At 55.7% G+C, this 141,380-nt stretch overlaps 2 protein-coding genes, 1 long non-coding RNA gene and 1 other non-coding gene across 6 annotated transcripts; 1 reads left to right on the forward strand and 3 right to left on the reverse strand.

Annotated features, from left to right (window-relative positions):
- Nucleotides 1-3,651: 3,651 nt before the first annotated feature.
- Nucleotides 3,652-51,731, reverse strand: ATP10A (ATPase phospholipid transporting 10A (putative)). 3 transcript variants are annotated; one of them, XM_070400444.1, is made up of 21 exons: nucleotides 51,220-51,731; nucleotides 40,058-40,262; nucleotides 35,256-35,341; nucleotides 33,672-33,778; nucleotides 32,657-32,788; nucleotides 31,711-31,841; nucleotides 29,544-29,796; nucleotides 27,713-27,930; nucleotides 26,952-27,146; nucleotides 25,315-25,930; nucleotides 24,718-24,821; nucleotides 23,785-23,911; nucleotides 22,696-22,880; nucleotides 21,288-21,621; nucleotides 17,136-17,212; nucleotides 16,056-16,181; nucleotides 13,244-13,330; nucleotides 6,512-6,592; nucleotides 6,295-6,399; nucleotides 5,271-5,387; nucleotides 3,652-4,550 (listed from the first exon to the last, which is right to left on the reverse strand). In XM_070400444.1, exons 1-21 carry the CDS (start codon nucleotides 51,726-51,728, stop codon nucleotides 3,846-3,848), a joined length of 4,500 nt encoding a protein of 1,499 aa, XP_070256545.1. In that variant the 5' UTR covers nucleotides 51,729-51,731; the 3' UTR covers nucleotides 3,652-3,845. The 3 variants fall into 3 exon arrangements, with proteins under 3 accessions (XP_070256545.1, XP_070256543.1, XP_070256544.1); XM_070400442.1 differs by having other exon boundaries at nucleotides 13,244-13,444; XM_070400443.1 differs by having other exon boundaries at nucleotides 3,884-4,550; nucleotides 5,271-5,458; nucleotides 13,244-13,444.
- Nucleotides 51,732-68,976: 17,245 nt separating this feature from the next.
- On the reverse strand, nucleotides 68,977-69,048 carry TRNAE-UUC (transfer RNA glutamic acid (anticodon UUC)). Its single transcript has one exon. It is a non-coding gene; the product is annotated as a tRNA-Glu (tRNA).
- Nucleotides 69,049-70,956: 1,908 nt separating this feature from the next.
- Nucleotides 70,957-73,930, forward strand: LOC138998336 (uncharacterized). The gene is made up of 3 exons (XR_011469138.1): nucleotides 70,957-71,063; nucleotides 71,536-71,621; nucleotides 73,883-73,930. It is a non-coding gene; the product is annotated as an uncharacterized lncRNA (long non-coding RNA).
- A 31,028-nt stretch (nucleotides 73,931-104,958) lies between these two features.
- On the reverse strand, nucleotides 104,959-139,160 carry GABRB3 (gamma-aminobutyric acid type A receptor subunit beta3). The gene is made up of 9 exons (XM_070400474.1): nucleotides 139,048-139,160; nucleotides 138,845-138,936; nucleotides 138,538-138,605; nucleotides 121,384-121,604; nucleotides 117,904-117,986; nucleotides 114,664-114,801; nucleotides 113,946-114,098; nucleotides 112,339-112,583; nucleotides 104,959-110,127 (listed from the first exon to the last, which is right to left on the reverse strand). Exons 1-9 carry the CDS (start codon nucleotides 139,125-139,127, stop codon nucleotides 109,786-109,788), a joined length of 1,422 nt encoding a protein of 473 aa, XP_070256575.1. The 5' UTR covers nucleotides 139,128-139,160; the 3' UTR covers nucleotides 104,959-109,785.
- Between the last annotated feature and the right edge of the window lie 2,220 nt (nucleotides 139,161-141,380).

Here is a 141,380-nt window from a genome sequence, read left to right on the forward strand (position 1 = left end):
GTGTGTCTGTGCGTGTGTGTCTGTGTGTGCATGTGTGTCTGTGCGCGTGTGGGTCTGTGTGTGTCTCTGTGTGTGTCTGTGTGTGTGCGTGTGTGTGTCTGTGCGTGTGTGTGTCTGTGTCTGTGTGTGTGCCTGTGTGTGCGCGTGTGTCTGTGTGTGCGTGTGTGTCTGTGTGTGTCTCTGTGTGTGTGTGTCTCTGTGTGCGCGTGTGTGCACACATGTGCGCGCCAGCGGGCCCTTGAGCCTGGGCTGATGGCAGCGCCCGGCGGCTGTGACCCGGGAGTGGGGTCCACGGTTTCCATTTTTCAGAGCAAACAAGCCGCACATGACACGACTCCAGGGTCGCAGTCTCCAAGCTCCAGGGCCTCCGGGGCTGCCAGACCTCCCCCGGGGTTTCAGGAATAAATACATTCCCTCCCGGGTACAGGACAACAAAACGCATACACACACGCTCACACACGCTCACACACACACGCTCACACGCACACACATGCTCACACACACACACGCTCTCACACACACACGCTCACACACACTCACACACGCTCACACACACGAGCTCACACACGCTCACACACACACACACACGCTCACACACACGCTCACACACACGCTCACACACATGCTCTCACACACACATACAACAACAAACCCGCGGTGTGTTGAGTGCCTCTGGGACAGTGGTCGGCAAACTCATTAGTCAGCAGAGCCAGATATCAACAGGACAACGATTGAAATTTCTTTCGAGAGCCAAATTTTTTAAACTTAAACTATATCGGTAGGTACAGTGTGATTCACTTCATGAGGGTGCTCCTACGGCAGGGATGGCGAACCTTTTGGGCTCGGCGTGCCAGCATTTTGAAAAACCCTAACTTAACTCTGGTGCCGTGTCACATATAGAAATTTTTTGATATTTGCAACCATAGTCAAACCAAGGCTTATATTTTTGATATTTACTTTATATATTTAAATGCCATTTAACAAAGAAAAATCAACCAAAAAAATGAGTGTCATAGGTTCGCCATCACTGTCCTAAGGCTTAGGAAGAGCCACACTCAAGGGGCCAAAGAGCCGCCTGTGGCTCGCGAGCCGCAGTTTGCCGACAGCGGCTCTGGGGGAACAGGGAAGGGCGATCTCTCCGCTGGCCCTGGATTTACAATTGGCTCCCGAACACACAGGACCCGCGGAAGCCCTGACGTGCTCTCCGGGCTGCTATTTTCGGAAGCTATTTGAAATCGGTTCCATCAAAGGCTGACCTCTGGCCTCCCGCCCGCCCCCATGGCGTCCTATCTGTTTCCTTCCTCTGGAAAGAAATAAAGGCGTCGGAGAGAAGTGGTGAGGAGGCGGCCCCGCTCCACCCGCACAAAAGGCCGGGCAGGAGTGGGGGGCCCCTGGGGAGCCCACAGTCCTCCCGTGGAGGGGGCAGGGGGGAGCCCCAGCTGGCGGCAAAGAGACCCGGTGGTTTTGCCCAGCCGGCGTGGCTCAGGGGTTGAGCGTCGACCTGGGAACCTGGAGGTCACGGCTCGATTCCCGGTCAGGGCACAGGCCCGGGTTGTGGGCTCCATCCCCAGTGTGGGGCGTGCGGGAGGCACCCGATCCATGATTCTCTCTCATCATGGATGTTTCTATCTCTCCCTCCCTCTCCCTTCCTCTCTGAAAGCAATAAAAATATATTAAGAGAGAGAGAGAGGACAGTTTTGACGGAGCTCAGCAGGTGCCGGGTGACCAGCCCCGCCATGGAGGCCAGGCCTCGGGGTCACTTGGGGTTTCGCACTGGCCGTCCCCCTGCTCGGGCCGTGGACTCTGTCCTCACAGAAACCCACGCGCCTCCTTCTACGTCACATGTTTTTATTGATTTCAGAGAGGAAGGGAGAGGAATGTCAGTGACGAGAGGGAATCATGTATGTGTCATCTTTCTGTCTATCTATTTACCATCCATCTATCTTGTCTGTCTATATATTTATCTATCAGTCATCTACCTACCTATCATTTGCCTATTTATCACCTATCTGGCTATTTATCTGTCTACCTATATCATGTGTCTACTTATCATCTATCATCTACCTATCATGTATTTATAATTTATCTATCATCTATCTATCTATCTATCTATCTATCTATCTATCTATCTATCTATCATCTATCTATCTATCATCTATCTACCTATCATTTAGCTATTTATCATCTACCTGGCTATCTATCTGCCTATCATCTATCTTCCTATCATGTATCTGTAATCTATAATCAATCTATCTATCTATCTATCTATCTATCTATCTATCTATCTATCTATCATCTCCCTCCCTATCTCCCTGCTGCAGATTCCTGCTTCCTGGGCCGGTGCCCTGGCGTGGAGCCCATGCCCGGCTCTGTGTCTGCCTCACCAGAGGTGGCCTGTCTCCAGGCCCCGGGCCGCGTGCCAGGGCTGGTCCAGTGAAACTCGGAAGGGAGTCTCACTCCGCCTCGAGGCTTCACGGGGTCATCGGGCTGCAAACGGCGCCCGGGGCCAGGACGCGTCCACCCGCTCCCCTGCTCGGCCCTGACACGCAGGTGACGGGGACCCTCGTCCTGTCCCTTCACCCCAATCATCTACCGGCTTGTCCCCGGGTCTTCTCTGCAATATCACAGAGGAGGGGAGAGAGAGAGAGAGAGAGAGAGAGAGAAACATCAACGATGAGGGAATCACTGATTGGCTGCCTCCTGCACGCCCCCCACTGGGGATGGAGCCCGAAACCCGGGCCTGTGCCCTGACGGGGAATCAAAGCGTGACCTCCCGGTTCATAGGTCGACGCTCAGCCACGGAGCCACGCCGGCCGGCCGGCCGGGCTCCCTTCTGTCTGTTTTAAAGCCTTCTCCCTCCCCCACCCTGCCCCCGGCCTGCCTCTGAGCCTCTGCCAAGCTCCGATGACGCGGTGGCTGGCTCCCTGGCTCCATCCAGCCAGCAGCCGGGAGTCAACAGCCTCCGAGTGCCTCATGCACAAAGCCCGCAGCTGGAAGACACGGCTGTCGGCTGGTGCTCTGGCCCCCAGCCCCCGTGACGTCAGTCCTCCTGGGCCTTCACTCTGCCGGTCGGTGGCCCAGGGCTCCCCCAGACGTGCAAGGAGACAGGGTCTCCTCCCAGTGCCTGGCTGCTGAGCGTCGACCCGGGAATGAGGAGGTCCCGGGTTCGATTCCCGGTCCTGGCACAGGCCCGGGTTGTGGGCTCGATTCCCAATAGGGGGCGTGCAGGAGGCAGCCGATCTGTGATTCTCTCTCATCATGGATGTTTCTCTCTCTCCTCCTCTCCCTTCCTCTCTGAAATCAATACAAATATATTTTAAAGAAGAAAACATCTACTGGGCCCGGCCGGCGTGGCTCAGGGGTTGAGCTGTGGGAATCGAAGACAGACCGAGGGTCCCTGGGGGAGCGGGGTTTCCGGGGGGGACCTCTTGGCCAGCTGGCGGGCCCGAGTCCTGGCCCCATCACCTCCCCTCCCTGCCGTCCACACCCGCCCGGGATCACCGCTCTCGCGAACACACACACACACACACACACACACACACGTGCACACACACACAGTCACACCTGGTGGAAGCCGCCAGGGCCACGCCTGCGGAACCCCACCGCTCACGCCGCGCCTTCGCACAAAATGAGACGGACGGACACCGAGGGTCGCTTTTCGTGAAAACGTTTATCTACCTTAACGCTCGGACTTCTCGCTCCCTCCACGGGCTCTTAAAAAATAAACTTTTCCTTGGTTCTCTGGGTACCTCTCGATCCCGGCGCCAGCCTGGGACACATATAAAATACATCTTCCTAGACCTCTTCTGTGCAAATAATAAACATAAATAATATGAACATCTACGTTACATATAAAAAAAGGCCAGGGGGAGGTTCTCGCCGTCCTCTCCCTCCCTCCCTCCCTCCCTCTGGACCCCACGGCCACCGGCAGCCCCGGGCCCTAGAAGTAGTCGGCGGCCCGCTGGCCGAAGCCGACCAGGTCCCCGTCCGGCGGCGGCGGCGGCGGGGGGCCCGGCAGGAACTCGGGCTCCCGCTTGTCCCCGTGAAGACTGTTCCGGGAGAACTGCCACACGCCGCCCAGCCCGCCCACCAGGCCCAGCGACGAGATCCAGCCGAGCGAGCTGAAGTGGGGGAGGCCGAAGACGGACGAGAGCGAGGCTGTCCTGCCGGATCGGGCGGGTTTTGCCTTCGAGTCCCCGGAACGCCTTTCCGGAACCGCGGCCCGGGGCCCGGAGGAGCGGCCCGGGGCCCGGCGGCTGGAGGCCTCCCGCAGCGGCATGTTCACGTCCACGCCCACGTCCACGCTCACGTCCACGCTCACGTCCACGGGGCCGGGCTCCTCGCTGGCCTCCGGGGCGTCGGGCGGCGGAGACCCCGGCGAGGCGTCGTCCTGGGAGGCGGGTGCTGAGGCGTCTGGGCTCGGGGCTCCGGGGAGGGGTCCCCGAGGGTCCCTGGGGGCGCGGGGTTTCCGGGGGGCCCTCTTGGCCAGCTGGCGGGCCCGCTGCAGCCGTGTGGGGAACAGGCTCCCCTGCAGAGCTTTGAAGAACAATCTGCAAGGAGCACAGGGGACACGGTCGGAGGCGCCCGGGGGCTCGCACGGGGCGGGCACGTGGCGAGGACAGCGCTCCCGGGGCCCGGCCGGGGGTGGGGTGGGGGGGGCTTCAGGTGGTTGGAGCACCGTCCGTCCTGGATGCCAAAAGGTGCCCAGTCAGGGCACATACCTAGGTTGCAGGTTCAATCCCCGGTTGGGGCATATGGGAGGCAACCAATGGATCTCTCTCTCTCTCTCTCTCTCTCTCTCTCTCAAAATAAATAAAAAGAAAAAAGAAAATGGTCCCACGCCCGGCCGGTGTGGCTCAGTGGTTGAGCATCGATCTATGAACCAGGAGGTCACGGTTCGATTCCCGGTGAGGGCACACGCCCGGGTTGCGGGCTCGATCCCCAGTGTGGGGTGTGCAGGAGGCAGCCGGTCCACGATTCTCTCTCATCACGGATGTTTCTCTCTCTCTCCCTCCCTCTCCCTCCCTCTCTGACATCAGTAAGACCTTGTGTGCGTATACGCATAAGCCATGGACACAGACAGCCGGGTGCCGAAGGCCTGGGGTGGGGTCGGGGGGCAGGCTGGTGGGGGCTCATGGGGGGCAAAAGGGAACACATGAAATACACCTTCAACAATAAAGAATTTAAAATAATAATAAACAACAAAAATGGCCCCAGAGCTCAGGGAGGACTGGGGAGGGGGGGAGGGGGGCAGCGTCCCGGACACCCACCTGGGCAGCAGGGCGGTGATGGGCGCGATGAGACAGGTCAGGTAGAACAGGGGGTCGCCCGTCAGCGTCTGCATCGTCCAGTAAGGGTTGGACGGAGGGTAACAGGTTGCGCAGGAGCTGTTGTAGGCGAAAGCCACCGTGAAGAACAACAGGGCGCTGAAGCCGCAAGCCGTCCAGTTGAGCCAGGTCTGGGGGGAGGGAGAGAGGCGGGGCCGTGGGCTCAGCAACAGGGCACTGGTCACCCCTGAGCCGTGAGTGGGGAACCTCCAGCCCGAGAAACCACTTGGTCTGGCCTTGCCAAGGCCTTGCGGGCGAGTTCATTCAAGGTGTGACCGGCCCCGCTGCAGGGGCTCCGTGGACGGAGCATCGGCCTGCGGACTGAAGGGTTCAGGGTTCGATCTCCAGTGGGGGGGGGGGGGGGGGGCTGCAGGAGGCAGCCGATCCGTGATTCTCTCTCATCATGGATGTTTCTCTCTCTCTCTCTCTTCCTCTCCCTTCCTCTCTGAAATCAATAAAAATACATTTATAAAAAACCCCCCACAAAAAACACCTTTGAACCAGGAGGTCCCGGTTCGATTCCCGGTCACGGCTCATGCCTGGGGTTGCGGGCTCGATCCCCAGTAGGGGGCGTGCAGGAGGCAGCCGATCCATGGTTCTCTCTCATCATGGATGTTTCTCTCTCCCTCTCCCTCTCCCTAAAACAGTGATGGTGAACCTATGACACGCGTGTCAGAGGTGACACACGAACTCAATTTTTTGGTTGATTTTTCTTTGTTAAGTGGCGTTTAAATATATGAAATAAATATCAAAAATATAAGTCTTTGTTTTACTGTGGTTGCAAAGATCAAAAAATTTCTATATGTGACACGGCACCAGAGTTAAGTTAGGGTTTTTCAAAATGCTGACACGCCGAGCTCAAAAGGTTCGCCATCACTGCCGTAAAAATATATATTATAAAACACACACACACACACACACACACACACACCCTTCTAGATCCCGCGGGCCCGCCCATGACGCTCACCCAGGTCTTGGTTTCGATGCCCAGGTGCAGCAGGAAGGTGAGCAGCGCGATGGCCGTGATGGGGGTGCCCCAGGTGAACACGTCGGCGTCGGAGTCGTAGTAGGCCTGCCAGACAGGGGCGGCGGGCGGCCTGTGTCCGGGGGGTGGGGTAGCGGGTGGGGGTGGGTGGGAACCGCCGGAGGGAGCTGAGGGGAAGCCGGGGCCGGGGCCAGCTTACCAGGTAAGGAATGAAGAAACAGACCAGGCTCTGGAAGGCGGCGTCCGCCATGTTCCACCAGAAGGTGCGGGGCCGGTACTCCTGGGACACAGAGGCAAGGGCGGGGCTGGTTACGGGAAATACGTGCTCAGCTCTTTTTAGTTGTTAATATTTTTAACATTGATTTCAGAGAGGAAGGGAGAGGGAGCGAGCGAAAGAGAGAAACATCACTGATGGAAGAGAATAATGGACCGGCCGCCTCCTGCACGCCACTCACTAGGGCTCGTCCCCATAACCGGGGCATGTGCCGTGACTGGGAATCAACCGTGACCTCTGGTTCGTAGGTCGACAGCCACTGAGAGACACCAGCCAATCTGACTCGGAGACTATTGCACAGAGAGTAACTCTGACACGGAGACTATTGCACACACGGAATAACTCTGACATGGAGACTATTGCACACACAGAGTAACTCTGACACGGAGACCATTGCACACACGGAATAACTCTGACATGGAGACTATGGCACACACGGAATAACTGACATGGAGACTAGTGCACACACAGAGTAACTCTGACATGGAGACTATTACACACAGAGTAACTCTGACACGGAGACCATTGCACACACGGAATAACTCTGACACGGAGACTATTGCACACACGGAATAACTCTGACACGGAGACTATTGCACACACGGAGTAACTCTGACACGGAGACTATGGCACACACGGAATAACTGACATGGAGACTATTGCACACACACGGAATAACTCTGACATGGAGACTATTGCACACGGAATAACTCTGACACGGAGACTATTGCACACACAGAGTAACTCTGACATGGAGACTATTGCACACACGGAATAACTCTGACATGGAGACTATTGCACACACGGAGTAACTCTGACACGGAGACTATTGCACACACAGAGTAACTCTGACACGGAGACTATTGCACACACGGAATAACTCTGACACGGAGACTATTACACACAGAGTAACTCTGACACGGAGACTATTGCACACACGGAATAACTCTGACATGGAGACTATTGCACACACAGAGTAACTCTGACACGGAGACTATTGCACACACGGAGTAACTCTGACACGGAGACTATTGCACACACGGAATAACTCTGACATGGAGACTATTGCACACACAGAATAACTGACACGGAGACTATTGCACACACAGAGTAACTGACACGGAGACTATTGCACACACGGAATAACTCTGACATGGAGACTATTGCACACACGGAATAACTCTGACATGGAGACTATTACACACACGGAATAACTCTGACATGGAGACTATTACACACGGAGTAACTCTGACATGGAGACTATTGCACACACGGAATAACTCTGACATGGAGACTATTGCACACACGGAATAACTCTGACATGGAGACTATTGCACACACGGAATAACTCTGACATGGAGACTATTACACACGGAGTAACTCTGACACGGAGACTATTGCACACAGAATACCTCTGACACGGAGACTATTGCACACACGGAATAACTCTGACATGGAGACTATTGCACACACAGAGTAACTCTGACATGGAGACTATTGCACACACGGAATAACTCTGACATGGAGACTATTGCACACACGGAGTAACTCTGACACGGAGACTATTGCACACACGGAGTAACTCTGACACGGAGACTATTGCACACACAGAGTAACTCTGACACGGAGACTATTGCACACACGGAATAACTCTGACATGGAGACTATTGCACACACGGAATAACTCTGACATGGAGACTATTGCACACACGGAGTAACTCTGACACGGAGACTATTGCACACACGGAATAACTCTGACACGGAGACTATTGCACACACAGAGTAACTCTGACACGGAGACTATTGCACACACGGAATAACTCTGACACGGAGACTATTGCACACACAGAATAACTCTGACACGGAGACTATTGCACACACAGAGTAACTCTGACACGGAGACTATTGCACACACGGAATAACTCTGACACGGAGACTATTACACACGGAATAACTCTGACACGGAGACTATTACACACGGAATAACTCTGACACGGAGACTATTGCACACACGGAGTAACTCTGACACGGAGACTATTGCACACACGGAGTAACTCTGACACGGAGACTATTGCACACACGGAGTAACTCTGACACGGAGACTATTGCACACACAGAATAACTCTGACACGGAGACTATTGCACACGGAATAACTCTGACACGGAGACTATTGCACACACAGAGTAACTCTGACATGGAGACTATTGCACACACGGAATAACTCTGACATGGAGACTATTGCACACACGGAGTAACTCTGACACGGAGACTATTGCACACACAGAGTAACTCTGACACGGAGACTATTGCACACACGGAATAACTCTGACACGGAGACTATTACACACAGAGTAACTCTGACACGGAGACTATTGCACACACGGAATAACTCTGACATGGAGACTATTGCACACACAGAGTAACTCTGACACGGAGACTATTGCACACACGGAGTAACTCTGACACGGAGACTATTGCACACACGGAATAACTCTGACATGGAGACTATTGCACACACAGAATAACTGACACGGAGACTATTGCACACACAGAGTAACTGACACGGAGACTATTGCACACACGGAATAACTCTGACATGGAGACTATTGCACACACGGAATAACTCTGACATGGAGACTATTACACACACGGAATAACTCTGACATGGAGACTATTACACACGGAGTAACTCTGACATGGAGACTATTGCACACACGGAATAACTCTGACATGGAGACTATTGCACACACGGAATAACTCTGACATGGAGACTATTGCACACACGGAATAACTCTGACATGGAGACTATTACACACGGAGTAACTCTGACACGGAGACTATTGCACACAGAATACCTCTGACACGGAGACTATTGCACACACGGAATAACTCTGACATGGAGACTATTGCACACACAGAGTAACTCTGACATGGAGACTATTGCACACACGGAATAACTCTGACATGGAGACTATTGCACACACGGAGTAACTCTGACACGGAGACTATTGCACACACGGAGTAACTCTGACACGGAGACTATTGCACACACAGAGTAACTCTGACACGGAGACTATTGCACACACGGAATAACTCTGACATGGAGACTATTGCACACACGGAATAACTCTGACATGGAGACTATTGCACACACGGAGTAACTCTGACACGGAGACTATTGCACACACGGAATAACTCTGACACGGAGACTATTGCACACACAGAGTAACTCTGACACGGAGACTATTGCACACACGGAATAACTCTGACACGGAGACTATTGCACACACAGAATAACTCTGACACGGAGACTATTGCACACACAGAGTAACTCTGACACGGAGACTATTGCACACACGGAATAACTCTGACACGGAGACTATTACACACGGAATAACTCTGACACGGAGACTATTACACACGGAATAACTCTGACACGGAGACTATTGCACACACGGAGTAACTCTGACACGGAGACTATTGCACACACGGAGTAACTCTGACACGGAGACTATTGCACACACGGAATAACTCTGACACGGAGACTATTGCACACACAGAGTAACTCTGACACGGAGACTATTGCACACACGGAATAACTCTGACATGGAGACTATTGCACACGGAGTAACTCTGACATGGAGACTATTGCACACACAGAATAACTCTGACATGGAGACTATTGCACACACAGAGTAACTCTGACAGGGAGACTATTGCAAACACGGAATAACTCTGACACGGAGACTATTGCACACACGGAATAACTCTGACACGGAGACTATTGCACACACGGAGTAACTCTGACACGGAGACTATTGCACACACAGAGTAACTCTGACACGGAGACTATTGCACACACGGAGTAACTCTGACACGGAGACTATTGCACACACGGAATAACTCTGACATGGAGACTATTGCACACACGGAGTAACTCTGACACGGAGACTATTGCACACACGGAATAACTCTGACACGGAGACTATTGCACACACGGAGTAACTCTGACACGGAGACTATTGCACACACGGAATAACTCTGACACGGAGACTATTGCACACACGGAGTAACTCTGACACGGAGACTATTGCACACACAGAATAACTCTGACACGGAGACTATTGCACACACAGAGTAACTCTGACACGGAGACTATTGCACACACAGAGTAACTCTGACATGGAGACTATTGCACACAGAGTAACTCTGACACGGAGACTATTGCACACAGAGTAACTCTGACACGGAGACTATTGCACACACGGAATAACTCTGACACGGAGACTATTGCACACACGGAGTAACTCTGACACGGAGACTATTGCACACACGGAGTAACTCTGACACGGAGACTATTGCACACACGGAATAACTCTGACACGGAGACTATTGCACACACGGAGTAACTCTGACACGGAGACTATTGCACACACGGAGTAACTCTGACACGGAGACTATTGCACACACGGAGTAACTCTGACACGGAGACTATTGCACACAGAGTAACTCTGACACGGAGACTATTGCACACGGAAGAACTCTGACATGGAGACTATTGCACACACGGAGTAACTCTGACATGGAGACTATTGCACACACGGAGTAACTCTGACATGGAGACTATTACACACAGAGTAACTCTGACACGGAGACTATTGCACACACGGAATAACTCTGACATGGAGACTATTGCACACACGGAGTAACTCTGACACGGAGACTATTGCACACACGGAGTAACACTGACACGGAGACTATTGCACACACAGAGTAACACTGACACGGAGACTATTGCACACACGGAATAACTCTGACACGGAGACTATTGCACACACGGAATAACTCTGACACGGAGACTATTGCACACACGGAGTAACTCTGACATGGAGACTATTGCACACATGGAATAACTCTGACATGGAGACTATTACACACACGGAATAACTCTGACATGGAGACTATTGCACACACGGAGTAACTCTGACATGGAGACTATTACACACACGGAATAACTCTGACATGGAGACTATTACACACAGAGTAACTCTGACACGGAGACTATTGCACACAGAGTAACTCTGACATGGAGACTATTGCACACACGGAGTAACTCTGACATGGAGACTATTACACACAGAGTAACTCTGACACGGAGACTATTGCACACAGAGTAACTCTGACACGGAGACTATTGCACACAGAGTAACTCTGACACGGAGACTATTGCACACAGAGTAACTCTGACATGGAGACTATTGCACACACGGAATAACTCTGACATGGAGACTATTGCACACACGGAATAACTCTGACACGGAGACTATTGCACACACAGAATAACTCTGACACGGAGACTATTGCACACAGAGTAACTCTGACACGGAGACTATTGCACACAGAGTAACTCTGACACGGAGACTATTGCACACACGGAGTAACTCTGACATGGAGACTATTGCACACACGGAATAACTCTGACACGGAGACTATTGCACACACGGAATAACTCTGACACGGAGACTATTGCACACACGGAGTAACTCTGACATGGAGACTATTGCACACACAGAGTAACTCTGACATGGAGACTATTGCACACACAGAGTAACTCTGACACGGAGACTATTGCACACACGGAATAACTGACATGGAGACTATTGCACACACGGAATAACTGACATGGAGACTATTGCACACACGGAATAACTCTGACTCGGAGACGATGGCACACACAGAACCATCCCCGCCAGCTGAGGAGCGAACGTGGAAGGCTTACGCTCATCGCTGGCTGGGAGGAGCTGGTAATTAGCCTGTCAATCCACGCAGTCTATTTACCACTGTTTACATCTGTTTGTGTTCGCGTGTCCTTTCAACATTTTCCCTATGCGTTCATCGTCTCGTTAATTCCCCGTGCAAAATAAGTCACATTTCTGGAGGCTTGTTTCAGAGAAAAAAATAAAAAAGGAAATAAAATCCCTGCTCAGGCGGCAGCTACCACAGAGCCCGCGATTTAGATTCCAGGCCGGCTCCCCTCCGGCTCCTGCTGACTGGGCTAGAGCCGGTTTCCGCCCCATTATCCATTGTGTTAAAATATATGTTTATGGATGTCAGAGAGGAGGGGAGAGGGAGAGCGAGAGATAGGAGCATCCATGATGAGAGGGAATCATGGATCGGCTGCCTCCCGCTCAGCCCTTACTGGGGATCAAGCCCGCAACCCCGGGCAGGCGCCCTTGACCGGAATCGAACCCGGGACCCTTCCGTCCACAGGCTGATGCTCTATCCACTGAGCCAAACTGGCTAGGGCCAGCCTCGAGAATTTTTTAAAAGTTGCTTTTATTTTTATTATCTGAAATATATTTTTATTGACTTCAGAGAGGAAGGGAAAGGGACAGAGAGAGAAACATCCATGATGAGAGGGAATCATGGATCGGCTGCCTCCTGCAGGCCCCACACCGGGGATGGAGCCCACACCCCGGGCACGTGCCCTGACGGGGAATCGAACCCGCGACCTCTGGGCGCACGGGATGCAGCTCAACCACTGAGCCACGCCGGCCGGGGCTGACTCTGCAATTGGTCCCTGGGGACTTGCCCTTTCCAGGCGGGGAGCGGGCAGGGCGGGAGGCAGACAGGAGGTGGGCGGGAGGGCGCCTCACCTCCATGTCCTGGCCGCTGCGGTACAGCTGGGGCTGGGCCAGCAGCGCCTCGGCAGGCACGTCCTTGTCCAGCACCCCCGTCACCAGCTGGGGGAGCGAGGAGAAGAGGAGGTTGAAGAAGATCAGGTACCACTGGTCGATCATGGCCGAGGCCGAGAAGCCGCAGAAGAACTGGAACCAGAACAGGAGGCCCACGAACATCTGGAAGCGAGACGGGGAGAACGGGCACGCCAGTCAGAGACGCCGGGCCCGTGCCCTCTGGGGCCTGAGGGTGTCGCTGAGTGTGACTGAAAAAAAATTATTAAAAAAAAATATATTTTATTGCTTTTTTACAGAGAGGAAGGGAGAGGGATAGAGAGTTAGAAACATCGATGAGAGAGAAACATCGATCAGCTGCCTCCTGCACACCCCCCACTGGGGATGTGCCCGCAACCCAGGTCCATGCCCTTGACCGGAATCGAACCCGGGACCGCTCAGTCTGCAGGCCGACGCTCTATCCACTGAGCCACACCAGTCAGTGCTGATAAATTTTTTAACTTTTTTTATTTTTGAGCCCTGGCGATGGGCCTGGCACAAACTGTCCCCTGGATCTGCTTTGTCCTGTTTTTTTTTTTTTAAATTCTCCCCTGAGGATATTTTCCCATTGATTTTGAGAGTGCGGAAGAGAGAGGGAGAGACAGGGAGAGACGTCGATGTGAGAGAAGCACATCGATGGGCTGCCTCCTGCAGGCGCCTCGACCAGGGAGCCCGGCCGGGGAGGAGCCTGCAACCGGAGTCCGTGTGCCCTCGACCGGAATCGAACCCGGGGCCCTTCGGTCCGCAGGCCGATGCTCTAGCCGTCGAGCCGAACCAGCTAGGGCCTGGGTTTATTATTATTATTATTTTTAAAATGTTTTTATTGCCCTAACTGGCGTGGCTCAGCGGATAGAGCATCGGGCCACGGACTGAAGGGTCACAGGTTCCATTCCGGTCAAGGGCATGGGCCTCGGTTCTAGATCCCGTGTTCCTCCCTCCCTCTTTCTCTCTCTCTCTCTCTCTCTCTCTGTTCCCCTCTTTTCCACTCTCTCTAAAAGTCAAAGGAAAAATATCCTCAGGTGAGAATTAATAAAAAAAAATATATATATTTTTTTATTGATTTCAGAGAGGAAGGGAGAGGGAGAGAGAGGTAGAAACATCCATGAGGGGAGAGAATCGTGGATCGGCCGCCTCCTGCACGCCCCACACTGGGGATGGAGCCCGCAACCCGGGGTACGTGCCCTTGACCGGGAATCGCACCCTGACCTCCTGGCTCCCAGGTCGGTGCTCAACCATCGAGCCACCCCGGCCGGCCAGGCGATCGTCTGGATCAACGTGAGCTCTTAGGATACACAGCCTCCAGGTCCTGTTTCAACCCCATGTTTGACGTGGCTCCCCCCTTCTCCACGGAAAACCTGGTTTCTTTACCTCCCCCTCCCCCCCGCTCCCGTCCTGCCCTCCCTCCCTCCCTCGCCGGCTTCTCTCACCCACGGCCACAGGCTCGGCCTCACGACTCATGTGCGTAAGCGGCCTCCACAGAAAGGGGAGAGAAAAAAAAAAGTATTAAGATAATTGAGTGGGTGTTTTTTTTTCTCTCTCTCTCTCTCTCTTTTTCTTCTCCGTCCCCGTGGTCCCCAACGCCGTCTTTCTCCACCGCTGCTGCCATGGCAACGCCTCCTCTCTTTCTTGGAAAGGAGCGCCAACGTGTTTGTAAAACTAATGAATTTCTCATCCTTGAACTCCTCGAGCGAGCGGATCAAGTGCTTGTTAACAGGGGCCCCGCGCCTCGGGCGGGGCAGGGACCGCGGGCCTGGCCGGGGTCCGTCCGTGCCCGTGCCAGGCGGCCGTGCTGGGCCCGCGGTGGCGACTGGGCCGCCGGGGGCCCGCCCCTCTGCCTGGCACATTTGTTCTGGTCAATCCTCACCTGAGGGTATTTTTCCCCCACATTAAGACAGTGGAAGGGAGAGAGAGGGAAAGAGAGAGAGAGAGAGAGAGAGAGAGAAACATCAATAATGAGAGAGACATACCCCACTGGCTGCCTCCCTCACGCACCCTGACGGGGGCCGGGGATCGAACCTGCCACCCAAGTACGTGCCCTTGACTGGGAATCTCAGGTCCTTTCATGTTTTTAAGCCCAGCCAGTGTGGCTCAGTGGTTTGGCACCAACCTATGAACCCAGGAGGTCATGGTTCGATCCCGGGGCTCGATCCCCAGTAGGGGGCCTGCAGGAGGCAGCCGATCCATGGTTCTCTCTCAACACTGATGTTTCTCTCTCTCTCTCCCTCCCCTTCCTCTCTGAAATCAATAAAAATATATTTTTAAAATATGTATGTTTTTTTAAAAAACCTTTATTTTTGGAAGTGTGACATAGGTTCCCCCTTTCCCCCCCTGCGCTTCCTTCTAGCCCCCCCCCGCCCCCCCCCACCCTGGCCTTCACCCCCCTATTGTCTGTGCCCATGGGTTATGCATAGAGGTATACACGTTCTTTGGTTAATCTCGCCTCACCCACCACGTATTTTAAATATGTTTTTATTGATCTGAGAGACAGAGGCAGGGAGAGGGGGAGAGAGAGAGAAACATCGATGAGGGAGAAACACTGATATCGATCGGCTGCCTCCTGCACGCCCCCTGCAGGGGATGGAGCCCGCCACCGGGGCCTGTGCCCTGACCGGGGATCGCACCCTGACCTCCTGGTGCAGGGGACGACGCTCAGCCACGGAGCCACGGAGCCACGCCGGCCGGGCTCGGGGCGGCCCTTCCACGCCCACACGCGGAGACCAGGGGGCCCCACACCCACCGTGTTCTTGTAGAAGAAGTAGAGCACCATGCTGGCCAGCCGGGAGTAACACCAGTGTCCGTGCACGATCAGCAGCCTCTCCAGGTAGCGGAACCGGGGCACCGCGAAGTCGCTGGCCATCACTGCCTTGGGGGGGAGAGGACGTGCGTGACGGGCGGCACTTCGCCCGCCGACAGCCGCCTCACCCCCCGCAAGTACCAGGCAGCTCCAGGCGGAGGAGCCCGGCGCTGCACGCGACGTGTGTGCGAACGGCCAGGCCTCCTGGACTATCATCTCTCTTGTGATCTCCTTCGATCAAAGAAAAATTCCAGGCCTGACCGGTGTGGCTCAGCAGATAGAGCGTCGGCCTGCGGACTGAAGGGTCCCGGGTTCGATTCCGGTCAAGGGCATGGACCTCGGTTGCGGGCACATCCCCAGTAGGGGGTGTGCAGGAGGCAGCTGATGGATGTTTCTCTCTCATCGATGTTTCTAACTCTCTATCCCTCTCCCTTCCTCTCTGTAAAAAAATCAATAAAATATATTTAAAAAATAATAAAAATAATAAAAAATAAAGAAAAATTCTATCTCAACAAGGACTCTCGTTCAGGGGTATCGCTTTTGTTTTTTAAATAGATTTTTATTGATTTCAGAGAGGAAGGGAGAGGGAGAGAGAGAAACATCAGTGAGGAGAGAGAATCATGGATCGGCCGCCTCCTGCACGCCCCACACTGGGGATCGAGCCTGCAACCCAGGTACATGCCCTTGACCGGAATCGAACCCGGGACCCTTCGGTCTGCGGGCCGACGCTCTATCCACTGAGCCCAACTGGCTAGGGCTATTTCAGGGGTATCTTTTTAAAATTAAAAAAAAAAATTGTTTTCTTGATTTCAGAGAGGAAGGGAGAGGGAGAGATAGAAACATCCGTGTGCGAGCATCAGTAGTTGCCTCTCGTATGGCCCCACCAGCCGGCCATCCATCATGAGTTGTGTGGAAGGCCGCGCCTTCAGCTCTGTCGGCCAGAGCCCCCCCGCCCCGCCCCCGGGAAGGCGTGAGGGGACCGTGAGCCCCCCGGTCGCCCGGGACAGCCCCGCGGGGCCTTACCTGCATGCCCTCCTGGCCGGAGATGCCCACGCCCACGTCGGCCACCTGGATCATGCTGACGTCATTGGCTCCGTCTCCTAGAAGCGGCACAGGCAGGAGGGACCGTCTGAGACGAGAGGCCCGGAAGCAGATCGGCTGCAAGGGGGTCCCCACGGGGCCCGAGGCCCAGGAAAGGTCCCGGGAGGAGCGGGGATCGGCCCTGGGAGGACTGAGTCAGGCCGTCGGAGGTCAGAGCAGCCACCGTGCCAGGTCTGAACCGCCAGCCGCACCCAGGGGTGTGACAGAAAGCAGGCGGGGCCCCGGCTGGTGTGGCTCAGTGGATAGAGCGTCGGCCTGCGGACCGAAGGGTCCCGGGTTCGATTCCCGGTCAAGGGCACCTGCCCGGGTTGTGGGCTCGATCCCCATTAGGGGGCGTGCAGGAGGCAGCCGGTCCATGATTCTCTCTCATCCTTGATGTTTCTCTCTCCCTCTCCCTTCCTCTCTGAAATCAATCAATCAATCAATCAATATATAAATATAAAAGCAAGCAGGCTGGCTATGGCCACCTTTTCATTTAGTGTGCACTCTGCTCAGCTGCCTCCCACACCTACAGTGCCCCCAACACGGCGTCCGGCCCCGTGAAAGATGCTCCCTCTTCATCCCGGTTATTTCCTGAACTGGTCCAATCTGCTATTTATTTCTTTCTAATATGTTTTTATTGATTTGAGAGAGAGAGGAAGGGAGAGGGACAGAGAGAGAGAAACATCCATGATGAGAGAGAATCATGGACTGCCTGCCTCCTACTGGGGATGGAGCCCACAACCCCGGGCACGTGCCCTGACCGGGAATCGAACCCGTGACCTCCTGGTTCACTGGTCGATGCTCAACCCCTGAGCCGCGCTGACCGGGCGCCGGGTCCAGTCATTATCGCACGGACAGGAGACTCCAATTTATACTCACGCGGGCGCTTCCCCGCATGGGGTGCAGGAGGGGTTGGTTCTGCCCAGGAAAAGGTTGAGGTCTGTGTGCGCACGGACTGCCTCCATGCTCACCTCTGCCCCCGCCCCCCGAGCGCCCCCCCCCCCCCGCCTGCCCCCCGACAGTCCCACCAAGGAGCCCTGCTGCGCCTCCGGTCGAGCTGCTGATGGGGAATGTTTAGCCCCCGCCCGCCCGGCCGGCGTGGCTCAGCGGTTGGGCATCGACCCGTGAAACAAGAGGTCACGGGTTCGATTCCCCGTGAGAATCCATCCGCAGCGTGGGGCCCGCAGGGGGCAGCTGCTGGATGGTCCTATCTGTTTATCCCTCTCCTTCTCCCTTCTCCCTCTAAAATCAATTTAAAATTTTATATATATATATATATATAGCCTTAGCTGGTTTGGCTCAGGGGCTAGAGCAGGGGTGGGCAAACTTTCTGACTCGAGGGCCACAATGGGTTCTTACACTGGACCGGAGGGCCGGAACAGAAGCATGGACGGAGTGTTTGTGTGAACTAATATAAATTCCAAGTAAACAGCATTACATAAAAGGGTACGGTCTTTTTTTTTTTTTTAGTTTTATTCATTTCAAACGGGCCGGATCCGGGCGGCGGCCGTAGTTTGCCCACGGCTGGGATAGAGCGTCGGCCTGCGGAGAGAGCGTCGGCCTGCAGCCAGAAGGGTCCCGGGTTCGATTCCAGTCAAGGGCACATGCCAGGGGGGAGCTGCAGCTCGGTCCCCAGTGTGTGTGTGTGTGTGTGTGTGTGTGTGCAGGAGGCGGCCGATCCATGGCCCGATTCCCTATCACGGATGTTTCTGATTCTCTCCCCCTCTCCCTTCCTCTCTGAAATCGATAAAAATACATTAAAAAACCATATACATATAGATAAAAGGAAAAAAAATACATTTTATATGGAAAGAAAAGAAAATGTTTAACCACACCAGGCCTAGATGAGAGCTCTCAGGAGGGGGGGCAGGGAGGCAAGGGGAGCCGCTGCCACTGCCTCTCAGGACAGGACGCCCCCAGGCCCCCATCACGAAGCAGCAACTCGTTTGGAATGCGCCAGGAGTGCAGACACACAACGTCCAGGGGGTGACTCATCCGCATCCACACGAGGACTCTGCCCTGGAATTTTCCCCCTCCCTCCTCCCTCCTCCCTCCTCCCCCCCCCCCCCCCCCCGCCCCCCGATCCTTTATTGCTCTGGGCCCGACGTGGGCGGTGAGTCAGACTGTGCAGAATTGAAATTCTACGAAGCAATAACAGCCCTGGCAGCTTTTCCCAGAACGTCCCCTCCGCAACGAGGGGTGATGGACAACAGTGTTCGCGGTGACTCACTCGGGCGGCCGCAGACACGAGCTAATGTTCTCGGGGGTCGCCGCCTGCCCTTTGGATTCTATATTGTTTTCTTTTTCCCGAATCTTTATTGTTTCAAGTGTGACAGATGTCTCCCTTCTCCCCCCACAACCCTCCGCCCCCGCCCTGGGCCCCTCTGGCCCGCCCCAGCCCCCCGCCGCTGCCCAGGCCGGCACCGTCCTGTGCTGTGTGTCTACGGGTGGTGCCTACACGCACGCGAGGTCTGTGAAGGATCCCTTCCCACCCACCCACCTGCCCCTGTCTTCCCTCTGAGACCCCGCAGCCTGTTCCATGTTTTTCTTTTTCTTTTTTTCTGGTTAATCCTCACTTGAGGGTCTTTTTCCACTGATTTTTAGGGAGAGTGGAAGAGAGAGGGAAAGGCAGAGACATGGAAGTGAGAGAGACACGTCGATTGGTGGCCGCCTGCAGGTGCCGGGACAAGGGCCGGGGCCGGGGAGGAGCCTGCGACCGAGGCACGTGCCCTTGACCGGAATAGAACCCAGGACCCTTTGGTCCATAGGCCGATGCTCTATCCACTGAGCCACATCAGCTAGGGCTTTAAAAAAATATATATATATATTGGTTTCAGAGAGGAAGGAAGGGAGAGGGAGAGAGAGACAGAAACATCCATGAGGAGAGAGAATCATGGATCAGCTGCCTCCCGCACGCCCCACACTGGGGATGGAGCCCCCAATCCGGGCCTGTGGCCTGACCGGGAATCGAACCCTGACCTCCTGGTTCCTAGGTCGATGCTCAACCACGGAGCCACGCCGGCCGGGCCGCACTGGGTGCGATTTTATAAACGGTATAAAGAGCTTGAGCAGGAAGCTCTGTCCATGTTATGGTGCAACCTGAGGGGGTGGGGGGTTCAGGAAGCGACGGGAGGAAGCAGGTGCAAGCGACGGGCCCGCCCTGGCTGGCTCGGCTTCGTGGGTAGAGTGTCAGCCTGCAGACCCAAGGGTCCTGGGTTCGATTCTGGCCGAGGAACTCGTACAACTTAACAAGAGGAAGACAAACAATTCTAGACACTTCTCCAAAGCGGACATACAGACGGCCAAGAGACACACGAAAAAATGCTTCAAGTCCCCGATCCTCAGAGAGACGCAAACTGAAACCACAAGGAGGGATCGCCTCACGCCTGTCAGGGTGGCTGCCGTCAACAAATCAACACACGGCAAGTGCTGGCGAGGACGAGGACGCGGGGGAAAGGGAGCCCTGGCACTGCTGGTGGGAACGCCGCCTGGGGCAGCCGCTGTGGACAACGGTGTGCAGTTTCCTCAAACAATTAACAACGGAACTGCCATTCGACCCAGCGATCCCACCTCTAGGACTATATCCTAAGAAACCCGAAACACCGAACAGGAAGGACATACGCGCCCCTATGCTCATAGCAGCACAATTTCCAATAGCTCAGATCGGGAAACAGCCCGGGTGCCCGTCCGTAGGCGTGTGGGTAAAAAAGCCGTGGTACATGGGCACCGGGGAATACTATGCAGCCGTGAAAAAGGAGGATCTCTTAGTGCTAAGTGACATAAGCCAGTCAGCGAAAGGCAAGCACCCCATGATCTCACTCAGAGGTGGCATCTAAGTAACAAAATAAAGGGATGAAGGGAGTGGATCCGGAGACACGGGAACATGGGACAGAGTGCGGGATCTCGGAGGGAAGGCGGGGGAGGGAGGCGATGAACCAAAGACCTTGCGTGCAGCTCTGCATGACCCATGGACACAGACAATAGGGCGGTGAGGGCCTGGGGCCAGGGGAAAAAAGGGAACAACGGTGATACTTCCGACGACAGGGAATTATTAAAAGGAGAGAGAGCTGGCCGGCCGGCCCGCGCGCTCACCGATGGCCAGGGTCATGGCCTTGAGCTTGCTGCGCACCAGCTTCACCACCATGCTCTTCTGCAGCGGCGTCGAGCGGCAGCACAGGACCGAGCGGCACTGCTTGGCCAGGAAGAGGAACTTGTCCTCCAGGCTCTTCTCCAGGGCGTAGGCCAGGCTCCTCCCGTCGATCACCAGGCTCAGGCAGGGGCCGGGGGCGGCGGCCTCGGGGGGCGGGCGGAGGAGAGGGTAGAACCGCACGCTGGCGCTGCCCGCCGGGGTCTTCTCCGGGACGCCGTGGGGCGCCCGGGCCTGCACGTAGGCGAGGCACTGGTCCAGCAGGGCGGCGCACGCCTCCTGGGGTGGACACGGGAGGGCTGTGTCCGCTGACGGGGCCCCACCACAGACCAGGTGACCCCCCTTGGCCCCCCCAAACACGCCTGGGGGCCATGTCTCCCTCCCGGGCACCAGGCTGGGCCCAGGTTCCCTCGTAAGACCCGGTTAGCTACGGAGGACGGAGGTTCTGCCCTGGCCGGTGCTCCTCAGTGGTTAGAGCACCAGCCCTGACACCGAAGGGTCTCGGGTTCGATCCCCAATCAAGGGCACATGGCTCGGTTGCAGGTCCCACCCCCGGCCCTAGTTAGGGCAGGTGCAGGTGGCAACCAATCGATGTCTCTCTCTCACATCGATGTCTCTCTCTCTCTCTCTCTCTCTCTGTAAAATTAATAAAAACACATCTCGGAGCCTGGCTGGCGTGACTCGGTGATTGAGCATCAACCTATGATCCAGGAGGTCATTCTGGTCAGGGCACAGGCCCGGGTTTCAGGCTCGATCCCCAGTAGGGGGCGTGCAGGAGGCAGCCGATCCATGATTCTCTCTCATCGATGTGAGAGAGACCCGTGGATTGGTTGCCTCCTACACGTACCCCGAGACCAGGGCCGGGGATCCTGCAACCAAGATATGTGCCCTTGACCGGAATCGAACCCAGGACCCTTCAGTCTATGGGCTGACGCTCTATCCACTGAGCCAAACCGGCTAGGGCTCATCATTGATGTTTCTCTCTCTCTCTTTCTCACTTCCTCTCTGAAATCCATACAAACATATTTAAAAAAAAAAACCCACAAACACATTCTCGGGTGAGGATTAAAAAAAAAAAAGAAAGAAATCGCAGATGTGTTCCTTTGAAACTAAGAGACCGTGGCGAGTGCCACCTGTTCCACGGCAGTGACAAGCTCCTACTAAGCGCCAGAAACGGAACCCAGGTGCAGGCAGAGGCCCAGGGCAGCGGCTGGTCTCGTCAGCTGCTGGAAAAAGGAGGCTCCAGGCGGTGGCATGGTGCTGAGCTCCAGGAGGAGGCCCCCCGTGGGAGGCTGCCGCGGGCGGGGAGGGCTGGGGCCGGGTGTCCCTGAGGCCCAGGCACCCGGCACCCACCTGGGAGTCGGCGTTGAGGGTGATGACCCCCTCGTCCTGGTCCAGCAGCTTGCAGGCGTAGGCGATGTTCACGGCCGTCTCCTGCTTGTCGCCGGTGAGGACCCAGATCTGCAGGCCCGCCTGGCGCAGTTTGGCGATGGTTTCGGGAACGCCGTCCTGCAGGCGGTCTTCGACCCCAGTGGCACCTGGTCGGACAGAGACAGGGCTCACAGGTGAGGGAGGCCCTTGTCCCCGTCCGTCCCCAGACCCCGATGGCACGAGAAGCCACGCCGAGTGGCCTGCAGACTGGGAGCTGCCGAGGGTTGGCCTGGAGCGGCCACGCGCGCGCACGCGGAGGAGTGGGCAGGCCGGGACGGCGGTGGGCGCCTTCCCTGGCGCTGACTGCTCCACGCAGCTGAGGGTGAGCAGGGGTAACTGGGAGGCAGTGACAAGCTCCTACGAAGCGCCAGGGGCAGGCAGAGGCCCAGGGCAGCGGCTGGCGGTCTCAGCTGCTGGAAAAAGGAGGCTCCAGGCGGTGGCATCGGGCTGAGCTCCAGGTGGAGGCTTCCCCGGGCGGGGAGGGTCGGGGCCGGGTGTCTCTGAGGCCCAGGCACCTGGGACCTCTGAGCCCACAACCAAGGTCTCCAGCTCTCCCAAACGCGCAGCTGACTTCCTTCCACCTATATTTTTCACTTTTTAAAAAAATATTTTTATTGCTTTCAAAGAGGGAGACCTAGGGACCAGGAGGTCAGGGTTCGATTCCTGGCCAGGGCACATGCCCGGGTTTCGGGCTCCATCCCCAGTGGGGGGCGTGCGGGGGGGCAGCCGAGCCATGATTCTCTCTCATCATGGATGTTCCTCTCCCTCTCCCTCTCCCTCCCTCTCTGAAATCAGTAAAAGTATCTACAAATAAACAAATAAAAATAGAAAAATACTTTAATATGTTTTTTATTGGTTTCCCAGAGAGGAAGGGGGAGAGAGAGAGAGAGACAGACAGACAGACATCGGGCCAGTTCTGTAACCAAGAACGGAGAGCACATCACCTCCCCCACCCAGACCATCTCGGAACCACCCTGGTCCATGCAACGGGCCAGGCGGGAGCCCAATTACCCAAAAGGTGCAGGTTGGTCTCCAGGCGGATGGCCGACCGAGAGAGGAGCTCCTCGCGGTTGTCGACGGCGGATTCCGCCTCGAGGTGGCTCTGCAGCCAGCAGGCGTACTCCTCCTTACTGAGCACCTGAGAGGGAGGGAGGGACGGAGGGAGAGAGAGAGAGAAAGAGAGAGAGGGGACCTGCTGAGTGCATGCCTCATGGAGCCCCTGGGGACACATGGCGGCCCCCACTCGCCCTCTTCTTTTACACTAGAGGCTCGGTGCACAAAATTCATGCAAGGAGCTCAGCCCTTGCAGCCCCGCCCCCTGCCCACTGGTTGTTCGGGAAGGTCGTTCCGGAAGGTCGTTCCGCCATCCAGTCTAATTAGCAGGTTAGCTCTTTATTATATAGACGAGATCGGGCGCGTTCAGGGTGGTATGGCCGTAGACAGCTCTTTATTATATAGGATATATATTTTAGAGATTTCTTTTTTTGTTTCTATTTTATTTTTTGGTTACTTGATATTTTCCCCTTGAGGGTGGAGAGCGTGGAAGGGAGGGGGAGAGACACAGAGAGAGAGAAACATCGATGTGAGAGAGATGCTTCGCTTGGCTGCCTCCTGCATGCCAGCGGACCAGGGCCGGCGAACCTGCAACCGAGGCAGGTGCCCTCGACGGGAATCGAACCCGGGACCCTTCAGTCCCCAGGCCGACACTCTGTCCACTGAGCCACACCGACCAGGGCCTCTGTTTTCTTTTCTAAATATATTTTGTGTTGATTTCAGAAAGGAAGGGAGAGGGAAAGAGAGAGAGAGAAACATCAATGATGAGAGAGAAGCATGGATTGGCCGCCTCCTGCACCCGGAGCCCGCAACCGGGATTCGAACCCTGACCTCCTGGTTCCTGGATGGACGCTCAACCGCTGAGCCACGCCCGCGCGGGCCCCTACTCACCCTCTTGGCGATGCACAGGGTCCGCAGGCCTTCCACCGCGTACAGGTTGAGGTAATTCTGGGTCTTGCTGCGGATTTTTTTTTGATGCCTCCCCCTGGCGTCATCTAGGTCGGAGCGGAAGCAGAAAAGCGGGTGAGCAAGAGGGGGACCTGGGGAGGAGGGGCCGGGGGATCTCAGGACGGGGGCTGGGGATGCACCCTCTCCATCGGAGGGGCCTGGGGTACCTGGGGAGGAGGGGCCGGGGTACCTGGGGAGGAGGGGGGGACCCGGGGAGGAGGGGCCGGGGGACCCGGGGAGAAGAGGCCAGGGTACCTGGGGAGCAGGGGGGGACCTGGGGAGGAGGGGCCGGGGTACCTGGGGAGCAGGGGCCCGGGGACCTGGGGAGGAGGGGAGGACCCGGGGAGGAGGGGGGTGGCAGACCCGGGGAGGCGGGGCCGGGTACCTGGGGAGCAGGGGTTGGGGGACCCGGGGAGGAGGGGGTGGCAGACCTGGGGAGGAGGGGGGGGACCCGGGGAGGAGGGGCCGGGGGACCCGGGGAGGAGGGGGTGGCAGACCCGGGGAGGAGGGGCCCGGGGACCGGGCAGCAGGCCGGGGTACCTGGGGAGCAGGGCAGCAGGAGGTCCATGACCGCCGAGTCGGCGCCCTTGGTGTAGACCTGGATCTCCTGGGTGAGCGGGTGCCGGACGACCACCGACATGCGCTTGCGCGCGGAGTCGAAGCCCAGCGTGTGCAGCAGCGGGAAGGTGAGGCGGCCCAGGTGCGGCAGCTGCACGGCCACGCGGTCCTGCAGGCGCTGCACCAGCGCGCAGTTGTAGGCGCGCGCGGCGTAGACCAGCGCCGCCTCGTCCGGGCTCTCGGCCTCGTAGCGCAGCTCGGGCTCCTCGGGCGGCGACTGCGCGCGCTCCGGGGCGCACGGGTCCGGGGCGCACGGGTCGGGGGCGCACGGCTGCGGCGCCCAGCCGTCCTCCCCGGAGCCCTCGCTGGCCACGGCCTGGGCCGGGGCCGGTTGGCTCAGCTTCTCCTCCAGCCCCAGCAGCGAGCTGTCCGCCGCCGACAGGACCGGCAGGAAGCCGGAGCCCGACTTGGAGCTGGACTTGGCGGGGACCAGGCTCCCCGCGCTGGCGCACCCCGTCAGGCGGCTGGGCGAGAACCGGCGGAGGAGACCTTCTAGGGTCTTCACGGGGGACTTGAGCTGCTCAAACCTCACCCTCACCTGCGAGAGAGAGAGAGAGAGAGAGAGAGAGAGAGAGCAGGAGGCGGTGAGGTGGGGTCCCCACCCAGGCTGCCACCCGCATGCCCGTCCTTCCTGACCGATTCCTGGATTGCGGGGTGCACACTGGAGGAAGTTGCAACCAGAGTCAGCACCCCTTTCTCTTTCTTTCCTTTTTTTTTGTTGTTAATCCTCACCTGAGGTGTTTTTCTATTGCTTTTCAGAGTGGAAGGGAGGAGAGAGAGAGAGAGAGAGAGAAAGAAAAATATCGATGTGCCCGGCCGGTGTGGCTCAGTGGTTGAACATGAATCTATGAACCAGGAGGTCACAGTTCGATTCCCGGTTAGGGCACATGCCCGGGTTGCGGGTTTGATCCCCAGTGGGGGACGTGCAGGAGGCAGCCGATCCGTGATTCTCTCTCATCATGGATGTTTCTCTCTCTCTCCCTCTGCCTTCCTCTCTCTGGAATAAAATGATAATAATAAAAATATCAAGCCGGGCCGTGTGGCTCATGGTTGAGTGTCGACCTCACATCACTATCTCTCTCTCTCCCTCTCTCTCTCGCTCTCTCATTTTCACTCTCTCCCAAATCAATAAACATATCTTCGGGTGAGAATTAAGTTCTCTCTTCTATTGATGTTTCTCTCTCTCCCCCCCTCCTTTCCTCTCTCTGAAATCAATTAAAAATATATTTAAAAAAACCCTCAAATATGCAAATAACATTCCCAAACCCCAAAGAATCTTTTCTGAACCAATGACAACCTGCTCAGCTGGCTGGGGACGCCAGGATCCCAGTCCAGGGGGCCCGTCCCCCTGTCCTGGTCCCCGAGTCCCGGTCCCCAGCCTGTCCAGTACTCTCTCCTGTATGGAGCTGGGAGCCTGAGACGCGGGGGCCGTCGTGTCGGGCCCCTGCCTCTCCTCTCTCCCCCGACTCGGCCCCCGATCCTGGCCCCCGACGGCTGCCGCCTGGGGGTAGAGGGGGTCTCGGGCTCTCGGGGGGCCTCGGGGGGGGGGCGGGACTTGCCTTCTGTCGGGGCTGATCCGGGGCGGTGACCACGACCGTGTTGCAGATGGTGAGGGCGATGAAGAAGTCGAAGACGTCGGACAGCTCGGGCGAGAGGCGGGCCAGCGGGTGCTGCTGGTGCCTCGCGACGGCCAGGCACCGGTCGCACTCGCTCACCTTCTCCAGCAGCTTGGGGTCGGGCGCGATGTCCTTCTCCTGCAGGAGACCGGAGGCCGAGGGACCTACTCAGTGTCTGGGTGGTTGATGAAGGCCTCTTGATTGCTTTAATTTTTTTTAAAAAACCCTCAGCTATTTTTTCCATTGGTTTTTAGAGAGTGGAAGGTAGGAAAGAGACAGAGAGAGAGAGAGGAGGAGAGAGGGAGAGGAGGAGAGAGAGAGAGAGATGTGAGAGAAACACCAGATGGTTGCCTCCCACTCGCACCCCTATGGACAGGGGATCAAACCTGCAACCGAGGTATGTGCCCTTGCCGGGAATCGAACCCGGGACCCTCTGTTCTGCAGGCCAACGCTCTATCCACTGAGCCAAACCAGCCAGGGCAGTATGTTTATTGATTTGAGAGAGAGAGAGAGGGAGAGAGACGGAGACGGGGAGACAGATAGATAGAAACGCTGGTGTGAGAGAATTGACCGGTTGTCTCCTGAACATGCCCCGACTGGGGACTGAACCCGCAACCTAGGTAGGTGCCCTAGAACCACCACCACAAAACACAGAGGCCCCTGATGGCCCGGAGGTGAGGGGCGGGCAGGGGGGCGGGCCTCACCATGGGGCTGCTGAAGGCGGTGTGCCTGGACAGCATGCTGGCCCTCCTGGCCTCGGCCCGGCTGCCCGTGCGCCGGTGCGACCTGGTGCTCTGGGTCCGGTGCAGCAGGCGGACGCTCTGGTGGCTCCCGATGCTGCCGCGCTGGGACAGGGACCCGCCTCTGGGCACGGGCTCCTCCGAGTCCGAGTCGGCCTCCTGGTACCGGGCCAGCCGCTGGGCTGTGGGGAGAGGGCCACGGGGTGACCGGGGGTGGAGGACGCACCGACACGCCAACCTGATGCAGGTGAGAGTCTCAACCCATTTCACAGATGAGAAAACCGATCCCCAGAGCACGCCCAGAGCGCGCTCAGGTCCCAGGAAGCAAGGCTGGGGTCGGGGTGCGGGGGGAGGTGGTATGAGGCCCGTGGGGTTCCAAGTCTTGGGTCCTATCCTTTTTGTTTGTTTGTTTGTTTATTCCTCACCCGAGGATATATTTCCATTGGTTTTATCAGGGAGAGGGGAAGAGAGAGGAAAAGAGAGAGAGAAACATCGCTGTGAGAGAGACGCCTCGATGGGCGGCCTCCCGCTCGAGCCCCGACCAGGGCCCGGCCCGGGGGTGGAGCCTGCCACCGAGGTCCGTGCTCTTGACCGGAATCGAACCCGGGACCCACACCGGCTAGGGCTTGGGCCCCGTCCCTTCCGGCACACACAGGGGCCGAGATGGGTTCCCGGACAGCCCCCCGTCCAGGGGCAGCCTCGTGTGCACGGGGTCTCGGGGGGACAGCAGCTTGGGAAGGCCTGGCCCACTGAGTAGGGGGGCCATCCTGCCGGAGGCTCACACAGGGAGGCCGGCCCTCCAGGCCGTGGGGTGCTCAGGCCCAGGCGGGCTCCGTCCCCATCACCCCATCACCAGGGAGAGCCTTTAAGGATGCCCGCCACCAGGGGGCAGTGTCACCCACGCACAGGTCCCTTGTCCAACCTCCTGGTACGTAGGTTGATGCTCAACCCCGGAGCCTCGCCGACCAGGCAAAAAAAAATATATATATATAAATATAAATATATTTATACACATATGTATATATATATATTTAAAAAATATATATTTTATTGATCTCAGAGAGGAAGGGAGAGGGAGAAAGAGAAACATCAATGAGAGAGAATCATTGGTTGGCTGCCTCCTGCACGCCCCACACCGGGGATCGAGCCCGCAACCCAGGCATGTGCCCTTGACTGGAATCGAACCTGGGACCCTTCAGTCTGCAGGTCGATGCCCTATCCATTGAGCGAAACCAGCCAGGGCAAAAAAAAAAAAAATATATATATATATATATATATATATTTTTTTTTAAATCAATGAAAAGCCCTCGCCGGTCTGGCTCAGTGGCTAGAGCTCGTTGGCCTGCGGACTGAAGGGTCCCGGGTTCGATTCGGGTCAAGGGCACGTACCTCGGCGGCAGGCTCCCGCTCCGGGTCCCGGTCCCGGTCTGGGCGGGTGGGGGGGGCATGCAGGAGGCAGCCCGTCGACGTGTCTCTCTCACATGGGTGTTTCTCTCTGTCTCTCCCTCTCCCTTCCACTCTCTCTCGAAATCAATAGGAAAAATAAATCCTCGACTGAGGTTATAACTAAATAAAAAATAATAAAAGTCAACGGGAAAATGAGAATCCTCAGGTGAGGATTAACCAACAGAAACCAGCAACCCTGGAAGGATGCCTGTGTGTGTGTGTGTGTGTGTGCGTGTGCGTGTGTGTACACAAGTGTGAGCGTGCGTGTGCGGGCGGGCATGCACGGGGCTCAGCAGGGACCAGCTCTCGGGGTCCAGCCGCCCGGGGGGGCCCCCCACCCGGGGCTCACCGTTGGCGTCGTGCGAGTACTCCATCCCCGACACGGTGCAGCGCCGGAACACCATCTTGTTCTCGGTCAGGGTGCCCGTCTTGTCGGAGAAGATGTACCGGATCTGGCCCAGGTCCTCGGTGATGTTCAGCGCCCGGCACTGCAGCTGCGAGTCAGTCTCCTCGTCGTACAGGTCCGCGTCCTGGTTGATGAAGTACACCTGGCACACCTTGACGATCTCGATGGACACGTACAGCGACACCGGGATCAGCACCTGGGAGACGCGGGCGCCCAGAGGTGAGGGGCCCCGAGGACCAGGGCGGCCAGGGTCAGTCTAGCCCGGTGGCTCCCACCTTGTTCTGGCCACGCCCCCTGAGCATCTCTAACATCCTGATCGCCGCCCCTTGGCCCCCCGACATAGAATTCTTCTTATTCACAGAGCGAACTCCCCTTCACGTGGAGGAAGCCGAAAAGGCCATGAACTCGGTCTAGACAAGCTGCCAGAGAACATGGCGTCCGTGAGCGAGGAAAACAACAGGGCGAAAGGACAGCGGATGAACCGAGAAAGAAATCGCTAAGGGATTGTTAAATAATAATAATAACATGAAGGGACATGAAAAAATAGCAAGTGAAGTTTTAAAAGATATAACAGAGAACTGAAATGCAGAGATATGTCACAATATGTATCTGTATACTGTACACGCGGCCCCTAGAACTGTAAGAAATGCAAAACGTTCACTGTGAACAACGCATTCTCAAATTGCCCCCCTCTGGGGCATGTGCCCCCCTCTGGGAACCACTGGTCTAAGCTATTTGTGTGGCTCAGGGATTGAGCATCGACTCACAAACCAGGAGGTCATGGGTTCGATTCCCGGTCGGGGTACAGGCCCGGGTTGCAGGCTGGATCCCAGTGGGGGGGCGTGCAGGAGGCAGCCGATCCGTGATTCTCTCTCATGATTGATGTTACTATCCCTCTCCCTTCCTCTCTCACTCTTAAAAAAAAAAAAGTCAATGAAATGACGACAACACACGCCAGCCGGTTTGGCTCGGTGGATAGAGCGTCGGCCGGCGGACCTAAGGGTCCCGGGTTCGATTCCGATCAAGGGCAGGTACCTCGGTCGGTGGCAAGGTTCCTCCCAGCCCGGGCCCTGGTCGGGGCGTGTGCAGGAGGCAACCCATCCACCTGTTTCTCTCACATCGATGTTTCTCTCTGTCTTTCCCTCGCTCTTCCATTCTCCCTGAAAAAAAATCAATGGAAAAGCAGCCTCGGGTGAGGATGAAAAAAATAAAATAAAATACGATATAATACAACGGCCACACCACAAGGAAGCAGGAGCTGTACCGTACCTTTCGGAGCGTACAGGGGTGGGTTTAGCGTCACTATGGGGAGAGCGTTTTAGGATATTGGCAAAGGGTTTAAAGAGGACGGCCTGTAGGCGCCACGCACGGGAGAGCAGATGTCCTCCGGGTGGTACCCGGGCCTGGGACAGACGCAAGCCCGGAGAGAGGCTAGGAGAGGAGAGAGGAGAAGAGAAAAGACAAAAGACACGGCTCAGTCAGAGTCCCCGCGAGCGAAGATGGCGGCCCTCGGGCCCCCCCCGGGCTGTCCTCCCCCAGGCTCCCGGCGGCCCGACCCTCGGATGCACCCCAGCTAGCGATTTAGTGTCTGCAAAGCACGAAACAGCAGAGACAAGAAGGCTCCCGGGACAATATTCAGGTTCCCTTTGACAACTTAAGAGCAAGCTCCATGACCCCCGGCCGGCGTGGCTCCGTGGCTGAGCCTCGACCTAGGACCCAGGAGGTCAGGGTTCGATTCCTGGTCAGGGCACAGGCCCGGGTTGCGGGCTCGATCCCCAGTGTGGGGCGTGCAGGAGGCAGCTGATCCATGGTTCTCTCTCATCAGTGATGTTTCTCCCTCCCCCTTCCTCTCTGAAACCAACAAAATACATTAGAGAGAGAGAGAGAGAGAGAATGGCAAAGGAGAATTTGAACTTGAAAATCACCCAAGAAGACACCCTCTGGATAAAGTCGGCGTCGACATGAAACGCAACGCATTCGGGAGGTACCCGGGCGGGTGGTCCTCGGCCCCGAGGCGGGATGAACAGGCGAGTCCTGGCGGAGCCCGAGGACTCCCCGCCTTCTGGCCGGGAGAGCAAAGCGAGGGCCGCGGGGCCCTCAGCACCGATACCTGCAGGACGATGACCATCGTCAGGAAGGAGTAGACAGCCGCGGTGACCGGGGACAAGGAGCCGCCGTCCGCCTCGGGCACGTCAAACAGCGCCTTCTTCTCCTGGTACCGCCGCACCCAGACGCCGTGCCCTGCGGCAGCGTTCAGAGAGAAGCGTCACTCGCCGATGGCTCAGGGCAGACGAAAGCCAAACCAGGAGACGGTTACTCAGCCCGGGGACATGTTGGCCAAAGGGGCCCGCTGGTCGCCTAAGAAAGCAGAGCGCAGCCCGGCCGGCGAGGCTCAGGGGCGGAGCGTCCACCTAGGAACCAGGAGGTCGCGGTTCGATTCCCCATCAGGGCACAGGCCCGGGTGGTGGGCTCCATCCCCAGTGGGGGGCGTGCGGGAGGCAGCCGGTCCATGAATCTCTCTCATCGTGGATGCTTCTCTCTCTCTCTCCCTCTCCCTTCCTCTCTGAAATCAATAAATATATATTAGAAAAATAATAATAATACAGCCCTGGCCAGGTTGGCCCTGTGGATGGAGCATCAGCCTGCAGACCAAAGGGTCCCGGGTTCGATTCCGGTCAGGGGCACGGAGCTCGGCTGCAGGCCCCTCCCCAGCCTGGGCCCTGCTGGGGGCCGGTGCAGGAGGCAGCCAACCAACCGTGTTTCTCTCACATCGATGTTTCTCTCTGCCTCTCCCCCCCTCTCTCTAAGAATCAATGGGAAAACATCCCCAGGTGAGGACTAACAACAACAACAGCAAAATAATAATAATAATAAAAATAAAACACCCTTCCCTCCAGGAAACTTCCAATGGGAAATACAACACAGGGCGTGCCACTCCCACGCGTCCGGGCACCTCCCCGTGGCCCCCGGCGGACGCCACTCAGCTTTAGGGCCCAGGGAGGAGTCGCCGGCAGCCCACCCGGCCTGCCCGGAGGCCGTCCCGCCAGGAGACTTACCGACGGCGGAAAACAGACACATACAAACGAGGAGGACGACACACCAGAGCACGTCGCAGTTCATCTGCCTCTCCAGCAGGCTGCGCTTGTAGCGGGGGCCGCTGTTGTTCAGCAGCGCCTTCGTCTCGTGTCCTGTGGGGGGACAGGGGTAGAGGGTAGGGTGGGGGGAGGAGGAGGGGGTACGCGGAAGTCAGTGCCCAGCAGGGAGGGGACCCCTGGCACGGTCTCTGCGGACGGAGGTACAATGCTGCCGCCCGCCACCCAGTAATACACAGGGGACAGGCCCGGCCAAAAGAGCAGGGTATAAAAAAGAAAAAAGAGAGCAGGGTACAGCGATGATCCGAACCAGGCAACAGCCACGGAGCTGCACCGAGGGCCACAGGCTGACGCGCTCAGGAGGAGCACTTACGGGTCAAGATGGGATTAGATATTGTGCTCTTTTCTCATTTCTTTTTTAAAAAAAAATATATTGTATTGATTTTTTACAGAGAGGAAGGGAGAGGGATAGAGAGCTAGAAACGTCGATGAGAGAGAAGCATCGATCAGCTGCCTCCCACACACTCCCTACTGGGGATGTGCCTGCAACCAAGGTACATGCCCTTGACCGGAATCGAACCCGGGACCCTTCAGTCCGCAGGCCGACGCTCTATTCACTGAGCCAAACTGGCTAGAGCTATGCTACTTTTATAATCAGAAAAAACAACAACACACCCCAGCCGGGTGGCTCAATGGTTGAGCATCGACCCATGAACCAGGAGGTCACGGTTCAAGAATCCCGGTCAGGGCACAGGCCCGGGTTGGGGGCTCGATCCCCTGTAGGGGGCGTGCAGGAGGCGGCCGATCCATGATTCTCTCTCATCACGGATGTGTGTCTCTCTCTCCCCCTCTCCCTTCCGACATCCATCAAAATATATTTTAAAAAGAAAAGGGGGGATGCTCCCGAGCTCACAGGACGAGGAGGGCAGCCGGGGCCCCCCCAGCGTCCCCCCCCCCCACGTGCGACCCGCGTGCCCACCTGCGTAGATGACGATGCCGACCACGGCCTCCGTGTTCCTGACGGTGCAGCCTCGCAGCAGCAGATTCTCCTTGTGCAGCCCGGCCTTCTTCCCGTTGTCGTGCGTGCTGCGGGGGGACGTGTGTCATGCATCATGGGGGACCCCGACCCACCCAGGCCCCCCGTTTCCGGGAGCACTGCCTTGGGGAGGGAGGCCTGGGCGCAGGGTGCAGGGCGGGGAGGCGAACAGGGACCCCGGAGGGTGGGCACCCTGCCTCCGTGGATTCTACAAGACCCGGCGTGGGTTCTAGTCGGCGTTCGCTGGGAACCGGGCTGCTAGGGGCATCGCCAGAGCCAGAGGTTTGGGGAAGGAGCTTTAGGGAACCTTTTTTAAAGATATATTTTTAGGGGGAAAGATCAACCCAAGGACTTGTATGCATGCATATAAGCATCAGTGATGGATGTGGACAACGGGGGGTGAGGGTGAGGGCAGGATTGGGGGGGATAAGGACACATTTGTAATATCTTATTCAATAAAGGGAAAAAAAAGAAAAAAAAAGAGAGATATTTTTATTGATTCCAGAGAGGAAGGGAGAGGGAGAGAGAGAGAAACATCGATGATGAGAGAGAATCACGGATCGGCTGCCTCCTGCACGCCCCCCACAGGGGATGGAGCCCACCATCTGGGCCTGTGCCCTTGGCCGGGAATCGAACCGTGACCTCCCGGTTCCTAGGTCCAACGCTAAACCACTGAGCCACGCCGGCCGGGCAGCTTTGGGGGAACCTGAAGAACTATGCGTCCAGCGGATCCTCCTCGGTTCTCGGACTTTAATTCGTTCCCGAAGCACCGCGTCCGCAAGCGGGATCCTTTGTCTCCCTCAGGAAGGACCTCGATGGAATTCATCGGGGCCGGACCCCCATGTGGTTCCCCCTTCCCCCCGTTCTTGCAGGCAGTGCATGCCTAATGGGCCGTTTCGTCTATAAACGGGCGCCTCTTCAATTGATCCCGCCACCCCCGACCGGCCTGCAAGGGGTTTTTCACACATCACTGCCCCCGAGATGCTCTCGCCAGCTAACGGCTTTTCCTCTCTCCAAATCAACTCCAGTCTTTCTACCGACTCAAGCGCCCGTGACTGCGGTTTTGTGTTTTAAATATCTTTTTATTGCCCGGCCGGCGTGGCTCCGTGGCTCAGCGTCGGACCTAGGAACCAGGAGGTCACGGTTCCATTCCCAGTCCAGGGCACACGCCTGGGGTACAGGCTCGAGCCCCAGTGTGGGGCGTGCAGGAGGCGGCCGATCCCTGATTCTCTCTCATCATCGATGTTTCTCTCTCTCTCTTCTCTTCCTCTCTGAAATCAATAAAATATATATATATATTTTTTTTTAAAAATAAGTAAATCAACTGTTTTGGTTATGGGTAAGGTTCTGGTCCACAGTTGGCTGTTAGTGGTGAAGTGTTTGGCCGAGTCCAAAGTTACATGAGGATTTTGGACGGCGTGGCGGTCGGCACCCCAAGTCCGTGCTGCTCCAGGGCCCGCCGTGCGCACATACGAAGCCCGTCAGACAGAAGGACGGGGCGGGGGCAGAGGGACGGACGGCACTCACATGCAGCCTCGGAACCGGCTCAGGTCGTTGTTGGGCCTCTCGCACTCGATGACGCTGGTGAAGGTCAAAGGGTCGAATTCGGAGACCTGCAAGGGCACGGAGGGGGGTGGGGGGGCGGCGTCAGGGCGCCGGGCTCCACGGCTCCGTCCTCAGAGGCCCTCACCTTTCTGCCTTTTTATTTATTTATCATCATCATTATTTAAAAAAATATATTTGTATTGATTTCAGAGAGGAAGAGGGAGAGAGAGAAAGAAAGAGAAAGAAAGAGAGAGACATCCCAGTGATGAGAGAGAATCGTGGATCGGCTGCCTCCTGCACACCCCACAGTGGGGACAGAGCCCGTAACCCAACCTGGAATCGGACCGTGACCTGGTTCATAGGTCGATGCTCAGCCATTGAGCCACGCCGGCCGGGCCAGCTTTCTGTCTTTTAAAAAAAAAAAAAAAATATATATATATATATATATATATATATATGTATATATATATATATGTGTTTTATTGATTTCAGAGAGAGGAAGGGAGAGAGAGAGAGAAACATCAGTGATGAGGCCTAGCTGGTTTGGCTCAGTGGATAGCGCACCGGCCCGCGGACTGAAGGATCCTGGGTGGATTTCTGGCCAGGGGCACGGACCCCGGTTGCAGGCTCAATCCCCCGGGCCCGGGTTGGGGCACGTGCGGGAGGCAACCCATCGATGTGTCTCTCTGACATCGATCTTTCTCTTTTCTCTGCCTCTTCCCTCCCTTCCACTCTCTCTAAAAAAAATCAATGGAAAAATATCCTCCGGTGAGGATTAACAAAGAAAAAAAAATAAAGAAACATTGATGAGGAGAGACAATCAGGGATCGGCTGCCTCCTGCCCGCCCCCCACTGGGGATGGAGCCTGCAACCCGGGCACGTGCCCTGACCGGGAATCGAACCCGGGACCCTTCAGTCCGCAGGCCGACGCTCTAACCACTGAGCAACACCAGCGAGGTCAAGGGGTGTTTTATAGAAAACCACCGTCAAAACCTACATGAGAGCCCTGGCCAGTGTGGCCAAGTAGTTAGGGTGTCGGCCGGCGTGCATGGAAGGGTCTCGGGTTCGATTCCGGGTCCAGGGCACGTAGCTGGGTTGCGGGGCTGCTCCCTGCCTCTAGTCGGCGCGTGTGTGGGAGGCAACCAGTTCACGTGTCTCTCACATCGACGTTTTTCTCTCTCTCTCTCTCTTTCCCCCTTCCGCCCTCCCTCCCTTCCTCCCCTCCACTCACTCTGAAGAAGCAATTGAAATAGCCTCTGGTAAGGATGAACAAAAATTTAAAAAATAGCCCAGCTGGCGTGGCTCAGGGGTTGAGCGTGGACCTACGAACCAGGAGGTCACGGTTCGATTCCCCGTCAGGGCACATGTCCGGGTTTCGGGCTCGATCCCCAGTGAGGGGCGTGCAGGAGGCAGCCGATCCATGATTCTCACCATTGCTGTTTCTCTCTCCCTTCCTCTCTGTGAAATCAATAAAAACATAGTTTAAAAAAATAGCCCTAACCAGTTTGGCTCAGTGGATAGAGCAACGGCCGGCGGACTGACGGGTCCCGGGTTCGATTCCCGGCCAGGACACACACCTTGGTTGCGGGCTCCATCCCCAGTCGGGGGGCGTGCAGGAGGCAGCTGATGGATGTTTCTCTCTCATCGATGTTTCTCCCTCCCTCTCCCTCTCCCTTCCTCTCTGTAAAAATCAATAAAATATATTTTTTAAAAAAAAAGGGCAGGGAAAGTTGGCAACTGGTAACGAGCTAGCAAACTTCTCCCTCCACCCCCACCCCCACCCCGTGGCGCCTCATTTCCCCCAAACTCTTTTATTTTTTTGCACGACTCCTGCAGAGCCGCTGAGAACAGCGGCGGGAGGCACGGCCTGTCCCGTAGGACGTAGGACGCAGGACGTACGCCCTCCTCTGATTCTCCGAGCCTCCTTCCACCTTAGGAAGAGGGAGACGCCTTTCTGCGGGAAGGTCTTCGCTCCTCCGCCCGCCCCAGCTCCTTCCCCGGCAGGAATTCATCTGCCCGTGGAGCCAGGGCTCTGCTGTCTGCGGCTCCAGGCCGCCGAGAGTTGCTTGCGCATGGAATTCTCGAAATAAATCACTTTCCTGGGGACGCGGCGTCCTTTTAATTCTAGGTCATTAATTTCGCGGCGGCTTGTTTGTCTCCGGAATGCTAGCGGCCGGTGCGTCCGGCTCATCCCCGATGACGGGCAGAGGGCCAGGCTCCTGCTGCCGGCAGCTCGGTCCCCTGTCTCAGGATCCCCCCCCCCCCACCCCCGCACATCCTCCCCGGGAGTGGGGGGCGCCCCAACATCCCTCAAGCTCTGGGTTCTCTATGCCACCATCACCAGCTTTTAAAATATATATATCTGTATTGCTTTCAGAGAAGAAGGGAGAGGGAGAGAGAGAGAAACATCGATGACGAGAGAGAATCCTGGATCGGCCGCCTCCTGCACGCCCCACACTGGGGATCGAGCCCACAACCCGGGCCTGTGCCCTGACCGGGAATCGAACCCTGACCTCCTGGTTCGTAGGTCGACGCTCAGCCCCTGAGCCACGCCGGCCGGGCCCGAGTGTCCCTCCGGTCTTGATGCCGGAGACGGACAGTCCGAGCTCAGCTGCAGAACTCCACCCGCATCCTACCGGTCCCAGCCACCGTCCACCAAGGCCGGCACAGCAGCCGGGAGAAGGTCCCCCAGGCAACGCCGGTCTCCCTGGACCGAGGTCGGGACGTGCGCCTCCCAAGGTCGGCCCTCACGGGCGTTCTGGTGGTGGGTCAAGGCCACAACGCGCTTTGTAAAGGCCACATGGGGGCCCGCTGTTCGAAGTTCCGTCCAACACAAACCCGACACCGTCACCCTTTGAAGTCGCCTGCCTTAGTCACCCATAGAAAAGGGCTTTATTTTAAACTTATTATGTTTAAGCCACTGTTGAAAAGTCCATCATCGAAGCCCTAGCTGGTTCGGCTCAGTGGATAGAGCGTCGGCCTGCGGACTGAAGGGTCCCGGGTTCGAATCCCGGTCAGGGCACGTGCCCGGGTTGCGGGCTCCGTCCCCAGGGTGGGGTGTGCAGGAGGCAGCCAGTCCACGATTCTCTCTCATCATGGATGTTGCTCTCTCTCTCCCCCTCTCCCTTCCTCTCTGAAGTCAATAAAAATATATATATTTTTTAAAAAGTCAGTCATTGAAGGCGAGGGAGAACGATTTTGTTGTTGTTGCTGTTAATCCTCACCGGAGATATTTTTTTTTTCAGAGAGAGGGGAAGGGAGAGGGAGAGAGAGAGCAACATTGATGTGAGAGACATATGGCTCGGTTGCCTCCCACACGCGTCCCGACTGGGGGCGGGGAGCGAACCCCGCCAGCCGGACACGGCCCCGGATCGGGAATCGAATCCGTGACCCTCCTGTCGACGGGTTGACACGCTAACCCAGAGGTTCTCAACCTGTGGGTCTCGACCCCTTTGGTCGCCTACGACCGTCGGAAAACACATCTATAATTACACATTGCTTTTGTGATTGATCGCTACGCTGTCCTTATGTTCCATGTGTAACCATGAAAATCCATCCTGCCTATCAGATATCTGCGTGACGATTCATCACAGTGATGACGTAGCCACGAAAATATCTTTATGGTTGGGGGTCCCCACCACATGAGGAACTGTATGAAAGGGTCGCGGCGTCAGGAAGGTTGAGAACCGCTGCTCTAACCACTGAGTAAGAAAAACCCGGGCGTGGCTTTTAAAAAAAAAAATTAAAAAATATATATTTTTCAACAGGATGGGGCTGAGGAGCCCCACCTGCTAGAATGAATTTTTTGGTCTCAAATCGGCGACGGTGTTCTCAAAGCCCTCTCCTTCCTCAATGGTGCCCGTGACAGAGTTAACATCCTCCAGCCACAAAAACAACACAAAACCCCAAACACCGCCGCCGCACGGATGCGACTGCTCAGCCTGACAGCGAAGAGGCCCACGGTATAAACGACGGGCTCAGCGACTAACCTTCAGGACGTCAGAGAAAAGCCCTGACATTTCTGCGAAGGCTCCGTATCGACCGGCCCAATTAACGCAGCGCGCCAGCTGTCCGCGCCTCCCGGGGCGGTGATAAATCGCTTCCTCCCCCGATTCCTCGGCGGAGGACGCGGATAATTTAATTACAGGCTAGCTGCCCGCAAAGCTGGAGGAAGGAGGAAACGGCCGCCACCCTTTACCTCGCAGACCGTCTCCTTTCACCTCTCGTTTTCTCTCTCTCTCTCTCTCTCTTTTTTTAAAAAAAATATATCTTTATTGATTTCGGAGAGGAAGGGAGATGGAGAGACAGAAACATCCATGATGAGAGAGAATCATGGACCGGCTGCCTCCTGCACGCCCCACGCTGGGGATGGAGCCTGCAACCCGGGCACGTGCCCCGACCGGGAATCGAACAGGGACCTCCTGGTTCCTAGGTTGATGCTCAACCACTGAGCCATGCCAGCCGGGCGGCCGGGCGAGGACATTTTTCCCATTTCTTTCAAGAGAGAGGGGAAGGGAGGAGGGAGGGAGGGAGAGAAAGAGAGAGAGAGAGAGAGAGAGAGAGAGACCTGCTCTCCACAGCTGTAGGCCGGGCCTGGGCTCAGGCAGGTCAGGGGTCCACTCAGACCCTCAGTCTCCTCTCTGTCTCCTAGGAAACGCACCTTGGCGTCACAGACAGGGGATGCAGTACTCTCACGCCCCGAGGGCCAGCATGTGGACGCGGTGGGCGAGGTGGGCGCCCTACCCGCGAGGCCCTGGGGTCCCCGCCGCCCGCCGGCCACTTACGAGCTCGGAGAAGCCGCGGACCACCTGCCTCCGCTTCAGGTTGGTCTCCCCGTCCAGGTTGGCCGTCTCGATGTGGCACAGGCCGTCGGGGTCGCTGGAGGAGAGCAGCAGGATGTCGGCGGGGATGATCTCGTTGCAGCGGAGCCGCACGAAGTCTCCCACGCGGATCTCCCTCCAGAAGCGGTTCACGTACTGCTTCTCCTCCCTGAGAGAGAGAGAGAGAGAGAGAGAGAGAGAGGGAGGGAGAGAGAGAGAGAGAGAGAGAGGGACCGTCGTCAGCAGGACGGGTCCGGGCTCCATCACCGCCCCGTCCGGGCGCTGGGCACAGGGAGCTCACGGGACAATTCTGCCTGCTTTCGCTTTTTCTTAAATATACGAGGTGCACCGGCTAGTAATGCGGGTTTTTTCCCGTCGATGGAGTTACACACGTGCTGATCTACATGCGATTTGGTACGTGTGCTGTTTGCTGTATAGTTTCTTCAGACGGCCACTCGTTCCGATCGATGGCGCACGCACGTTCTGAGCGGCACGTCAACACGCACGAGGACGTGGACAACGGGGTCTCTGAATGGTCTGCCTCAAAACGAGGAAAGTTCTATTGGGACGGTCTCGACCAATCACCTGGAAGATGGGGGGATGTGTGGCTAGGGATGGACGTGACTTGGAATAAAGCACTTCTGATGTTTCCCTGGAAACTATCCTGTTTTCTTGGATTACAAAATCCAGATTAATTATTAACCGGTTAATAATGCGGATTAACTATTAACCCGTTAAAAATTCAGACTGAGCCCTGACCGGTGTGGCTCAGTGGATAGAGCGTCGGCCTGCGGACTGAAGGGTCCCGGGTTCGATTCCGGTCAAGGGCACAGGCCTGGGTTGTGGGCTCGATCCCCAGTGTGGGGCGTGCAGGAGGCAGCCGATCCACGATTCTCTCTCATCATTGATGTTTCTCTCTCTCTCTCCCTTCCTCTCTGAAATAAAAAATTCTTAAAAACCTCGTTATTAAAATAAAAAAGTGAATAAAGTAGAGAGACCCACAGAGCGCCGTGGAGGGGAAGGGAAGACGCGAAGTGGCTGACGCGTGGACCAAAGTGGACGGAGACTCCCCGCCAGCCTCAGGCCCAGGAAAGGGAGCCCCCCTCGCCCCCCGCCCCCCGCCCCCCAGCCCAGCAGACAGAACGGACAGGATCCAGGACGCAGGAGGCAACCCGAATGGGAGGCTCCCCGCACGAGAGCCAGGAATCTCGGGGAATCAGCACTTCGTGCCAAGGCCTGATGCCTGGGCGGTGAGAGCAGCCGGCACGGAATTTATTTCTCAGACCTTCAGACCCAGCACAGATGTGGGGCTGTGGGGGCGGGGGAGGGGGGAGAGGAGAGGGAGGGGGAGAGAGAGAGAGAGAGGGAGAGAGAGAGAGAGAGAGAGAGGCGGCGAAGTACGATTCCTCGCCCCGGCTGGTGTGGCTCAGCGGATAGAGCGTCGGCCTGCGGACCGAAGGGTCCCGGGTCCGATTCCCGGTCGGGGCCCAGGCCCGGGTGCGGGCTCCATCCCCGGTGGGGGGTGTGCAGGAGGCAGCCGGTCCATGAGTCCCTCTCGTCATGGATGTTTCTCTCTCTCCCTCTCTGAAATCAATAAAAAATATATATATACTTAAACAATAAATAATACAGAGGAGCTGAGCGCCAGCCTGCCCGGGCTCTGCCAGGACTGGCCCCGGGCGCCCACAGCCGTGCCCGACGCCTCTCTGCTCCTGGCACACGCTGTCCTGGCAGCGGACACGGAGTGGTGACCCCTCCCTCTGCCCCAGAGGCATGGGTCGGCCCACAGCCGGGCATTGTGGGCGCGGCCGGAGCCGGGTGTGGCCGGGACAGGTGTCCGCCGCCTGGATCCTGCCCGGGGTCCCCTGGGATGGGCCATCGGGGCCGCGGGACACGGTGTCCCCGGGGCAGGAGGAGGCGGCGGCGGCGGCGGCGGCCGTAACCCGAACGGCCTTGGGGAGAGGCCTCCGGCTCGGTCGGCGGATGTGGAACGGGGGCGAGTGGGGAGTGTGACGTTTCCGGGTCAGAATCCACAAAGCACAGCCGTGGGCCGTAGGGCTCGGGCCGCAGGGACCAGGGCCGGCACTGCCATGGCTGCCAGCGCTCCCCCTGCCCCAGCCCAGGCCTTTTGTGCTGGGATTTGTCATTTTTTTATAGAGAGAGTTTTACTGATTTCAGAAGGGAATGGGGGGAGAGAGAGAGAGAGAGAGAAACATTGACGTGAGAGAGACACATCGACCGGCTGCCTCCTGCACGTGCCCCCACCAGGGGCCGGGGACGGAACCTGCCCTTGACCGAGAACGGGACCCCCGGCCGCTGGTTGCTTGGGCCGGCGCTCTAACCACTGAGCCACCGCCCGGGGCTCCAATACCTTGGCTGTAGCCCCGTGAGACCTGTGCTGGGTTCTGACCTCCAGAACGAGAGCACGAGCACGTGTGGTGGGGAACCTGTGGATCAGGGTCCCCTCTTGCAGCACCCACAGAAAAGGGTTCAAGACTCTCACCATCTGGCCCGGCCGGCGTGGCTCCGTGGCTGAGCGCTGACTTAGGAACCAGGAGGTCACGGTTCGATTCCCGGTCGGGGCACAGGCCCGGGTTGCGGGCTCGATCCCCAGTGTGGGGCGTGCAGGAGGCAGCCGATCCATGATTCTCTGTCATCAGGGATCTCTCTCTCCCTTCCCCTCCCCCTTCTTCTCTAAAATCAATTTAAAAAATATATATATATATATATATATATATATATAAAGATTCTCAGGACCTGGCTCTATCCCAGCGGTGGCGAACCTTCTGAGCTCGGCGTGTCAGCATTTTGAAAAACCCTAACTTAACTCTGGTGCCGTGTCACATATAGAAATTTTTTGATATTTGCAACCATGGTAAAACAAAGACTTATATTTTTGATATTTATTTTATAGATTGAAATGCCATTGAACCAAGAAAAATCAACCAAAGAGATGAGTCCGCGTGTCGCCTCCGACACGCGTGTCATAGGTTCGCCATCCCTGCTCTAGACACTGTCCACACAGCTCACGGGCCTGAGAGAGAATCCGCTGGACGCTTGTCAGCGTGGCCAGAGAGGAAAGCCCAGCCCGGCGCCCGCGACGTTCAGGCCGCACAGTCCGCGGTGGGGGGTGTGGGGGGGCCGGGCACACGCCAGTCTTTCCGCGGCGCCCTTGGCCCGGCCCCGGCTCTGCTCTCGGATGAACGCCCTCCAGACCGGAGAGCGCCCCAAGGAGGTCGGGTCCAAAAGCAACATCTCCCTCCTCCCCACGGGCCGGGCCCTGAGCGCTCCCCGGAGAACAAGGGCGGCTTTGTCCGGCCGCCCGGCAGCAGGCCACGTGCCCTCTTCGCGGCGCGTCACGGGGACCGCGTGTTCCCCGGGCGGGCGGGCATCGCAGACGCAGGCCCTGCCCTCTGGACCCCGGGAGCGTGCCCGTCGGCCCTCGGCCCAGGGCACGCGGCCAGCTGCCCCCCAACCCGGTCAGGTGGTCATCACAGTGACCAGTTAATGACGGGGTTGAGCCCGGCCGGCGTGGCTCAGGGGCTGAGCATCAACCTACGAACCAGGAGGTCCCGGGTTCGATTCCCGGTCAGGGGCACAGGCCCGGGTGGCGGGCTCGATCCCCAGTGGGGGGCGTGCAGGAGGCAGCCGATCCATGATTCTCTCTCATCAATGCTGTTTCTCCCTCTTTCCCCCTTCCTCTCTCCTAATAAAAAAAAAAAAATCGATAAAAACATTTTAAAAATTAAAAAAAAAAATTCTTGTAGGGCACCGGTTGAAAAATCTCTGCATTATATGAAGGGCACAGGCTGCTAAAAAAAAAAAAAAGCCCTAGCCAGTGTGGCTCAGTGGATAGAGTGTCGGCCTGCGAACTAAAGGGTCCCGGGTTCGATTCCGATCAAGGACACACGCCCGGGCTGCAGGCTCGATCCCCAGTGGGAGGCCTGCAGGAGGCAGCCGATCCATGATTCTCTCTCTGAAATCAATAAAAATGGATTAAAAAAACAAACGAACAGGTCAGGTAACTGAACCTCCCTCGGATGCCCCCCCACCCCCCTCCCCGGTCCCAGGCACAACCAGGAGGTGCCTCCCAGCCCCCTCCCTCCGCCCGCCCCCCCCAACCCCGGGCCGGAGTACAAAGCTGGCCCTCTCTCTGCTTTGTAACTCGGCCCGTTCTGTCCTGAAGCGGCTACACAATCGCCCGGAGGAAACCTTACTACACAAATAAATAAGGTCCTTTTTTCCCCGCTCCCAGGCAGGGACGGAACAAGGGCAGCCGGGGCCCGGCCAGCAGACCTGTTCCAGGGGCACGCCCGCGGCCCTGGTCCGGCAGGATGCGGTGCCCGGCGTTTCAAAGCCCGGCCCCTTATCTGCCGTCCACCTGCCTCGGACACGGAGGAAAAAACACTCATGTGGTTCCCCTTTCAACTCGGACAGACGGCGTTTCTTTTCAGCGCCCGGCCGGGCTCGTCTTGATTTTCCTTCTGGGCCACTGGGGAGGGCACGATTCTAAGGGCGGGGACGTGCTGGGAACCCCAGCGTTGGATTTTTTATTTTTAATTTTTTTAGGAACGACAAGGTGGCATTCTATTTTCAAAAAGGCTTCTTCGCCAACCGAAATGGAATACAGGAACCGGACGTATACCCTCTCGGACGAAGTAAGAGATGGAACAAGATACATTTTTAAAATTTCCTGATTGAGAGAGAGAGAGAGAGAGAGAGAGAAACATCGATTTGTTGTCCCACTTATTATTTTTTTTTAATGTATTTTTATTGGGCCCTGGCCGGTTTGGCTCAGGGGATAGAGCATCGGCCTGTGGACTGAAGGGTCCCGGGTTCGATTCCCTGTCCAGCCAGGCCAGGCCCAGGCCGTCCCCCCTCCGCCTCGCACTCCCTCCCTCTGCACATCTGGAATCCTGGCCGCCGTGGGCGCCACACCCGGCCCTTCTCCTCTAAGGAGCCCAGTCATCCCAGAGGCGGGTGGGGCTGGGGCCTCGGCCAGGCCAGGCCGAGGGGGGGTTCCTGTCTGTAACGAACGCTGCCCGTTGGTGCTGCCTCAGAGCGAGGGACTGGGTGTATGCTCCTTGAGAGCATCTTTCAGGGAATCGGGGGGCAGGGGGGACCGGGCCCACACCTGGGGGTTCGAGAACAGTCCACGCTCCCGCAGCGGCCGGTGGGCCAGCTGTCCTGAGTTTATTATTATCTTGTTGGTGGTGTGCATCCTCAACCAAGGATATTTTCCCATTGACTTTTAGGGAGAGGGGGAGGGAGGGGGAGAGACAGAGAGAGAGAGAGGGAGAGAGAGAGAGAGACAGAGAGAGAGAGGGAGAGAAACATCCACGATGAGAGAGAATCACGGATCGGCTGCCTCCTGCACGCCCCACACTGGGGATCGAGCCCACAACCCGGGCATGTGCCCTGACCAGGAATCGAACCCTGACCTCCTGGTTCCTAGGTGGACGCTCAACCACGGAGCCACGCCGGCCGGGCTGAAATATTCTTTACAACCAGAGACCCAAGTCTCCTTGGACCAGGCCCTGCAAGATCATCTCCTTTGTCTTCAACGGCAGCGATCCGCAAATTTCACACCCAGAATCACAGTTGCCCAAGTTAAGAGCATAAGAGGAAGACACCGACCGACCGAGAGATCTGACCACGCGGACCGTTTCCCACTTTTGTGTGTCAACAAAACTCCCCCAAGCAAAACGGAAAATGAGGGTTCGGTGGGAAAAAGAACCGGAGGGCGCGCCAAGGGCAACACAGACACACTGCAACCTGGGAAAGGGCGAGGCGGGCGGGGTGGGCGGAGGGCCGCCAGGAGGGCATTCTAAAAATGCAGAAATCAAAATAGCCTCTCCCTCTTCCCTGCGAGTTCTCCCAGCGCGCTATAAATAGCAAGGCGAGCCTCCTGCGAACCAGTACGCCGGGCGGGCGCCCTGGTACGGGAATGCCACCAGAAGCCGCCGCCCCCCGGGGAAGGGCAGGGCCCTGATGCTCACAGAGCCCCCTCCTCCCCAAAACTCCCAGGTCAAGAGGGTCGATCCATGAACCAGGGGGTCAGGGTTCGAATCCTGGTCCGGGCACGTGCCTGGGTTGTGGGCTCGATCCTCAGTAGGGGGCGTGCAGGAGGCAGCCGATCCATGATTCTCTCTCCTCATGGACGCTTCTCTCTCCCTCTCTCTCTCTCCCCTCCTCCCTCCCTCTCTTCCACCCTCTCTCTGAAAAGCAATGGAAAAGATACCCTTGGGTGAGGATTAACAAGAAAGAAGAAAGAAAAAGAGAGAGAGAAAGAGAGAGAGAGAGAGAGAGAAAGGAAGGGGAAAATGAAATGAAAAAAAGAAAGGAAAAATCCTGCCACTGGTGACAAAAGGCGTGGGTGGACCTGGCAGGCAGAATGCGAAGGGAAGTAAGTCCATGGCCCTGGCCAGCATGCCCAGTGGTTAGAGCGCCGGCCTTCAGACCCAGGGGTCGAGCGAGGGTTCGATTCTGGCCAAGGTCACATACCTGGGCTGTGGGTTCGTCCCCAGTCCCGGTCGGGATGCGTGTGGGAGGCAGCCAATCGGTGTGTCTCCCTCGCCAACCAAGGGTTCTCTCTCCTCCCTCCCGCCCTCCCTCCCTTCCACTCTCTCTCTAAAGATCAGGGGTCCGCAAACTTTTTAAACGGGGGGGGCCAGTTCACTGTCCCTCAGGCCGGTGGAGGGCCGGACTATAGTTTAAAAAAAAAAAAAACTATGAACAAATTCCTACGCACACTGCACATAATCTTATTTTGAACTAAAAAAACAAAACGGGAACAAACACAATATTTGTATTTGCATGTGGCCCGCGGGCCGTAGTGTGAGGACCCCCTGCTCTAAAAAATAAAATAAAATCGATGGGAACCGTATCCTCGGATGGGAATTAACCAGAAAATAACACGAAGAAGCCTCTGATCTCGGCGCCCCTGGCCCGTCCCTGCCCCCGGGGTCCCGTCCCGGCACCGAGGTCGGTCGGACCCAGACGCGTGCCTCCCGGGCAGGTGCTCTGCGGCCCCCGCTGGCCAGGAAGTGGGGGGGCCTCCAGGAAACGGAGGGCAGGAGAGAGGCGGCCAGGGCGAGAGGAACAGAAATCAAAAGGAGAACTCGGTGGCTCTCGTTTCAGCTCTTCTCTGAGAAAAGGTCGGAAAGCGAAAACCCAAACCCACCGCAGCATCGGGCTGGAGCCTTCGCCCCCGTGAACCTGGGGACGGAGTCAGAATGACGGGAAGGGCAGGGTCGAAGGTGACAGCCACTGGCTCAGAGACGGACGCGGGAGAGGAGGGGGGCCGAGAGGGTACCCCCTGGGGCCCGTCTTCCCCAAGACGACCGGGGGCGGCGACGGGAGAGGCCGCCCTCTCTCCGGGGACGGAGCCCGAGCCCGGGTGACGCCGAGAGTCCACGAGTGAGAGCTCCTGCGCCCGCCACTCGAGCGACACTGCCAGGTGCCACCACAGAGCTTATGGAAACCCAAGGGGAAGTATCACACGGAAACCCGGGCAGCCCTGCCGGGAGCCAGGAGGTCGGGGTTCGATTCCCCATCGGGGCACAGGCCCGGGGTGCGGGCTCCATCCCCAGTGGGGGGCGTGCGGGAGGCAGCTGGTCCGTGGTTCTCTCTCCTCATTGACATTTCTCTCTCTCTCTCTCTCCCTCTCCCTTCCTGTGAGTGTGTGAGTGTGTGTGTGTATTTTTTTTTCGTTGTTGCTGTTAGTATTACAGACGTCTCCCATTCCCCCTCTTTTTCCTCCCTCCCCCTTCTTCTCTGAAATGAATACGAAATATTGTGAGACTGGAGGGCAGCTCATGGGTGGGGCTCTGAGCTGATGCACCTCGTGACTCTAGCCCACGTCCCCTTGGGAAGGTCTGAGATTAGGACCAAGATATATATATTTATTTAAAAAAAGCAAAACACCAAAAAAAAAAACAAACCCCTTAAGTCGCCTGGCCCCATCCCCGTTGTTCCTGACCAAGCTCACCCAGGACGGGGCCCAGGAATCTGAGTGTCCGACTCGCACACACGGGGATGTTCATGGGACGGCTCCCACTCCGGGCCCCGCGGGCCGGCTTGCTCTCAGGGGTGCCCGCAGGCCGGCCGGTTGGCACACACGACGGGGGTGGCGAGGGCTGTGGGGTTTCCTGGCTCCTGGTCACGGGGAGCCCCAGACTGAGCCGGGGAGGGAGGGGCCCCCGGGGTCCCCGGGGCCAGGACTCCAGGCCACCCCGCGTCTCCCTCCCTCCGTGCCGTGGGCCGCAGTCTTACACCTGCACCACTTCCTCTGATCACCCGGCCCCTGGCTCCTGTGGCCTCCTTTCTAGAAATACCGAGGCCTCAGGAAATACACTTTTTTTATTTCAGGTGACAACATGCTTTCCAACCAGTATCTCTTCTCTCTCTCTTTTTTTTTTTTTTTTTTTTGGTTAAGCCTCACCCAAGGATACTTCTTCCACTGATACTTTATTTTTATTTTTTTAAATATATTTGATTGGTTTTTTACAGAGAGGAAGGGAGAGGGATAGAGAGTTAGAAACATCGACGAGAGAGAAACATTGATCAGCTGCCTCCTGCACATCTCCCACTGGGGATGTGCCCGCAACCAAGGTACATGCCCTTGACCGGAATCGAACCCGGGACCCCTCGGTCCACAGGCTGACGCTCTATCCACTGAGCCAAACCGGTGAGGGCTCCGTTGATATTTTAAAGAGAGTGGAAGGGAGAGAGAGAATCGGCTGCCTCCTGCACGCCCCCCGCCCCCCCACTGGGGATCGATCCCACCACCAGGGCCTGTGCCCTGACCGGGAATCAAACCGTGACCCCCTGGTTCGTAGGGTGACGCTCAACCACTGAGCCACACCGGCCGGGCAGACACTGTAAGTTTTAACAAACTTCACAAGTGATTCCTTATAGGACAGTGCTGACACGCAAACTCATTTTTTGGTTGATTTTTCTTTGTTAAATGGCATTTAAATATATAAAATAAATATCAAAAATATAAGTCTTTGTGTTACTCTGGTTGCAAAGATCAAAACATTTCTCTATGTGACACGGCACCAGCGTTAAGTTAGGGTTTTTCAAAACGCTGACACGCCGAGCTCCAAAGGTTCGCCGTCGTCGTTATGGGTATTTGAGAAGTGCCAGCCCAGGACCATTGGAAAAGCTGTGGGATTTGGAAAGACCCGGGTCGCATTCCGGGGCACGACCTGCAGCAGCTGTGTGGCTTTTGGCAAGTTACCGAACCTCTCTGAACCTCCGGTGACTCACTTGTAAACTAAGTCGGAAGCCTGGCCAGTGTGGCCAGGAGGGTCAGAGGTACTCAAAGGCCGGGATAGGTCTTCATCGAAGCTATCCTCAGAGGCATGAGCAACCTGGGCCCCCATCTTTTTTTTTTTTGGAGGGGGGCGATCTGACCCTGAGAACTGAGGAGACTCGCTAGCGGCCCTTCCCACGCGACGGAGGCTGGACGAAGCTCACGGCCTCCCACTCGGAGGCCTGTAGGAGCCCCTACGCCAGGACGCAGGGAAGGGAACAGGAAGGACACATGGGCTGAGGTCTCAACTGAGGTCAAGACCATTTGCTGTCCCGCACGGGGTGTGACCTGGAGGTGGGCTGGGCATACGGGACAGCTCCCAGATGGACCTGCAGCTGGTGGCTCTCTCTGGGTGGGAGAGTAAAGGAAGAAGGGACAGAGGCGTCCTAGATGGGCTCAGCCTGAGTGTCCCCAGCTCTGGGGGGGGTGCAGGGGGAGAGAGACCAACCAGGTGGAGACAAGTGGAATGATGCTCCCCAAGCCGCTCTCTCCCCGCCCAGCCTTAGTCTTTCCATCTGGAAACTGGGTGCACGTGAAGAAAATTGAACAGTCAGCGCCGTAGCCGGTCTGGCTCAGTGGATAGAGCGTCAGCCTGCGGACTGAAGGGTCCCGGGTTCGATTCTGGCCAAGGACGCGTGCCCAGGTTGCGGGCTCGATCCCCAGTGGGGCATGTGCAGCAAGCAACCAAACAACGATTCTCATCATTAATGTTTCTCTCTCTCTCTCTCTCTCTCTCTCATTAATAAAAACTTAAAAAACAACAGAAAAAAAACCAGCCACTGTGATGACCCCTGTCCTTCCTCGGGTGCCCACCCTGTCGTCCCAAGATGAGACGCTACCGAGGAAGGAGATTTACATTCCTGCGTCGGTTGTTAACGTTATTAAACCTCCTGGCACACGGAAGTCTCGCCAAAGCCAGCGGCGGGAGGAACGTTCGGGCCTGGGAATCGGGCTCCCTCCTTTTTAACTTATAAGGTGGGGGGGAGCGGCCGGGAATGAGGGCGCCCAGGGGCCGCTGGACTCCAGCCGGGGATCATTCTAGTTCAGGGGCCAGGTCTGAGGGACCATGTGGGACAGGGGACCCCCCCCCCCCCCCCCCTCGCACTCCCCGCCCTGCAGCCCAGCATCTAAAAGTTTCCTACTGCCCTGCCCCGGTTTCGCTCAGCGGATAGAACATCGGCCTGTGGACTGAAGGGTCCCGGGTTCAATTCCGATCAAGGGCAAGTACCTGGGTTGCAGGGTCTCTGGCCCAGAGGGCGCCTGCAGGAGGCAACCCGTTGCTGTGTCTCTCTCACATCCATGTTTCTCTCAGTCTCTCCCTCTCTCCCTTCCACTCTCTCTGAAAATTGGTGAGGATTAACCAAAAAAAAAACAAAAAAAACAAAATTAAAAGTTTCCTATTCTCCATCCCACCTGCCACCGCCACTGCCCGAGGCCAGAAACCTCCATCCTGAGTCCAGCCAGCTTCCCCGGCCCCCCAAGAAGGGCCAGCAAGCATGGGGGGGGGGGGACAAGCCCAGCCCGAGTGTCCCCAACTCTGGGGAGGTGCCGTGGTGGGGGAGAAAGCAGGACCAGGAGGGAGAAGCCCAATGGAATGACGCTCCCCAAACACCCCCCTCCCCCCCCCCCGCCCCCCGCCCAGAGCCTCAGTCTTTCCATCTGGAAACTGGGCGCACTTTTACGAATACCCACACGGTCCCGATACGGTGCCACTCCCACCGCGCGCCACCCCGAGTTCCAGGAGCGCGCCCCTGGCCCGGCCCGGAGCCCACGCGCGCCCCTCCCCGCCCCTCCCCGCCCCGCTCACCTGCTGAAGACCAAGCAGCCTAGGTGGTTGATCTCCTGGTCGGAGCGGTGGCGGCTGTAGTCCTCCCACAGGTCCTTGAAGGCCGTGACCGCCAGGATGAACAGCACGGGCGCCAGCGCCAGGCCCGGCTGGAAGGCGTTGACGGCGGGCGCGAAGTTGAGCAGCGCGATGAGGACGAAGTAGACGTTGGCCAGGCGGTGGAACTGCTCGAACAGGTTCTTGGGCACGAAGGACAGCAGCGTGTACTTGGTGGTCTTGAGCCGGTTGTCCGCCAGGTGCTGCGCGCCCCCGCGCCCGGGCCACCACCACCACCGCCGCCGCCGCCGCCGTGCGCCCTGCGCCGCGCCCTCCGCGGGGTCCTCGTGGGCGCTGGCGGGCGGCGGCGGCTGCAGGTTGGAGCGCACCGTGCGCGTCCGGCTCTCCCGGCGCCTCCGCCGGCGCCCTCGCCGTCCCTGCGGCCGCCGGTCCGGGGGCGCGGGGTCCTCGCCCGCCGCCGGGTCCCGCTCCATGGCCGCGTGTCGCCGCGCCCCGCTCCTGCGCGCGCGCCGGGCGCTCCTAGGTGATCATCGCCGGCGGCCCGGACGCGGCGGCGCGGGCTCCCCGCCTGCGGGACGCGCCACCGGGACGGAGACAGACGGCGGTCAGCGCCGCCCCGCCCGGCCAGCAGGCCCCTCGCTCGCGCCACCCGGGCCGTTTCCGCAGCCGCGCCCCTCCGGCCCCGCCCCGCCCCGGCCCGGCCCGCGCCGCGCCCTGGCTCCGTGGAGAGCGGGAAACCCAAACTTTCCAGCGCTTAGTTTCGGTTCCGTTCGCGCCAACGAGGAGAGGGAGACCCGGAGAGAGGGTGCGGCAAAGGGTCCCGCACTAAGGCGCCTTCTTCCCGGGGCAGCCTGGCTTCCTGATGGGCACCCATTGGCGACCCCGGACGGGAGAGACCCTCCCTCCCGGCAGCCTGGCTTCCTGATGGGCCCCGATTGGCGACCCCGGACGGGAGAGACCCTCCCTCCCGGCAGCCTGGCTTCCTGATGGGCCCCGATTGGCGACCCCGGACGGGGAGACCCTCCCTCCGCTCCTGGAATCAATCAGAATCGGGATCCAAAGGAGCCACGCCTCCCAGGGCTCAGATTTCTCCATCTTCCCCCACCCAGGACATCCATCTGCTCTGGGGACCCCACCCACCACACACACCCCTGCAGAAGGCGCGATGCCCCTCCGGCCTCTCCCTCCCCTCCCCCTTGCCCAGCCTACACCTGCTTGGAGATTCACTTCTTGGGTAAATTAGACTTTTCCTTCCCCAAACCACACTGCCTTCCTGACTTCTCTAAATAGTATTGATTGATTGATTGATTGATACAGGCCCTGGCTGGGTAGCTCAGTGGGTTAGAGCATCGTCCCCATACACCAAGGTTGTGGGTTCAATCCCAGGTCAGGGCGCCACCAGGAATCAACCAATGAATGCATCAGTGAGTGGATCGAGACATCGACGCTTCTCTCTCTCTCTCTCTCTCTCTCTCTCCCTCTCTCTCGCTCTTGCTCTCGCTCTTGTCAATAAGTTAAACAATTTTACAAATAAAAAGTAGCCCGGCTGGCGTGGCTCAGTGGTTGGAGTCGACCCATGAACCAGGAGGTCATGGTTGGATTCCTGGTCAGGGCACATGCCCGGGTTGCGGACTCCATCCCCAATAGGGGGGCGTGCAGGAGGCAGCCGATCGGTGATTCTCTCTCATCATGGATGTTTCTCTCTCCCTTCCTCTCTGAAATCAAAAAAAGAAAAAGAAAACACCCCATGCCCCATGTTACAGATCAAGCCCCGCCCCCCACCCCCTTCCCTGCCATTTCCAGGGTGCGACAGTGCTGTGTGGAGGCCCAGACCAGACGAAGGTTCGGCCCAAGTCCCTGCCTTTCCCGGGAGAGACAGTTCTCAGAGGTGACCCTGGGCATCCCCGGCCGAGGGCTAACCGCACAGACAGGACCTCAGCTCCCCGGGTTTCCGTGACAAAGGCGTCCTGGGCCCGCGTTTTCCTCCCTCACCCAGCCCAGGGGGGCCTGGGGCCTTCTGGCTCCATTGCGGCGATGCCTGTGCCCCTGCGGGTGCCCCCCGGGGTGCGCCAGCCAGCCTGCCTGCTGCCCAAACGCTCACTGGAGCCTTTGGTTGTCTTACCCTGGAGCTCCCGGGGCTCCGTACACAGTCACGGGCTGACTCCTCAGGCAGAGGCCCCCTGAGCCTTTTCGGGGATCGGGACCGGGCGCCAACTTGCTGTTTTTTTTACTCCACCCCCTGCCCCTCCACTCCGGGCCTGGCCCCAGGGCGGGAGGTCTCCTTACCCTTCTCGGAACAGGCCTGTTCGTTGCCCACCCACATTCCACGCTCAGGTTCTAAGGTTCCGTGAGTCACATTGCTCCGTAGCCTGGAATCCTGCTCTCCACCCATCCCGTTCCCCCTCTCCCACCTCCAGGGTCTGGCTCAGCTGGCCTCCCAGAGGGGACCCATGCTGAGATCCACGGAACCTCCTGGAATTATTTTTTTTAAATATATTTTTATTGATTTCAGAGAGGAAGGGAGAGGGAAAGAGAGAGAAACATCAACGATGAGAGAGAATTGTGGATCAGCTGCCTCTTGCACACTCCCTGACTGGGGAATCGAATCATGACCTCTTGGTTCATAGGTCAACGCTTAACCACTGAGCCACGCCGGCCGGCCGGGCGGGCTGGCCTTCTTGAAGCCAGTGGAATCTGTGGTGGGAAAGGGTATGGGGTGTGACAGAAGAGACAGAGTCAAGAACAGCCCGGGTGGGTGGCTGAATATGTGAGCTGCTGTAGCAGACGGTAGAGCGAGGGAGGAACACGCCTGGAGGTCGCCATGGGAGCCAGGGGTGCCCTCGTCTGAGCTCAGAAGGGGAGACCCAGCGGATGGCGGTCTTGGGGTGGGGAAGAGCGTGACCACAGAGGGGAGGCGGGTGGGCAAGGGGCCAGCGGACGGACGCGCTGGCCTTCGGAAGGGACAGGCCTCTGGACTTGCTCCGAACGCAACAGGAAGCCGTGGGCAGTCATTGCCCCAGGCAGAGGCACAGGACGCGGATCTGATTTTGAGAGCGCAGAAGGTGGCTTTCTTCTAGGATTTTTATTTTTAACTTTATTTTTGGTTCCACAATTTACATTTCAGTCTCAAGTCCGCTTCGAGTTTGTGCTTGTGTGTGGTGGGAGTTGGTGGTCTAGTTGCATTTTTTTTTCCCCAATGTGCCTGCCTGTCCAATTTTCCCAACACTGTTTTGTTTGGTTTTATTTTATTTTATCTTATTTTATTTTTTTATTCCTGGTCAGGGCACATGCCCGGGTTGTGGGCTCAATTCCCAGTGGGGGGCGTGCAGGAGGCAGCTGATCCATGATTCTCTCTCATCATGGATGTTTCTCTCTCTCTCTCTCCCTCTCCCTTCCTCTCTGAGATCAATAAAAATATATTTTAAAAAAATAAATAAATGCAGCAGCAGATAGAGCAGGAGGTAAGTGTGTCCGGGGAGGCTCTGAGCAGACATATCTCATCAAACTTGGCCCAAGCTTCTGGATTCGTGCTAACGGGAGGCGGCAGGAGTCCCATCTCCCCAAGCGGCTCCCTCTGCCCCCCGGGGTCTCCCCGGCTGCACCCCGTGTCTCCCAGAGTCCCAGGCCTGCCCGTCCTCTGCCCTCGTTGTGGGAGGCTGGCGAGGGGGTTGGGATGTGTCCAGTCCTCCTCGCTGCGGTGGGAGAAGCGGTCATGTGACAGGCCTGGTGACAAGGTTGAGCAAGGACATCTGTCTGGCCCGACTCTGAGTGGGGCAGAGGGCAGGCTGCCGGCCGACTCGGCCCCCCGTCGGCCCTGATGCAACAGCGGCGGGCCGACAGGGCGGGGCGTCCGTCCTCCGGGGTCCCAGGCCAGTGTGACCCTTTGACCTTCAGACTGGCTCCTTCCACTGAGCTCCCGGGACACCAAACACCTGCTTGCTTACTCTTGTCTCCAAGTGTGTATGTGGGGGGAATTCACTGCTCTCTCTCTCTCTCTCCCTCTCTCTCTCTCTCTCTATATATCTAATGTTTTTATTGATTTCAGAGAGGAAGGGAGAGGGCGAGAGAGAGAAACATCAATGATGAGAGAGAATCCTTGACTGACTGCCTCTTGCACGCCCCCCACTGGGGATGGAGCCCGCAACCCGGGGGGGGGGGGGTCTCGTCTCCACCCAGCTGCCCAGGCCCTGGGGAGGGGCGGCACAGGGCCCCAAGTGACAGGCGGGGCAGGGCTCCTCCCGATGTCTTCAATGGGGAGCAGGGGACGCGGTGTGGGGGGCCAGGGGGGTTTCAGAAAGGCAGGCCCAGCAGAGGTGGGGGGAGCCCGTGGGCAACACTGCCACCTGGTGGTGGGTAAACCTCCTGCAGGACACACAGATTTGTTTGTTTTTAAATATGTTTATTGATCTCAGAGAGGAAGGGAGAGGGAGAGAAACATCCATGATGAGAGAGAGTCATGGATCGGCTGCCTCCTGCACGCCCCCTACTGGGGATCGAGCCCGCAACCCAGGCAGGTGCCCTGGTTGGGAATCGAACTGTGACCTCCTGGTTCCCAGGTTGATGCTCAAACACCGAGCCACACAGGCTGGGCTAGAGCCCAGGCTTTAAAAAACACACACACACACACACACACACACACACACACAAAAAACATGGGCCCGCTTCTTCGAATTTCATTCCGGAGGGAAACTGTGCCTCCCACCCAGGGCGAGTTCATCCTCAAACCCCTACATTTTTCAGCCGACTGATGCGTGAACAACCGCTCTGAAGCCGGTGCGGGAAAACAAATTAAATCCCGTGTCGTGCACTGGGTTTGGGTTAGACACCGCGACGTTCTAATGACATTTCCTTCTAGGGGCCTTGCGCCGTCAGCCAGGGGGTTGGCAGGTGGGCGGGAGGCGGGGGGGGGAGGGGGGCGAGATGCATATGCTGCTCCGGGCAAGCAGTTGGCGGGGTCGCCCCCCGCCCCCTCCGATGATGACACGGCCATTCGTCAAAGACCCCGGAGGAACGCTCCCCGGCCGCCTGAACGCATCGCCCGTGTGCGTCATGATCCCGTCTCCCCGAAAATCCCAGGAATGATTTCTCCCCCTAAAAATAGGTCAAACCGGACACCCTCCTGGGAAGAACACCTCGCCCAGGGGCTGGGGTCCGGGGGTAGCTGTGGACAGTGACAAGCTCGCCAGTTACAACAGGACACCTCGTTGAACTGCAAATACTGGGGACATACCCAGCCTAGAGCATTGCCTGTCATTCATCTGAAGTTCAAGTGTAATGGACACCCTATACTTTTTAAACTATGTTTTTATGGATTTCAGAGAGGAAGGGAGAGGGAGAGAGAGAGATGGAAGCATCCGTGATGAGAGAGAATCACGGATCGGCTGCCTCCTGCACGCCCCACACTGGGGATGGAACCGCCACCCGGGCCTGTGCCCTGACGGGGAATCGAACCGTGGCCTCCTGGTTCATAGGTCGGCGCTTGACCCCAGAGCCACACCAGCCGGGCCCTTGTGGCATTTTAATCTGTGTGTGCGATTGTGAGTGAATGTGTGTGTGCATGTGTGTGTGTGTGTGTGCATTTGGGCACGTGTCCACGCTTTTGCAGGTATGCGTGTGCACGCGGCCCCCCGGTTGGCAGACAGACGGGGGGGGTCTGAGGCCCACCCCCCTGCAGAAGAAAGGAGCGGGTGCTGGCCGGCCTGGCTGGGCCGCGTGGCGCAGGTATCTGTTCTCCGCGAGCCCTGGGATTACTGATGAGTCATGGGCCCTGGCAGAGCGGGAACGCTTTGTAACAGGCTCAGAGAATAGATGATCTTAACAAAGACCTATTTATTCCCAACTCTCTCAAGCAAGGTCTCTTCAAAAAAAGAAAGAAAGAAAGAGAAAAGAAAGGAAGAAAAAGGTCAGATGATAAAAATATGCCCCGTGATACTCTTACCGACCGGAGTGTGGTGCTTCGAGCACCTCGGCCTGTCGCTCGCCGACTCGGTCCCTGCAGTGTGTGGTGTCCTTTCAGTTTGCAACGCGAACATTTATGTTCATCTCTTTATCGTCACGTACATTGTTGTGGATCCCGGAGAGGAAGGGAGAGAGAGAGAGAGAGAAAGAGAAACATCCATGATGAGAAAGGATCACTGACCGGATGCCTCCTGCACGCCCCGCACTGGGGATCGGGCCTGCAACCCGGGCCTGTGCCCTTGACCGGAACCGAACCCGGGACCCCTCAGTCTGCAGGCCGACGCTCTATCCACTGAGACAAACCAGGCAGGGCTATTTTACTTTTTATTATTTATTTTTTTGTCCATCCTCACCCAAGGATATTTTTCCATGGATTTTTTATTTTATTTTAGAGAGAGAGTGGAAGGGAGGGAAAGAGACACAGAGAGAGAAATGTTGATGTGAGAGAGACACATCGATTGGTTGCCTCCTGCACACGTGCCCAGACCAGGGCCGGGGATTGAGCCTGCAACGGAGGTACATGCCCTTGACAAGAATCGAACTCGGGACCCGTCAGTCTGAAGGCCGACGCTCTCACCACTGGGCCGGACCGGCCAGGGCTACATCTGTCTATTTTAGATTTCACTGAACTAACTCAGGAGCTGGAGTCCAGAGGACCATGTTCAGCTAAGCCAACTGTGATCTGTCTGTCATGGGATTAAGAGCTTCTTCCACGGGGAGGGGCAGGTAGAAGGTAGGGGGGGGGGGGCAATGGTGATGGAAGGAGACTGGACCGTGGGTGGTGAACACACGATACGATAGACGGATCATATGTGGTAGAACCGCACACTGCAGACCTGTAGAATTCCAGCAACAATCCGGGGACAGCCGGGCTCTGACCTGGCGAGGGTGGCCTGGGACGGGCGTCAGACCATGTCAGGTGGCCGACGAGAACCTCAGGACGCCGAGTGACCCCCCACCAAGAGGCTCCGCTATTTCCCATCGCCAACCCCACACAATGGACTGGAGCCCATTAACACTGTGCCCGGCCAGTGTGGCTCAGTGGTGGAGCTCCCACCGAGGAACCAGGAGGTCCGGTCCGGGCACATGCCCGGGTTGCGGGCTCGATCCCCAGCAGGGGGGGACGTGCAGGAGGCAGCCGATCCCCGTGTCTCTCCCCGTCACTGATGTCTCGCTCGCTCTCTCCCTCTCCCTTCCTCCCTGAAACAAAAAAACACATATATATTAAAAAAAAAAAAAGTACAACCCTGGCTCGCTGTGGTCTCCGTTCCCCTTTCCAGGAAAGAGACGTTCGGTTGCTATGGAGACGAGGGGTCTCGGGTTGAAAAACACACCTGAAACGCTTGCCGTTTTCTCTCTTCCTCTCTCTTTTTTCGGGGACCCGTAAATGGTGTATTACATCGATAGCACCGGGGAGTTAGGAAATGCTCTAAGTGAGGTCGGAGCAAATAGCCGGCGCCGTGCGGCGGGGCCGGGGCCGCGGCCGCGGGAGATAAAGCAGAAATGCTCTCTTTGTAGCTCGATGTCTCACTTAGGAGCCGTTTCCCCGAGCGCTCGCGGGGCCGCCCGTGAGCCTGCCTTCCTCGATGGACCGGCACGGATTTATTGATCTGATAGCAATACGTCTTCCTTTCCTCGGTGAATTATCGAAACTCTCCAACCAATTTAAATGTAATAATAAAAAAAGGGGGAGGGTTGGGGAGGGGCTTGGCACCTTGCTGTTGTCCATCAGCTTAAACACAACACACACACACACACACACACACATACACACACACACTGTCGTCTTCGGGATCCGTGCAAAAGTGGCCGTGGCTGTTCCCGGATTTAATTAAAAACAACAAATCACTGGGTCGGCGGGAAGGGAGGCCCCTGGCTGGCCCATGGGATCGGGGGCTGTTTAAGGAGCCAATATTTTCATCTTCAAACGTCGGGTTCGACAAGATCATGGCTACCTGATGGAGCAGGGGCCTTCCGCGCTGGGGGGACCAGCAGGGCGGCCTGGCCGGGAAAGTGGCTGTGGCCCGTGCCTGCCTTCGATTTTCAGTGTCAGACACACACACACACACACACACACACACACACACACACACACCCCGGGAGGCGGGTTATGGATGACCATCACACAGAGGGGATTTTTCTGGGAGAGCCATTTAGGCGAATGATCACACGGGCACAGAACCGGCCGTCTGTGGCGCCGTGAGCTGTGTCCCCGGCGCCCACGCAGGGCACGGCGTGGCCTTAAAAGGCCTTGAGATGGATGTGCGTCGGTTCGTAGCGCGGCCGGCATTCATCATCTCAGAGGTGTCAGAAGACACGGGCTCTCTCCGGCATTCTTCTCTCCCTGTTCTTGTTTTAAATTTTTTTATTTGTTGATTTGAGAGAGAGAGGGAGAGAGAGAGAGAGAGGGAGAGAGGAAGAAAGATATCAGTTGGCTGCCCCCTGCCTGGCCCCTACCAGGAATGGAGCCCTGGTCAGGAATCAAACCAGCAACCTTGGGTGCACAGGACGATTCACCAACTGAGCCACCCCGGCCAGGATGGATGCATTTTTCTGTTTTATATACTGACTTCAGAGAGGAAGAGAGAAACAGCAATGATGAGAGAGAATCATGGACCAGCTACCTCCTGCACGCCTCCTACTGGGGATCGAGCCTGCCACCAGGGCGTGTGTCCTGACCGGGAATCAAACCGTGACCTCCTGGTTCATAGGTCGGCGCTCAACCCCTGAGCCACGCCGGCAGGGCATCCTCGTAATGATTTTATTTTATTTTTTTTTTAAATATGTTTTATTGATTTTTTTACAGAGAGGAAGGGAGAGAGATAGAGAGTTAGAAACATCGATGAGAGAGAAACATCGACCAGCTGCCTCCTGCACATCTCCTACTGGGGATGTGCCCACAACCCAGGTACATGCCCTTGACCGGAATCGAACCTGGGACCTTTCAGTCCGCAGGCCGACGCTCTATCCACTGAGCCAAACCGGTTTCGGCCCTCGTAATGATTTTAAACGGAACGCTAGCCCCTCCCATAAATAAGGGTTCCAGAGACCCCAGACACGACATTAAATACAGAACACGTCCCCGGACGACGCGCGGCCACTTGCCGTGGAGGAGGCACCGCTGTTCAGCCGCGCCCGGCGCCCCGTGTCCCGGTTCCTTTCTGTCGTCGGCTGTCCACTGACTTCCCCTCCCACACGTGGCCGCTGCCCAACGACATCTTCGATGCTGTTAGGACCGGGCAGGGTCGCCGCTTTCGTGGTTCCTACGTCAATAATCATCTTTCAATTACTTACATCCTCTCCCCGGAGGGAAAAAACAGATTGTTCTCAGATAATAAATGTCTACAGTCGTTTATGTACCACCACCGCCACCACCACGCACAAGTCAGTTCAGGGAAACATTTGCCACCAAACTCTCCAATGCAGCGTTGTCCCACGGGCGACGGTGCTGAGAGCCCGAGGGTGCCGAGATCGGGGGCTCGGGGGCTGAGCAAGACGGGCCGGGTTTCTGTTGGTGACATTTGGGGGCACGACAATGGGGTAGGATCCTCCGAGGGGCTCACATCGGCTGCCTCCTGCATGCCCCCCCACTGGCGAGCATCAACCGTGACCTCCTGGCTCCGTGGTGGGGCGTCCACCACTGAGCCGCACCAGCTGGGCCCTGCCATGATTCTCTAAAGGCTGCCCGTGGGTGTTCCTGTGGCGGGAGCACGTACAGAACCTCACCCTGGGAGCTGGTCTGGGAGAACAGATAAAGTATCCCGGGAGGGCCTGAGGTCTGGGCTCGGGGAGAGCCGAGAACTAGTTTCTCCCCCCGAGAACGGAACTGTGCTCTTTCCTTCCCGGTGCCGACTTAAGCCTCGCTCTGTGCGTCCGTTCGCTCATTCACTCATTCGAAAGAGGCCCGCGGTCGGCGGGGATGATGAAGCCCACGACTGGGTGAAATGCAGCTCCCGGGGAGACAGGACCTTCTAGAATATCCTGAAATAAATAACTGAAGGACTTAATGGCGCCAGCCACCGCCAGCAAATCATGGGAAGCACGTAGCCGGGAGGAAATCGTGCCCGGTGCAATGGCCAGGGAAACACATTTGCTTAAATGGCGATGCAATTTGGAGCCGTGTCTTAAGTATTGTACTGTGAAATTTCAATTAGCGGCTAAGTGCTGTGCAATGGGCTGTGAGTGAGGGCTCTGGTCAGCCACGTGCGCCGCCGCCCCCCAGGGGCGATCTGCAGGCAGAGCGGGGGATCTCAGGGTGCAGGCTGGTCTTTTGTTGGGGTCTCAATGTTTGTGAAGCCTCTCAGAGGTGGGTTTTAAAAATATACGTATGTTTTTATTAATTTGAGGGGGAGAGAGAGAGAGAGAAACATCAAGGATGAGAGTCAGCCAGGCCGGCGTGGCTCCGTGGTTGAACATCTACCCGTGAGCCAGGAGGTCACGGTTTGATTCCCGATCATGGCACGTGCCTGGGTTACAGGCTCGGTCCCCGGTCGGGGGTGGGGGGTGTGTGTGCAGGAGGCAGCCGGTCTGTGATTCTCTCTCATCATGGATGTTTCTCTCTCCCTTTCCCTCTCTGAAATCAACAAAAATATATTTAAAAAAAAACGATGAGAATCATGGATCGGCTGCCTCCTGCACTCCCCAAACTGGGGGATCAGGCCCGCAACCCGGCCCCGGGCCCTGACCGGGAATCGAACCGTGACCTCCAGGGTCATGGGTGGATGCTCCAACCACTGAGCCACACAGGCCGGGCGGGGGTCCCTCTTGGTAAACACCATGCGCCCATGCACGAGGGTCACATTGGGGGGGGGGAAGTGAGAGTCCACAGAGCACCCAGCGCCTGGCGCACTTGAGCTCCCTTAATGGGCGGGAAAGAGAAAGGCTTCATTACGCTCCCCTCCGGGCGGGCTCGTCCTTTGAAACACAGTCTCGAGTGCGAGGCCCAGGCGCGTTCTGGGGTAGACGGCGGGTGCTAAAAGCAGCCACTCCAGAGCTGATGGAGATGAGATGAAGCACCGGGCGCCTCTCAGGGGGGCGGGCAGTGGTTTTGTTTCAAGAGCGCGAGAGAGAGCGGGTGAATGCAGTCAAGATGACGGCTCCGTCTCTGCTTCGGGGCCCGGGAGGAGGTGGCCAGAGGGGAGCTGGCATGGTCTGCTCGTGGGGAGATGTCTTCCTCACCTCGGGGAGGCTGTCAGATCCCTCGGGGTGCACGCAGACCCCCAGAGCAGCCAGCGTCTTCTTTTTTCTTCTCCTTCTTCCCTTTTCTCATCTGAGTATATTTTTTCCATTGCTTTTGAGAGAGAGTGGAAAGGAAGGGGATGGAGAGAAGTGAGAGAGAGAGAGAGAGAGATCCATTGCACGCACCTTTCACAGGGGTCACCCAAGACCATCGGAAAACACATACATAATTACATATTGTTTTTGTGATGAATCACTGCTTTCATTATGTTCAATGTGTAACAATGAAAATACATCCTGCCTATCAGATATTTACATGACGATTCATAACAGTAGCAAAATTAGTTATGAAGTAGCAACGAAAATAATTTTATGGTTGGGGGTCACCACGACAGGAGGAACTGTATTAAAGGGTCTCGGCGTTAGGAAGGTTGAGAACCACTGCTCTTATGTAAGTTTGTAAATCCTCCCTCCCTCCCTCCCCCAGCCCTGGATTGCACTGTAATTTGTCTTGATGGTGTTTTCTGGGTTATGCGAACCATTTTGTTCTTAAAAATGCTGTTTGTTTGACACCCCAACCTAGATTTGAATACCTGATTACATGTGGCTTTTGACATCTGAGTTCTTGCAGCATCTACTTCTACGTCCATTAGTTGTTTTTTTTTTTATGTTTTTATTGATTTATTTTTTTTGTGGGAATATGCATATATTTTTTAATCCTCGCCCAAGTTTATTTTTCCGTTGATTGTTTTAGAGAGAGTGGAAGAGAGCGAGGGAGAGTCGGGGAGAAACGTGGACGTAAGAGAAACACGTGCCCTCGATTGGAAGCCAGCCACCGACGCTCTGCCCACTGAGCCACACCGTCCAGGGCGGCTCATTCGTGTGTGTGTGTGTGTGTGTGTGTGTGTGTGTGTTTTAAATGTTTTTGCTGATTTTATTTTTTTCGTGGGGGCATATTTTTATCTTAATAGAATAAAGACCCTTCTAATCACAGGGCTGCCTCTCCCGGGACTGTGCTGGGCGCATGACGGAGGGGGGGTGGGGCCCGGCGGGTAGTGGTGCCCATCCCTGCCATCCAGGCCCCGCGCCCATCTACCGGGGAGGGCTGGGCAGGCGTCTCCTTGGCGACGACTAGCGACATTAGATGCCTCTGCCTCCAAGTCCTGCAGGTTTTAGGGAGACCCATGTTGGGGTCCTACCTGCTGAGACCCTCCCTGTCTCTCGCCACGGTGCCTGCCTCTCGCGATACTGACAGTGTCTCGCGATACTGCTGCTTCTCGCGACAGTGGCCGTGCCTCGCGATACTGGGAGCGTCCGCGTGGCTGCTGCGTCTCGGCGGTGATGGCGGCCTTTCTCTAGCGATACCGACCTTCTCTTCCGATGGTGCCTGCCTCTCGGTCGTTATTGGTTTGAGAGAGGAAGAGAGAGAGAGAGAAAAACATGGATTTGTCGTTCCTACTGCGCTACCCGGCCAGGGCCCAGGCAGGTCCCTCAGTTCCTCTTGGGTGAGTCCGAGGCCTGTGCATCCGGGCCTCTGAAGCGCGTGACCCTTGACCCGGGCGGGCTGCGGCCGCGTGGGCTTCTGGGAGAGCCTGTGTCGCGGTCACTAGCGTGGCCTCCGTGCCGGGCAGACTCCCGGCCACACGCAGGGGATGCACGTGTTTCGAGTCCCGCGCTTTAGGAGGAGCCGGTGGCCGCGTCTCCGTCCCCCTGATTTTGGGGGTCACCCAGCGGGCAAGCAGGTTCGCGAGCGTGACTCTGATTGGGTGGCGGCTGCACATGGAAGACTTACCGCCAAGAGGAGGCGGCCGTGTCCTCCTCAGCCCGGTGGTTCCGGGTGGGCACCCCGCCCTCCCAGAAGGTGGTAGTGCTACCGAGATCGAAGGTTTGGGGATCCATCTTTGCAAAACATACGTTTGTGACTTATTTATTTATTTATCTTATTGATTTTAGAGCGAGGAAGGGAGAGAGGACCATGGGTGGGCTGCCTCCCGCGCGCCCCCTACTGGGGATCGGACCCACAACCCGGCCCTGTGCCGTGATGGGGATGGAGCCGTGACCTCCTGGTTCATCATAGAGGTCCGTGCTCAACCCGCTGAGCCACACCGGCCGGGTGGTAGGTAACACTATTTTACTCTTCCACCGTTTGGTTTTGTGAAACAGATAACGTCCCTGATGGAAGACGGTGTGAAGACGGGTTGAACATGATACAAATGATCCGGGCGATTAATTTGTTCGGACAGAAGAGACCATGTAGCCAAAGGCAAATGCTAAAGAAGATCGCGCAGGACACGCTCCAGTGTGTGACACACACAAGGAGTCAACAGAGCCCCCGCCTTCAAACGCCACGAGGGCAACGTCGCCCCTGGCAACCAGGAGACCCCCGGGCGCTTCCTAAGTGGACCTTGGGTGACGCGTTTCCATGGCGACGGAAGCCCTACCGTCTGTACACACCGTGGTTCCCAGGAGAAGCGGATGGACAGAACCTGCGGGTGGGATCATTGGGAGAAAAAAAAGTTTGTTTCTCTTCCCTCTTTTTTTTTTTTTTTAAATATATTTTATAGATTTTTTACAGAGAGGAAGGGAGAGTGAGAGGGATAGAGAGCTAGACACATCGATGAGAGAGAAACATCGATCAGCCGCCTCCTGCACACCCCCTGCTGGGGATGTGCCCGCAACCAAGGTGCATGCCCTTGACCGGAATCGAACCTGGGACCCTTCAGTCCGCAAACTGGGACCTTCCAGGCCGACGCTCTATCCACTGAGCCACACCGGCCAGGGCTCTCTTCCCTCCTTTTCTCCGAGGATGGGAGTGGGTCTAAGCTGATGAGGAAGCGGCCCTTGAACTTCAAAGCACACCCCGCTGAGGTTTTCCCGTATTCGTTTTGAATTGGAGGCCTCTCTCTAAAGGAAAAGAGAATCCCCGTCATTCCCGTTCCGTGACAGGTTCCCGGGAGATACCATGGCTGCTCGGCCAGAGGAGCTCGGGTCTTGCTGGCAGACTACAATCTGCTGCCGTGTCCTGGCGGAAATCGTCACTCGAGGATTCTTCTGTCCATGATTTTTTTAGAGAGAGAGAGGGAAGAAGGGAGGGAGAGAGAGAGAGAAATAGTGACGTGAGAGCGTGGAGACAGGCTGATTGGGAGTACCAGGAAGATATTATGTACAAGGAAGACCCTGTTATTTATGATGTACTCTCGTGATTAGACACCCATGAATCTCATCGTCTTTTTAATTGTTATAATTTACCTTCTCAAGAGCTCTACCAACTTTCCCATTTATTAGAAAAAATTCTTTTTTTCATTACATTAAAAGCTCTCCCATATACATCATTTAAAAAATAAGAGCCAAAGTAAATTAAAATAGAAAAATAAAAAAAGGAACATAGGGTTTGATTTGCTCCGATTTGCAGGGCAGGTTAGGGGAGTGATGGACACACAAACCGTGGTCTCCACCGGACACACGAGAGCAGCGGTCGCCAGCTGGTGGTCCGTGAGGTCCGAAAGGTTGGCGACCGCTGCTCTAGAGTATCGGCATCGTTTCCAACAGGCTGTACCAATCTGAGAGTGGATGACTTATACACATTTACTTTTTAAATATATATATATTTTATTGATTTCAGAGAGGAAGGGAGAGAGAGAAATAGAAACATCAATGATGAGAGAGAATCATTAATCAGCTGCCTCCTGCACGTGCCACACTGGGGATCGAGCCCGCAACCTGGGCAGGTGCCCTTGACCGGGAATCGAACCTGCAACCTTTGGGTGTACCAGGCGACACCCAACCCACTGAGCCACAGTGGCCGGGGCCCCAGGCTCTCTTTCTATTTTCCAGCAATATCTGTTGTGTCGGCCTGTTGTTGCGTGCCTCTCCCTGTCCACACCATCTCTCTGCTTGGTTTCATATTTTCATCTTTAAAGATGCATTTCAGGCATTATTTTCTCCAGGAGCGACCAGATAATCTTAGGTACAGTTTCTGCTTATGCCTGAGCTGTGAAATCTCCTTTTGACTGAACTATACTGAAACCATCGGTTTCTGCATGGGGTTTCCCTCACCTAGACTTAAAAGCTCTTAAGTCTGACACCTTAATTTGCTCGTCTCTCTCTCTCCGCAGAGCCTCGCCAGAGACTGGGCACACAGCAGGGCCCGAGAAGCGTGTGTTGGTCTGAAATGGAAGGAGGCCCTAGGCCTGTTGGCTGAGCAGCGTGGAGGCCCTCAGAGTTCCGGAGATTTCAAACGAAGCCAAGAGGCGGCGGGGCGCGAGCGTCAGGAGGCGTCAGGAGGAAACGGCTTGGCCTGCTTTACACAGGAGCACGTGGACGGGGCAGAGGAGAACAGGTTGGTTCAGGCCAGGGGCTTGCAATTAGAAGGTGAAGCAAAATGAGAAGATGCTGGAATCTCCTAGAAAAAAATGGGCCAGGATGGACGAGGAGGTAAAGGGCTTTGGGGAGACGTGAGAACTGCCGGTGGGTGCAGGGTGGGCTGGTGTAAAGGCTCGCTGGCTCTCAGAGCTCGTGTGGACAGACGCAGCCCCTGCCTGCGGTGTTTCCTCCCCGGTCTCTTCCTGTGCCAGGTAGTTTGGAATCTTCTGGAATGCCTCTGTGCCCTGCAGAAAGCTGCTTCCCCCAGCTGTGTGGCCCAGGATGGCTTTGCTCTCCCTGCAAAGGGAAGTGTGGGTGGAGAGCACAGAACCCCCCAAAGGACCTGGGCTGGGTCAGCGAGCCCAGGACCCCTGAGGGGGTGGGGCAGCTGAAAGCTGAGTGCTGCTTGCTAATGCACGCCTGGATTGCCCCCAGCCCGGCTGCTTTTTCCTGGCCTGCTCTTTTATGGAATACTAATTATATCCTAGGGCTACCGACTTCTAATGAGCCGGTACCTGGGAGATTAAATTGGCACTCGCTTCTTCTTAGAGGCGTTATTTTTTTTTAAACAGAGCATTTGAATATGCAGATGTAAGGTAATGATTTTTCATTTAAACATGTAATATTCCTCAGTGGGCCAACTTATCATTATGCCTGATTATTCCACCACATTGTGAGCTTTGTTGGAAGAAGAAAAACAGTTCATCTTCCTGATGCTAAAAAAAAAAAATAAAAAATTACAAAATAAAATAAAATACATAAATAAGTAAATAAAAGAAACCGACTGCACGTAAGTGACCTGTGTATAAAAGCTGCCCTGGGTTGCTGTGGTAACCAAAGTTCTAAAAATGACAGGAAGAAAAGAACACCGTTTTATTGTGACAAATGACACTCGGGCTCCTTGCAGCGCCTGCTTGTAATGAACGCAGCTCCGCCAGGAGCGTTAAGACCGAACAGTAGGTTAACGTGGAAGTCGGGGACCTGGCCGGAGGACTTGTGTCCAGGGTTGGGCTAATGAGCCAACACAGAGTCCTGGGGAGGGAGACGCCTCTGGGGGAGCAGGTGCCTGGTGGCGGGTCCCCACGGTCACGTGACCAGCGTGTGCACCGCACCCGCTCTCCTGGGTTACGTATGTACATGTCCAGGCGATGCACATGTCACATAAAACATTACCTATCTACATAAACCAGTGTGTAGGGTGTCCCCTCCGCCCCCGGACGTATACACACTTTGCACACTTACTCATTCCAATGATTCTTTCCAGATTTAAGCCATTGGAATGAGTAAGTGTTCAAAGTGTGTATACGTTTTTGGGGGACACCCTGTATATGACATGTGGGTGGGCAAAAGAAGGTTACAGTTGATGTGGAAAATAATACTATAATTCACAAATAACGATACAAGAATGAACTGCTTCCTGTGCTCACAGCTGTAAGCCTACCTTTGCCCACCCCTCTGTGTGGGTGTGTGCTCCCTGTATATGAAATATACTCCCCTTAGTAAGCTTTCTCTCACCAGAAGAAGACCCCCCAGCGTGTGAGTTCTTCACTAGTAGTGCACCTCATGTTAGGGGTGCACTGACATTAAAGATGCACAGGCACCCTGGCCGGGTAGCTCACTTGGTCGGAGTGTCCTCCCGCTGGGGTTCGATCCCCGGTCAGGGCACATCTAAGAATCAGCCCGTGAATGTGTATAAATAAGTGGGACCACAGCTCTCTCCCTCTCCTCCGTCTCTGTCCTCGGCCCGAAGCCCCGAGTGGGGGCAGAGACAGCAGTGACTTGGCTGCACCTAACCCGTTTTCCCGGAAAGAAGCGGCAGCTCCCGCGTGGTGATGGAGGTGTTCGCTAACCTGCTGTGGCAGCCGCTGGGCAGTAGGCACGCCCATCAAACACCGTGTTGCACACCGTCACCTTTCACAAGCTTCCCTGCCAATTATATCTCCATAAAGCTGGGGAAAGAGTGCTCCCCCTGATAGAGTTCGGCCACTAAATATGAATTATAATCGTTTCGTCTGTCATGGATGTAAAGTAAAGGACGAGCAAAGACATCAGTACGGATGACACACACCGTTCCTGGGTGGGGAATCGCTCCACGTCCCCGGGAAGGAAATGACAACCGTCAGCAGTTACATTTAGCGTTCTTCTTGGTAAAAACAGTGTACGTGGGCCTCGTGCATTTTTTATACCTGATTCCAAAAGAAAGAAAAAAAAAAGGTTGTGGCGTTCCCACACCGGGAGTCGAACCCGGGCCGCCTGGGTGAAAACCAGGAATCCTAACCGCTAGACCATGTGGGAGACGACAGGGGCCGGGCCCAGCGTAAGCCAGTTGAATCGAGTGCGTCTGCTTCCGCCTTCCGCCCTGACCCCGCCCCCGGCTGCGCCGCTGTCCCCGCGGTGGGCGGGCTCGGTGCCCGGGCCCTGCGACCTCGGCCCGGCCCGCGGGGAGTTTGGGGCAAAGGAAGCCGTGAGCGGCCCCGGCCTCTGGTCGGTGGCCACGGTGACCCTTTTAGACCGGATTTCCCATCCCGCTCTGTGCCGAGGCCTTGGTCTTTCGTGGGGAGGCCTGACATGGAAACCAGAGCAAAACACCCCAACAGCCGTGACAGAAGTCCACGCCCTGCGCTACTTTAACACTCATGGGGGGGGCGGGGGGGGGGGACCAAAACATAAGGGAACAGTCAAACCCGTGAAGAATTCTGGTGAGTTTATCTGAGCCAAACTGTCAGCCCTTGCCGGGAAGCGGAACCTCCCCGCGCGGGGACAGTGCTCCGGAGAAGAGTGGTTCCCACCTGTTTTTGTAAATTACCCCCAAGGAGGGGGACCTGGTTCCCTGAAACCCCCGGTGAGAGATGAGGGGGCGGGAGAAAGCAGAGCAGGGGAACCTCGGGGGTTGGGTAGAAAGTGAAATGATGGACACGTGCACCGTTTACACACGTGGGAGCAGGGCCCTCAGCAGTCCACAGCCTAACAGTAAGTCGCCCTGTTCCCGGGTTGGTTATCTGGGCGCAGAGACAACAGGCTGACGAGGGTCGGAGTTCCTTTGTCAGGGAAGATGCCGGCCTAGGACGTGACCCCCCACCGAGAACTGCTTTCTAACGGAAGGCTTTAGTTCCAGGCCACCCTTCGTGGTGACCCTGAGTTCGCAGGGCCTCCACGCAGGCCTTCTCTGCGTTTCTGAGCTTAGTATGTGGCCCCCTTTTGTCCACACAACAAACAAATAAAAAACCACAGAAACAAACAAACAAACCGCCTGGGAGACACGCATCCCCAGCCGTGGGAGAGGTTGGCGTCGGGTGTATGAGAAACTACAGGGTTTCTAACGAGGCAGCTTGCAAGGTCAGTGTGAGAACTTGGGAACAGGGCAGCTTCTAGGACGCCTTTGGGGGGAAATGTCGGCCTCCCTGGCTCCCAGCCGCCTTTGGGCCGAAAAGCGAAAATGTGGCCAGGTCAGGGGCTGGCAGGTTGGGGGGAGGAAGCTCTTAGAAAACCAGTCGCACTCGGTCCTGCAGGCTCACGTCAGGGTTCCCTGGCCCTGCAGTGACCAAGCAGTTCTATTTTTAGTTCCTTTCTTATTAAACCACATTTATTTTCACAAAGCATGCAAGAAGAAACAATTTAAAAGGCCAAGCACTTACGTACCTGGAAAGGAAACATCAAACTTGGTGATTGTCTTTGCAGCTCAGAATGTGGTTTTGGAACGGACGTCTGTGTTTGCAAAGGGAGCGTATTCTCTCGGGGATGAATGGGGCGGTGGTCATTGTGAATTAGGGCCATACGGACCGCTGAGCCCTCCTCTCTGCCTGGCCCCTGTTCCTTCTCGGCCGTTTCCTCTCGAACTAGGTCTTCGTAGGTGGCCTTTGCTTTTCCAGAAGCATACGTCCCCTGCTTACAATGACCGAGGGCCTAATGTTTCTGTATCTCCTGTATTTGTTCTTGTTATTGTGTTTCACCATTTTTCCTGAAATGGCATTTAGCCCTTTTTTTGATTTTTTAAAGCCTGATTATAAATTTGTCAATACTTTTTTCCAGCTTTAGATTACATTGTAATAGGTCTGATGGTGTTTTCTAGGATATTCTAATCATTGTATTTTATTTTTAAAATGCTGTTTGTTTGATACCAAACCTAGATTAAATACTTGATTGAATTGTGGCTTCAACCTCTTCCAGAAATGTCACCGGGGGTCCTTTCTAAGCATAAAAATGGCAGGTGCGACGTGTATTTGAGCTGTTTTCTCCAGGACATATCACAGAAAGTCGTAAGAGGACACAGAAGAGGACTTTCTCCCATTGAAATGGCTACCACGAAAGGGGTAAAAATATCCCAGGAAGGGCTAGGCAGCAGGCTGTCATTACTCAGGAGCTGGCCTGCAATTAGAGACATGGCCCCCTCCTCCCCCTGCACAGCGGACCCCACTCCCTGTGCCTGCAGAGGGAGCAAGGCCTCCCACCCAGGTTCCCACGGTACCCGCGTGGCAGGCACCCCCCCCCCCAATACTTTTGGCAATCTGAGTTCTTGCAGCATCGATTTCTAAGTTCATTCATTTTTTCTTAAATGTTTTTATTGATTTTATATATTTATGTTGTGGGAATATTTTTATCTTAATAAAATAAAGCTCCTTCTAGGCACAGGGCTGTGCTGGGTGCCTGAGGGGGCCCACGGGGGGAAGTGGGTGCCCATCCCTGCAGCAGCGCCCATACTGCTGCGTCTCCGGGTGAGGATGGCTTCTCTTGGTACCGGCTGGATCTTTATCTGTTTTCTTAATATGTTTTTACTGATTTCAGAGAGAGGAACGGCAGAGAGACGTGGATTTGTCGTTCCTACTGCGCTACCCGGCCTGGGCCCAGGCAGGTTCCTCAGTTCCTCTTGGGTGAGTCTGCGCCCTGTGCATTAGGGACTCTGATGCGCGTGACCCTTGACCTGGGCGGGCTGTGGCCGCGTGGGCCCTGGGAGAGCCTGTGTCGCGGTCACCAGTGTGGCCTCCGAGCCGGGCAGACGCCCGGCCACACGCAGGGATGCAGATGTGGTCCGCGTCTCCTGTTGTAGAAGGAGCCGGAGGCCGTGTCTCGGGCCGAGGGCGCTAGGTGAGAGGCACGTGGCAATGTGGGCCCCGGGCGGCTGGGACGCTGTGATTGACAGCGCGATGGAGAAGCCTCTTCTCCTCCTCTCTGTCCCGCACGTCCGCTTACCGTCCTCTCCGTGAAGTTGCCGAGGAGCCATAATGGGCCTGATTGCCTGACTGCCCACTTAGTGTCATCTGCTCATCTGCGTCCGGCGTCGGCGTCGGTGTCGGGGGAAGGGTGCTTGAGGGAGCTCATTGCTCACATCTGAGACTCGCTGTTCTCTGTGTCACCGTCCAGTGGGCGTTGATGGCCCGTCTTCGCCTTCGTGCAGAATTTCGAGTTGTCTGCGAGGAAGGGTAGGTCGTGAGAGAGGTTTTGAGGGGCAGGTTTCGTACCCCCAGGAGGGAGGGATGTGGATGAGCACGGGGCTGGGCCACCCAGGCAGCGTCCCCCGCCCCCCGAGTTCTCCGCATCTGCTGTGCGTGGCCACCGCCCAGACCAGGGACACTCTCTATCTTGGACCCAGCCTTGCCCTTGAGGTTGACCTTGTGGCTGCGATCGGTGCGCTGATCCCGGTCTGACCGGCCAGGGCCTGGGCCTCCTGGGGCAAAGCCTTTACTGCCCGAATGAATTACCCTCTTGAGTCTGTTTTCAGCAAAGCAGTCAGGGGCTGGTGGCAGGAACGCCCGCCCAGCGAGGGAGCCCCAGGTGTTCAAGCCCCAAGAAGCTCTGAGAGGCCGCCCATCCCGCCTCCCGGGCCTGGGTGCCGAGAGGGCCCGTGCTTCTGCCCGGCTCCACACCCAGCCGGGCACACACTCTGCAGCCGGGCTGGACGGCTGGGAAGCCCGATCTTTTTTTTCTTCTTTTTAAAAAATATATTTGTATTGATTTCAGAGAGAAAGGGAGAGAGAAAGAAATCAATGATGAGAGAGTCATTGATCGGCTGCCTCCTGTACACCCCACACTGGGGATCCAGCCCAGAACCCAGGCATGTGCCCTGGCCTCCTGGTCCATAGTGCAGACTGAGTTCTGAACTGACATTATTCCAATGAGGGGGGCGGAGAAGGGGTGCCCACTGCATTTTGGGCTGAAACGCTAGTCTTTGGCAACAGCGGCTTCTGGTGCCTGGCACCAGACGGTGTCCAGAGGCAAGGCCGAGGGTGCCCCTGGGGAGGTGAATTTTGCTGCTGTGGAACCTGCAGGGGCAGCGCGGCTGCCTCCCAGCTCCCCCCTCCCAGATCCCCCCTCCCAGATCCCCCCTCCCGGATCCCCCCTCCCAGATCCCCCCTCCCGGATCCCCCCACCCAGATCCCCCCTCCCAGGTCCCCCCTCCCAGATCCCCCCTCCCAGCCAGCGCCGTGCGCCCGAGGGCCGATCTGCAGCTCCGGGCACGGATCCCAGACGCCAAGGCCCAGAGCCAGCCTCTGGGCTCAGCCAAGCCTTTGCAGCATCCAGCTCCCGCCCGGAGTCCCTGACTTCTGCAGACGGCTGGAGTTCTTCCCTGCAGCCGAGCTGGATGATGAAGATCGGACTGATTATTATTTTGATTCACGAAGGAGCTCATTAGGGGGTCAGGAAGGTTAAGAACAAACAGAATGAGTGTGAGAGACTGGACTTTGCTCCAGGCCTGTGACCTCTAAAGAGAACACGTGGACACTCTGGCTTCATATCGCCTCCAAAGCCAGGAGGAGCCCAGAGTAGCAACCACATAGTAGTTCTTCTTCTGACAAAGATACAGAACACAGCCCTGGCTGGTGTGGCTCAATGGTTAGGTGTTGTCCCATGCACTGAAAGGTTGGGGGTTCAATTCCCTGTCAGGGCACATGCCCAGGTTGCTGGCTCACTCCCTGGTTTTATTCTCACATCAATATTTCTCTCTTTCTCTCCCTCTCCCTTCCTCTCTCTCTTAAAAAAATAAATCAATAACAAAAGTGCAGAGTAATACTTGGAAAGCCCCTCTCTTCTCCAACCTAACAAGCGTCCTAACATGGTGTTATTTTTAACATTTATTATATTTGTTAGGAAAATGCCTAACAAACATCCTCTAAATTGCATGTTTTTCTTTTAGGAAAAAGAGGACACAAATAAGGCGAAAATGGTACAAGAACTCTCCCGTGGGTGGGCTCGAAATCAGAAACAAGGCCAGAGTCCCAGAGGTCTGTCACAAGTCAAACCAAGTAAGTGCACTGTGGTCTGTCCATGCATCGGAATGTTAGACACAAAAATGAGTGCAGTGCAGCGAGGCTTGATGGCAAGAATGGGTTTCAGGCCCTGCCTGTGTGGCTCAGTGGTTGAGCAACAACCTACGAACCAGGAAGTCACAGTTGGATTCCCGGTCAGGGCACATGCCCGGGTTGTGGGCTCGATCCCCAGTGTGGGGCGTGCAGGAGGCAGCCGGTCCATGATTCTCTCTCATCATTGATGTTTCTCTCTCCCTCTCCTTCCTCTCTGAAAATCAGTAAAAATGTTTTGTTTTGTTTTGTTTTGTTTTTTAAAGAATGGATTTCAGTGTCCAAGGAAGGAACCAGGGCACACAATACCACTTCCATTCTTGCACTTCACCTCCAGTTCCCACAGTGGACAGGATTGGATGATGTGTACAGGGAAGCCCAGTGGGTAAAATGATAAAAAACCCCATGAAGTATTTATCGTAAAGTCGGGGTGATGGAGGGGGTCATAATTATGGAGAGCTCACAGGGGACCCCTCGAGTGCTAGCAGTGAGGTGGTTAGGTACCTCACCTGCATCTTCCCTCCCATTTGGGGGTATATTCCTGTACATGGAACAGAGAGTGGGGCTGGGGGAGGGGGGGGGGAGGGCAGGCACGTGGGAACGGCATGTGCCCAGGGCCCACGGCGAGAGAGGAGTTGAGAGGCAGTCACTGGCATGGCTCGGCCCTATCACACTCTTACGTTGCGTCGCACTGTTTTCCTTTAAAAAACTGAATGAAACATTGGTTTTACGCATTCCTTAGTGTCCCTTTATAAATAGATTGGCATCTCAAGTGCCATAAAATAAATATATCAGCACTGTGCATCTGCAGATCAGAAAACATGCATCGCTAACAGCGTGTAATTAGTAAATAGCACGATATTAGCACATGATGCCAGCTCCTATTAGACTTCACCAGAGGTTACGTTCTTCTCGGGATCACAGTAATGTCTGTCATTTATTCCTTTTAAGGCAGTAACTTATCCTTCACTGTTTCCCAGGTATCTTTTTATCCAAACACGGCAAAAAAATACATTCCATAATTCACATCTAAACTGCTAGCATGCACATCTTAATGGTATTCCAACAGGGAGCTAAAAGGAATAAATTACTTCTGAATATGCTGATTGAATAAATTTTGTGTAAACATCGTTTCAAGTCCAAAGGAAGAAATTCAAGAGTAATTTTTGGAAATTATTGAAATTATATTGCAGATGTATTAATTCATTTCTTTAGAGAAAAGAAGTTGTTAAACAGTTGATTGTTATGACTGACAGAAGCAGCTATAGAATTTCTTGTGTCATACTACTGATTTAATTCCATCTTAAACATATGCTGGTGGCAAACATCTTTTTTTTAAAAAAAAAATGTTTTTATTGCTTCCAGAGAGAAAGGGAGAGGGAGAGAAATAGAAACATCAATGATGAGAGAGAATCATTGATTGGCTGCCTCCTGCACGCCCCCAGCCCGGGCATGTGCCCTGCCTGGGAATGGAACTGTGACCTCCTGGTTCGTAGGTCAACGCTCAACCACTGAGTTACCCCGGCTGCACAAAAAAGGCACAAAAATAAACTTCTGAAAAGTGAGAAAGGAGTCCCAGATCTACAGAACGCACACAGTCTCCATCTACACAGATGCCGAGTGTGAATTCCCACCAGCTCGGTCGTGAACGCTCATGAAATCCCTTCCCGTGGGAACAGAGAAATCGCCGGCTCCACCCCCGAAAGGCAGGCCTTTCCCGAGCCTCCGCGGGCCTCATGCCCTCCAAGGAAGATTCGTTTATTTCACTTTACAAATGGGGCTGATGGCCGGCCCTCGAGGCACCAAGGAGCCGGAGTGGATGGTGAGAGAACAGGCCGATCCGAGGACAGCCTCATGGCCTAACCACACACACATCTCAAGTATGGATTGGAACCGACCACCATGTTCCCTGTTTCATGAAGGAGGTTCGTGGCGTCAAAGCCGTCACTCCGTCCAGACTCTAAACCCCCAGGCCTTCTGCACGCCCTGGTTAGCCCACGGCACTTAGCAGTGTCAGTGCAAAGACCTAATTCGGCCTCAGGGGGCTTTCACCTCCCGGGACCTGGAGGTTCACTGTTACCCGCTTGTGTGGCTCGTTGGGTGGGCCTCATCCCATTCGCCCAAGAGGTTGCTTCTCGCGGTGCTGACAGGTTCTGGCGGTCATTCTGCTCGAGTTTTTATTGATCGTAGAGAGAGGGACGTGGATTCGTCGTTCCTACTGAGCTACCGGCCAGGGCCCAGGCAGGTTCCTCAGTTCCTCTGGGGTGAGTCCGCACCCTGTGCATCGGGGCCTCGGAAGCATCTAGTCTGATCAGTGATTCTCTCTCATCATTGATGTTTCTCTCTCCCTCTCCCTGTCTCTCTCTATAAAATCAATGAAAATATATATTTATATTTTTAAAAGTACGTCCACTCTTAGCTGCTGGTGTTGCACTCAGAGGATGAAGCAAAGGCAGTTCTGCCGAGGAAATCCATAGTAACCAGACCAGAGGCTGGGAATTGCTTACTGCACATAGATAAGTACCGTGACATTATTTCTCCTACATGAAGAATTATGGATAATATACTTGTTGTTTACAGTGAAGATTTTTAGAAAAGATTAATGGAGAGAAATGTTAGCAAATGTTAAGGGCTTGTTAAGGTTCCCCTAGAATGAGCTGATAACACTTTCTGGAGAAGGAAGCTGGTAACGAATGTGCGAAGCTATCTTTAGGGACCCTCTGGGAGCTGAGTGAGATCTCAGCTTACAGTCACTTCTCAAGTGGAACTTGGCCTGGAGGTGGGACGGCCGTGAGTTCGTTGCGTCAGATCCGGGAACGTCCCAAAGCATTAGTGATGGGCATTTGGTCTAGAGCAGGGGTCCTCAAACTTTAAACAGGGGGCCAGTTCACTGTCCCTCAGACCGGTGGAGGGCCGGACTATAGTTTAAAAAAAAACTATGAACAAATTCCTATGCACACTGCACAGATCTTATTTTGAAGTAAAAAAACAAAACGGGAACAAATACAATATTTGTATTTGCATGTGGCCCGCGGGCCGTAGTTTGAGGACCCCTGGTCTAGGGGTCTGGAGATTGAGGGGTGTTTTTGAGACTAAACAAGCCTTCATCCGCCGTCATGGAGAAGAGCCCATGATGCACAGGTGGTCTCAGCAAGGGCACCGCTATCTTATGTTGGTGTGTGTGTCTGTATATATATGTGTATATATATATAGTTCAATATAGTTCATAGTATTACAGATACCTCCCAATTCCCCCCCCCCCCCCCGAGTCCCCTCGCCTCCCAGCCTCCACCCACCTACCCATTAGGGTCGGTCTTCACTACCCTCCTGCCGGTGTCCATGGGCTGTGCATAGCACCGCTCTCTTTTAAGATGAGAAATCCTTCCTGATAAACAAGATGCATGAGTGTCCACACTATTCAGTGAGTCCAGGGAAGGATGACCCTTGACCTCAGCTCCCCAGACCATCCTGTGAAACGAGGTCAGGAAGCCAGTCAGAGAAAGACAAGGGCCATATGATTTCACTCGAATGACCTAAATGAACTAACAAGCAAAATAGGTAGAGCGGCTGTCAGCTGTCGAGGGGCAGGGGCTGGGCGGGGAGGTGGAGGGATTGAGCAAAAAAGGGAAAAAATAGAGGAAAAACGCATGGGCAGGGACAACAGTGTGGTGCTCGCCTGGGGAGGGGTGGAGCAGGGTGTGTGGGGGTAATTGGTGATGGAGAGAGACTTGACTTGGAGCGGTGAGCGCACGGGACAACAGACAGGACGTGTTATAGAACCGTACACCCGGCACCTATGTAATTTTATTTTACTTTTTAAAATATATTTTTACTGATTTCAGAGAGGAAGGGAGAGGGAGAGAGAGAGAGAGAAACATCAATGATGAGAGGGAATCGTTGATCAGCTGCCTCCTGCACACCTGTTCACGTGGAGGAAGCCTCAAAGGCCATGAACTTGGTCTAAACAAGCTGCCAAAGAACATGGCGTCCACGAGAGAGAAAAGCAAAAGGACGAAAGGACAGCGGACGAACTCACTAAGGAATTGTTAAATAATAATAATGTGAAGGGAGATGAAAAAATAGCAAATAAAGTTTCAGGCATAATAGAGAACTGAAACGCATAAATATGTCACAGTATGTCTGTACAGACTGCCTGCGAGGCCCCTAGAGCCATAAGCAATGCAAACACTCACTGTGAATAATGCATTCTCGAATGGCCCCCCTTAAACATCATACTGCCCCCCCCCGGGGCGTGTGCCCCACGCTGGGAACCCCTGCTCTAAACCGTGCCCTGTGTGATGACAGACAGTCCGCTGGTCGGGGCTGCCTGCGTTCCCAGCGACTGAAACATGAGGCCCTCGTCAGGATGACCGCCAGGCAGCTCAGCGTCCACGTAGAGCAGGGTTTTCTGCAGCATCGGGGGGTGGGGGGCCCCCTTATTCAGTCAGGCAGGTGTTTGTAGAGCGTCCACCCCTTTCCAGGCGTGGAGCTGGGCCCAGCAGGCGGGAAGGTGAATCCTGCCCGGGGCGCCTGCCCACGCAGCTCACACAGCAGTCGGGAGGCCAGGCGTGTCACGGATGGTGCACGTGGGCCTCGGTTCGTACACACGGATGGGAGCACAGGGCGGTCAGTAGCCCACCTGGAGGGTCTGTTAGGTCCGGCTGGATTCCCGGCCAGGGCACGTGCCCCGGTTGTGGGCTAGATCCCCAGCAGGGGGCGTGCAGGAGGAAGCTGATTGATGATTCTCATCCTTGATGTTTCTCTCTCTCTCCCTCTCCCTCCCTCTCTGAAATCAATAAAAAATATATTTTAAAAAAGAAGGGAAGCGGGTGAGAGCTGCCCTTGCCTCCAGGCACGTGGTGGCTGAGGGTTTTCATAGATGGGGGCATGCGCTATGGGCTCAAGAGGAGGGACCAAGCTGGGTCATCCCAAGGAGAGAAGGTCCGGTCTAGTGGGTAACGAGGAGGCATTGAGGGAGCCCGGGAGGAACCGGAGCTGTCACCAGCTCCCTCGGCTGCCGCGTGGACGGCGGGGCCGGTCTGCAGGGCGTGTTGGAGCACTGGAGTCTCAGAGACCAGTTCTGAAGTCTACTGCAACAGTCCTGGCACCGGCTCCCGAGGCCCAGACACGGGGATCAGGATGGGGGGCGGGGGAGATGCCACTGTTCACACTTCATTAGGCACTTGATCCCCCACAAACACTGAACAAAAAAGACACAATAGGGTGTTTTTTCTTTCTTTTTTCTTCGAAAAGTTAGAAGCAGCTGAAATAAGTGGGGAATAAAGTCTGACACTCTAATTCCCACTGTAGAGACTCCGGCTTGGGAACACGGGGGGGGGGGGGGGGGGGGGCGGGGGCGCGGCGCAGAGGCAGGAGACAGAGAACACAGCTTTTCGAGATGCAATCCCACTTATCCGGGCACCAGGCTGCCTGGGACGGGGAGCCGGACCCAGATGGTCCCACGTCTCCCTTCGGAACGTAGACTCCCCGAACTCGGACCAGCCATCCCGCCCGCCTCGCTGTGTGTCAATTTGCATCCACCTCAGTTGTTGGGGTCTTTAATTCTGGGATGAACACAGACATATGGCACCAATTCCAGAGACACCACACAGCCGACGAGAGTGGAAATTAGAAAGTAAATATTTCCTTCCCCAGCCCTGCCTTCCGCGGCTCTCGCCGGCTCCCGGCTAATCGCGCCTGCCTGCTTTTCCAAAGACGTAATGACTATAAAACATTCACGCACACGTGCCTGTTAAGGCGGCGTCCCTGGACGTCTTTGCCGAGACGTATGGAAATGAACTGGTTCTCAGACGCAGAGTTTCTGCCTCGAAGACTGCGTCCCCTGCATTTGTAATGGGTTTCCCAAATGGTTCTCCCCAAAGACGGCACACTTTCCTCTCCACCCACAAGCTGGTTTATGTATGTACGTGTGTGTGTGCGTGTGTGTGTGTGTGTGTGCGCGCGCCGTTTTATTAGGTAGTAGTAGTGGTGCTTCATGGCGATTTAATTTGCATCTCCCTGAGGATTAACGGTGGTACACATTTGTGCATGTACTTAACATGCCGTCTATTATCTATCATCTATCAATCATCTATCTATCATCTATCTATCATCTATCTATCATCTATTATCTATCTATCATCTATTATCTATCATCTATCATCTACCTATCATCTATCTATCTATCTATCCATCCATCCATCTATCTATCTATCTATCTTTTTGGTGAGGTGGCTGTCAGATCCTTTGCTCATTTGTTAGGGGCTGTTGGCTTGCTTACAGGGTCCTGGCAGTTCTGTGATACCGTCTACGTACACGTGTTTGTTCTGTGTGTTTTGTGAATAATGGCTCCCAGTTGGAGGCTTGTCTTTTCATTCTCTTAACCGTGTGTGGTGTAGAGCAGACCTTTTAAAATGTTGACGTTCGATAAATTATTAATTGGTTTTTAATGGTTTGCGTTTTTTGATATTGTAGCTAAGAAACCTCCGCCTAACCCCAAATCAGATCCACGGTCCGTAATTTTCGTAGAAGATGCAAAGCAGCAGGGTGTGGGCGGAGGGTGTTGAGTGTGTGTGTGTGTGTCTGTTTTGTTTTGTTTTTGCATATTGATGTACAGTTGTTCCAGGGCCATTTTTTGAGAATCTAACTTTTTAATCCTCTGTCAAAAGGTGTCAGCCATCTCTTCAGACATGGATGGATTTCTGGACTTTATGACTATATTTCTGTGTTCTCTGTGTTTACCATTTCACCAACGCCACCCTGTCCTGATTAATGTAGCTTTTTGGTTTTAAAATCAAACAGTGAGAGTTGCTTGAGCGTCACCTGTTTGATTCCAGTCAGGCCACATGCCTGGGCCCGGGCTCAGTCCCCAGTGGGGGACTTGCAGGCTGATTGACGTTTCTCTCCCTCTTCCTCCCTCTCCCTCTCTCTGTAAAATCAGTTTTAAAAATCGTATTAAAAAACATTCAGAATCATTTTGGATATTCTAGTTCCTTTTACTTTCCATGTAAATTTAATATTGGTACATTATGCTCTTGGATATTGGCTTAAATCGCGTTACTGACGAGGGGTGTTGGGTAAGTCACTTTCTCTGAACGTCAGTGTCTTTGCCTTTAATGCATTTGCAGAAAATATGTTCCCTGATCACTGCGTGTGGATTGGGAAGCTGATTCCTTTGTGAGGAAGAATCTGCCGTGTACAGGGGAGTCGAAGTAATTATACAATAAGATACGCATCAGCATATATTCCAGGTCAAGTGTTGGCACTTTTTTTCCTGTGAAAGGCTGGTATTAAGTGTTTCAGGCTCTGGGAGTTACACACGCAGCCTTATCTCCGCTGCCCAGCACTGCCCCTCGCGTCAGACCCGCCACAGACCGTATGCAGATGAGTGCGCGTGGCTGTGCTCCCATAAAACTTTATTTATGGGCCTTGAAATTGGAACGTCGTATCATCTTCACACGCCAGAAAACATTCTTCTCTTCATTTTTTTTCAACCATCGGAAAGGGTGAAATCCATTCTTGGATTATGAATAGAACTGGCACATGGGCTGTGGTTGGCTGAATCCTCGCTCCAAGCAGATTTAACAATTGTTCGTGTCTTTCTTGCTTTTTCTTATAGAGAGAGTGGAGGGGAGGGGGAGAGACCCAGAGAGAGAAACATCGATGCGAGAGAGGCACATCGATTGGTTGCCTCCTACACGCACCCCGACCAGGGCCGGGGACGGAGCCTGCAGCCGAGGTCTGTGCCCCTGACCAGGACTAGAGCCGCGACCTCCTGGTTCATACGTCTGTGCCAACCACTGAGCCGCAGCAGCTGGGCTCTCTCTCTTTTTTAATCCTCACCCGAGGATATTTTTTTCCGTTGGTTTTTAGAGAGAGTGGAAGAGAGGAGGGGGGACGGAGAGAGAGACATCGATACTGGGAATCGAAACCTGAGACCCTTCAGTTCGAAGGCCGGGGATCTGACCACTGAGCACACCGTTCAGGGCGAGAGGAATATCTTGGACGCTTGCTCATTCTGTTCTGTGAGCTTCTCCCTGCCGGGGTGCACGGGGGGGGCGGGGGACCACCAGTGTACACAGAGGCACCAGGAGGGGTCCCACCCCTTGGAGCTTGGTGGAGGCTGACCTCACGAAGCTCGACGGGGACCCGGCCCCCCTTAATTAAACGCATGGTCTAGGGAGCAGGGTGGTGACTCACGGTTTCTATTCTCCAGGTTGGACCACGCGAGCTGTCAGATGGGATTAACATCACCTCCACTGCCGGGCGGCGGGCGATGACTCAGAGGCCGAGGTGCGCATCGTGGGCTGCTGGATGCCTCTCGCGGGGAGGCTGAGCACGGAGCCCCGCCCCCACCCCCAGTCAGGCTCCCGTGGCAGCCCCTCTGTGCAGGGCAGCGCTGACTGACATCGAGGTCTTGGGCAGCTGCCGATGACCAGTCACTCGTACCTGCTCCTCAGTGGGTCCCCCGGGCACTCTCCCCACCCTTAGCTCCAGGCTGGTCGCAGGTCTAGCCTGGATGCACAGCGGATGGGGAAGGGCGGGGCCCAGACTCCACGTGCTGTCTGGGCAGTTCTGGTCCAGTGACCCGGCCTCTGTGGGCCTCAGTGTCCTGGTCTGTAAAATGGGGACAGTTCTCTGTAACCGGGTCTGAAGCTGTGACAGAGAAAACGGGGAGCCAGTCCCCTCCCCCCCTGCCTCTCACCCCACCCCCGCAGTGCATCCCACTGACCCGCATGTCCACACTCATCTCCACTGGTGTCCTTTTTGTCTTTTTTTTCCCTCAAGTGGATGCAGGAGGTTAACAGTCAACAGTTAACATGGTAGCAATAACAGCGAGGGAATTTGTGGTCTCTGCCCTGGTGCATTGGTTCTGCCCTGAGGGGCCCGGAAAAGGGGAGGTGACCCGACATCCCAAAGGTGTGTTAGCTTAGGTGCACAAAGGGGAGGTGACCCGACATCCCAAAGGTGTGTTAGCTTAGGTCACAAAGGGGAGGTGACCCGACATCCCAAAGGTGTGTTAGCTTAGGTGCACAAAGGGGAGGTGACCCCGACATCCCAAAGGTGTGTTAGCTTAGGTCACAAAGGCAGGAGGCTCAGTCGAGGCCCAAGTTGATCTTTGTCAGGGAACATACTGGCCTAGGACGCGACTGCCCCCCACACCCCGCTTTCTAATCCTTGGTGGTGGCTTTAGGTCTGAGTTCGCAAGGCTGCCCCGCAGGCCTTCCCTGAGCTTGTCAGGTGAGCTTGTCAGGTTCCATGTGGCCCAGTTTCTTCCACAAATCAAACTATTTTTTTAAAATATATTTTTATTGCTCTCGCAGTGTGGTTCAGTGGCTAGAGCGTCGGCCTGTGGACTGAAGGGTCCCGGGGTGGATTCCGGTCAGGGCACATGCCCAAATTTTGGGCTCCATCCCCAGTGGGAGGCGTGCAGGAGGCAGCTGATCCATGATTCTCTCTCATCATGGATGTTTCTGTTTCTCTCTCCCTCTCCCTTCCTCTCTGAAATAAATAAGTATATATTTTTAAAAATAATAAATAAAATAAACTGTAGACCTTGTACCCCAGGCTCCTAACACACGGCACCCGCTCTCTGCGTTGAAGGGGACGTGTATTTTATTGTGCGTATCGGTTCTCTTACTCTCAGTCAGACCGTGGCAGGACTCTGGGCGGCGTCTCCCCAAAGCCCGGCTGTGGACTGAGCGGCTGCTCTCTCGGGAGCCGTGGCGTAGCTATGACGGTCCCCTCCTTGTCAGGGGCAGGAGGCCTGTGAGGAGCACAGCCATGAGGTCGCCCACAGGGCTGCTGGGCCGGGCCCGGAGCCGCCCCCCCTCCCCCTGGTCATCGCCTGCGAGGCTTGGCCGCTCTCATTTGCAGCCTTTCTTGCCCCAAACAAGGCCCCGGGGATTATCCATGCTCATGGCTTCAAGCGGTCTCCATGGTGATGATTTATGCTTGGGTCTCCTAGGAGACAATTACACGTATGACAGACTTCAATTCATCTTTTTGCCCCAAATGCACAGTGCATTTTCCTTCTCCCACAGAGCCATGCCCGGAACCCCCAAGTTACCGTTTACTTTTTCCAACGCGTGGCCTGAAAAGATGAGATATTCCAGAAGGGAGAGAGAGGGCCTGACGGATAAGAAGGAAAAACAGCAGCCGCCGTGCCGCTTCCTGAGCTGTGGTTCAGATGGCCCAGAGGGGGACGTGATGCGCCCACGGCCAGGTGTTGGTTTACGCGGAATTTTGGGGACAGTGGGTCCTGGGGTTGGGTCCTCTGTTTACATCTGGGAGTCACTTCCCTGTAACCTGGGATGATTGACAGCACAGCTCTGACTGGGGCGAGATTTAAGAACAGGCCCGGCCGGTGTGGCTCAGTGGTTGAGGGTCGACCTATGAACCAGGAGGTCACAGTGTCATTCCCAGTCAAGGCTCGATCCCCAGTGTGGTGCGTGCAGGAGGCAGCCAATCAATGGTTCTCTCTCATCACTGATGTTTCTCTCTCCCTCTCCCTTCCTCTCTGAAATCAATAAAAAGATATGTATTTTTTAAAAAGGACAGGAGGGACTTCATGTATTAAACAGACTGGCTCTGACCGGGTAGCGGGTTGGTTAGAGCATCATCTCCATACACCAAGGTTGCAGGTTCAATTCCCAGCAGGGCACAGACAAGAATCAACCAACAAATGCATAAATAAGTAGGAAAACAAATTTCTCTCTCTCTCTCCCCATCCCTTCCTTTCTCTCTCTCAAATCAATAAAAAAATAAACTCACAGACTGAAGTTGCTGGAGAGCTCCCTGGACCAAAGCCCAGAAAAATCTCCTGGTGGCCACCGCCTCCCACGCATTTGCAAGTCCAGACACCCCTCCCCCGCCTCAGGGTGACACCTCAGTGCCCCTGGATGGGGGTCAGAGCTGAGTCACCAAAGGGGACTGGGACGGCCCCGGGGTGCAGGCGGGCTGGGCTCCAGGCGTCTGATCACGACACTCTTCCCACGCTCCCCCAAGTCGGCGTTGACATTCCGGTCACGTCCATCCACAAGAGGCCGCCGGTTATTATCGATCGATGGCTGCACAGCCCCCCGCGGGGCTCGGAGAGCTGAGGCCAGGCTGCAGGTGGTGCTGGGCAGCCGTGGACACGTTACGAGGACAGAGCCAGCACCCCGCAGCCATTAGCTGGAATCAGAGACAGTCTAACCCAGGGCTGCTTTTTTTTTTTTTTGAGGAGGGGGTTAATCCTCACTGGAGGATATATATTTTTCCATTGACTTTTAGAGCGGGTGGGAGGGAGGGGGAGAGACACACGGATTGGGTGCCTTCAGCAGGGCCAGCCAAAGAGCCTGCAGCCGAGGAAGGGGCCCTGGAGGGGACTCGAACCCGGGACCCTTCGGTCCGGGAGCCGACGCTCTATCCGCTGGGCCACACCGGCCAGGGCTAGAATTCTTTTTATGTAAAATACCATCTAAGCTACCAGACGGGGTGAGTTTGGCAGTAGACGTGAGCACCAGGTTGTGAAGGCCGGAGCCAAAAGTCTGGGCAGAAGTCGGGGCCACGAAGAACTGAGGCGATCTGACCCCAGGCATGAGTCGGGTGGGCTGTGCTTGGTCAGGCGTTGGGCACCGTTCAGCTCCCGGTGGGAAGGGGGTGGAGACCCATAACCTGAGATGCTGCCGCCTCAACCTGAGGCCCAGGAGGGGCCGCGGTGAGTGAGAAGCCCTGGGCAACAGGTGGGTACGGGCTTAGCAGGGAGGCAGCGCAGGGCCCGCACGAGGAGGGGCAGCGATGGCGGCCGATTTCCTCTTCGAGGGACGCCCTCCCCTTGTGTGCCCCGAGTCCAGCTGGCTGTCCCACCTCCCATTGACGCTCCTTCAAGCCGCTGGAATACGATGGGATGCTGTTGGTGCCAGGCGGGCTCGGACCCTTTGTGCGGGCATCTACATTCCGTTTCCCAGGGAGAGGCAGGCCCCATCTGAGCCTGCGTCAGATCTGGCTTCGTGTCTCACGTTTACTCCAGCGAAGTTTTTGTAATTCTTGGGGGCAGGAATCCGGGAACATTCATTGGATTGGTTTTTGTCCTACACGATCCACGTATAAACACGAAGAGATCACTCTGGATGAGGCACTCTTTATTCTAGTAGTGGCCGCACCTTTTAAACTTGAGGTCTCTCGAATCCGTAGACGTGGACAGAGATAGCTTTTTTTAAAACAAACATTTTTATTGGAAGAGAGATCTAGAAACATCAATGATGAGAGAGAACCATGGATCGGCTGCCTCTTGCACACCCCACACTGGGGATCGAGCCCACAACCCAGGCACGTGCCCTTGACCGGAATCAAACCCAGGACTCCTCAGTCCGTAGGCCTGTGCTCTAACCACCGAGCAACACCAGCCAGGACAAGAATGTATTTTTAATGGAAATATTAAATGAAACAAACGCATCTCCGTGTTTCGAAAAACATGGAATGACCGGGTTTTGTCTCCCAGAGCGTTGACGCAGGCTTTGAGCTACGCAGGCCCTCCCTGGGGTTCCTGCGGGGCCCCGTCACGCGATTCCTCGCTTTTGATTTCTCTCGGTGTTTTCGTCCTCGCCGGGAAGAACTCCTCTGCGTCCCTGGAGAAAACGCTCCCTGCCCGGAACTTCTGATCCGACCGGAAGCAGCGTGTGTAGGAGCCGTGTAAGGCTCCTCCTTGTGAATTCCGTCTGATGTGATATCAAAGGAATGCAGATGAACATCGGGGCAACACGTTGCCAGTTCAAGAGACATTTGTAATTTAAACTCATAAGAGTTTTTGAAGCTCTTATGCAACTATAACAAAAGCTTCAGGAAACAGAAGGAAAGATATGCTTAACAGTAACAGTAATAAAAGTACCGGACCCTGGCCCTGGCCGGTCGCTTGGTTGGTTAGAGTGTCGTCCGATACGCGGGGGGTTGGGGGGGGGGGGGAAGGAGCCGACACCTGGGCCGGGGGCTCCCCGCCTCCAGCGCCCTGCGACCACGCATTTCTGTGGTGTGAGCCACCCACTCTGGGGTTCCGTGCTGGCAGCCTGAGCTGACAAAGTGCTTCAGTGCCCGAGGGCCTCCATTCCCAGAAATGACCACGTGGGTGGACAGGACGCGCGAATCGGAGCATTCCTCCAGGATGCCGGAGGGCGAAAAGAATGTTCCGGCGAAGGGCAGTCCATCCACTGCAAACAAGGTTTAAAAATTCCTCTGTGGCCCTGGCCGGTGTGGCTCAGTGGATAGAGCGTGGGCCTGCGGACTGAAGGGTCCCGGGTTCGATTCCCGGTCAAGGGCACGAATGTCGGTTGCAGGCTCCTCCCTGGCCGGGCTGCATGCAGGAGGCAGCCCATTAATGTGTCTGTCTCACGTCAATGTTTCTCTCTCTCCTCTCCATTCCACTCTCTAAGAATCAATGGGAAAATATCCTTGGATGAGGATTAACAAGAAAACGCAAAACACAGAAAGGCATCCAAGATTCCCAGCATCCAGACTTGACAGATGACCTGCCGCCTTGTCCTCTGTCTGCGAGATAATGAACCTGGATATGGATGAAGGGGGGGAATCGAATGGAGTCATCACGCGGAGGGCGCTGTCACCGCTGTGCTGAGTCAAATGCATTTCTTCGGTCGTAAAATCAGCCTTTCGTAGTCGCATCCATTAGGCCAGAGGCGACGAGTTGCCTGCTTTTTTTTTTTAATTCAAAAGCAGGTTCAAAAGTTAAAACACGATTTTTAAATGGCTCCCTCGGAATCCAGTGAAGACCACATGCAGGGCCACCGCGTGACGCCGGATTTTAACGGCTTCGTGTGGGGAGGCGCTGTGCGCCCTCCAGAGAGACGGGGCGTCCTCTGCGCCTCCGTGTCCATGCTCCCGTTACAGGCGGGGAAACGGCAGAGACGCCATCACAAGGCGCCGTGTTCAGTGTAGGAGGGGTCACCGCGAGGCTCACCTCACCTGTCAGAACGGCTGCCGTCAGCCAACCAACACCTGACACGTGCTGGGAGGCCGCGGAGGGAAGGGAGCCCTCGCACTGCTGGTGCGAATGCAGGCTGGGGCAGCCGCTGTGGCAAGCAGTATGGAGTTTCCTCAAAAAATTAACAATGGAACCGGCTGCCATCTGACCTGGTGAGCCCACTTCTAGCAACAGATCCTAAGGAGCCTGAAACAGCGAAGGTGTGCCCCCCTGTGTTCATAGCAGCGCAATTTACAACAGCTTAGATTTGGAAACAGCCCACGTGCCCATCAGCAGACGAGTGGGGGGGAAAAGATGGTGGGGCATTTATACCGTGGAATACTATGCAGCTGTGAAAAAGAGGGATCTCTTACATTGGGGACAGCATGGAGGGACCTGGAAAATATTATGAATGAAACTAAATGAAACAAGCCAAACTGAGAAAGACAAGTATCACATGATCTCACTTACATGTGGAATCTAATGAACAGAACGAATGGACCCACGAAATAAGACCCGATGAGAAGAGCTAAACCACAGAACTTACATCCGTACATGCCTAGCCCATGGACACGGGCAGTGGGGTGGGGAAGGCCTGGGGGTGGGTAGGGGCTGGGAGGAGGGGTGTGAAGAGGGTGTAAATGGGAGACTTCTGTATTACTATCAACAGTACAATATATAAATATGTTAAAAAACAAAATGGCCTGAGCCGGTTTGGCTCAGCAGAGTGTCGGCCTGTGGACCAGAAGGTCCCGGGTTCAGTTCCGGTCAAGGACACAGACCTCGGTTGCAGGCTCCTCCCCGGCCCGGGCCCTGGTCGGGGCGCGAGCAGGAGGCAACCCATCGATGTGTCTCTCACATTGATGCTTCTCTCTGTCTTTCCACTCTCTCTTCCACTCTCTCTCTCTAAAAATCAATGGAAATATATCCTCGGATGAGGCTGAACAAAATAATAAAAATAGAAAATGGGATGTCGTTCTCATCAAATAGGCTGGAGCCGCCACCCACCACGACGCCATCGACTGCCCCCTGGACGGGGCGGCCCGGTGGGCCCCGTCGACGTTTACAATGGACTTCCCATAGCTCCCGAGACTCCTCGAGGTCTCGTCTGCGGCCAGACCAGGGGAAGGGCCATCAGTCACGGAGGCCGCCTGCAGAGGGTGTTTTTAAACCACCAGCTCCTTCGAACAGCTCCCACAGCCACGCTGGCCGGGGAGAAGGACATCCGCCCCCGAGGTGTTCGGACGGTGGGTCGATAAGCATCTGTCATGCCCTCCCACACGTCGCCGTCCAGGGAAGATCGGAGAAGGTCAGTGAGAGACGCTGAGGCCCCGGGGACCCAGGTCACTGTTCCCCAGTGAGTGACGCTGGCGTGGCGTGCGCGGTGTGAAGGGCAGAGGGGGTGCTGTGTTTCTTATGCTCTCAACAAACTGCTAGTGTGTTTCAGCCCGGCCCGCGTGGCTCCGTGGCTGAGCGTCGACCTAGGAACCAGGAGGTCACAGTTCAATCCCGGTCAGGGCACAGGCCCGGGTTGCAGGCTTGATCCCCAGTGTGGGGCGTGCAGGAGGCAGCCGATCCATGATTCTCTCTCATCATTGGTGTTTCTCTCTCTCTCCTTCTCTCTTTCTCTCTGAAATCCATACAAATACATTAAAATAAAACAAACCACGGACTATGTTCCAGAGAACCTGTTTCCTAGGATGAGTGCCCCCACCAATAGGGGTCTTCCCAGCATAGCCCAGACGGGTGGCCTGTTTTGGGAGAAAACCCTGTTTGGGAGGGTCTCCTAAGCACCAGGTGCCATCACCGTCACCGTCACCATCCTCATCCTCATCATCCTCATCATCGTGATAGTTAGGCCGGTGTGCACAGCCACCCGGGGCCCCGGCAGGGCCTGGGTCATTGATGTCTCCTCCAGCCGGAGCAAACGCCACTGCTTCGTCTGCGTGGTGAGTTCCCACCACGTCCCAGGTGAGGACTGGGAGCAGCAGAGGCCCCCCTGCTTCGAAGAAACGGCCTGACGTTCCACTACGCCGTATACTCTCCCTGTGGCTGGCTCTCATTTTTTCGGTAAATATGTTTTTATTGCTTTCAGGGAGGAAGGAAGAGGGAAAGAGAGAGAGAGAGAGAAACATCCATGAGGAGAGAGAATCATGGATCGGCTGCCTCCCGCACGCCCCACACTGGGGATGGAGCCCACAACCCGGGCCTGTGCCCTGACCGGGAATCGAACCTTGACCTCCTGGTTCATGGATCGACGCTCACCACTGAGCCCCGCCGGCCGGGCAGCTGGGTCTCGTTTAACTTTACAATGTGTGGCTTCCTTCAGATGATTCTTCCCCCGTCTGGACCCTGTCTTTCTGGAAACGTTCTTTGTAAAGAATTGCAATGTCTTCATACTCATGAGGGAATCGAAAGGGATCTGAACGGCCTTGGCTGACTGGGCTCCAAATGACGAAGCAGAGGTCAGGGTGAGCTTGCTAATTGATCAGACAAACCAGCATTGCCGCTGGATTCGAAAGAGCCCCGAGCAACAGGTCTGGTTCTGGGTCTCTGCAACATCGGATGCGTCTCCACCGTTTCCCGTCAGACTCCCTCACGCCCCTTAGGCACCGCTCCCGGAAGAGTCTAGCCTTCGTGGCCAGGTGGTCGCTGTCGATAACACCTTTGCGAACGTGTAGACGGGGGCCAGGCTCACCTGGGGGGGGCGGGGAGCCCCATGTTCCACCCAAAATAACTACTGGGAGGTTTTCCCGTACACGAGGTTCTCCCAGACCCTTATCTGTAGCAGGAGCAGGAACCCCCAGGCCCGGGAAGGGATATGGCTCAGGACCGTCACGGATAAAGAAGCGCATAGACAAGAAGACGAGCCCTGGCCGGGTGCTCAGTCGGTTGGACCATGGTTCGTCCCGATATGTCAGGGGTCAAGGCTGCAGGTTCGATCCCCGGTCAGGGCACGTACCAGAATCACCAGTGAATGCATAAGTAAGTGCACCAACCAATCGATGGTTCCCAAGTCCATGAATAATAAAATGATGAGCAAGAAGAAGCCTCCTGCCCGCCTCGGGGGGCGATCCTTTCGGAACGCCCACCTCCAGCTCCCAAGGCGCCCAACGAGGCCAAGTCCCTCCTGGCACATCCCGGCCCTGGGCCTCCTGCCGGGTCCGGAGGCATCGTGTCCATTTCTGTCTCTGTTTAAAACAACATTTTAATCCTCCAGGAAATATTGTATTTTCTACAGAAATTGCTGCACAGGTTGCTCATAAATTGAATCTTTCAAGCAACCTTGGGAATCACAGGGGAACCGAAGTTCACGCCGAGTGGATTTCTGTCAGAAATGCGTTGAGATGGCAATTAGCTGGCGGTCAAGTCCGCCCGGTGCCCCCTCGGCTGCGTTATACAATATTGATGTGTTTTTCTTTGTGACAAAAAAATTGATCTTTAGATACACTTGTGCATTTTAACAAAAAAAATAAAAATCCATTGCCCCGCAATTGGCAAATTCTGTAACAGAGGAAACACCGTAGAGTATGTGAGTGTTTGGAAGGGAAAAGTGAGCGTGAGGTATTATTTCTGTCATTATAGAGGGTGGCTGAGAGCCATTGAAACCCTTCCCTTTTAATACCATTTATCCACGTTTAATTTCGTTTACCCACTTTCACGAAGCATCCTCCTGGCTGACAGGTAAGCTCGCTATTTAAAGGCTCCCCAAGAAAACGCTGGTTATTCCTAAAGCCGACGGTGACAGTTTTCAGCCTACGGGGTAGATGATCATTTAAACACCAATATTTCTCATCTTCCCCGTTGAGTAAGCAGCAGTCACCTCAGAAAAAGTCAGCCCGGCCTGGGTGGCTCAGTGGTTGAGCGTCAGCCTATGAGCCAGGAGGTCACGGTTGGATTCTCGGTCAGGGCACATGCCCGGGTTGGGGCCCATGGATGTTGACCTCTCTCTCCCTCTCCCTCCCTCTCTCCCTAAAACAATCAATAAAAACACATTTTTAAAGACTAAAAAAGAGAGTTCCAAGGATTAAAGCTAAGAGAGACCAATCTGGCCCGGCCGGCGTGGCTCAGTGGTTGAGCATCCACCCAGGAACCAGGAGGTCACGGTTCGATTCCCGGTCAGGGCACGTGCCTGCGTTTTGGGCTCCATCCCCAGTGTGGGGCGTGCAGGAGGCAGCCCATTGGTGATGTTCTCTCTGATTAACGTTTCTCTCTCTCTCTGTCCCTTTCTCTCTCTCTCTCTCTCTCTCTCTCTCTCTCTCTCCCTCTCTCTCTCTCTCTTTCTCTCTCTCTCAAAATTCAATAAAAACTATTTGTAACCAAAGTTAAAAAAGAGACCAATCCGATCACCCTGTGGGCCTCAATCCCCCAACCGTGTCGATTTGGAACGAGCTGAGATTCTGGGGCCTCCCAGCTGGACGGCCCATCACCTCCTGCCTCTCATCCCATCGGCCCCGAATCCTTTAGTTCTGTGGAAACAGGACGTCGTCACCCAAACAGCAGCCGCCTCGGTCCCCCGGGAAGCGCGCTCATGAGCCGCCGCCACCCTGATCTCCAGCGACAATGGCACCGGCTCGGAGTAATTACACGCTGGCTGCCTCCGCGGGCGCGGGCTTCCACACCTGCGTGTGGGAGCGGAATATTCTTAGGTGTTGGAACCCCCCTGGCCCCCATCTTGCTTGTGATGTCTTCATTGCACACAGATTCCGTTTTCTTTCTTTCTTTTTTTTTTTTGCAATCCTTTCCTCAGTGGTCTCATTTGCAGTCAACAGATCTTGCACAAAATAGCCAAACGCATCTTCCTCCAACACAGCTCCCACCTCCTGCCGTTTGCCTCCCCGAAGCTGTCAGCAGGACCCCGTGCTGCGTGCACGTCACAGCCTGTGCTGAAAAGGCTTTGCACAGCGGACGGAGGTCAGCCCCACCCGTGACCTCGTGGTTCATAGGTCGACGCTCAACCACTGAGCCACGCCGGCCGGGCTCAATGTCTTTTTCGGAGCCATTGGAACATCAGTGCAGAGCTCGTGACCGTATAAAGAGAGAGGCCTCACTTCTACCCTCCCCGGGGCTCCCATGGCGCGTAATCGTTTGCGTTGTTGGTGTCTGCTGGCTCCTACCCGTTATTCTTTTGCTCAATAATCAAAGACGCTTTCTTAGCACCCTTCTCACAGTCTCCTCTGCTGTTATTTATTTTTTCTTGTGGTTAATCCTCACCCGAGGATATTTTCCCATTGATTTTTTTAGGGAGGGAAAGAGGGGGGGAGAGACAGAGAGAGAGAAACATCAATGTGAGAGAGACCGGAATCAGCGCTCTATCCACTGAGCCACACCGGCCAGGGCAGCTGTTGTTGTTACTGTTGATTTCTCTCTTGCAGTTGACCGGGGGCGAGAGGATCACCTCTTCCCTGAACGGGCGTCAGCGCCTCTGTGTTCCCTGGGCGGTTTCAGGCTATCATAGGTGCTGCGAATATATACTCGACAAAGAAAGATGCGTGCACACGCGCACACGGACACACACACACACACACACTCCCCTTCGGGGCAGCAAGTTGTGAGAAAAAAAAAAAGAAAATTGGCGCGACGGGAACCGATCAGTGGGGTGAGGACATTGAGGCTTCGCCACAGTCCGTGAAGGTGCCAAGGGAACCGTTCCCAGCGCCCGGCTCCCCCGATGCACGGAGACCCTGGACTGAAATACCGCCGTCAAGGCCCATGAGGGGGAAATCCCTGCGCAGACGGGGAAAGATGGAATCTCCCTCCCGAGTCCGGGGATGTGTGTGCGGCGTTCACCAGAGCGCCGATAGGTGCCTCACAGGGGGGCCGTGAAGGGGATGGCCGGATGGTGTTGCCAAGCAACCAAGGAAGATGCTGACGATGGGAGGTCCCTGAGCCAGATCCCAGGAGCTCTGGACTCGGAAGCAACTCAGATGAGGCGTGGAGCACCCGCCCTGGCCGATGTGGCTCAGTGGACAGAGCAGCGGCCTGCGGACTGAAGGGTCCCGGGTTCGATTCCCCGTCAGGGCACATGCCCAGGTTGCGGGCTTGATCCCCAGTCAGGGGCATGCAGGAGGCAGCCGATCCGTGATTCTCTCTCATCACTGATGTTTCTCTCTCTCTCCCTCTCCCTTCCTGTCTGAAATCAATAAAAATATACATTTAAAAAAAGAATTAAAAAATATCATTGTAGCCTATTAGAGACTGGCCCGCCCCCAAACCCTCTGTGACGCTCCTGTAAGAGGAGACCGTGGGAGAGAGGAAGCAGCCGTGGGTATGTCTATGGCAGGTATCTGCTGTGCGCCAGGCACCAGGGCCAAACCAGAAACCAAACACGAAAGCAAGTAGGAAAACCTCTGCTCTGGAAGCCTCAACCTGTGCAAACAAACAAGAAAGCATTATATAATGCGTACGTTCTGCCAGAACGGTGCGGAAAACGTTCTCTCTACACACAGAAGTACAGTACGTACGCTGCCTGTGCCTTGCTTTTTGTACTCAATATGTTCTGAAGATCCCTGCCAATCCGTGTCAGCGTTCCCTCCAATTTTATTTCATCGCTAACTTCCTCGGTTTCTTGCCATTGTTTATTCAACACTATTGTTGGACTCGGGTTATTTTAAAATATATTTTTATTGATTTCAGAGGGGGAGAGGGAGAGAGAAACATCAATGATGCGAGAATTATGGATCGGCTGCCTCCTGCACGCCCTACATGGGGAGTCAAGCCTACAACCCGGGACTGTGCCCTGACCGGGAATCGAACCGTGACCTCCTGGTTCCTAGGTCGACGCTCCACCACGGAGCCACGCTGGCCGGGCTCGTCTCTTTCCTTAGATCCGGCTCTAGAATCCCTTGCACCAGCCAGCGTGGCGCTTGGCAGGCGGAACCAGCATCCCTGCCTCGGTCAGCACTGCGGCCGGAGCCCGAGGTGTCTGGTCAGCAATCACATGAGGAGACGTCTCCCAGAACGTCAGGGCCCGGCAGCCGCGTGAGCAACGAATTGCATTTTTTTTTTAAATCCTCACCGGAGGATATTTTTCCATTGATTTTCAGAGAGAGTGGAAGGGAGAGGGAAAGACAGAAACATTGATGTGAGAGAAACACATCGACTGGTTGCCTCCTGGCCAGCGCCCGGATGGAGCCTGCAACCGAGGTTCGTGCCCTTGGCCGGAGTCAGACCCAGGACCCTTCAGTCCTCAGGCCGCTGCTGAGACCCAATTCCTCAGGGGTCCGGAACGGGTTTGGGTGACAGCTTGGAATATCAAGCCAAGAGAACTTATTATAAACACTCAATAATTATTTAAAGACAGACAGACAGACAGAAAGAGGGAGGAATAAAGAAAGGAAGAGAAAGAAAGAGTTTCCCAGTCTTGTCCTGGCCAGTAGCTCAGTGGGAGGGACCATCCTCCCACCCACCAGTCAGGGCACACACCTGGGTTGCGGGTTTGATCCCCAGTCGGGGTGGCTGTGGGAGACAACCAGTCAACGTTTCTCTCTCACATTGATGTTTCTCTCTCTCCCTTTCCTCTCTCTCTAAAAATCAATAAAAGCATATTCTTGGGTGAGGATTAAAAAAAAAAAATTTCCCAGCCGGGCCGGCGTGGCTCACAAGTTGAGCATCAACCCATAAACCAGGAGGTCACGGTTCGATTCCCGGTCCGGGCACATGCCCGGGTTTCGGGCTCGATCCCCAGTGGGGGGCGTGCAGGAGGCAGCCTATCGATGATGCCCTCTCATCATTGATGTTTCTCTCCCTCTCCCTCTCCCTTCCTCTCTGACATCAATAAGACTGTATTTTAAGAAAAGAACAACGAGAGAAAAAGCACAAACTAGCTCTCTAAACACATTTGGAGCATTTCTTCCAGAACCGGAAGGATGTCCACGCTTCAGTTGGTGTTTAAGGGAGAGAACGTGCGCCACACTCTGCCTCCGTCTTTCCCTCTCGCCGACCACGCGCGCCAGCCCCCGTCTCCCCCGGGCGGCGTTCCTTTCATGCCGGCCCAGCCACCAGCAGCCCGAGCTCTTAAAATAGCAGCGGCCTCAGCACTTCCATCCATCCCCCTGACGTGTCACGGGAAGGGCCCTCGGAGCAACTGTCTCAGCTCTTGGCACCGGGGCCCAGCGGTTATGAATATGCAACTACCTCTCTGCAAAAAGCTGCAGTTCGATTAAAACCAAAACAAAACCACACACACAAAAAAAATAACCCTCAAAACGTCCCAGACAGAGAGTACACTCCGTGCCTTTCAGTTTCACAAACGGGGCCGTAGAAGGTGAGACCAGAAAGAATGTACGGAGCGACGCGTCGGTGCAACGTGCCTGCCGACGGCATCGCTTTTTACACGGCGGTTCTGCTTTCTGAAGTTACGGAAATCCGGAAGGCGTTCTTTTTTTTTTTTCCTAAAAAAATAGGTATTTTTGTTGTAGTGCTCTAGGTATTATTCGGTGAAGGATCGTGAACCAAGGTGAACAATTAGTATAAATCTGCTTTGCAGTTTGGTATCACGAAAAGCCACGGTGCCCTGGCCAGTGTGGCTCAGCTGCAGGTTCGGTCCTGCCCAGCCGGCGTGGCTCCGTGGCCGAGCATCGACCTATGAACCTAGAGCCTAGGAGGCAAGGTGCCACCTAAATCTTATCATGATGACCACGGCCAGGTTGAGAGAGAGAGAAACAAATCTAGATTATGAGGTGTTTGCAGAGTTCAGACATTGACGTAGGTAGCAAACCGATATATTGCCAATTGATGTTTCTCTCTTGCTCCCTCTCTCTCTCTCTCTCTCTCTCTGTCTCTCTCATTAGAGACATGAGCCTATAATGTTTTCTTCCCTGAAGAAGTTTAAAAAAACACACACACACACAAACACTTAGTCATTCAATCTGGACACGAGGCTGCTGTATCTGGGGGGGAAAATCAGCACGTTGTTAAAGTCTCCGGCGGTCCCGGGCTCTGTCAGAAGGGCTGATGGAGACGTCACTTGATCTGGCATCGAGGTCCCTGCCCCACGGGCCGTCGGGAGTGTGACAACAGACCAGGAAGCCAAGGAAAATAGCCGAGCGGAAACAGCGGCCTCTCTCTCCAAAGGGGACACCCACAACCTCGCAAGGAGCTCCCGGGATTTCATCGCAGTTAATGCCTGCCTTGCTCCTTTCACAAAGACTGCTGTTTCTGGCCCAGCCAGTGTGGCTCAGTGGTTGAGCGTCGACCTATGAACCAGGAGGTCACGGGTTGCAGGCCCGGGTTGCAAGCTCGATCCCCTGGAGGGGGCGTGCAGGAGGCGGCCGGTCAATGATTCTCTCTCATCATGGTTGTTTCTCACTCTCTCTCTGTCCCTCTCCCTTCCTCTCTCTGAAATCAATCAAAAAATATGTTTAAAAACCTAAAAAACAAACAAAAAAATTGCTGCTCACTTTCTAGTTAGGATGGTTCCCAAACCCCGGGGCTGCTCATTCAATGCTGAGCCTGTAGGAGGTTTTCCTAAATGACAAGGACCCCCTTTTTAGGGGCCCAGCGGCCGCTTAGCACTCCGGTAGAGCAAGCGCGTTTGTGTCGCCCTGAGAAACAGCCGAGTCAGGAGAAGAAAAGCTCTCTCTGCGTAGAATCAGCACAACTTCGTTCTCGTCTCTGAAAACGCAGTGAATCCTTTTGCTGGGTGACGTCAGAGACGCCGCCAGAAAGCAGTCAACGGGAAGCCCCCGACCGCCACCACCCAGCACCCCGGCTCTGCCTGTTTCACTTCCCACCGTCCTAGAAACACAGTTTCCCCTTTGCTGTGCGGTCGGATTGAATACATCTCAATCCAAAGAGCCTTGTTTATGAGCAACGACTGGGTGAAAAGACCGCGATTTGGGTACAAAGGCTGCTGCCGCCTTTGTCCTGAAACCGCACGCCATTTACAAGCGGTGATGATCATGCAGATGCCGGAGTCTCCTCCAGGTTAAGCTGTGGTGTATTGAGGTCATAACAGCCCCCGAATCCAGGTGCTTAAAGCAACCAGGGTTCGCCCCCCCCCCCCCCACCTGGTGCTGGTTGTGGGGAGCCCAGGTGCTGGGCTCCTCGGCCCTCAGGTTGGCAGAGCAGCCTTGGCGCTGTGGGCAGGGGCAGGCTCAGGGTCAGGGACCCAGGGATCCCGCCTGGAAAATCCACTGTTCCTTTCATCCTCCCACCCTCTAAGGGGCTAAGGACAAGCACTCGTACTCGGGGGCCCGGAGACTAAGAAGCTGGAAATGCAAGAAGCACTGTGGCCCGGCCGCTGTGGATCAGTGGTTGAGCGTCAACCCACGGTCACCGGTTCGGTTCCTGGTCGGGGCACAAGCCTGGTTTGAGGGCGTGACCCCCAGTGGGGGGCGTGCAGGAGGCAGCCAATAGATGTTGATGTTTCTCTCTCATCGATGTTTCTCTCTCTCTCTCTCTCTCTCTCTCTCTCTCTCTCCAATCAATAAGAAACACATTAAAAAAAAATTGCCATGCCCTAACCGGTTTGGCTCAGTGGACAGAGCGTCGGCCTGCGGACTGAAGGGTCCCAGGTTCGAATCCAGTCAAGGGCATGCACCTGGGTTGCGGGCACATCCCCAGTGGGAGGGCGTGCAGGAGGCAGCTGATCGATGTTTCTCTCTCATCGATGTTTCTGACTCTCTGTTCCTCTCTGTAGAAAATCAATGACATATATCTTAAAAAAATTGCCAGTCACTTCCCTTAAAAACAATCGTTTTAATGATGCCATGTGATTGTATAAGGTTTATGCTTCCTATTTGGTGAGAAAAAAAACAACCAGTGTATTTCAGTGACTTGGCAGAGGCGCCATTCACAGCGCACGCAGCCGCCTTGCTCTATCTTTATGGGCAGGAGCCCTGGGCGGGACGGGCCTTGAAAAAGCAGGTCCCGGGAGGAGGGGTCATGGCTCCCGGGTGCTGAGAAGGGAGGAGGGCTTCTGTTTCATGTGGGAGCCTCGGCCTTTGGGGGCCCAAGCAACTGCCGGAGCCGCATGGCCACCTGCCCCCGGTGAGAGAGAACTCGCCCACCCACCAACAGGCCCAGCCGGGGTCACTCGGTGAGACTTCTATATCCACCTGGCACTGGAGTCCGGAGACTCTTCACAGCAACCAATCAGCTTCCCGGGCTTCTGATGGCCCCCCCCCCCCCCCCCTCAGCCAAGGGTCCCTTTGCCAGGTTAGACTGACAGGCAGGCACCTCACCCCTGGGTCCCTTGGATCTCTTGGTAACCAAACTTGGCAAACTAGATTATTCTGGAAGGATTTAGTATTTCTGGGTTACCCCGTGGGGTGGGGGTGGGGGTGGGGGGCGGGGGGCAAAGCGATATTTGCAACCTTGCAAGAAAAGTGTTCTCTCCGGAGGATTTCCGTCTAATTCTGTTAGGAGACCCAGCGCAGTTGGGAAATGGTGATTAAGGCCGAGGTGCTGGACTTGGGAGTCTTTTGCAGCTTGCTGGCGTCCTCCTAATTAAGGCCATAATTCTCCACACGGTCACAGGGACCTGCTTTTCTGTTAACTCAACATATACGAGGCGGGGGGAGAGAAGGCCGCTTAGACGTTTGCGTTGATTAAGCCGCTCGAGGATGGCGCCTTTCGAGTTTGCTAAGTCGTGATCGATGTCTCTGGAAACTGCAGCTGAAAGCTACTCACATGGCTGGCCGGCGACAGTTCTGATTACACGAAGTAGGCTGTATATATATTTTTTTGTCAGCAATTAAGTGAATATTTTTTAAAAATCTAATATTTGGGCCGAAACCGGTTTGGTTCAGTGGATAGAGTGTCAGCCTGCGGACTGAAGGGTCCCAGGTTCGATTCCGGTCAAGGGCACGTACCTGGGTTGCGGGCACATCTCCAGTGGGAGATGTGCAGGAGGCAGCTGATCGATGTTTCTCTCTCATCGATGTTTCTAACTCTCTATCTCTCTCCCTTCCTCTCTGTAAAAAATCAATAAAATATATTTTAAAAAATCAAATCAAATCTAATCTAATATTTGGCATAAGATGAATTGGGGGGCATGGGGACGCCCTTGACCGGGTAGATATTCTGTTCTCTTCGGATCAGCCGAGATGCAGAAATGCTAAGCATGTCATCCTCGGCAAAACTTGAAGGGCCGATCGGATGTATAACGGGATGTCGAGTTTTCCAATTTCAACGTGGAGACGGATGCAGAGAGCTGGAAATGGTATTACTGCTCCCTCCATGGAACCAAAAAAAAAAAGAAAAAAGCTGAAAAACTTCAAATGAAGAAGCTTTTTTGATTCGAAGTAGAAAGATGAGGTCTCGGAGGAAATAATTAGCAGGAAATCTGAAGGAGGTCAGGAACCAGCAGGTCGGCTGACCCCCGGACACCAGTGGGACGAACGAAGCATTTTTAACAAGTCGCTGAGGCCGAGTGGGGGCTGGTGAGGACGCGGGAGGCCTCCCCGGCTGCAGAACTGGGGGGCTGTGCCCTCGTGGAGGCTGTGCCCCAGCACAGAGGGGGTGGGGGGGGGTCTTGAGAAAACTCAGAGGTGACAGTGGCTGGGGGTGGGATCAGAGTGGCCAGCTAAGGGCCCCTGTCGAATGTCATTTACAAGGACAGCAGCAAATATTTAGCAAGAAGGATAGATCTAAGCGATGTTGGTACTAGGAAAAAAATGAATGCAAAACCAGCCATTGGATCTACCATTGAGGTGAGAGAGACACATCGACTGGCTGCCTCCCACACGCGCCCTGACAAGGGGCGGGGAGCGAACCTGCAACCCAGGTGTGTGCCCTTGACTGGGCATCGAATCCTCTACATTTCGGTTTGAGGGGTGACGCTCTAACCGCCGAGCCACGCCGGCCACGCCGGCCACGCCGGCCACGGTTCATTGGTTGATTCTGTTGTTGTTCATCCTCACCCGGGGATATTTTTTCCATCGGTTTTTAGAGAGAGGGGAAAGGGGAGGGGGAGAGACAGACAGACAGAGAGACACATCGATTGGCTGCCTCCTGCACGCACCCCAACGGGGCTGGGGGTTGAGCCTGCGACCGAGGCACATGCAGCCGAGGTACGTGTGCCCTTTCCCGGAATCGAACCCGGGACCCTGCAGTCCGAAGGCTGATGCTCTCTCCACTGAGCCACACCGGCCAGGGTTCATTGATTGATTCTTGTAGGCACCCTGACCTGACGGGGCTCGAACCTGTAACCTTGGCAGATCAGGATGATGCTCTAACCCAGGGCCTACGATGGCCTTTTGAATGTTATCAGAGCACACCCGAAGGGGGCACGGAGCTCCCCTAGCACCCTGGGCTCCACCCGGCTTCCCCAGGCCTGCCGGGTACCAGGGAGTTTCCGTCTATCCGTTCCCCTGTCAACACTGGGAGTCAAGGTCTGTGTGAGCCCTGCAAGTGGTCTCCATGACAACGGTACCTACAGGGGGTACTGGGCACGTGGGAACCGGAGAGGGCTCCCCCACTCAGACCCTGTGATGAATAATTGAATATCAATCGGCCGAGACACCTTTCATGCTCACCAAGAGGGCTTGCCTGCTACTCAGGAACCTGCGTTTAATTCAGGCCATTTTTCACAATCGAGGCAGCACTGGCCTAGGAGGGCAGGGAGGGTGGTCCACAGCTCACTTGGCTGAGATTTAAAACATCCCCCGCCCGGCCGGTGTGGCTCAGTGGTTGAGCGTTGACTTAGAAACCAGGAGGTCACGGTTCCATTCCCGGTCAGGGCACATGGCCGGGTTGCGGGCTCCATCCCCATTATGTGGGGCCCACAGGAGGCAGCCGACCCACGATTCTCTCTCGTCGTTGATGTTCTCTCTCTCTCTCCCTCTCCCTTCCTCTCTGAAATCAATAAAAAGATATTTAAAAAATAAAAATAAAACATTTCCAATGACTTTCTCTGGAAGAAAAAGACGGTCTTGGTGAATTTCGGACCCCTGCAACCCGTAGGAAAAGCCAGGGGGAAGTGTCCACCGTGTTCGTATAACAGAACCGCTCGCCAGTGTTCCTCGCACCCTCCTGCTGCATCCCACGCCCGGGAGAGAAGGCAGGAAGGGCGAGACAGACGAGGGACAAGGCGGTGTCAAACAGCTGTCTGTAACGCCCATGTTAGGCCGATTAGATGAGTCATCAAATTCTAGGGTTGCAGAAATGGGTGTGTTCCATCACAATCATTTCCTTGGGCATAAAAGGAGTGATGAGCCCAGTGGGCGTGGCTCGGTGGTTGAGCGTTAACTCGAGAACCAGGAGGTCGAAGGGTACGTGCCCGGGCTGGGGGCTCAACCCCCAGTAGGGGTAATGCAGGCGGCAGCTGATGGATGCTTCTCTCTCACATCGATGTTTCTTTCTCTCTCTCTCTCCCCGGTCTCCTCTCTTTAAGATCAATAGGCAGCCCTGGCGTCTCTGGCCCAGTTGATTGGGTCTTGTCTGTGCCCCGAAAGGTCGAGGTTCAATTCCCGGTCTCGATCCCCACTGTGGGGTGTGCAGGAGGCAGCCGACTGAGGATTCTCTCTCATCATTGGTGCTTCTATCTTTCTCCCTCCCTCTCCCTTCCTCTCTCTCTGAAACCAATAAAAACATATTAAAAAAATTTGAAAAGAGATGAAACCTAGAAGCAGATCCTCAGGTGAGGATTTAAAAAGCATTATCAATGACTGGCATGTAGCTAGACATGCAAGTATAATGAGGCCCATTAATAAATAAATACATGAGCACATTCCGTTGCATGAATAAAGGATGGCTCTGGAATTTCAAATGTGTCTCCAGTGCAGCTCGTATTTATAGCTGTGCCTTGTATCCCGGGGGTCTGGGAAGGGGTGGGCTTACAGAAGAACCGGGTTCCAGCATCCCTCGCTCGGGGCGACCGCAGACCTATTCGGGTGCCCGCAAAAACAGCTGAGAGAGGATGGTGGTGTCGTCCCTGACCATCATTGGATGGGTTCCTGAACACATTGGCCATCGATTTTAAGGGTATCCCCGATGGTTTTTCTCCCCACCCGTTCAGAGACGACGTTAGGCACCCATTCGAAGGACAGGAGCCACACAAACTCCGTGGTCGGCAAACTGCGGCTCGAGAGCCACATGCGGCTCTTCGGCCCCTTGAGTGTGGCTCTTCCTAAGCCTTAGGAGTACCCTAATTAAGTTAATCACAACGGACCTACCTATATAGTTTGAGTTTAAAAAATCTGGCTCTCAAAAGAAATTTCAATCATCATACTGTTGGTATTTGGCTCTGTTGACTAATGAGTTTGCCGACCGCTGCACAAACTAATATAAAATTATGCTGAATGTAAGCTGTAGCTGAAAAAAAAATGTGTGTGTTTTTTTTAATAAAAAGAAGAGCGAGAACATAATGCGCCCCTCCACCCCCCCCCCCCCCCCAAATTTCCTCACGGTCTGTAACTGAGTATTTTCCTCAATGACGTTGCCAGCATTCGTATTGTTATTCCCATGGCGGGTAGCAACTCTGAATCCATAAATAACGTTACCTGTTTCCCTAACAACGTTGCCTATTGAACCTGATGTCTCAGAAACGCCTGTTTCTCTAATAACTTTGCCGATTGGATCTGATGCTCGAGAGTCGCGTATTTCTCTAATAACGCTGCCTATTGAGTCTGAGGCCCGGGAATTGCATATTTCTCTGTGATTGTCAGCTCGCCGGGCTATTACATCCACTCGAGTCTTGGTATGCGGTGAAGTGGGCCGGAGTGACAGGGAAATTATCGAGCGCCGTCGACAGAAGGGGCAGCGTTATGAGCACAGGTTTTAATCCTTTTAATATTCATGGGGTGTGAATCTCGTTTCAGGGCCTCTCTTCCATATTATTTCGGAAAAAGAAGAAAAAAAAAAAAATCAGCCGGTCCTGGAACCAGCTCCATACACTCAGCCCTCCGTCTCTTTCTCCTGTTTCTTTCTTTTTTTTTGTTTCTTTTGAATTTTATTGTTTTAGACATCTTTTATTTACTTATTTTTTCAAGTATATTTTTATTGATTTCAGAGAGGAAGGGAGAGGGAGAGAGAATTAGAAACATCAACGAGGGGAGAGAATCATGGACCGGCTGCCTCCTGCACTCTCCCCACTGGGGATCGAGCCCACAACCCGGGCATGTGCCCTAACTGGGAATCGAACCTGGGACCCTTCAGTCCGCAGGTCGACATTCTATCCACTGAGCCACACTGGCTGGGGCTGAATCCATTTCTCCAGACTGGGTGACAAGAAGGTCCCGGTCCGTCCCGTTCTCCCCCCAGAAATACATGGGGGACCCCACACGCAATCCAATGGGGTTGGATCCCTCCGTCTAGTCTAGTGGTTCCCAACCTTGTTCTGGCCACGCCCCCCTGAGCATCTCTAACATCCTGCCCCCGCCCCCCCACACAGAATTCTTATTATCCACAAAGTGAACCCCTGTTCACGTGGAGGAAGCCTCAAAGGCCATGAACTCGGACTAAACAAGCTTCCAAAGAACATGGCGTCCATGAGAGAGAAAAACAAAAGGGCGAAAGGACAGCGGACGGACTGAGGAAGAACTCACTATGAAACTGTTAAAAAATAATAATAATATGAAGGGACATGAGAAAATAGCAAATAAAGTTTCAAAACATATCACAGAGAACTGGGATGCATAGATAGGTCACAATATATATGTATAAACGGTCTATGAGGCCCCTAGCACCCTAAGAAATGCAAAACACGCACTGTGAATGACGCATTCTCAAATGGCCCTGCTTAAACATCAAACTGCCCCCCCTGTGGGCGGGCGCCCCACGCTGGGAACGCGCATCTGGGCCGAGTTTGAACATTTCAGCATCCGAGGGCCACGGCAGCAACAATAAATTCAGCTTCACATTGAAGTCCCTTCGTCCTTTTTTTAATAAATTGGAATTTGCTCATCCACAAGTTTCAGATGGTCCCTATCACTCAATGTTGCTGTTTAGTTGTTTTTTTCATGTCAAATGCTACACGCCCCCCCCCCCCCCACCTCCCACCCCGAATACATCCATTCTGTGCGTAAGCAAAAATCGGGTTTTATCTTTACAGCGAGAGGACATGCTCAGGGGACCTGATCTCGACGGCCATCGCCTGTCCCCCTGGGACGGACCGGCTGACGTGTGGCACAGAAACACAGCAGGACAAGGATGACCAACCGCGTTCACGGGGCTGGGCCCTCAGGGAGAGAGGCCGGTGGGTGACGCAGACTCGGGAGTTTCTCGGGGCAACAAAGAAAGACCTCCGGGTCCCGAGTCGGACCCGTTCTCTCTTTCAGGGTACCCCCTCGTGGGACCCACACCCATGGGACGCTCTCCCAGACGCTGAGAATGAAACTCTACGGCTGGGAGGTTCCTGTCCCCTTAAAAACCAGCCCCAAACCCACTTGGCGTCGCCCCTGGAACTCCCTGGGTGGGAATAATGCCAGAGCTGGGCAGGAGGGAGCGCCTTCCACGGGAATGACCGGCCATGTCGAGGGCTCCGGGTGCTGGCGTTACAAACACACGCTCCTGCCCGGCCGGCGTGGCTCCGTGGCTGAGCGTCCACCTAGGAACCAGGAGGTCAGGGTCCGATTCCTGGTCAGGGCACAGGCCCGGGTTGCGGGCTCCATCCCCAGTGGGGGGCGTGCGGGAGGCAGCCGATCCGTGATCCTCTCTCATCATGGATGTTTCTGTCTCTCTCTCCCTTTCCCTTTCTCTCCCTGAAATCAATAAAAATATTTTTTTAAAAAACACCAGCAAACCCCGCTACGGCAGGCGTACCTGTGATTTCCAGTGCTAACAGAACATCCTCGTGACATATTTCCTAGCTCGTTTCGGACCGAGAGGGGAGTGAATGGCTCGAGGACAGTGAGACCTCCCTCCAGGGCCCGGGGACAGCGGGAGGAGGGGAGGTCGGTGAACAACATAACAAACACTGTTTTCACCGACGGCTCAAGTGTCGTCCGTCTTTGGGCGCGGGGGGGGTGACGGAGCCCGGCTCTTGAATTGTCTCAAGTATATCTGGACGCGGACATAACAAGCTCCGTCTGTACATTCTGAGCCCCTCTGGAAGCCTTTCGGAAAGACAGGACTACTTAGAAAAATTAACTTTTTTTTTTATTCCATTCAGTTGTGGAGAAAGAAAGAGCATGATATCCCAAATTCAACGCGTCTCTCCTCGCTCGAGAGGCCGGGGCGGGGGGAACGGCCGCCCGGCAGGAAACGTCCCAGGTCTGGGTGCGGAATGATCGGTCCGGCTGGCTCGCTCGTCGACGCCGGGAAGGGCTGCGTAGCGGCGAGAGGTCAGCGCGACGGACGGACGGAGGACCCGACGCAAGTCTCTCCCGCTACCCGCGGCCAGAGGCCCGAGTCTGGGGGCGCCTCCCCACGTTTACAAAATGGAGAAGCTATAAAATAATCGGATTGGAAGAAAACTCGTTTTCTTCTGAAATGGAGTAAAGCAAACACATACCCAAGGATCTTAAAAAGTTGTGTGTTTTTTTTTACAGAATATATGTATGTATCTGTGTGTGCGTGTGCATGTGCGTGTGCGTGTGTGTGTGTGTGTGTAGTTATAAACACTATTTATAGTTAGAGCTATTATGTTGACTTCATCGCAGTGTCTATAAAGTTGTGGGTCCCCGTCTTGGTGCCAAAAGCATATAAAAAGCTCAAAAGCTACTAGGATGATACCATGCAAATTTAGATCCAGAAAACCTTGGGAAGCCGACTGTTGCGCTTCTGAGCCCCGGGGGGGTCTCTGCCTTGGATGTTTGGATTCCTCGACTAACGCGTCCGAGGTGTCGTGAGTCGCTGCTCTACCAGGAAGGGTGAATGTCACAGTTCCCAACAGCTGTGCCCGTCCTACGGAAAGCGACCAATGACTGGGTTTCTGTCCACGTTCCTCCGTGTTTTGGGGGGGGGCCCTCCTCCTTGAGTGACCGGGTACGGAAAAAGCCACCGGAAGCTTCGGAAGGGACCAAGGTCTTTGCTTCTGTGACGTGTTAACAATGATAAGGCCACTTACTGGGTTTCTCCCCGATCTGTCTGACTTCTCAGCTCCCCCAGTGTCGCCCACGGGAAAAAGAAAAACTGTCAGAGAACAGCCGGAGGCCGAGAGGTCACTGGCTGAGTCTCTAGGGAAAAATGCCCCCAGGGAGCGGGACCGGGAGGGGATGCTGAGGGGAGGGAGGGATGAAGGAAGGAAGGGAAAGGGCTTCCTGAAGGCCAGTCCTTGCTTCTAGCGTGAGACTGCGGACTGCGTTTCAGACGACAGTGGGTTCCGAGCTGTCAGAGACGCCCACAAAGGTAGGGCCGCCTTTAAGATCTAGTGATGGGCCCGGCCGGCGTGGCTCAGGGGTTGAGCATCGACCTGTGAACCAGGAGGTCGCCGTTTGATTCCCGGTCAGGGCACAGGCCCGGGTTTCGGGCTCCATCCCCAGTGTGGAGCGTGCAGGAGGCAGCTGATCACTGATTCTCTCTCTTCGTGGATGTTTCTCTCTCCCCCCCCGCCCCCATTCCTCTCTGGGATCAATAAAAATGCATGTAAAAAAAATAAAATAAAACCTAGTGATGATCGGCTCGAGACGAGAGCCCACACCCTAAGCATGCTGGGAAAGGTGGTCGCTCGGCGTGAGCGGAGAACAGTGGTCCCAGCCCGGCCGGCGTGGCTCCGTGGTTGAGCGTCGACCTAGGAACCAGGAGGTCACAGTTTGATTCCCGGCCAGGGCACAGGTCCGGGTTGTGGGCTCGATCCCCAGTGTGGGGCATGCGGGAGGCAGCCGATCCGTGATTCTCTCTCATCATGGATGTTTCTCTCACTCTCTCTCTCCCTCTCCCTTCCTCTCTGAAATAAACAAAAATTAAGAGAAGTCACTGGCGAGTCTCCAGAGAACCCCCCCCCCCTCCCCAGGGAGCAGGACCTGGAGGAGGTGCTGAGGGGAGGGAGGAATGAAGGAAGGGAACGGGTTCCATAAGAACCGGTCCTTGCTTCTAGCGTGAGACCCTGTGGCCGGCTATTTACCCTCGGGGGGCTCTGGGCTGCTAGAGACGCCCACAGACAAAGGCCGGTTACGATGGGGGGCTGGCTGACCCTGGTCCTGGGGCAGAACAGAGAGGGCGAGGCGTGAGTGGCATCTGGGGAGAAAAGTCTTCATTTGGCGGTTCTGTCCTGACTAGCTTGCCTTTCCCCCCTCTTTCTTTCTCCTCCAAACGCGCTCACTGCACTGTGACATCTGTTTGCATAACGGCCGTCCTTCCAGTCTACGGATGCCTGTGATAGAAAGATTGTTTACAAAAAATATATCATCTCTTTTTTCTTTAGAAAGATCTCGTCTAAGTAGGAAGTTAAGGTCGCGTCTATGAAACCGGTGCACCTGGTCACGTGTCTACGCGCTTTTAAAAAGTCCCAGATACGCATGAGGCTGTGGATCGGATGGAGAGAGGTGTGTGCGTGTGCGTGTGCGTGTGCGTGTGCGTGTGCGTGTGTGTGTGTGAGACCAGGGGACTCTCCTTTGCCTCCGGAGGATGCTGGGCTCGGCGGGGCGCGCTGTGAGGACGGGGCGGCTCCCGCCGCGCCCCAGCCGGGCCAGCCGGGGTCGGATGTGCTTAGTGACGATGTCAGAGGCAGAAATGAAGGCGCGAGGGTGTGTCTCGGTGTCCGACACCTAACGGCTGGGTGTGTGCGCTTCCCTCTGAGGTTCTAGGGGGACAGAAAGCGGTGCGCCGTGGGGAGAGCACGACACGGCATGCTGCCATGGAGCAAGCACAGACACGGCCGGGAACTCGACAGGAGATGCACGGGAGGCGGACGCACCCGCTGTCCACACACCACGTTCGGGAGGCCGCCCGGTGGCTTTACCTTTAGCGGAACCAAGGTCCTGAGACGGCTACGCTTCCGGGAAATCCCAGCCTAGAGACCCAGAGATGGGACGCGGGTGGGGGGGGGGGGGGGCGCGCTGTCGGCGACGGGACATGTCAGCTGACCATCGGTCGCCACTGAGTTCCCACAAGGACGGGCGAGCTGGTCCCTTCCGAGCCAACACCGGAGTCCTGACGCCGAGGAGAGGAGAGGAGAGGAGAGGCCTTCCGGTCCGACGGGTCCCCCGCAGGGGAGGTCCCGGTGCCAGCGTGGGGGCCGCCTGCGTGTCGGACGGCAGGGGGCGAGCCCACCTCGTCCGGGACACTGTCCAGCCAGGGACACCCCATCGCCGAGCAGGCCCCGCGCCTTTGCCCAGTCCATGGGCAGAGGGGCCGGAGCGGGGGGAGGGGGGCGGGAGGCGGTGAGTCCTCTGACACCAGCAACACCGCTGTCCCGGTTTCCGACGACTGAGAGTTTGTCCTTCCGTTTGTTTTTTTTAAAACCAAAACAGCTGTAACTTAGGGGAACAAGAGACACGGTTTGGGGTGACAGTAGGGGTCCCGCCCTCATTCTCAAGGCATGATATTCAGACAACGCTCGTCCCTTGCATTTAGAAAACACGCACCGTGACTTTCTCGCATGTGCATCCCGCGTGGAGTCTGTCCAGAGCTGCAAACAGGTAGGTCACCTGTACGTGTGTGTGTTTGGCAACCCACGGGGGCGCGGACACCCGCGTGGAGAAACATATACACGTACGTCCTCATAGACACGTGTGTCTTATATATATGCTGAGAAAGGTCACATATATATACAACTGCGTATGTTATCTGTGTGCATGTGTCTGCGTGTGTGCGTGCGTGTGTGTGTGTGTGTGCGTGTGTGTGTGAGTGTGTGCGTGGGAGCAGGTAGAAAAACTCGACAGGCAGAGGAATATTCCACTCAGTGTTGTTAGGTGACGTCTTTGAGGAAAAGAAAAGCGAAACTCGGGTGCCGCCGGCCGCTCAGTTGACGTAGTAGAGCCAGTAGACCAGGTTGAAGAGCGAGAAGGTGAAGGGGAACACGATGCGGGACCACCGGTCGATGGCGTTCACGTCGGTCAGGTCGGGGATCTTGATCTTGAGCTGCGAGGACCGCCGGCGCAGGTGGGTCTTCTTGCGGGGCAGGCCCCGGTCCCCCAGGTGCCGCCCGGGCCCCTCCCGGGGTGCGCTCTGCTTCCGGTACTGGATCCCTGAGTTGTCGAAGGAGATGGCGGAGTTCCGGGTGTCCCCAAGGCCGCCCGCCACCTCGTTCATCTCGTTGTGCACCTCCAGGGACGTCAGCAGGATATTCCCGTGGGCGTCCACCTAAGGGGGGGGACAGGCGCATGGTCAGGCGGGAGGCCGGCCGGCCGGCCGGCGGGGAGAGCTCGTGTCCCAAGGCAAACCCTGACCCACGTGTCCTGCAGCCACGGCCTGTGGATGACGGAACCGGCACACGCGTCAAAGCCGAGCTCTGTGTTGGTGGGAAAAGCCCTTTGGGAGGTTTAACGGGGGGGGGGGGGGGGGGGCGCGGGGGGAGCGGGGGTGGGAGGGGGGGGCTTGGTGATTGTATTTCCCTGATTGAAAAATTCGCACACAGACTAAGGGGACGGGGGCCTTTTCAGATTGAAATTTCACAGGACGGAGACAAAATTACGGAAGAGAAAATCAAATCGCGTCTTTCAAGATGCCCACGTGGGCATGACTGGATGGAAACCCAATCTCCGTTCTTTCTTTCTTTTTTTTTGTTGTTAATCCTCACTCGAGGGTATTTTTCCGTTGATTTTTAGAGACCGGAAGGGAGGGCGAGAGACAGAGAAACGTCAGTGCCGGAGAGACAGGGACGTGCCCGGGACCGGGATCTAACAGGCGGCCTCCCGGTGCCGCGGACCCACGAGGGCCGGGCCCAGGACGTCGCTCCCGTGTCAGAGTGGGTGAACGTGTAACGGAAATAATAATTCCGGAAATAATAACCCCCTCATGCCTCAAAGCAATAAGGCCTCAGTGTAAACTCATCGGCTCCTTTTGATGTAAAAGATTTCATTTTCCTGGGAACCCATGTGTGGAAAATGTCCATGAAAAGTTATAATAAGGGATTGTTATTTTTCTGAAAGAATTAAAGGGCTATTATAATCTTAGAAACCGAACACTTTAAACAAATACTGTTGAATCTGGCACAATACGGAGGCTTGGGGGCCGATCGCCCAGGCAGTTGCAAACTCCCACAGCAGCTTACATCGCGGGATCCCCAATGAAGGATCAGCACCATGTATAGGAACCTTTCCCCTTCGTTTCCTGACTACGCCTTCTTTTGAGGCGTCTGTCTCGTATCCGCCAGTGGGAACCGTCGACTGCAGCACAGTCCTTCTCCCCGCTCTCCCTGGACAGGCGTGAACACGCCAATAAAACAGGACAAAACGTCGCCTGCGAAACGGACCCCAGGGGCGTGTTTGTTTCTTCCTGAAACGTGTCTCCCGACTGGGACACGGCAGGCGTCGCATTCCCGACCGGCCTCCGAGCTTCCCCGTGAGCAAGACGCTCTCGTTCTAGGGAAAACGGGAAGGCAGCTGTCCTGTGGGGGATGGAACCCGCTCGTTACAAGAGCGAAAATGTCAGCCCGCAGCTCTGACTCCTGGGCGAGAACGAGGCCCTCCTGCCACCTGATGACATTCAGGCACGCGCTTGGCCACCTTATAAAACACGGGTGACCGTGCACCGGCGACAGGCACTGCAGCCGGAGACCAGCTCTCGGGTGAAACACCACACAACACCACCGTCAGGAGCAAGTAGAGGTTAAACACAGATAAATCAAGGTCAGGAGGCGCACTGCCCGCCTGGTCCCAGAGAAAGTAAGTGAATTCGGGGATGTCTGGAGCATCGCTATTCAACCCCTGAGGCGCTCGGCTGCACAGCCGCTGGGTACGAGGAAAACCTGCTGGGGATTCACGGGGAAGGGGGGGGGGGGGAGTCCATAGCATCGAGTCACAGAGGCAGCTGCGGGGAGCACAGAGCCTCCCGGCAAAGGCCCTCGCTGCTCAGTGGTGAGCGCCGACCTAGGAACCAGGAGGTCTCGGTTCGATCCCCAGTCGGGGCGCATGACCAGGTTGCGGCTCGATCCCCAGTCGGGGCGTGCAGGAGGCTGCTGGTCCCAGTCCAGGGGAAGCACAGCCCCCCCTCCCCGCCCCCCCACCCCCAGGGCTCTCAGCTCTAACACAAAGGGGCTCCCTGGGGCCATGCTGGTTGGTCAACAATCCCGAGAGGGACGGATGGCAATGGATGAGCCGTGGGAACGCCCAAGGACCCAGTCCAGAGCGCCCTGACCGGGGCCGGGGATGGAGCCTGCCACCGAGGACCGTGCCCTTGACCGAATCGAACTCGGGACCCTCCAGTCCGCAGGCCGACGCTCTACCCACCGAGCCACACGAGCGAGGGCGGATTTGTGGTGAAGTTCGGGGTCCGGGTGGGGTCGGCGAAGGGCCTGATGGGGGGCTGGGGCTGGGGGGGGGGGGGAGGCGGGGGAGACGGGGGAGGGCCTACCCGGCTGCTCTCGCTCTTCGCCCGGTCCTGCTTGGCCTTGGCCGTCCTCTCCGCCAGCTTCTTCTGCCGCTGGGGGCCGCGCCCGAAGAAGATGTAGTTGACGAAGGCGTACTCCAGGAGGGCCAGGAACACGAACACGAAGCAGCCCATGAGGTACATGTCGATGGCTTTGACGTAGGGGATCTTGGGCAGCGTCTCGCGCAGGTGCGTGTTGATGGTGGTCATGGTCAGGACGGTCGTGATCCCTGCAAAGGACGCAGAGGGGTGAGGGCCTGCAGCCTCGCCTGCCTCGTCCTCCCTCCTCACTTTCTTCTTTTTTGAAAAAAAAAAAAAAAAAAAAGGTTTTTGTTGATTTCAGAGGGGAAGGGAGAGAGGGAAACACCGGCGATTCGAGAATATCAGGGACCGGGATTGAGCCGGGCGTGCAACCCGGGCCTGTGCCCTCACCGGGAATCGAACCTGGGAACCTTTAGTCCGCAGGCCGGTGCTCTATCCACTGAGCCACACCAGCCAGGTCTAAAAGTATCATTGATAATTCCACTTTCAGGAGTTAAATTCAACATCCCCTCCCGCCGCCCCCCAAAGGAAGGGATTGACTGGGATCATCGCTCTGCAGCCCTGTACTTACCTAAAATGTGCTGGAATGTTTACTTTGTGCAGTTTCACAGTTCTCAGCTGAGTGGAGAATAATCTTTCAGAAAATGGAAGCCTTCCTACTCTTCAATATACAGTAGGAATAATATTGGAACCTGCGCTGCTTACTGCACATCAGCTGGTCACTGTCAGATAACCTGTGGCCAGCAAGATCACCAAGAGCTCTTGGGAATCGCACAGAATCGAATCGTATATTTTAATGCTCGTTACGTTGCGTAATTCCAATTACATGCTATAATAAATATTGGACTATTTTTCTCTGGCTTAAAGAAGAAGAATGTCCAATTAACCATGTCTTCTTTCTGGACCACCGAATAAATCTGAACGGGGGGGATGTTAATCCTTGCTTTAAAACGAGTGTCAGAAATAGCTTTATTATGCAAATCTCCGGCAAGCGTATTTTCCCTTTCCTGGGCATGAAAATTTACATCCGAGCCTGATAATTAAATTAACACATCAAAGCAATCATGCAGGAAATGGGTGTTGCAGGAGAGAAATTGATGCCCAGCTGGTGTGACTCAGTGGTTGGGCGTCGACCTACGAACCAGGAGGTCTCTGTCGGGGCACAAGCCCGGGGTTGTGGGCTCCATCCCCAGTGGGGGGCGTGCAGGGGGCAGCCGATCCGTGATTCTCTCTCATCGTGGATGTTCCTCTCTCTCTCTCTCTCCCTCTCCCTCAAATCAATAAAAACATAGTTTTTAATAAAATGATAGAAAATGATGCCGTGGACAAGACTGGTGTCAGGGTGGCAAAACACTGCTGTTGACCTCTGGCCTTTGACCTCACTAATGCCGTAACGACACGGTTCACACACATTTCAGATATGGGTTTAGAAGAGCACCTACCCGGGCGGCTGGGGGGCCCATGGGGCAAAGGGGGCCCACGTGACACTTTCCACAATAAAGAGTGATCTTTAAAACAAGCAAAGATCAATACAATACAAGCGCACCTACCCAGGGCCACCCTGGCGGCGGAGGCGTCGTAATTGATCCAGAAGGACACCCAGGAGAGGATGGTGATGAGGATGGAGGGCATGTAGGTCTGCAGGATGAAGTACCCGATGTTCCTCTTCAGCCGGAAGCTCAGCGAGAGCCGCGGGTAGGCGCCTGGGGAACAGACGGGGTCAGGCGGGCGGGCGGGGCGCCCAGAGCTGGCTCTACATCTGTGATCGACGGGTCGCGTGCCGTTGAGAAGCCCGGGAACCCAGGGGTGGCCCCCAGCCACGCCATGTGCTCCTGTCTGCCCGACGGAGCTGGTGGAAGAATGGGGGGGGGCCCTTCTCTGGCCTCTCCCCTTCCTCCCGGCCCCCAAGGACATGCGTGGTGTGTGGGCTGCCCACAGGGAGCTGCTTATGTTACCAAACATGGGTCTGCCCGGCCGGCGTGGCTCGGTGGTTGAGCGCCGACCTATGAACCAGGAGGTCAGGAGTGTCAGGCTGTGGACCGAGGGTCCCGGGTTCGATTCCGGTCAAGGGCCCCGGTCAGGGCTCGTGCAGGAGGCAACCAGTCGATGTGTCTTTCTCACATCGATGTTCCTCTCTCTCTCTCTCTCTCTCCCTTCCTCTCCTTTCCACTCTCTGGAAAAATATCCTTGGGTGAGGACTGAAAAGTAAACATATAAAGAAATAAACGAGGAGACCAGTGTCCGCGGGGAGAGTGGGCGAGGACGCACCTGTGGCGAACACGACGTTCCGGGAGACCAGCCGGTGCTCCACGATGGAGAACTGCGGCAGCTCGATCCTCTCCACGCCGGTCACCGCGTCATCGCCTCCCCGCCAGTAGAACTCGATGTCGTCCGTGGTGTAGCCGTCTGCAGGGACAGAGGAGAGGGGCAGGCGGGAATGAAGCATCGTCGTATCTACGCACCACATTCCAGAAGCTGCCACCGGCCCGGCCGGCGTGCTCAGTGGCTGAGCAGCAAACTGTGAGCCAGGAGGTCATGGGTCCATTCCCGGTCAGGGCGCAGGCCCGGGTTGCTGGCTCCATCCCCAGTGTGGGGCGTGCGGGAGGCAGCCGATCCGTGATTCTCTCTCATCATGGATGCTTCTATCTCCCTCTCCCTTCCTCTCTGAAATCAATAAAAATATATTGTGCCCTGACCGGGAATTGAACCGTGACCTCCTGGTTCATAGGTCGGGGCTCAACCACTGGTCCACGCCAGCCGGGCCCATTGCGAGATTTTGATAAAAATCACCAGCCATCAGAAGCCCATGGCGTGAGTCTCGTTGTCAGAATGATGCTGTGGCTGACAGGAAGTCGTGAGTTTCAAAAGGAGAACCAGAGAGGCGGGTACAACACAGGTGTGTGCTCAGCCTTAGCCTCCCACCTCTGATGTGTTACCTTCCTCCTACAAATAATAGGAAGACTCGGGCCACGGCGTTAACATGAGATGTTGACATGTACGAGTTAGACAATCTTAGTGAATAACGAAAAGAATTAGAACAAGTCGCTTGTTACACCGGCTTTTCATTGAGATGAGTGTGCTTTAGGGTGAGGAGAAGTTTTATGTATGTATTTTTTTCCACGTGGCCCCATCCCCTTGGGCCTTGGGTAGCCTCTGTTTCCGGGGCTAGAATGAAAAGGAGACGGGACTCCATGCGAGAGGCCCAGAGGGGCCTGTGCCGTCCCTGGAGGGCTGAGGAGGGGAGGGTGGTGAGGTGGGGGTGCCGATTAGGGGGCAGAACGCCCTCGGGCAAGTGGGGCGCACACACCATCACCCCACACTCCCGTGAGGAGCCGCTGTGGCCCGTGGTTCAGGTGAGGACGCTGCAGCCCAGAGAGGGCGAGCCACTTCCTCCAGGGCACACAGCAGTCAAGGGCGGAGCTGAAAATGGTCCCTTTCCCTGCGACCTCTGGGTAAGCGGCCCCTCACCCTGCGGCCATTTGCTCTGAGGGGCTTCACTCTTCCACCTCCCCCTGCCCTGCCCCCAGCGGGCTGGGGCTCTGTCCTGCCCCCAGCGACCTCTCTTTGTCCTGGGTCCCTCCCAGCCGGCAACCTGGGCGGCATCCCGCTGCCTGGGGGCGAGGGCCTTGTGTGGCGAATGCCCGCCCGCCTCCCCACCTCCCCTGCAGCCTTTTGTGGCCGGTTACAAAGGACCATTATTTTTCCTGGGTCTGGCCTTTGCCGGCCGCCTCCCCTGGCAGATTTTGTTTTACCTCGAAAAGAAAATTGATTCGGGGTCTGCAAACCCGCCGACTTCCTGCCTTTGCTCTGCCCGTGCGGCCGGGCCCACGTCCCTGATGCCGCCCCACCTCCGAGGCGGCATCTCTCACCCCCGGAGGCCCCCGTGCGCTGCCCCCCTCCACCTGCAGCTCCAGGGACCCGCTGAGCCCGGGCCCCAGCCTGTGCCTCGAAGGTTTATGGTTTTATGTCGTTCCATCGATTCCTCTTCTCTACCGTCTGCACCTAGTGTCTGAAATATCAAGAACCATCCTGGCCATTTCTCAACAGCTTTGCCTAACGACGCGATGCATCTTTATGTCTGCGTTCTGCAAAGGTGCCACAATTACCAACACAGCCTTTAGTGTGCAGCTCTGACTAGCTTCCAACCTCGTCATTAAAACGGTCAAATGAAAACAAGCCCTCCAGCAGGGGTTTCAGGAAGCTCTGTTCCAGTTTGGTGTCTACTCCGGCCTTTAGCTGCCAAAGTCAGTGGCCAGAGTGAAGCGGGACTCAGGCTTGCGGGTGGCGAGCTCGGAGAACCTCAGCTCTCCCATCCCCACCCTATTTTTGTTCTTTTATTTTTAAAAAAAAAAAAAATGTATTTTTCTTGATTTCAGAGAGGAAAGGAGAGGGCGCGAGAGAGAAACATCCATGATGAGAGAGAATCATGGATCAGCTGCCTCCTGCACGTCCCACACTGGGGATCGAGCCCGCAACCCAGGCCTGTGCCCTGACTGGAATGGAACCCGAGACCCTTCAGTCCTCAGGCTGACAGTCCCTTCTCACCACAAATGCATCGAGGGACACTGCAAAGTCAGCCCTTTGCCATCCACAAAAAAATTCAACAGAAACACCGACAAGCCTCCCGGCCGGCGTGGCTCAGTGGTTGAGCACCGACCTATGAACCAGGAGGTCATGGTTCCATTCCCGGTCAGGGCACAGGCCCGGGTTGCAGGCTTGATCCCCAGTATGGGGCGTGCAGGGAGCAGCCGATCCGTGATTCTCTCTCATTGTGGATGCTTCTGTCTCTCTCTCCCTCTCCTTCTCTGACATCAAGAAAAATATATTTTAAAAGAATAAAAATAAACAAACACAGACACGTCTAAATGCAGCGGAGATGAACGATAAACCCGCCGGGGAGAGGCCAGGATTAGGAGCCGCAGCCCCCACATCCAGGGACGCCCGGAGCTGCGGCTCCGGCGGCAGGTGGGACGTGTGTGTGTGTTCGCTGCCACAGACGCAGCCGGGCCCCTCACACGGGGGCACTCAGCACTGAGGTATCAGTAAGGCCGCCGAACATGCTCCAGATGGAAGCAAACTGTCACGACGCAGAGACCGCTTCTGCGTGCAAAGCCGCGTCCCCGATGGAAAATGAGTTTTTACTCCAGCTGCCCAGGGTCCCGGGAGTGCAGCCACGCGGGCGCGGGGAGGCGCGAGGAGGACGACACGGCACAGTCACCTCCGTGTTCGCTCTCTCCGCACCGAGCGGCCCGAGATGGGGGGTATTTGTCTGGCTATAGATTCAGCAAAGCAGACAGACTCTCCCAGTCAGGTTAGAACGGAGATCTCATCCTGAGTCTCCCCCTGACCCTCTCTCTCTCTCTTCTTCCCTCTCAACCGTGAAACCTGCAGAGTAGAGAGTAAACCTCTCATCTGTGAGGCCGTTAAAAACAATGTCAAGACGACGGTGTGCGGTGCCTCGGCCAAACCGCCAGGCCATGACCCGATGCCCAGCGCGCAGATACCCACAGCTTTCGATCTCCAGGGTGCAGTTCTGCTCGTCCAGGGGGTACCGCCTCAGGTCCATCATGCACGCCGCCGTCGTGGTGATTCTGAAACGCACGCAGTGGGGGGCAGAGAGCAGAGACGGGGTGAGAAGCACGGCAAGAACACGGCTCCCACATCAGCCACGAGTGGGTCCCCCTCCTCCCGACACCCCTGGTCCGACGCGAGGCTGTCTACGGAAGACGTGCTCAGGATACCGGAGACCAGCTGCACCAAGGAAAGCCACGCAGCCCTGGCCCGGTTGCTCAGTGGTTAGAGCGTCAGCCTGCAGACCGAAGGGTCCCGGGTTTGAGTCCTGTTCCTCGGTTGCAGGCTCGATCCCGGACCCTGGTCGGGGTGCACGTGGGAGGCAGCCCATCGATGTGTCTCTCTCACATCGATGTTTCTCTCTCTCTCTCTCTCTCTTTCTCTCTCTGTCTTTCTCCCACCCCCTTCCTTTCACTCTCTCTAAAGGTAAATGGAAAAATATCCCCTGGTGAGGATTAAAAAAAAAAAAGGAAAAGCCACACAGAAACTTCGGGAGTAGTGGTGGGAGTAAAACACGGCATAATCCTTCTCTTGGAAGGTAATTTATCACGTACGTCTTTGCTCATGGGAAGGTAATCGGGGGACCCTGAAAAGCAAGGGTTTGGGGGTTCAGCACGCCTGGGCTCATTCTGTGAGCCTTGCCCCTGGCCGGGGAGTTCGGTTGGTTAGAGCGTCAACATGATATGCCAAGGCTGCAGGCTCAATCCCAGGTCAGGACAGGCACAAGTATCAACGAATGAATGTATCAGTGAACAGCAAATCAACGCCCTCCCCCCAATCAATAAATAAAAGATATTAAAAATACATATAGTTTTGGAATAAGATGGTGGCCATGCGGATTGAAGGGTCCCAGGTTCGATTCCGGTCAAGGGCATGTACCTGGGTTGCAGGCACATCCCCAGTGGGAGATGTGCAGGAGGCGGCTGATCAATGTTTCTCTCTCATCGATGTTTCTAACTCTCTGTCTCTCTCCCTTCCTCTCTGTAAAAAATCAATAAAATATATTTTTAATAAAAAAAAAAAGATGGTGGCCAAACCAATTAGAAAGCCTTTGCTTGAACCTTCTGAAAGAAGTTCTAGCTTCATTTTTTTTTAAAAAAAAAATTTTTATTGATTTCAGAGAGGGAGGGAGAAACATGATGAGGGAGGATCATTGATCAGCTGTCTCCTGCAACCTGGGCACGGGCCCCAACTGATCTCCTGGTTCCTAGGTCGACGCTCAACCACCGAGCCACGCCGGCCGGGCGAGAAAATAGTTGATGCTTTGAAACAACCTCTTCTCACTACGAGAACACGGTCGCCCGCGAGTCCCTGGGTGAGGAGCGCTCACTGGCGTTTCTGCACAGTCATCAGGGTCACGGGTTCATGGTTTCCCAGAAAAAGGCCGGGATGACGTGCGAACGATGTCATGGAAAGCTCACCCCTCGCCAGAGAGCTCCATCTACCCGGACAAGGCAAACACCCTCCTGATCCCGGGCTGGGCGGGAACAGGGCAGGGAGCCCAGAGGGGCTAGACGGGGGCTGAGCTACCAGCCTGGGCTGCCGCCGGGCCAAGGTCTCAGGGATGCAACTCGGCCGGCGAGGGTCTCGGGGACCTCCCAGGAGGAAGGCAATCCCTGTTGGGTTAGACCTTCATCGACAGGAGACTAACAACGGTTCCGGCCCGGCCGGTGTGGCTCAGTGGTTGAGCACCGACCTATGAACCAGGAGGTCACAGCTCGATTCCCGGTCAGGGCACACGTCTGGGTTGCGGGCTCGATCCCCAGTGTGGGGCGTGCAGGAGGCAGCCAATCAATGATTCTCTCTCGTCATTGATGTTTCTATCTCTCTCTCTCCCTCTCCCTTCCTCTCTGAAATCAATAAAAATATCATCTTAAAATAACAAAACCATGATACACAGATTGGGCGTGTGTGTGTGCGTGTGCGTGTGCGTGTGTGTGTGTGTGTGTGTGTGTGTACACATGATGTAGAATATATGCACGTGGTCCTTCGGTTCACCGGGGTCATGCACACAGTATAGATGAGTTTAATGAAACGAACGGTATTCTGACATACGGATGTGCTTTTCTTTGGTCCAAAAATTCAAATGACTCTCCAGTCAAATGCGTCTCGATGGCTCTGGTGGTTTTGAAAGTCTAAGGGCAGGGGTGTCTCGAGGACCAGCCTTCGAGGGAAGCAGCGGGCCGAGGAGCTGTGGAGCATGTGTGGACTGTGGTGGCCGGGTGTTTCCTTCCTGACAGCCGGGCGAGGCTCACAGAGACCTCCAGGCTCGTTTCAAACACAGGAGGCTCTGCCCTGGCCGGCTGCTCAGTGGTTAGAGCGCTGGCCCGGGGCACCCAAGGGTCTCGGGTTCCATTCCTGGTCAAGGGCAGCCCATGGATGTCTCTCTCTCTCTCTCTCCCTCTCATTTCCTCTCCTTGTAAAATCAATAAAAACGTTATTTTAAAAAAAATAAATACAACATAAACCCAGTGCAAAGTCAATGCAAGACACAATATTTTTTAAGGGCGCCGTTTAGCAAGGGGGCGATAGTCACAGCATGGAACCCCCTAGCAGCGGTGGAGCATCCTGGGAAATTCTGGCGGTTTCCAAGGTAACCAGGGAAGCCCCAGACCTCCTCGGGTCCCAGACGAGCAGCCTAGCTTTCTGGTTCGAGTGAGTGCGTTAGGAGGCCCGGGGAGCGATGACTCGCACCCACCGGGGAGCCTCGCGTTTAGTCAGGCCCATCAATCCTGGCGGCCCCGCCTCGCCTCAGACAGCACCCCACGGAGCCCGGAGCCCGGGTCAGCAGCAGTCAAGGGTTTTTTCCGACTCTGCAGAAGGCGCTGGGCGAACGTTCTGGAAAGCTTCTGCCGTGTCAGGGTAGTAATACTCATCACGGGCCTTTGTGGTTAGAATATGGGAACCCCAGCCAGGGCGGGGGCGGGGGCCTGGGTGCTCAGAGTCGACAACTCAATCAGATCAAAGCAGTGCACGCAGGCGGTCCCCTTGCTCGTGACTATATTTTAAATATATTTTTATTGATTTCAGAGAGGAAGGGAGAGGGAAAGAGAGAGAGAAACATCCATGATGAAAGAGAATCACGGATCGGCTGCCTCCTGCACGCCCCACCCTGGGGATCGAGCCCGAAACCCAGGCCTGTGTCCTGACCAGGAATCGAACCCTGACCTCCTGGTTCCTAGGTTGACACCCAACCACTGAGCCACGCCGGCCGGGCTTGCCTGTGACAAGTCCTAGTCACAGCGATGTCCCAGGTCCTAGAGGATTCCTTTCTCTGCAAAGCTCAGAGGTTTCATGTGATGTCTCCTAATTCATTTGAGGATGCGGCCTCGCCGGCCATTACCACCTCAAGGGAGACAGTCAGGGCCCCGGGGGGCGGGCGGGCAGACAGACGGACAGACAGACGGACGGACAGACCTGAGCCCGTACAGCACCGTCCCGTCGGGGTGCAGGCGGATCATGCGGTTCTTCACCGTGACTCCGTGCACGAAGGACTTCTTGTCGTTCAGGAAGTAGGTGTCCGGCACCCACAGCTGGTCGGCCACGCGGTTGTCCAGCGTGAGGTTGAGCGGGATGCCGGAGTAGGCGAGCCTCTTGTCCCTCCAGTACTGCTGGAAGTACATGGTCAGGGTGTAGTCCTGGGGGGAGGAGAGACAGACGTCAGTCTCCGCTCAGCCGCTGGCCGGGGCCCGGGAGGCACAGACGCTGCTTCCTTCCACGCGGGGTGGGAAGCAGGGGGTGCTTTCTGGGAAGGCCAACGCCGGGCCGGTCCCACCCGCCCCACCCCTCCTAGAAAAGCCCGATGACAGACTCAGGGTCGGCGTAAATAAACACCGAGGCGAGAATCGTGTCCCGATCACCGTCTCTCCTATAAAGAATCTTATAAACAAAAAAACCATTCAACGGGAGGACCAGGTATCGCTCCGGGCTTCTGTTTCCGGGATCATAAAGCCCTTTGATAATCTGATGAGAGCACGGCCCCTCTGAGTGTGTGCGCGTGGATGTGCATGTGAGCGTGCCCATGTGAGTGTGCATGGCGGTGTATGCGTGCGTGCATGCGTCCAGGTGTGTCTGTGTCTGTGTGCGTGCGTGCACACGCGCATGTGTGTCTGTGTCTGTGTGCGTGCGTGCACACGCGCATGTGTGTCTGTGCGTGCGTGTGTGTGTGCCTCGAGTTAACCAGCATGACACACTGACGCCCACCGAGATGCGCGTCTCCCCACGCCTGGTGGGCTTCCACGCGCTTGTGAAGTCACGGGCCTGGAATCTGCTCACTGTTTTCTATTGGAAGAACTATGACACAAGGTGGTTCGATTTTTACCCCGGATTCCAAAATCCTTCTTCATGCAAAAGTCAGAGGCCGGGGTCTCCGGGGGGTGAGAACGCCAGGCCAGCCCAGGGCCCCCTGGTTTAGAGCCCGAGGGCTCAGGTAGCAGTGGGGGGGGGGGGGTAGGGGGGGGCAGGAGGAGCCCCGACGGCTGGGGCCGGGAGCAGGCATTCTTGAACATGAGTCGTTCGTGAGCAGAGGTGAGTGCTTTCAGCATCTCCGGAGCGTACACAGGCGGCGGCAGCGCTAACAACACACACCAAATTAGCCCAAGAAAACCTCCTCCCAGCTGTAGGTGTATAATTCGAGAGGCTCCCGTAAATTGCAGGGAGAGATCAACAACAACGCTGCTTCCCCGCGCGAGCAAATCTCCCGGCGTTTATCGCATTACGGCGGCCAGAACACATCTCTGGGAGGGAGAATATCGCTCATTATTCCGCAATTAAGTGATTGACTACATCTCCTCCGCGCAGGAAATGGAAGGAGAGGATGACTAACCCCGAGAAGGCAAGGCCATCTCCACGCCGCGTGGCGAGATTGGAACCGCAGCTGGGGAGTCCCAGGGCACCTGGGCCGGCGCCTGCTCCCGCGGGTCGGGGATAGCAAGCCTCCCAGGTAAATTGCTCTCGGGTCAGCGAAGATGGGAAATTGCTCCGCCGCCGCTTACATAAGCCCCAAGTGCTGGAGGCCTCCGGCAGGCGCTGCCGCAGTGAAGTTTAGGCTGGGGCGTCTGGGCACCTCTACCAACACCGTGCGTGTGGGGGGCTCGGGTCCGTTCCCGTGGCCTGGCCCTTCCCACCGCAGACTCCGAGGTGACTGTCGAACCCGTGTGGCAAAGGGGGAGGACTGGCCACCTCCCTGCCATCCCCTCTTCCTCCCTCCCTCTTGCATCGGGTAGCCACCTACCGTAGGTCAACACCCTGCTGGGTGCTGGGGACCCAGAGATAAGAAACACAGCCCTGGCCGGCGAGGCTCGGCTGGTGGGAGCATCCGCCCCTGCACCGGGAGGTCGCCGGCTGGATTCCCCGTCGGGCACAGGCCCAGGTTGCGGGTTCGGTCCCTGGTCGGGGCACATATGGGAGGCAATCGACCGATGTTTCTCTCAAATCAGTGAAAACATATTAAACAACAAAGAAACACATCAGCCCTGACTGGTTTGGCTCAGTGGATGGAGCGTTGGCCCGCCGACTGAAAGGTCCCAGGTTCGATTCCGGTCAAGGGCATGTACCTGGGTTGCGGGCACATCCCCAGTAGGGGGTGTGCAGGAGGCAGCTGATCGATGCTTCTCTCTCATCGATGTTTCTGACTCTCTATCCCTCTCCCTTCCTCTCTGTAAAAAATCAATAAAATATATTTTTTAAAAAAAGGAAATACATCATTTGTACCTTTAAGTAGTTCGAATTCTGGGTCCCCAAAAATCAAACACCCCTCCCCGCAAGTTACAGTGATCAAGAGAAGGCATTTTGGCTTTTTCTTTTTTAAAAAAATATTTTTTTATTGATTTCAGAGAGAAAGGAAGAGAAAGAGAGAGAAGCATCAGTGATGAGAGAGAATCATTGATCAGCTGCCTCCTGCACGGCCCCCCCCCCCCCCCGCTCCCCACTGGGGTTCGAGCCCGCGACCCGGGCATGTGCCCTTGACCGGAACCTGACCCAGGACCCTTCAGTCTGCAGGCCGACGCGCTATCCACTGAGCCACACCAGCCAGGGCCATCTTGGCTTTTTCCAACCAGTCCCCCAGTCCTCTACCCTCCGGCAGCCAGCAGTCTGTTCTCTGTGTCTGTGAGTCCGTTTCAACTTCGTTTGTTCATCGATTTTATTCCTTAAATCCCACATAGAGGTGAATAGACTCGAATTATTAGATTTGCTGAACTGAGTAGCACTTAAACTCATTTCTGTCTGAATCCCTTCAAGAGGGCAGATGAGGCCAAAAAAGAAAAAGAAAAAAGTTCCACAGAAAACCGGGGTGAATATTTCCATTTTCCACCGAGAGCCCCTGCTACCGACTTATCCTCCCAGATTTTTGTAGGTGCCTTTGATTTTGTGTAGGTGCCTCTGGGCTAGGATCTCACAATGGCTTCTCCTCCCCTCAAAGGCGGGTCACGTGGGTCAGCGCCGCCACCGCCGCCCCACCGCCATGCGTTTTAAAGCATTTTCCCGTTTCCAAGAAGATGTGCTATTTTTAGGCAGCGAGCCCATTCATTTCTGAGATCAGGTCTATTTCTGGCTCCCACCCAGAAATGGTGAGGTTCTTGCTCTTCCACAAATCACAACGGGAACAATGCTACACATCCTGTAAGTGAAAAATGTTGGCTTGATCGTGGGGTTGTGTGTGTGGTTTTTTTGTTGTTTTTTTTCCCTTTTCCTGAACTGTTATTCCTTTCAGCGGGAATATGGGGATGGGTATCTGTGATGGGATCACAGAAGGCTGCCCTGTCGCTGGGGACACGGCCATCACAGCCCAGGTTCCCAGAAGGGAACCAAGACGCGGTTCCCACGCCCTCCATCGAGCCTCGGGCCCGAGGAGAGAGAGGTCCGGCGCTGGCCTCAGAGAGGAGGTAGATTATAGTTTCCTCCTGCTTTGGAGGAGCCTTTTCACGGTGCACGGGGCCCCACAGATTGGGTAGCTGAGCAGGAAGACGGTCCTGGGACCCGGGAGACCCGTGTCCCCTCCCGAGGCATCCCCACGAAGACGGTGGCCGACATCCCAGACAGTCACTGTTCTCCACACGCGACCCCTCTTCCCGGCTGCTCCCTCAGCTCTTCCTTTTCCTCTTAAGACTAGGGAACCCTGGGGCTGCTCATTCAATTTCCTTTTTTAAAAAAAAAATATATATATATTTTTTATTGACTTCAAAGAATCATGGGTCACAGGTTGAGACTCAACCGCTGAGCAGCCAGCTGGGCCGACCCATTCATTTTAAAATGCGTTTCCAGGAGTCGGGGTGGAGCTGTGGCCCAGCCAGGCCGCCGAGCACAGCCCTGGCGGGGCGTCCACGCGGTGCCTCACGGAGCAGGCGGCCTCTGCTCAGCCAGGCGCTGGTTAGACGTCGCCCACCCGTCCACTGTGCACGGCCGTGAGCGCGAGGAGCGGCAGGTGCTGAGACGCGGGGCTGCCCCCGGCGAGGCGCCTCCCTGGGAGAGACGCTGACGTCTTCCAGGGGGAGCACAGCACTGCGCAGGGCCCTTCCTCGGAACCAGGCCGCGAGGACCCGGCCGCGGAGCCCGGGGGGCGCAGCTCATGGTGCCTTTCTCCCGTCACCCCAGGGTGCGAAGGCTTCCACAGGCGCAGGGGTGCCGTAGCCAACGCCGTCGAGGCATTCGCTGCTGTGCTCATCAGAACCGGAGTGTGTCGTTGACCACGGGCAGCGGGATGGACAGCTGGTGACTCCCTTGCTTGACGTGCACCTTTGGCCCGGAAGCGGCTGGCACCTGAGGTGTATGGGGCGTGATGTCGCCGGCCACGCTCGGCCGGCGAGTCCAACCCCGTCCCCTGAGAGGCAGTCGGCAGGGACTGTGAATCGAATGAAATAACCGAGGAGAAGGTGTGGAGTGAGAACCTCCTGATCCCTGAGAAGGGGGCAGAGGAAGTCATTCAACTGAGAAGTGTCAGGCCCTCCCCGCATGCCCCAGTGGTCGGGTGTCGCCCTAGGAACCAGGAGGTCACGGCTCGATTCCCAGTCAGGGCACAGGCCCGGGTTGCGGGCTCGATCCCCAGTGGGGGGCGGGCAGGAGGCAGCCGATCCATGATTCTCCCTCATCGTGGATGTTTCTATCTCCCTCAATAAATCAATAAAAAATATATTTTTTAAAATAGGAAGGTAGAGATGATAGATAGATGATAGATGGCTGGACGGGTAGGATGAATAGGTGAGTGAGGTAGAGAGAGACTGACTACACTAAAAAGGGAACTCCTGGAGCACCGCTCTCTCTCCGGGCGGCACTGTGGGTTTTTGATGTTTCATAATTCCCAAATTTTCTACAAAGGGGATCTTTTATTCGCAGATACAACCGTCCGACTCTCTGTTTAGAGATAATTGGGCACAAAAGCAACACAAAGTGCTGAGCCGTTTGGAGGCTCCGCCGAGACCGAAGCTGTACGTGCCTCCGAGGCGGAGCCAGTCAGCAGGTTTCCAGGGTTTGCTTGCTTTCTTTTCCCCCCCAGCTAACAGCGATGAACTTGGAATATTAACGATGGATTCCTCATCTCTGCCACTGCCCCAGGCTGGCACCCTTGTCACGCCAGCTCTCCGGCAAGGACACGGAGGCCAGGGCTCATGAACTTGCTTAGACTCAAGCGGCTCAAAGGTGGAGCCTGGCCGGTCCCGGCCTCGCGCCCTTAGGGTCTGGACAGGAAGCCGGCGCAGGGGCCGCACCGGGGAGCCGGGAGCGCAGGCCTGAGGACCAGCGGGTCCCGGGGAGGACGGGGCACGCAGGCAGGGAGACTGGAACCCCCGCTCCACCCCGTTCAGGACGAGTTTGAGGCCTGGGCAGTAGCTCAGTCAGTTAGAATGTGGTCCCCACACGCCAAGCCTGTGGGTTCGACCCCCCGTCGGGGCACAGAGAGAATCGGCCAACGATGCATCAGCAAGTGGAACAACAGCCTGGTGTTCCTCTCGCCCCCTCGCCCCCTCTCCTCCGCCCCCTCCCCCCCTGCCCCTCTGTCTCTAAAAATCAACTTTTAAAATGACTGGCTCGGAGCAGGTCATGTGTGCCGGGCACAGTGGACTGTTCCTGTGGCTCAGAATGAAGTCTATGAAATGACCTGTATTTCAGGTAGAGGGAGTAGATTCATGTGCAGTTTTCTTCAACGACCACCCTGATGACAGGGTTCCCTAAAAAACCACCCCTCTGTTCACAGGCCCAGGTCACGTCCTGTTCCTTCTAAGACACACTCGGGGGTGTAGGGTGAGCGGAGTCTCCCATCCGTCACGTTTCCGTACGAGGCTGCAGTCCCTGTCCTCACACCCGATGGGCGCCTCCATCCGAGGGTGCCAGGCTGTCGCTCCTCCCCCCGGGGCCTGGGGTCACTCCTCCGTCCATCGGAGCAGAGTTAGCCTGGGCCCTCGGGGCGTGGCCTCTGGCCCTGTCTCCGGGAAGCGAGGGAAGAGACGGCCTGGGAGGAGCCCGGCTTATCAGGGATGCCTTCCCTGCCGCAGGCCTCCCCGGCAATCCACCTGACGTCTTCATTTCTACTCGGTTGGCTTGATCCCTGTCTCAGTGGGTTCCGAGAGGGAAAGAGGGGGTGTGTTTTATTGACCTCTTAATCCCACAGTAATATCTGAACCACCGACTCAGCCAAACACGTCTTACATCATTGCCCAGCGCGCGCGCGTGTATGTGTGTGTGTGTGCATGTGTGTGCGTGTATGTGTGTGTGTGTGTGTGTGCGTGTGTGTGCGAGTGCGTGTGTCTTTTATCCTCCTGGTTCCGTTCTCTTCCCCGTGTCTTCTCTTCCCTAAAATATTTCCCCCCTTATGGCCCAAAGTGATATTTAACAAGTCAATTTGGGGAAGAAAGCCGGTTTGGCAAATGCAAATGGACTCAATACATAACCCTAAAGAGCGCGCGGGGACTCGCTCAGAGACGACAGCGCTGGGCCTGGAGCACAAGCCGCGTCCTCCCTGGGACTGGGAGCCCGAGACACCTACATCGATTTGGTTTTGGTTCGTTTCTTGTTGTGTTTTTAAGATTTTTAGTTGACGTTTAGAGAGAGAGGAAAGGAGAGGGAGAGGGAGAGAGAGAGAGAAACATCCATCAGCTGCCTCCTGCACCCCCCCTACTGGGGATCGAGCCTGCAACCCCAACATGTGCCCTGACCGGGAATCGAACCCGAGACCCTTCTGTCTGGCGGCCGCCGCTCTAACCACTGAGCCCACAGGCCAGGACTGAACACCAAGTGTTGAGAGGACAACTGAGAACAGAGAGACGGAACCGTCACCCGCCTCAGGGGAGATAAAACACATCCCCAGAAAAGCAACCTGCGAAAAACGACAAAGCCACCTAGCAGGCAGGTCTCAGACACAGAGCGCCGGTTAAATATAGCGCCGCGCCGAGGGCGTGCGGGCGAGAGGGCAGGGCAGTGAGCGGAAGACCAGCTCTGGGCAAGGATGGAGGGGGAGGCCCGGGGGGGACGGGCTGGGGGAGAGGGTCGCTCTGCAGGTCCATTAAGTCATTTTTTAAAATATATATATTTTTTATTTCAGAGAAGAAGGGAGAGGGAGAGAGAGAGACATCAATGATGAGAAACAGCAAGCAGATGCCTCCTGCACGCCTCCTACTGGGATTTGAGGCCGCAACCCAGGTATGTGCCCTGATTGGGAATCAAACCAGTGACCTCTGGGTGCGCAGGGCAGTGCTCAACCCACTGAGCCACACCGGCCACGTCAGAGGTTATGTTCTCAGCCCGGCCCGGCCGGCGTGGCTCAGTGGCTGACCGTCCACCTATGAACCAGGAGATCACAGTTCAATTCCCCGTTGGGGCACATGCCCAGGTTGCGGCTCCATGCCCAGTGGGGGTGTGCAGCAGGCAGCCAGTCCGTAATTCTCTCTCATCATGGATGGTTCTCTCTCTCTCTCTCCCTCTCCCTTCCTCTCTAAAATCAATACAAATGTATTAAAACAAACAAAACAATAGCGACGCAGAGACCTGAGGACCTGGCTTCCCAGCCTCCATCCTGTTGGCTAGCTTTGCATGGCCCCCGACTGACTTAGCTCTGAGCCCAGGGGCCCCAATTCTTCTAACTCCTAACTTCTGTGGAGGGTTCCTGTGTAGGTGGGAAAGGAGCTTAGATGAGGTCCCATGTGGAAGAGGCACTGCTTGGGGCCGGCACAGACTGGGACTCATTTAAAAAAAAAAAAAAAAGATTCTCTCCCTGGGACGAGGGAGGGCTGGGAGCCCAGGCCTGGGGTGGGCCACCTGAGACTCTCAGAAGCGCTCCTTGAACCCCAGCTCCCGGCTCAGGTGTTCCCACCTCGACCCAGTCCTCCCAGAGCACCTCGGGCCCAGGTGAAATCTGCCAGTCGGGCTCTTGTTTTCTGCTGGTCTCAGCTGACTCGTGAGGAGCCCTGAGCAATCAGGCTGATGGGGCCCAGGCAGGGGCCCTGTGGGCGTTGGGAGGTGGGCTCTCTCGCTCATGGCTGGAGGGTAGCTTCCCGGGTCCCGCCCGCCGGGCCCCCACGGCCCCCCAGGCCTCGAGTCGGAAGCACACGCGTCCCCAGGTGGCTCAGCACCTCTGGTGAGTACCTCTCGGGGGGGTGGGAGGTGAATGAAGTGCTCGCTCACGTTTGAAATGTTGGCGTCCCCCACCCCCAACCCCCCACCGCCAGGATCTGGTGGGAATCCCAGGCCTGAGGCCTCGGTTTGACTCCATGATGAGATGGAAGTGCGTTGGACGCGTTCTGACAGGAGAAAGCAGATGGCATCTTTGGAGTATCGGCACGCCTCGATTTGTTGAATGTATCGTTTCCAGGTTGCAATGTTTAGGCTTTATCTTAATCCCCAGCTTTTCCTCCAACTTCTAGTTCAACGTGAGCAACCTCGCTTCCTTTTGATGGAACTGGAACGTTCTCCGGGACGGGGTGCTCAGCCGTGTGTATGTGTGTGCAGAAGGTTTAAGTGAAATAGTGTAAACATTCATGAACCAGAATCCTCACTGTGACTAAGCGGGGGAAAGTGGTTGAAGTAAAATCTGATATCTTTTGGAGGGCGAATAGGAGGAGATTGGACAGTTGCCGGTTTTATTTTAAATAAGTTTTTATTGATCTGAGACAGAGAGGAAGGGAGAGGGAGAGAGACAGAGACAGAGCAACATCAACCGGATAAATAAGTGGAACAACAAGTCGATGCTTCTCTCTCTTATCCTTCCTCTGTCTTTAAAATCAATCAATGAATTTGTAAAAACTGGCTTCCCACCTTCACTCCTCATAGGGTATCGGGGTTGAAGGGAAAACATTTTAAGGCCATTGAGTCCTTTGAACTTGAGATGAACGTTCAGCCCTCCCACCCAATAGCATTTCAAGGCTGGCAGCGTCTTTACCCATCACCTCGGCAACACTATTGCTTTTTATCGACGGGGAAACCGAGGCCCAAGGCGAAGTTATCTGTTCAGGAGTAGGACGCTCACTGGGAAGCCGTCCTAGGACTCCGGGTTTCCAACTGTCCGTTTATTCCCAAAGGGCTTGGATACCTGCCCCTGGGGGTTGGCCGGAGCCTCACCTACCCTGGGCTTCTCCGCTCCACTGCTGTATCATTAGTCTCCCAGGAGAGTGACTTCATTTTCATAACAACACGAAAGCTCTCCACCTTTGACATATCATTCAAAAGGTCCTCTGCTTCCCCGGAGAACACTGGGTTCTCTGGCCAAGATGAACCCGTGGATAAGGGGGCGGGTCACGGAGTCCCACAGTGAGAAAACTCAGGCCCGGCCGGCGTGGCTCAGGGGTTGAGTGGTGACCTAGGAACCAGGAGGTCACGATCCGATTCCCAGGCAGGACACAGGCCCGGGTTGCGGGTTCGATCCCCAGTAGGGGGTGTGCAGGAGGCAGCCGATCCACGATTCTCTCTCCTCATGGATGTTTCTCTCTCTCTCTCCCCCTCTCCCTGCCTCTCTGAAATAAGTAACGTCGTCCGTGTGCGTGAGACCGAGTCTCCCACCAACACACCCAGCCAAGCTCCAGGAGACCTCGCACACAGGCGAGGCTTTCTGAATGAGGCGTATAAATAGCACGGTCCCCGCCCTCTTCTCCACGCGAGTTAGGCCGATCAGGGCCTCGCCGCTCAGTAATTGCATTTACTACTAAGATCAAGCGTGAAAATTCTCAGATATCTCACTTAGGAAATTAGATAGGCTGAAGGGATGTTTGAACTACTTTTGTAACACGCGTTTCTTTTCTTTTCTTTTCTTTTTTAACACACATTTGTTTTCATCGTATAATGTTTTTAAAATTTAAACTTTGCTTAGTGTTCATCCTCACCCGTGGATATTTTTTCCCTATTGATTTTTAGAGAGAGTGGCAGGGAGGGGGAGAGACAGAGAGAGAGAGAGAGAGAAACATGGGTGTGAGAGAGACACATCAATTACACGCGCCCCAACCACGGCCCGGGATCCAGCCTGCAACCCAGGTACATGCCCTTGACTGGACTTGAACCCACGACCTTTCAGTCCGCAGGCCGATGCTCTAACTACTGAGCCAAACTGGCTAGGGCTAACCTATGCCTCTTTATAGAAATAAACACAGTTATCAGCTACATTGGAAATTATATTCAACAGAAACAAGCACTTTCCTTAAATCTGTTTAACTAGTATCAGGCTCATGACACTGACATCTTCGATCCCCCAGTTTTATTAGCCAAAAAATTCATTTATTACATATGCTATCTAAATTTGGACATAGCGTCGTTATACGTAGATGCATGCATCTTCAGAATTCTTACATTTTTATTTTGAAATCAGGATAGATTTACAGAAAATTGTTTTTAAAAAATAGCCCAGTGTGGCTCAGTGGTTGAGCGTCAACCCATGGACCAGGAGGTGGGGGTTTGAGTCCCAGTCAGGGCACGTGCCTGGGTTGCAAGCTCCATCCCCCAGATCATTGATGTTTCTCTCCCTCCCTCTCCCTTCCTCTCTGAAGTCAATTTTTTTTTTTTTTTTAAAAGAAGAGGTCAGCACCCTCATCGCCTCCATCACCAGGCTGGTCATCAGCTTTGATGACCACAGAGGACACGATGCCAGCAGCATTTCAACAGCCAAAATGGCAGCAAACCGCTGGTGCTCATGTCCCCGAGCGACATCTCGCCGCGCACTACACAATAACCTGAGAGATTCCAAACGGTCAGCAGGCTGCACAATGCAGCGGCAGCGCCCGTGACTCGATGCAAAACGCGCGAGAGAAAGAAGGGCTCAGCTCCCAGAGGAAGGAAGCAGAGGTACCATGGGCACCAGATGGTGCAAAACCAAATGCCGAATCCACAGCGCTTTCCTTGGGAAGAATCGGGAAGGTTTTACATGTCAACAAGCAGATTGGCACCAGACCAAATACTTCACTTCCACGTGCAACACACCACACGCTCCCTGAGCCCAGCACACGGGGTCGTTCACAACGGGACAGAGCGTGTGACCTCCGCCTGTTAAGAGATGGAGCCGGGCCTGGCTGGTGGGGCTCCGTGGTTGACCTTTGAACCAGGAGGTCCGGGTTCGATTCCCGGTCAGGGCACATGCCCGGGTTGGGGGCTCGATCCCCAGTCGGGAGCGGATCTGTGATTCTCTATCATCATTGATGTTTCTCTCTCTGTCTCCCTTCCTCTCTGAAATACATATATACATATATATGTTATATATATGTAAATATATTTATTTAAAAAAAGATGGAGCCACAAAAAGCTTTACAACCTCCCTGAGGGGAGATACAGAAGGGCATTCTCTTTGCACGCTCCCTAAGGCTCCTTGTAATATTAAATACAAACCTCCCTCCTAACGGTGCATCTTATGTAAGGTATTATGCTCATCCATCTTGGAGGTCCATCCTAGACTTCCTTATCCTCGGCCCCATCTCGATGCATGATCCTAACTTATGCACGAAACGAACGCACCGCCCGTGAGAACAATGTGCTTAACCGGCCCCACCTTCCCCTCGCGAGTGGCGGCCACCTGGCACCCACGGCCAGCACACTCCCCGCCCTCCCGGGCCTTACACGGCCCTACCTTTCCCGGCCCTAACTGGGTCAGAGAAACACTTTTTTCCTTTCTGCTGAGTCATCCCCCGGCGCGCTTAGTAATAATAAGAGTATTCGCACATTCCCAGCCCTTAACACGCTAACGAGGATTCATAATGCAAGCTCTGAGGGGGGCCCTCCCTGCCTCCCGGGAAGAAACCCGTGGAGGGTGGCTTTCTCACACGTGTCGGTGTGGCCCTGGGTGTGTGGGTGTGTGTGTGTGTGTGTGTGTCCCCATCTTCCTCGCGGTTTCCTCTGTAGACAGATCTCTTTGGAACCGATTCTGTGGGCATGCCACAGGCATCTGGGAGGCCGGGGATGGAAATACCGAGTGAGTGTAAGCGGCTTGCCTGGGGCTAAATGTTCCCATAGATTTGGGAAGAGAACCTGAAACTGGCAATGCCATCAGGCAGCTTTCTGGAACACTCCCCGGCCGCCAGGTGGCTCGGTGGATGAGCATCGGCCTGGGAACCAGGGGGTCATGGTTCGATTCCCGGTCAGGGCACATGCCCGGGTTGCGGGCGATCTCGATCCCCTGTAGGGGAGGTACAGGAGGCAGCCGGTCCATGTTTCGCTCTCACATCAATGTTTCTCTCTCTCTATCCCTCTCCCTTCCTCCCTCTCTCTCTCAAATCAATTTTTAAAAGGTGGGGAAAAGGAAAATTTGAAAGATGGGGAACAACAAAAATGCAGACTCTCTCCATTACCCGTGAAACAAGTTACAATGTGCAAGAATGTTAAATGTTCAAGTACTGGACTCCATCCTTCGATGATTTCTACAAAACACCACCATGTGTGATGATTCCTGCGTGGAGACGCAGAATGTGTCTGTCTGTCTGTTTGCAGCCGGGGGCGCTCTCTGGGGGCGCTCTCTGGGGGCGCTCTCTGGGGGCACTGGCAGCAGATCAAGATTTTGCTTTGCAATCATTTAAAAAGGGACAGTGTTACTGTTAGCAACATCCATGATTATTTTTTATTAGCCACCCCTCCAACTCTCATGCACAAGCACATATGTGTCCCACCTTGAGATACACACGTTTTACACACACCTATTTTATACAGTAGTGAATGTTTACGTATATCACTAAACTAGAGGCCCAGTGCACAAAATTCATGCACTGGCAGGGTTCCTAGCGGCTGCGGGGCCAGGGCCTCCCTCCCTTCCCCCGGCCAGCCCCATCCCCTGGTCGAACTCCCGGTCCAGAGGACAATTTGCATACTAGCCTTTTATTATACAGGATATACGTTTGGAAAAATATATCTAATGAAACCCTGAGAAGGGTTTCCCACCTAATGAGAATGTCAAGGAAGGCCCTGCCATGGTCATTGTGACCCTCAATGTCCTTGTAAACGTCTCTCTTCTACCTCATTGCCCTCACTCCTCTAAGTTTACATTGTGGCCAAAATATTCATCTTAAACCACAGCTCACATCATGTCAATCATGTATTTTAAAGACACACACACACACACACACACACATTTACCGGCTCCTTATTTCTTGAAGATTCGCATCTGCGACCCTTGGCGCGGCAGAAAGGGGCCTAGGAGAACAGGGGTTGGTCCTGCCCTTTAATCTCATCTTCCCAATCGCCTCCACCACCTCCTATCCAACCATCCCTGCCTTTGCCATCTTCTTCCCTAACGCGAACATCTGCCTCCAGCCACACCAGGCACACTTCTATTGCCCCACTCCCCCAACTGAAATATAATTTTTAAATGTATGTTTATTGATTTCAGAGAGGAAGGGAGAAGGAAGAGAGAGATAGAAACATCAGTGATGACAAGGGCTGCCTCCTGCACGCCCCAGCACTGGGGATCCAGCCTGCAACCCGGGCGTATGCCCCGACCGGAAATCGAACCTTCACTTCCTGGTTCATAGGTCGAGGCTCACCCACTGAACCACGAGGCCGGGCTGGTCCTTTCTTTTGCTCCTGCTTTTTGTGACAACCACCTGGCATCTCTCCTCTGACGGCTACAACACCCTGAATGCAAGGCCATGTCTTACTGAGTCTCATAACCTAAGGACATTCAGTTGTCTGGGACAGGACAGGTGGTGAAGGGAGCGCCACCATAGAATGTATACTGTTTTTATACAAGATGACTGACTGATGGTCCTAATCTCATACTCACATATTCTCTGTTCTTTCCCTACGAAAACAGACGAAAAAGGAGAGGTACGCACCATCCCGAAAGGCCGGCGCCATCGCGAGAGGCTGGAACCATTGCTAGATGCAAGCAGTGTAGCGAGAGGCAGCCAGTATCGCGAGAGGTAGGTACCATCGCTGGGGGTGGGCCGTATCGCGAGAGTCTGGCATCATCGCGAGAGAGCAGCCAGTATCGCGAGAGGCAGCCACCATGGCGAGACAGGCCCCATGGTGGGAGAGAGAGGATCTCAGCAGGTGGGACCCCAACATGAGTCTCCCTAAAACCTGCAGGACCTGGAGGCAGAGGCATCTAATGCCACTAGTAGTCGCCTAGGAGACGCCTGCCCAGCCCTCCCCGGTAGATGGGCGCCCACTACCCGCTGGTGCCCCCCATGCGCCCAGCACAGTCCGGGGAGAAGCAGCCCTGTGATTAGAAGGGTCTTCATTCTACTAAGATAAAAATATGCCCACATGAAAAGATAAAATCAACAAAAACATTAAAAAAAACACAACCAATAAAATATAAGAAAAATATCCTCATAGGTCCACGATCACAGCCATGCTCAGAAGCAAATACGTGAACGAAAATCCAATTTTTCCAGCGGATCATGGGAGCCGGTTCCCATGAGTGACCTTTGATCTCCAATGAGTGACCTTCGGTCTCCAACCCCAACCATCCCCAATTGTGGTTTATACTGCATTTATGGCTAGAGACGCCACAGAAGTTACCATCGTGAGCACACGCGTGCACACACACAAGCACGCATGCAGTAGTGGGCCTGCACGGGTCCTGCGTAACCATGAGCGTTGGGGCCTGCCCTCCAGTGAAAGGGCATTCAATGTCATGGCGTGTGTCTGCAATGGGCCTTTCTGCGACAGGGCCCAGAGAAAATGGAGGCACCTCAACTTGTAAGCCATGAACGAGGCAGGTACCCACGTGAGGCCACGCCATTATGCAACTCGAGCTTAAAAATTACGTGCAAAGAGCAAAAAACATGGATCTCCCATTTGACCCAGTGACCCCACTTCCAGGACTATATCCCAAGGAACCAGAAACACCAATCGGAAAGGACATAGGCACCCCTATGTTCACAGCAGCACCATTCACCATAGCTACGATCTGGGAACAGCCTCAGTGCCCATCAGCAGACGAGTGGATTAGAGAACCATGGTCCATCTACACAATGGAATACTACGCTGCCGTAAAAAAGAAGGAGTTCTTGCCATTGGCAACAGCATGGATGGACCTGGAGAGCATTGTGCTGAGCGAAATAAGATAAATACTACCTGATTTCACTCATTTGTGGAATATAATGAACAACATAAACTGATGAACAAAAGCAGATCCAGAGACAGAGAAGCATCGATCAGACCATCAAACCTCAGAGGGAAGGTAGGGGAGGGCGGGGGTAAGGGGGAGAGATCAACCAAAGGACTTGTATGCGTGTATATCAGCCTGACCAATGGACACAGACACCCGGGGGGTGAGGGCATGAGTTGGGGGGATGGGGTAATGTGGAGATAGGGACACATATGTAATAACTTAATCAATAAAGAATTTTTTTAAAAAATAAGTGCAAAGAGAACAGTCCATGGTCCGGACCGACACAATAGTGTGCAGGCTTCTTACAGCACCACATCAATGCGTCTTCTCCCTTTCGGCATCCGACAGAATGACCTTTGGCACAATGATCCACTAAATATTCAATTAACGTCCATAAAAAAATGGTCTTCTCTGGAGACTGTGAAGTCCCCAATTAAGAAAACCACAGGTGACAGAGTAGATCCTAAGTATATAACTTGTGTGGGTTTTTTTTTCTCCCCCCTCTCTCTAGACCATAAACTATAGCTTTTGGACAGAATTATTTTTTCTACAAAATCACTCCCTCCCCCCCCAAAATGTAAACTATACATGATGTTAATTGTTAATGTAATGCATGTCAAGTCATATTCCTTCTATGTCTCTTTCTAGCACTTTTACTGGTATAATGCCTTTTGTAGAAACGGCTGAGGGGAGTGAAAGGTAATTTTTTTTTTAAACCACACATTATCATAATTTAAAATATTGATGCTCAGCATGAAAATTTGACCAAAAAAAAAAAAAAAAACCCACACAGTTTTCCGGGGCCAAAGATTCCTTCCTACGAAACCCACCGCGGCCTCCCCGCGTAAGCATGTGCCGCGATGCACTCGGAAATCACAGTGTCCGTGTGTCTCTCCAAGTGTCTGCATGTCTGTGATTTATTGCAAAGTTTCTCGAAACACTGTCCACAAGGTACCTGCCGCACCACAACCAGGAGGCACCCGCGTTCCTCCTCCCCCCCACCCCCGCTGGACCGGGACCCCCGGCGCGTGATCGCCTGGGAGCCTGCATTTGGGAACACGTCTGCGCACGTGACTGGCGCGCACACCGAGCCCGGAGCCCGTCGCGTCCACCCGTGACCCACGCCGTCAGCTCGGGATGTGGCCGGACGGAAAGTTGCCAAGTGATCGCTTCCCCAGGAGCCCCGTTTGCAAAGGCTCCTTCCTCCCCAAGTGTCCACCCAACAGGAAACGCTGCCCTGGGCGCACGGCACTGCAGGGCCACGCGCCAGTCACGGGGGTTCTGGTGCGCCGTGGTGACGCCCGGTGGTTCCGGGCCGGAGCCTGAACGCCCACCTCCCACTGTCGCACCTTGGGACGGGGACCCCCGCCTCCCACGGGCCGGGGTGGGGAGCCCTCCCCAGCTGCGTGAACAGCCCTTCCCGTGACAGGCTCGGAGCGGGGCCTCCCTGCTCAGAGCAGCCCGGCCCCTTTCAGCACCTCTGACAGCGCCCGGCCCCGCTGGGTGCACGCGGTTTCCCCGCCCGTGAGCCGGCCCTGCTGCCAGGCCACCGGCACCGGGGAAACTGAGGCAGCCCGCGCCCACAGGCCGTCGCCCGGGCCCTCGCCAGCTGCCCGCATCGCTTCCCAAACAGACACCGCAGGAGCCCGAAATGCCGGGCATCCGAGCCGCCCCCACGGCTCCCGCCCGCCTCCCGGCTCCCCGGCGCCTGTTGCTAAGGAGGCGGCCTGGGAACCGGGAACCCAGCGCGGGAGGAGCCGGCAGCCCCAGCGGCGGGGCCCGCCGAGCGCTAGGCCGGCCGGGGACCCGTTCCTGCCGCGGGGAGGCCAGGCGGCACCCTCCGCGCGCGGCTGCGATGCCCACGACGCCCCCCTCGCGCGCCCGGGCGGGTGGAGGCCGCTGCACGCGCAGGAGGCCGGCGCCTCGGAGCCAGAGCCGGAGCCGGAGCCGGAGCCGGGCGGCTGGGCCCTGGCAGAGGAGGCCTCAGGCCCGGTCCTGTGGGCGCCGTGGGCCCGGCGGCGGCGGCGCAGGGTCTCGGGCAGCCCCCGGGGGGCGGCACTCACCATGTTGACTTCGGACACCATGTCGATGCTGGCGATGTCGATGTTCATCCCCACGCAGACCGGCGCCCCTGCGGGAAGCGCACGACACGGGATCAGCCGGGCTCGGGCCTGGGAGTGCGGGGGGCTCCGGGGAGACGGGAGGGGGGCTCCCCGAGGAGGGGGCGCAGGAGCAGGGTCCCCCACCCCACCCCCACCGCTCGCCGCAGCTCGGAGGAGGCGGACCCCGCCTCCCTGGTCCACCCAGGCCGCCGCCGGTGCCTCGGGGCGAGCTTCCCCGCAGCGGGCCGGCCGCGCACACGCCGCTTACCCCCGAAGTCGGGTCTCAGGCGGATGTCGTAGCCTTTCAGCAGCTTGTCCACCGTCTCCTTCACGAAGGACATGTTCCCGGGGTCGTTCACGCTGCGGGGAGAGGGGAGAAGGGGGCCCGGGGAGCCGGGTCAGGCGGCGGCGCGCGCCAGCCAGCGCTCCGGGGCGCAGGGCCCCGCTCCCCGGCCGCCGGGCGGACCCTACCTCTGCGCGCAGCACACCACCGCCACCAGCACCGGGGCCGAGAAGAAGCCGAGGAGCCTTCTCCCCGCGAAGCCCCACATCCCTCCGCCGCGCCCCGGCACGGGGGAGGGGGCGCCCCGCCGCCGTCGCGACCCGCAGCCGGGGCTGCTCCTGCTGCTGCCGCCGCTGCCGCGCTGGCCCGGAGCGGAGGAGGGCGCAGGGGGAGGGGAGCACCGAGGGGAGGAGCGCGGAGCGAAGGGAGGCGGCCGCGGCGGCGGCAGGGCGGGCCGAGGCGGAGCCGGCTGCCCGGTGCGCTGCGCCCGGGTGGCCTAGGCCCTGGGAACCGGCCAAGGGAGGAGGCGCGCAGCGCCCTCGACCCGCCTCCCCCGCTCCCTCCCCGGGCGACCGGCTCACGGAGGCACCCCCCTTCCCCGCCCCGTTCAGCTGCGGCGCAGAGAGAGGCCCCTGGGTGCAGCCCCGGCGGTGCCTCGGCCCCCGGACCCGACCGCGCGCGCTGGGGCGGCTCCGGAACCAGCCGACGGCGCCCTGGGGGGGCCCTGCCTTACCTGAGGGGCTCGGAGCCGCGCGTCCCCAGGGTCCAGCAGAGCCAGAGGGGCAGCAGGAGGGCCAGGAGCCCGGAGCACATGGCGCAGCGCTGCTCCGGCCTCGCCGGCGCGGGATCCGCTCGCCCCCACCGCCACCGCCACCGCCACCGCCACGGAGGATCCGGCGCGGGAGCGGGGATCCCCGCCCCTGCCCCCACCCACGGGCTTTCCCGCCCTCCCCGGCCCCCAGCCCCCAGCCCCCAGCAGGGCGGCCCCCTTCGTGATATATGTCCACTAAGACCATTTTATTTAAAAAAAAAAATCGGTTCCCCTCCCCCCGAACATTTCAGGGGATCCCTGCCCACCCCACCCCCACCCCGTGGTCTCAGGTTTGCGCTTATATGCGTGGCACACAGGGGCTGTCAGGAAGTTGGGGTCCTGTCAGCCTCGGGAGATTAACGTGCCTGGAGCTGTCCGTGGTGTTTCAGTCAAACAAGGGACCTTGTTTTCTTTTTCTTTTTTTAAAAATATGCTTTTTTAAAAAATTGATTTTTAGAGAGAGACACAAAAGGCAAGGGAGAGAGAGAGAGAAAGAGAGAGAGAAAAAAATCACCTCTCGCTGCCTCCTGCACACCCCACTGGGACGGAGCCCACAGCCCTGGATGCTGGGCCCACCCGCTGGGCCAGGGACCCCGTTTTCTCGGGAGGGGCCCCCATCCTTTGGTTCCCATTAGAAGCCCGCGGGCACCTTGGCCCACCAGCAGGCCCACGTCCACCACACCCACCTGACCGGTGTGCCTAAGGGTGTCTTCTCCCTCGGGACCCTGGGTTCTCGTCTTTCTTCCCGCCCTCCTCCCCAATATATTTTTACTGATTTCACAGAGGAAGGGAGAGGGAGAGGGAGAGAAACATCGATGATGAGAGAGAGTCATGGGCCAGCTGCCTCCCGCACACCCCGCACGAGGCATCTGGAGCCCACAACCCGGGCCTGTGCCCCGACCGGGAACCGAACCGTGACCTCCTGGTTCACGGGTTGCTGCTCAACTGCTGAGCCCTGTTGGGGCCTGGCAGGTCTATTTCTCTTTGGCGACTGATGCTCAGACACGTTTCCCTGGTGCCCCTGACTTCCCACAGCGAGGGAGGTGGTGGCACAGTCCGACGTGTGGTCAATCCAATGTCGCCCGCAGAGCAGGGTCCCTTCACGCTCAGCGGATGTCCCTGGGCCAGCCCAGGCCTCAGTGAACGGCAAACAATAGATAAGCGCCGCCTCCGTATTGACCTCTTTTCCTTATAAAGCTTGAGGTGTGTTGTGTGTGTGTGTGTGTTTCCCCAATTGTGCCGACTTTACAGAGGTAAATATCTAAATCCGGGCCCTTCTCCGCCAGCTGGCACGGCTCTACGCATTAATTTTAAATATCGTCGCCCTTTTTTTAAAAAAAAATCAGCGATTGTATTTTTGTAACAGGAAAATGTGACCGCAGAACCTGAGAGGGTGCGGTGTGAGGATAGTGAGAGATCAGTAGGGCTCTCTGAGGATTTTTTTTTTTTTTCTGGAAAAGTCTATTGGCACCTGCTTGGGATTCTGTGTCCTGTTGGTGCACAATGGAATGATCCGGAAAACGAGGTCTGTATGCATCACACCTTCCCATCCACACTCGTGTTGCTCGCTCTCCTACGTGTACACGTGCCTCTCGTAGGGAAACGCTCTGCAGGGGATCCCAGCCGTTCAAAGAAAACAACGCAAAACTGCATCACAAATGCTGCGATCATCCAGCCGCGCCACCTCACACCGAGGCTCCAGCCAGGCAG

The sequence above is a fragment of the Myotis yumanensis genome, unplaced genomic scaffold (genome assembly GCF_028538775.1).
Source record: "Myotis yumanensis isolate MYYU_CA2020_CCGP unplaced genomic scaffold, mMyoYum1.0.hap1 SCAF_20, whole genome shotgun sequence".
In the NCBI taxonomy this organism is placed as follows: Eukaryota; Metazoa; Chordata; class Mammalia; order Chiroptera; family Vespertilionidae; genus Myotis; species Myotis yumanensis.

Bases quoted from the DNA above. Each gene is read 5' to 3' on its own strand.
- ATP10A (XM_070400442.1), bottom strand. From the start codon at position 51,728: ATGGAGCGGGACCCGGCGGCGGGCGAGGACCCCGCGCCCCCGGACCGG. The intron at 24,822-25,314 runs GTACCCCGGCCT...GCTCCGACCTAG, and splicing joins CCTGCTGCCCTGCTCCCCAG to ATGACGCCAGGGGGAGGCAT. The intron at 13,445-16,055 runs GTGGGTGTGGGG...TCTCGCTTCCAG, and splicing joins ACTTCTTCTACAAGAACACG to ATGTTCGTGGGCCTCCTGTT.
- GABRB3 (XM_070400474.1), bottom strand. From the start codon at position 139,127: ATGTGGGGCTTCGCGGGGAGAAGGCTCCTCGGCTTCTTCTCGGCCCCG. The intron at 114,099-114,663 runs GTGCGTCCTCGC...TCTGTTCCCCAG, and splicing joins GAACGTCGTGTTCGCCACAG to GCGCCTACCCGCGGCTCTCG. The intron at 112,584-113,945 runs GTAGGTGCGCTT...CGTCCTTTGCAG, and splicing joins CGCCGCCAGGGTGGCCCTGG to GGATCACGACCGTCCTGACC.